Genomic DNA, 144179 nt, shown 5'->3' with positions numbered 1-144179 from the left:
TGATGAGGTGTGCTTTGTTAGGGTTGGAATGACAATCTACATTACATTATCCCCAGGAACAGGTTGGGCCAACCTTGTTACATAACTTTGTTTTCAGTTTTGGAAAAGTAGTCACATGTGTTTTGAAGGTGCAATAAACAGAATCACACCACTGCTGGTAAAGAATGGTTTATGGCCTGCTGCATAAATTTTCACTATCAGACCGAGTGTTTATAACCCACACTTATAAACCAAACAGTTTATAACGGACCCTCATGATAATGGCATAGGCAGGAAACGCCTCAGTTCAAAGTTACATGGTCAATTAATATCTTTTATCTCAACTAAAATATATTTTCTTAAACATTTTTTGAAGAATTTGCTGAACAATAGATACATTTCCTTGCCATGATCCAACACTCACTATGGACCAGGTTCTCAGAGAGAGTTTAAGCCCTGTCCCCCATATATATGTGAAATAAAACATATATGTGAAATTTACTTTGCAATATATGCAAAATATTAAAAATGAACACAAAAATACTAAACGTTGACAAATATACTAAATATATTAGTGGAAGGTCAACATAATATGTTGTTGTATATTTACAAAATTTATATTGAAAAAATATGACCGTATATTTCACAATTCTCCATTGAGAACTCAATTTAGTTCAGGACTAAGTCCTATATGTCCATAGGGGCCTGATGCTATGGAGCTCATGATAGATCTGTTAATCTATTGTCATCTATTAAACGGAGCAACTTTTGTCTGTAAGAGGGATTATGATGTCTGAACTACCAATGAGTAAATTAGTCTTTGTGAAATGTGAAATATGAACATTATAAGTTTACAATTCAGTTCTTTGGTGAAAGGTTTCCGTTTCATTTTGACTGTTCCTGTGGTTTGAATCTTAATCCAGCATGACTCACCCCCAGCTCTGTTCCTCCTTTTTCAAGGAAACAGAAACCAAAGTATTACATCACCGTAATCATTTAAGCCTTCTGTTGACAGACAGTTTGAATGTTTTACTGTGTAACCATTATTACTGTCTTTAAAACATGAAAAGGGTTTGCTCTGCTATTGCAAAAACATGTTTTGTATATTTTTATATAATTCTTAATTTTATTCAGGAATACAGTGCGGTATATCCTTGTTAATTTGTTGTCGACATGAAAAGCAATAATTTAGTTCATTCCATTTCAGTAGCAAAAACATTTTTCTACTTTGACCACTTTCGATCTACATTTTCATTTCATTTTGTAGGTGTTACTGAAGACACATTAGAACTACATTACCTCAGCCATATCTCCTGTTTCCGAACACTGGCGGACACACACACACTCTAATCCCACAAAACCACAATACAAAATAAAGTATTTCAAATTGAAGTTGAGCTAAATGAAAACGCTCAATGATATTTATTGCAAGAGAAAAAAAAAGGGGTGTATTTTTGAGGTCCACAGGGGCTCTGAACGGCCGAGAGCAGGCGTGGCGCGTGAAGAGGCTGGTTTACCCTGGCTGCTCCCCAAGCAGGCTTAGTAAACATCCCGTTTGGGTCTGGTCCAATGGGCTGCCATGGAGGAGGGGACGTGGCCTTTGTGTGCGGTGGGCTGACTGCTGAGACGCCGCTCATTCATGGACTGACCACGCTCCCCATGCAAAGGTGAGGATTAACCAATCTGAGACAGGGCAGCAGAGCTCCTGTCTGTGTGTTACTCAAAGGCACATACACGCGTATACACACACACACACACACACACCCACACAAACACACACACACACACGCACACACACACAAACACATACACCTATACATACATGTGCTCGCACTAACACACACATATACACACGCACACACACACACACACACACACACACACACAAACACATACACGCACACACACACGCACACACACACACACACACACAAACACATACACTAATACATACATGTGCTCGCACTAACACACACATATACACACGCACGCACACACACACACACACACAAACACATACACCTATACATACATGTGCTCACACTAACACACGCATATACACACGCACACACACACACATACACACAAACACAAACACCCATACATACATACATGTGCTGACAGAGACACACACATATGCACACGCATGCGCACACACACACACACACACACACACACACACACACAAACACAGACACCCATACATACATGTGCTCACACAATCACATACCTACACACACATACACACACACACATACATTTTGCTTAATGTTAAAAAAGGAGGTAGAACTCCAAAACTGGCTCCATCAATAGCCAAAATATGTGCTAAACAATGGTTATTTTGTGGAGTTCCCAGCTTCAGGCCCTTGTTAAATTTTAGCAAATTTTTTTTCTCACCTTCTTGACAAATGAGTGTCCTGCTGAAAACAGAGATAAGTGCGCCCTCATCTGGCAAAGTCAGAAACTGCATAGATGAAATGGTCGACATGTAATCTGTGTTTCACACCTTGGACCTGTGTAGACAGCAGTGTGTCTGCAGGTCATGGTTTCTACCAGACAATAACATGCTCATATTTCACCCAGCAAACAGCGTGTTCCCGGAATGCATGCTCATGGACGGACGTGCCGTCAGGTTACTCATTACCCAGTTATGTACACTGCCGGATCTTTGCCAAAGCAGCTGAGGTTAAATACATGGTGCCAGGGCACAAGGGTACACCAGTCACTCATAAACAAACCTGGAATGCTCAAGCTGCCAGATTATGTCCCTAACGGCAACGTTTTCCTGCTACACGCTAATTAGCACTTAGCCCTGATATTTAAACGCATTTCACTCGTACACGCTGTGAAAGATACCGCAGGAATAGAATACATTCCTAAATCAGTCAAATGAAACAAGTTTGTTATTTGCTTTGCACACAACCTTGGAGGCAATTGAGGATGGCTGAAATTCCACAATTCCAAAATGATTCATATAAATTCTCTCTTCCCTGATCACAAACAACTTGGGAACTTGTCTGAACTCTCCTCCCTAACTTGATTCTCAAAAACTTCTTCCCCTGTCTCCCCCAAATTCCCCTATAACCCCCCGTCGTCCCAAAAAAAAAAAAAAAAAAAAAAGAAATACAAAATAATAAAAATAAAATAAAACCTGTTCATTCTAGTAACAAATGATTACCTATCACGGGGATGTCATATGGCCCATCCATTGTTCATGAGCTGCTATTTGGGGTGTTACACATCTAGGCCTTTTCTTCATGTGAACTAATTGTAAGTTGCCCTGATAAGAGCCTCAGTTAATAAATCAAATAATAAAAATAATAGAAAAACTCAGTATCCCAATGTGCTTTGTGGTTAACTTTGTGGGCAGAATAAAACCATCATTTTTTCTGCCAACTGGTCACTGTTTGCATGTGTGAATCACTGGAGTAACACGTTTTAGAGAGTGTTGTGTTTTTTCCTCAATGCTAGTGGATTTTAATTATGTACACAACATGGAATTTTACATTCAAATTAACACAAAATGTCTAAAAAAATTATAATAATTATATCTGTTAATCGACATCAAAGATAAAGCACATTAGGGTTAGATTGAATTTGTGACTAATTTTCAGCGCATACTTTCTGCAATAACACAGCTGTCATTCACATCTTCATCAGGGTTCTTCTGAGACGGAAGAAATCACTTCTCTTATTAAAAGATTATGCCGCAGGCAGAATCCCATTGGCCTATTTCCTGCCAGTTGAGTGTTGTGGCTAATTTAATAAGCTCTTATGGAAAACTACCATTCAATATCCCCATAAATTATGTTGGAACCATCCTAATATTAATATAATGACACTCAAGTACATGTTGGAATGACATATTTTTCAGAAACAGGCACAAAAAGGGTAATAGATACAAAAGAGAAATCAAATTGGTTTGTAATCTTATTTCTTGAATTCTCTATGATTTTGACATCTTTTATTTTAAATCAAATCGAATAAACGAGTCTGGCTCTGGCTTTAAGTAAAGAATTCAATTTCAATTTCAATTTGAGCAATTTATTTTTGCTTAAATACAATCCAAGGGGGGTAATCTCACAAAGCAGATTCAATGAGTTCTTTTTTTTTAATATCTTGAAATAAAATATCTGCATTCCATACAAAAATGACATTCCCTCCAGTGGAAAATATTTTCCTGCAACTAGAAGCCTCGATCTAAGAGGACTGTGATACTCACTTCGGCCCTTACAAATGCTCCATAATGGTCCATGGAGATTTTTCAGTTAATAAATAGAATTTCACTTCACTTTCTCATTACTACCCTATATTTCTGAATTAATCATTACACATCATTTTTTTGTGTGTTATTTCTAGGGAAATTGACAGTTATGTGGAAATATTTACCATCTGCACAAAGGCATAAACACATTCATTTTGTATCACAGGTGCTTGTGAAAAAAGATTATGTAATATCTGAAGGCAGCAAAGTGCTACTATGCTAATACGTGATTATAATAGATTCCTGGGTAGGATCATGTGTAAATATATTGACCGTAAAACATACAGTATTTATTTAATTTGTATGGTTTAATGTGAAAATGTGCCCTGCGTTCATTCCCTTGGTCCTCTGAGCAGTTATGACCATGAGGACCTGCAGAGCTGGTATACTGCAGTCAGTCGTGTGAACATCAGGGGGCAGCTGTGTACCAGGGAAGAGCACCGCACTGCCAGCAGCAGGTGTGCTTGCCTGTGTAAACAATGGCTGAAATGAAACCGTAATGATGTGCTAAACACAATGCAGACAATAAAAAAGCAGGAATAATGACTGTCCCGCTGCATCTGCAGGCCCTCAGTGCCAGTTTTGGCTTGAATGGTTCTTCCTAGTGTTGTTTCAACATTTGATATTTTTTACTTTTTAATCATTTGCCATGTTCTGAATCTGAGAAGTTTGTGACACATGTACCACTTTGATATAAACGGAAAAACATTCCGGCAAAAACAGAAACCCAGATTTACAGATAGCTGTATGCATAAATGTACAATTGAATCACACACATACATGCAGAATCACTGACACACACACACACACACACGCACGCGCGCACACACACACACATACACATACACATACACATACACATACACAATGTTCACAGACACATATGTTAAAACATAGTTTCACCTCGGATTAAACAAACATATTTCCCTTAATTCATGACGTTTGCCTGATGGAATCACAGTAAGAACGCAGTGTGCAGACGCCCTGTTGCCATGGCATCAGAACAAAGCTTGGCCCTCAGCTCCCATTGGCAGTGGAATGACTTCCTACACTGACTCTGAAGGAGAAGCTCCTCCTCAGCTCTGCAGTCAGTCTGCACTTGTCCATACAAATATCGGCTACTTTCAGAATTGTCATGTCACCATTTTTATGACTTTGATACATAAATAGTGTTCTTGAATCATTGTCTAATGTCATAATATGTGAGACAAAAGTTACGCAAGAAGAAAATGTCAAAAGTTTTTTTTCATCCAAAGTAGATTTTTTGAGTGCATTATGGTAAAAAAAAAAAAAAAAAATTCAAAGTCTACATTTAACAAAACTAAGTCACAGACCTGTGATAAAAAAAAAGAAATCACACCTGCTGTCGATTATGAGTCACTTTTGAGGACAAATGTTACTTTAATTCAAGCCAAGATTTGATGAAATGCACAGAGAGCTGCTGCTAATAAGGTGATATTTTGCTAAAGCTTGCAGCACACCGTCTGGGCCTGAACGTGAGGTTGAAGGTCATCGCTCTGTGACTTCCCTCACTGAATCAGACTGGTATGTGCTAGCGCCGAACACCAGGGCCTCCCATGGCTGCTCTATCCGCATAGACCCATGATTATGCTCAAATTCAATAGATTGATACACCATAGCCCACATGAATTAATGTGCAACAGTTCATAACACACTTAAGCCGTATCCAACAACAGAAATGCTAATTCAGTCATCCACGTAATAATTGCGGGCAATTATTTTCAGAAGTTCCTTTCTTTCGTAATTGCTGCTTGCTGCAAATTATGTCTTGGGAAAACAAAGGCAGAAGAGGGAGCAATTTTGTAAATATATTCATATTGATAACAGCGCTGTGACGGGGCTATAAGGCGTCACTGTGCTCTTAATGGGTCGCTCTCTTTCATGAGCAGGGTGTGTTATGAAGACTAAGTGTCCCTCTCCGCTCCTCTAGCACCAAACTGAGCCCAATCCATTTCAGTACAAAAACCAAAATATGTACACATGCAACTCCATTCATGTTATTTAGGTATTTAGCCAGTCAGTTTTTTAATGCCATTATATTTGGTTCATTTTGTTTGCAAAATAAATATCTATCTCATAACATTGTTCGGGAAACAATTGAAACTCGTGCCCTGTCTAAGAGTATCCCCTTTCGGTAACACTTTACTTGAACCCCATACCATAAGGCTGACATAACACTGTCATACACATGACATAACAGTCGTCACAATGCATAACAGATTATGTCAGTTGATGTCAAATGATGTATAACTGTCATACATTTATCGGCAAATGTTATGACAGATGCTACTGTCATAAAATTTAGGGAGAAAAGTTTGCAGCTCATAACTTTCAACCATTCTAGAGATGCATGGATGGACGAAATCCATATTTTTAGCAAATAAAACCCCAGTGTTGAAAATTGGCAGTGAACCGCTGTAGAAACAATCATGCCCCCCACCACCAATAAAAAAGTAATGGTGCCATTGGCCAAAAACCTGGGCAAAAACATCTTCAGACATATGTGAAGGATCCCGGTTCAGTGTGTGGAGTGAATGAGAGCTTTAGTGTCAGAGAGGGGAGTAAAAATATCTGAAGGATCCTTGTTCAGTGTGTGGCGTGAATGAGAGCTTTAGTGTCAGAGACAGGAGTAAAGGCTTACAGGCTGGGTGACGAGTGGCATGGGGCTTTAACCGATCTGACATCTGATGCTGTTTATTCATCTGAAGGAAGTCTGTCTTTCTTTTGAGCCTTTCTGATTTTTGACGCAGTGCCCGAATGTCAACTCAACCTGAAAAATTGTATAATATTACAGACGATCCCGCGAATGACAAAGTGTGTTTTACTGAAAGTGTAAGGCTGTTTCACCCTTTCATTCTCAGCCCTTCCTTTGCAGGTCTTGCCTGGGTATTGTGTTGGCATTTGCCCTCCTACAAATAACCAGGCCCTTGGCTCTCACAAGGTCATGTGCTAGGCTTTATGTTCTGAGCCTTTTAAATTGGCTCTATTTATGTAACAGCACTGAAAACCTGAAATGTAAAAAAGGGCATTGGGGTCATTCTTACAGGGCAAGATTTTCCAGAACAATTTTGTTGTAATCAAATGTTTTCGCACCTGTCCTGCCATTACTTTAAGGCACGTAAGAAATGTTAAGAAAATAAAAATATAATGAGCAAATGGCACCAAGTGTGTTAGCTGATAGAAATATGTATATTGGTCTGTATTTAATATATCTGTATTAAATATTCATACATTTACTAAACTGCAAGGAAATCGCTATTTAAAGAAGTTGTTGAAAATGTGGCATCCTCAGGGTTAAATTGACATACATTGACACAAAGGCTCATAGTTTAAGGTTCCAATAAATTGACTTTTGAAATAATTATCCTGGTAGTACTTAAAGCTTCAACCATGGGACAGTGCAACACCCCCTACACACACACCCTCCAGAAAGGAAGAAAAAAGTGATTAAATCAATTTCAGCACTATAATAGAAAACTAGAATAAAGACAAAATCTTTTTGAAAACTCATTGTTCTTTTTAATCAACATGAATGGTAATAATAATCCTGCAAGCTAAATGTTAAATCATAATTGGAAAATTAATAGACGCGGATCTGAGGGGAAATTTTTCAAACCAATTTTTCAATTGCTTATTGAATCTTAATTGCGGAAATTTCTCGAGTTTAAGCAAGTCATTATTCAAGATCAATTTGATGCAACTTTAATATAAATGGTATGATGATGATGATGATGATGATGATGATTTCCAAATAAATGTATGATATTTGATGTTTTTTCACAATATTAAATTACTACTATGATACTGCCTACCTAAGCTAGGCAATATTATTTTAGCACAACATCTTTTAGACATTCAATGTATTGAACTTAAATTCAGGTCCAATATGCTTGAAGTAGTTCTGAGCAATTTTCTGGCTACAAAGCTTCTGGTTCTACAACAGGGCCTTTCACCACACATCATACATATTGTATCAGAGAAATGACTTTCACAATATTTTTCACAGTAAAAGTGTAAGCAGCTTTCAGCTGAGACTTTGGGCTGTCAAGATATGGCCACATTCACATTCAGGCCCTGGTTCACATGTTCTACAATACTCAACTGGCAGTCTGCAAATGATCAGGTTACTGTTCTACACGGAGAAGAGAATACCATTATGTTATGAGGCATATTCAAATAGAGACATGTAATTCTTCCAATTACGAGCGTGTGTTTTTTGACAACACAGCGGGACAAAGGGGCGATGGTTTACGGTCTCGTGTGGTGATCGAACGGCAGCTCTGAGGCGGCAGGTGCAGCGGCCCGCTACTTTTGATCTTCCCACAGATCGGGTGTTACTGGGCTGCGCTATCATGTATGTCCAGTGCTTTGATTCTTTTGTCTTTCTGTTCCTGTGGCTCTGTCCTCCTCTCCGAGCGTTTTTTAAACGCACACGTCGTTCACGTGGTCGAAAACGTGAAGTCCTCATACGTCAATCAATGCATGCATTCGCTCGCAGCAATAGATTACAGTAGATTAATTTTTTAAGTTGAGTGATGCTATTATTAACTCAAGTCAATAATAATTGGGGGCTCATTCTGTAATTTTATAATGTATTTTCTTTTCCTGTGAATTGACAGGAGAGTTCATGATCAATGCTTTGATGTTTTTTCTGTCTAACTGATGAGAGCTTGTTTATATAATAACAACACTAATTAACCCAAACACCTCCCTCCTATCCTGACACTTAATGGAACATTCTGGCAGTTTGACATTACATATTTCTATTTTAATCTATGGCTTCTATAATATACATTTCTGCTATAGTCCTGCACACAGGGATGAGTGGTGACTGGCATGCAGGAGAGCCAGGGGAAAGTCATGCCAATGACCAATATGGTCACAGCTCAATTTCCCAGTCTATATAAGGCCTGTAGGGTGGCACACAGACGCAGTTCCACACAGGAAGCCGCAGCACTGGGGGGTGATTAGATTAAACTAATTAAACAGGGAGATGATTAGGGGACCAGATTGGGAATTGGGCCAGGACACCTGGGACCCTCCCTACTCTTTCCATTAAATGCCATGGGATTTCTGAGGACTTTCACATTTACTGCTTTCAAAAGGCCGGCAGCGTTCATTTGCATTTAACACCATTTCGCTGATGAAGACACTATGCTGAAACATTGAAGTCTTTAGCTTCATATTTACTGCAAGAATACTGATCAGAATCACTTTTCCGCTGTCTACTCTCATACCGGATCATAGCAGGAAAAGTGAGAACCAGGACCTGAGAGGCTCCAGCGTGGTGTCAAGCCTGGTCTTGAGCGCTCTTGGTCTGCAGTTGGAAAAGCTCTTCCATGCATTAACATGACAAGAATGGGCACGGCCAGCTCCCTTCAGTGGTTCAGTGGTTAGCGCCGTATAAAGATCATCTCTATTCAAAGAGAAGAAGCACAGGTTCTTTGGCAGTTTGGGTTGCTGCAGGCATATCTCTTGCCAACACGCTCCAAAATATTTGTTGCTCCAATGCACCCAGGGGTTATTTCCCAAGTTATCTGGCAAGTTCTCGGTGTTAGTACAGGAATAAAAGTAAATCCGCATGGAGGAATGCACAGAAATTCCCTAAATGTGTAAAGCTCAGGCCTGTGAAAGTTTGCTATTGGGCATCTGCAGATCTTTATCTGCAGAGCTGCTTTTAAATCAGCAATAGGTAAATGTAAGACACTACATTACATTAGTAGTATAGTAATAGGCATTTGACAGACACTCTTATCCTATGCATACCCAAAACCAGGGACAAGTATGCTGAATGACCCTAGAGGGAGGTACAGTTTGAAGTGCTAAGAATACAACAAGGATTGGGCCTTGTAGATTCATCTGACAAAGAATTATACCTATAAACCGTTTTTATACAACACAACGCTAAATAATAATATACGCTTATGTAGGAACAACAATAAACAGCTCACGTTACACTTGTTATCGAGTTAACCAAGCTTTCATTTTAAGGCTCTTAAGTACCACCTACCACGACCAGGGGCCTTGTTTATAAAGATCTTCTTGGATTTAAACACAAACATAACCTTCAGACCATTTCCCAAGTTGATTTATAAAAATACCTGAGACAAAGTTGCTGATATTGGTTTAGTGGGATATCTAAGTGTTTCTTCAGCACCTATGATCTATATAAATCTCTAATAAACTTCAATTTGGTCCCCAGTAATGTGAGCCCAACCATGATAAATTGTTTTCTCATGCAGCACACTATTTATAAGACATCATGTCTTAAATAAAATACACCAGGGAATGAACATGATTATTGCACTCTCCATGCCTGAAATTGATTATGAATGAAATGTTATTAAAGCGCCCACTTCAGAGATTTGTGTGCAGCACTCCACATACCAGCAACTTATGTCTAGTGTGAACTTTACATAGAGATACAATCATATCCAAACAACTACATTCATTGTTTTTTTGTTTGTTTTTCTGTCACTATTTCAGATACAATCTGATCATAAGACCATTTTACAGACGAGGCCTCGGGTATCCAGAGGAAAACATAAATGAACAGGATTTGAAGCCTGTGAAAAAATAGCGGCCTGTGTTTCTTTGCCTGGTTTACCTCGTTATGGAGCCTGGGTTGAAAGACCAGAACACCCCAACAAAATGGCCACCCGGCTCCACACTGAGTACAGATAGAGCCCCAGCAGTGAACCAGCAGCAGGGGACTCAGCAATCTCCTGGATAAAATACGAAAACTTAGAGTACTGTTACACCATTTAAGGCTTTGACACTGTCTCCTGTGTGCATGCATGATAAGCAACTGATCTAAAGTAATTATTGACAAAGTAATTATTGAGATTAGCAAGCATATTTGAGTGTTAGTGTAATTTATAATGCATAGCAAATATAAAATAGAAATATATATATATATATATATATATATATATATATATATATATATATATAATATGTTAAAATATAATATATATAATTCTTGTTAAAATATTGTTCATGTTGTTCATTGAACTCTTAACAGTGCTGTTTATTTATTTGAAGTTTTGTTAACTTAAAAGCATTGGAGTTCAGCTCCGAGGTTGTTACTTAATGTTCATTGTAAATGGGAAACTCTTGATCCCGTATGTGAGGAAATGCCGCAGAAAGAATGAATCATATTTAATCGCCGACTCTACAGCAGCATGAGACACTTTCTAAAACCCTTCTTTCCTTTATTGTGTTCCCCCACTGTTCTTCTCCAGAGCTCAATCAGACAGTGCCCTCGCTAAACTGGTCTCCACAGATATGATCTTTATCTGCCCAGCCCCTGCAGGAAAGGGAAAGATTTATTGTTTTCTCATTATGCAAACTGTTCTAATAAAGCTGTGGGCTGATGCCAAAACATCTCTGAATGAAGATGCAGGGCATTAGGCTGGTGGGTCTGTGGCAGGGAAACAGTGGAGCTGTGGGGACTGCTCTCTATCTCACACCTCCTGTCTCTGTGGTTACTGCTCTCCTTCTCCTCCTCCTGTCTCTGTGGTTACTGCTCTCCATCTCCTCCTGTCTCTGTGGTTACTGCTCTCCATCTCCTCCTGTCTCTGTGGTTACTGCTCTCCATCTCCTCCTCCTGTCTCTGTGGTTACTGCTCTCCATCTCCTTCTCCTGTCTCTGTGGTTACTGCTCTCCATCTCCTCCTCCTGTCTCTGTGGTTACTGCTCTCCATCTCCTCCTCCTGTCTCTGTGGTTACTGCTCTCCATCTCCTCCTCGTGTCTCTGTGGTTACTGCTCTCCATCTCCTCCTGTCTCTGTGGTTACTGCTCTCTATCCCCTCCTCCTGTCTCTGTGGTTACTGCTCTCCATCGCTCTCCATCTTGCTCCTCCTGTCTCTGTGGTTACTGCTCTCCATCTCTCTGCCTCCTCTCTCTGTGCTTACCCATTTCCTTCTGTGTCTATTCCCATGTCAGGCATGTACTGAGACAGCAGAGCCGTTCTTCTGCCTTGAGAGTCATCAAAGCACAGCACTTCTGCAGTCCTCACAAAGGACTCTGCCTGGTCTTTTCCTTAACTCGTCTGTATTTGCAAGCGTGTGTGTGTGAGGTTATGGGGTTGGAAAGCATTGGAGGGCCTGTATAGCATATATAGTTCTTTCTGAACAGCTGGGAGACTTCTGATATCTTCAGTCTTAGAAAACAGATGGTCTTGGGTGTTAATGTTTGCACTTCCAGAGAGACAGGAAGAATGGCATCACGCTTCTCACACACTGGAGGGGATTTATCATGGAGGGGAGGAAAATAGCAATTATTATAATAAATGAGCTTAGTTCTTATTGCGTCCAATGATGGCGAGTCCTGCCGGAGCCGACAGTATGGGATAATATACACTCACTGAGCGCTTTATTAGGTAGACCTGTCCACCAGCTTGTTAATGCAAATATTTCACCCGCCAATCATGTGGTGGCAGCTAAAGGGATAAAAGCATGCAGATGTGGTCAAGAGGTTCAGCTGTCGTTCAGACCAAAGGTCTTGTGATTTTGACCGTGGAATGATTGTTGGTGCCAGACAGGGTGGTTTGAGTATCTCAGAAATCTCCTGGGATCTTCAGGCACAACAGTCTCTAGAGATAGAATGCTGTGAAATGAAAAGCGCATCCAGTGAGCAGCAGTTCTGCGTGCAGAAAGGCGTTGTTAATAAGAGAGGTCAGAGGAGAGGGCCAGACTGGTCAAAGCTGATGAGAAGGTGACAGTAACACAAATAACCACACATTACAACAGTTGTATGCAGAAGAGCATATCTGAACACCCAATGGGTCAAACTGCAAAGGCGATAGGCTACAGCAGCAGTAAGTCAAATAAAATAAATACCTAATAAAGAGCCAGCTACTGTATGACTGAGTCCACAGCAATGGAACACACTCATCCTGGAATGAAGCGCCCCAAAGTTGGACTGGGTTCCTCATTTTACGCTGCATAGTGCCCCCTATCTGCTCACCAGGCATCTATGGGTTAAAAGTGTGATGTATCTCTCATCCGATAAGCACTCAAAGAAGCACATTCTCACATTCAAAAAGTACCTAAAAAAAGTGCCTAAAAAGACACAAATGGGGTGGTATCCTTTAGGTACATAGAACTGTACCCCTAGCCACCAATCAATAATTCATTCTGACATTTTCTGCTTGTGAAACATACTTATTAGTTCCCAGATAGAATATTATTGTACCTTCTGGGTACATGTGGGAAATGTATTGGTCTGCACCCTCTCAGACTGAAGAGAGCAGGTGCAGCACTGGGGCGGGCTTGCAGCTGCAAAAGGGAAATCATTTATTCATTTTTCAAATTGAGCATTAAAATAAATGGGGAAAAAAGAAAGTATATACATACTCCTGTACTTAAAAACATGAACAGTAAAGATTATAAACAATTTCGTATTCATAATTGTTCCTTACTGTACAGCAGTTAATACAAAGCACAGACATTCTACAGTACATGCTGTGGTTCATGCAGAAATAATCTGTCTGATTTTTGTTGTTTTTGCAAGAACTACAGCATAGACTGCCTCTGCTTTGCATTTTAGGACTCGTACTCGTGCTGGGAACGTTATCAGGCTGAATAAGTAGCAAGTCATTTTGAACATTGTTTGAATTCGAATTTCTCTGGGCTGTAGCGTGGAGAATAGCAAAAAAGAGTAGAGAGACCAGAAAAGGTGAAAATAGTGGTATGAATTTGTGAGAGATAGCTCTGCTTGAGAAAATGGATTGTTAAACATGAATACACTGTCTTTGTTCTTTGGAATGGCCTCCTTCAGCTGCTGGGACTTTATGTGTGTGGAGGACACATCTGTCTAATGATACGGTGGAGGAAATCCAATTCTACTCACCTGCAGAGCTGGTATGTCTCGCAACATTTTCCTTCCCAATTCTGGGATGGAAATAAATGAACAAACACACACACACACAAACACATGCAGACACACACTGGCACACCCGCGCACGTATGCACGCACACAGACCACTATATTGAGATAATGACTCAATCTTCAAAGTGCTTTAAAATATTTCAATGAGAGTCCACTGCAAACCAAAATATTTGGAAATTCATAAATTATTGCGTGATTTATCTCACTTGTTGATGGACAAGGTATTTAAATGTTACCTGGGGGAAGACAGAGATTTGAAGCTCAAAGGATAGGAATTTTAAATGTCATTATGACATTAATCGTAAAGGTATTATCTTGTATCCACAGCAACAGTGCGACCAAAGTGAAATTTCACACCAGAAGGGCTACTGAAGTAGTGAAAACATCCCTTTAAATTCAAAATGGCTTTTCATGTCATTTCTAACAGCAATTACTGTTCCGGAGCCAAGAACAAAATTTATAACCAGTTTTGTTCTATAGATACTCTTTCTATGTGAAATTTAACTGAGTAATTCTGTCCTGATGTCCAAGACAGACATTTTGAAAATATATATTACTTTAGCTTGATGCTGCAGTAAGGTTGACTACGAGTGCCAAGTTTGAAATTGTGGAGAGCTAAACTGTTATATATTATAATAAAAACCAAACCTCTCAGGTTTCATAAGCTGCTAGATTATGTAAAGGCTGCTAACTACAATTATTAGTAGACATCAAATTCATGACGTTTTGATTATTGTATTGCATGAGTTTTATTATTGAGTGTATTTTAATGTCAAATATGAATCAATTTCCTACAGCATAAAATCTCCATTGTTTTAGGTTGTGATTTACTCTTTCATTCAAACAGAAAGCGTTTACTCATTGGTCAGGAAGTGATGGAATTATCCGTTTATACAGCACTAATTACATTTCAAGTGACCTTATTAGACTCCTCTCCCAGAAGTTCATTTTCAGCTGATTAATGTATACCTTCTGTTTAATGGAACTCCATAAATCACCTAAACACATGTTATTAAGGTATAGCAAGAAGAAGTTTCAGAAGTGTCTTTGTGCACACCACGTTCAGTGAGCGATTATATAATGAAATGATTTTCCTGTTTTGATCAGCCCACTTCCACGTTGGAGTACAATGTCTATGAAAGGGTAATGGTGTGCCTTTTCTACATACATTTCCCTGACCCACTCTGTGGGGACCACCAGTGTATAGCATACAGCTGGGTTCGACTTGCGTTGTTTCTTGTTTGTCTGTCTTGCAACAGATTTGTCTCTGTAGTAATTAAAAAACATTTTTATATTGTGTTTATACAGTGTCCTGTATGTGCGTGTGTGTGTATGTGCTTGCATTTTCAAAAACCCATTGAAAAGAACATTTGGGGTGTGTGGTGTGTAAACATTGATGAGCAACCGTTTCATCACCATCCCTAGCCTCATCGGGGCAGATGCACTTTCACCAGTTGGTGGGGGTCTAATTGGTGCTGGCCTTATCCTGATTAGGATTCTACCTTTGCACTTATGGGAAGGAGCTTTGCCTCAGATGTGTACGAATGTATTCCTATTTGTCTGATTTATTTCCCAACTGAGCTTAAAATCCTGCATTTAAATCGGCATTCCAAGCCAAGCGGGGATAAAATGCTTTGGCACTATAAGTGCTGTACATTGCACTGCTGAACTGCGAACAGTATTATCACCAAAAGTCATTATAGCTCAAGTCTTCTTCAAGTCATATATTGCAATAGTGATATCTGGTCAAATTATGGTAAAGTCAGAACAACACTGATTGAAACAACACACGGACCTTGGATCTTAAAGTTTTTAATGCAGGCCCCTGGCAGGATCACAAGATTTGATAACTGTGAAGGCAAGAGCATGCCATTCCTGTGGCCAAGACTAGAAATAAGTATTTCATGTGGTTTGCCATTGGCAGCCAGTGGAAGGAGAAGAGGAGAGGTGTGACATATATAGTATGGAAGACAAGACAAGGCAAGAGCTGTTGAGGTTGTTGATGGGATGAACAATATACACTCTTGAAAATGATGTGTCAATATCCAACATTATTTTGTTACTTCTTTGGGTTACTCATATGCAATTTATGTGTCACAAAGGGGGACTTTTTCATGCAGACTGTGATCAACACATGTGTTCTCCTTAACTAGACATGGAGGTGTCGATGTCATATGTTTTTTTTAACATACCCATTTTGAGAGTGCATACATGTCCCCTGCACTTTGCAGCATACTGGTGATATGACAGCATTCACTTACAGCCTGTTGCCACTCTGGTCCGACACAGAAAAATACATTTAATTTTCCTTCTAGGCCTACTCCACCTCAAGTTGTCTATGAGGATTTACAAGGCTGTGTCTGTCTCTGTCTCTCAATGCTGCCTCACAAAGTCTTTTAATCCACCTGAAAACTGATCCGGACATCCGGTTTCAACTGCTGCAATTTCATCTGGAGAACCTGATTAGGAGACTGGCTGAGAGCTCAACTGGGCTTATGCTGAAAGACAAAGTTCAGAGAAACTCATGAGGGAAACCAACAGGCAATGTTCCAGCAGGATACCCCCTCCCCCAAAACCCAGCGAACAGAAACACAACCTATGTCTATATGCTGAGACTTGACCTATCATAATCCTATCAAAAGGAATCTGAAAAATCTGTTGGGTGTCATTAACATTAATTCTGTTTTCAGGCATTTTTTCCTGAATACCATTAACCTTTCCAAAAACCTTCATGTTAATGTAACTGGTAGATAGCTATGACTCAGAGAGAAAACTGACTACCAGGAGTAATTTACCTTAATAAAATATGTGGTGTATGTATAACAGCTTGAAATACTTAAGCACTTGATACAAGTACTTGAGATACTTTCTCTTTCGATGGAAATTGCTGTTCCCTGAGTATTTTCAAGTAAACATGTTACTGCTCGAAACATTAAATCATGTTACTATTCAAAATGTACATGCATACAGTATGAACTTTTGAAAATATGACTAAACTCTTTTGCCATTAAAAATAGCCTCTCCTCCAAGGAAGTTTATTGCATCATCAATTTTGGCTAATTTGTTCCTTGTTCCCACATGGCACTAATCGGAGTACTCAAGGGTCCTAGGTAATTTTTCTACTTTTCCATCTGATTTAAACTCCAATTTACATACAGTGGGCTTAACGATTCACTTGTACTCCATGGTGCAAAATGGTTCCTATGCATCACCAAGATGGCTGTTATCCGTCAGTTGTGGTTGAGGAGAGTTTTTCTCCCTTCACGATGAAGTTCTTTGAGGTCACAAGAATCATCCATTCCATTTACATATGCATTATACTGTATTATACTTTTCATTTTACCTCTGGTGGCAGCTTTTCTTACAAAACACCAGAATTACACAAACAGTACATTAAAAAAAGCATTGTAATACATAGAGTGTAGGTATGTATGACAGTGGAAAATTATTTACATTACCATCCCAAATTACCATATTGTAAGAAAGAACCAAATATTACCCTTATAAATATTAATATGAAACCATGCCACATTGATTTGTGATTGATTACTTGGGGATAGGGGGGATGGAGGGAGCTGTATTCTAAGCTGATGAGTTTGTTCATTTTTCTCCATGAACTTTATCTTCATTTTTGTTTCCTCTCCTAACAGTGCTCCCGATCCATTTCATTTCGTTCTCCTGTCTTTACCTTAGTGAACCGTTCATTCCAGGTAAGGATTGTGTTTTCCCTGTGTGCTGTCTCTGTGCTTCAGTGTAATTGATTATTGTAAAAGGCTGCATGCCTCAGCTTCCCCCCTATTCCCTCATGCGCCGGCAAGCTCCTCTCGCTGCTGGCTTCAAATGTGCTCATCCTCGGAGGATCCTGAACATAACACCCATCCCCTGGAAGTAAATGGGGAAATGTGAAAAACCAGAACCGCAAGCCTGAAGCCCAACAAGGTTTATATTTTTCTGCTATTCTCATGAGCTGTGCTGTATTTGGGTCCTGCGCATCCTCCTAGCCCCTGGCCCAGATCTGATGTACTTTTTTTTAGTTCCAGTGGATGCTTTTCCCAGTGGGAGAGCTATGTTAGCACAAAGGCCAGATTTGACCAGTAGGACCTGCCACAGCTCAGCGGTCAGTGGGGAGACCTTTGCCAATTTGAGGGACTTTGGGCTCTTTCAACCTCTCAATACTAATCTTCTCAAGATTAATGTGGCTTTGTTCTTTTACCTGCAGTCTCATTTCTTGTTCTCTGCTAAAGCCTCACATTCATAGTTATAAAACAATGAGTGGTGCAGTCCTTTTTTAATTTAACTGCCATTTCACTCTGCTGCTAAGAGTGCACCAAGCTGGCTAATAAGTATAAACATATTTAATTAAATTGGTGATGGCTGATGTGACATTACAATGTCACAGTTAAATATTAAATTTCATGAAAGCATCTTTCGTATCAGCCCTTGCGTTCTCTGAGTTCTTTAGTAGCAAACACAGGCAGGCCAATTCCAGAATGAATGCCGCTGAAGGGATTTCACAGCACCACTCATATCCAAGGGAAACTGGCTGTGACATTACCTGCTGTATTTTTTATAACATTTGTACTCTCCCTCCCTCTGCCATTTAAAAAGTAAACATCTCAATCTAATAGTAAAAGTCTAAAACCAGAAGAATTATACGAGTAAATATTTGAGCACGTACTGGCCCATCTTTGCCCCAGAATGATGAAAGCGGCCATCTCAGAATGATGGCTGTCTTTTTCCCCCCAGATGCCTCTGGAAGTGGTGCTTGCATGCCATACTTACGGAAGGCCAGTTGAATGATAGAGGCTGACTGCCAGCTAGTGAGTAATCCATAAATTCATACAGTGCTGGAACTATTAAATGAGATGAATGGAGGCAGGTGTGGTTGGCCCTGAGATTAATGATCATTTGCTGTTTGGACTATAGAGCAGTTTGTAATAGAGAGGGAGTTTAGTGGTGCCCATTTACCTGATCTATTGTACTACCTCATTATGAGTAAATCTATCGCGTGCGGTCTATCCTGTCCTCCAAACACATTTATTTTGTGCATGATATTATGGGATTTAATTTTTTGATGCTGCGATTTTCGTACCCTGTACAGTACAATAATGGATTACCCCAGTGTTCTGCAGTGTTTTCAGAGAGGATAATATAGCTGCAGAGGTGGGTTTAGTCTTTTTTATCTATCCCAGCAAGTGAGCACAATTGCCTGTGTGTTTCCTGCAGAGCTCAGGCGAGCAGTGTGTGTGCGGTGGTTCTGGTTGACGTACTGTAAAGCTATCTTGGCAATATGGCTGTTAATTCATGCCAATAAAGCCTTTTGAGTAGAATTAAATGAATCTGTGAGATCAGATGTTACGACTAGATTGAATTGAACTCAGCCCAATCAATCATGTGAAAGAAAAGTCTCGAAACGGAGGATGCCATCAAATGAGCTATTCAGCTGAGACATTTGTGAAGCAATCTGTGCACCTGAAGAGTAAATTAGCCTGCTCTCTTCTCCTACACTTTCACTTGTATACATTCCTATCAAAAGAAGCATTTCAGATCACATCATTATAATTAATTTCAGTAGTTTGGATCCATGCACTTTGATCTAACCCTGTGATGTTTTACAAATTCAGAAAGTGATTTTTTATTTATTTTCTGCGATGCTTTTGTAAAAATGCTTGCCGTTAAATCAGTGATGTATTGTAATCTAGCTTACTTTACTATAGTACACACAATTCCATTCCTGTATCTCACAGTCATGGATAGTTAAGATAGCCAAGATAGTTAAGCCAAAATTTGTCTTTTATGCCATTCAGTGTGTACAATTCCTCTCTGTAAATCTTTTTTGCTTTGTTTTGACAAACCCCCAATCAGAGTCCAATGATTTAGAAAGGACTGGTCATGATTCCCCAAAAAAGCACATTGGCAGCATGTCTGTCATTCACTTTGATGTATTGTCTATCAGATTCGGACTCAGTAAACTGTCGTCATAGATACAGAATTTGAACATGCCAACTGTTCTTCTGCTCTGGCTTTTTGACCGGACTGCTTTGGAACAGTGCCTGACATGTCCGCTGGGCAGTGCTGAACCCATGCCCGGCAGTTCTGAAACACAAATAGATATACTGATTGATTGATTGATTGATTGATCAGCTGAGGTGGAGAGTGAGGTAACACATGAATCAGGGGCTGATTAGGTGGCAGGTTGAAAAAGCCAGGTTTAGAATTTAGTCAGGAGTCAGAGTGTCAGGGATCTTTAATGACCACAGTTTAACGTTTCATCCGAAAGACAAATGCATGGGAATGGTCCGCAGTGAAGGTGAGTGTGTGCGCATGTACATTTTTTGAGCAAATTACTGAAGCAGAGGGCAATGAAATATGAAATCGTGGTCCGTATTGCTTAGATCTGCATAGTTCTTTAAACGATGCAAAGCTGTTAATTAAAATGTTTCTCCCCATGATAGTTTCAACAATATGTTAGTCTCTCTAATAAACAGGCTCATTATAGTCTTCCCTTATAAAACGTTGCCTGTCTTGAATAGAAGTTAGGGAAGACATGCTACAGTATGTCTTTGAGCATTCATTATAAGATATTTGCCCGAGAGTTAATTACAGTTATACCACAGCACTGAAAAATAAAGAACCACCTCGGGCAAATACGGCATTCTGTATAGGCCGAGATGTGTCAAGTGGGCGTAATGTGTCACATTATTTTCATAACCTTGCTAATGAGAACAGATCGAAAATATCTTTTTTTCACAGCTAAAATATCCTACAAATATCAATGCACACAACATACACTACTATGCAATGAATTTCGAATTCAAGTAGTCCAGTTATAGCTTACCTGGTGACAAAAGGTTACTGGTTACTGTAGGCTATATTTCATTGAGTTAGCTACACTTTGCATTGTCAAGAAGATATTTCAAGCATAATGTAACCAAGCATTTGAACTTATTATAAACATATTATAAGTATAATTTACAACACAAGTGAGTGAGGAGAGAATTATCATTTACAAAGTGCCGCAAGCTTAGAGGAATGTGCTTAGACACAGAACACCAGAGATGCTAAAATATGTTCAGTTCACTGATATTCTATTTAAACTACTGTGGCCTACATATAGTGAAGTCCGTAATAATTTAATAAGTTGTTTTGCAGGACTGGCTAGCTAACTTCGACAAAATCAGCTACAACTCAACAAAATATTGAGGTCTTCCTATGCTTCAGTTCAAGATGGGAAGGGATCCGTTCTGTTATATGGCACTGGAGTCTGGAATACAACGTCACATATCTATAAATTGCTTACTATTATTTTGCGAGCTAACATTAGTTAATAGCCTAACGTTCTATTTCCTTTCGGCGATGGTGAGCTCGTGAACATTTCCTTGGCGATGATGCGGATGACAGTGTGAAGATGCGGAATGACTGTGTGGGATACATTTGTTTCTAAACTAAAAATAAATTGTTCATAACTACATTACTTTGAGAGGTTAGCCATGGTATAAGCGGGATGATGCCCCATGAACGAGTCAGTTCAGCATCGTAAAGGGCCCGACGCAAAGCGCGAAGACCCGTTCATAGGGTATTATTCCTTACGTGTAGCTCTGTGCTTCTGAAAATGATGTACGCATTTGTCAGCAAAGTGAAAACATTTGCGATGCTGGTTTACGAGGCTGTTTTTTAATTGGTGTTCGTCTTGCTTTTCAGAGATTGCTGCATGTGGTTCCACTCACACACACACACACACACACACACACGGATGCATGTGCGCACACACATACACATTACACACTGATTTTCACAGATGACCAGAGAAGCTGCACCCAACCATTTGTGTTATTTTTCTATGCTGAATAAACTTTCCCATGCTCTGGCTTGGGTGCTAAGCCTGCCAGCAGAACGACAGGTGTTGTTACCACGATGAGCATGCACCATTTTTATATGTGTTTATTTTCTCCCGGTTCCTTCTTATTCATTACTCACGCTTCTCCTAGACATGTCTAAAAATAAAGCAATACCCTGAGAGTCATATAATAATAGCTGGTTGCCTTTATCATTGCATTTGATTTTGAATGCTAATGCAAGGTCTCAGCCAGTGTGCATAAAACCTTTGGCATGTAGATTGAAATCACTTACAGTATTGTAACTAAATGGAAGTAGCCAGAGGACTCAAAATCAAAATATTATAATATTATAACTATTTATGCACACATTAAAGGTATAGTTTCCAATTATTTTAATTATATGCATATGCATGTGCACACAGAAAGCTGTCTCTCACATGCCGGATCCAAAGCTGATTGTATTTTTTTGTGGGGCAATGGTGTGGGATTGCAATTTCATTTTCTTTTCTTTTTTATAAAGCAAATTATTGTAATTCGAGTTGGAGCGGAAGGTGACACTACTGTCTTGACAGAATTAGAGATGGGAGATTGTGTCCTCCCCCTAAATTTATGCTGTGTAGTGGAATTACTTCATTTTATTAAACTGATTAATTCATATGAATTATTCATTGCCAGTCAAATACGTACTTTCATTCCACAACCGGTTTCTCACCTGAAAGTACAGTATATGAGCCTATTAGTTCTCTTTTGTCCCTCTTCATAGAAACCCATACACACATGCATGGATTTCTGTACATGCTTATTCTTGTATATACTGTAAATGCAGTAAAATGGGAAACATATAGTAACAGTAACAATAACAAGATTTCTCAATGTGTGTGAGTGTATCTGGGTAGTGCAAGTGCATAATTAGCCATAGGGCTTCCCATAAGGTTGTACCCTATCCCATTGTTCTATAGCACTTCCTCTGGAGGATCTGACACCTGGGCCAGCTGCTCAGCCCAAACAAACTGGCTTACCTCCACCTTTGGACACACACGTTTGCTTGTTCCTGGCTATTGCTGACATTGCAGTGGCAGGACTGTCGTATTTTGGAAAATGCGTTAATCAGAAAGTTTTCAATTTAGTTAATAATTTACCTGAGCTCAAGCAGGCTCAAGTTTAACCAGAGCACTGGGATGAACATTTTACACACACCTACACATCCTTGGACAGGTTTAAAAAAAAAAGCTAATTTAAGGTACACATATATTTGTTATAATTTATAGTCTTTATTCAATATGAATTGACATGTACACTTTACATTTATTTCTTTCCCTAATCCATTTTTATTGGGCGGTTGTGCGAGGTGGCAGTGGATTTTTATGTTTGGTCCTTCAGATTCCATGTTCTTTGCTGTATGTAAGCAGATCAGCTGCATTACCAGCATTATATGGCCCCATTTATCTTCTCATGCTTTCATGCTTCAAGGGAATTCAAACTAAAAGGCTTCTCTATAAATGGCATAATTTATTCAACAATTAAAACCAAAAGGAGTGCATCAAACATCAAAGGGCACAGTACAAATGTCTTTTGGCCGACCGCAAGTTATCAAACAGCAGTTGGGGAAGCTGGATGTGGTAATGACACTGAGAAGGCTTAACTTGGACAAAGACATTGTTACTGCTAAAAAAATAATAATAAATAAGCTGTGAAGAGCCCCCAACTTCAGTGAAGAACTCATGTCACAAGTTCTTCATCTTAATATCCTGGTTAGAAATCAGTCAAGTGAAGCAGCTTCAGAAAGACTGCAGCAATAGCCTTGAGAAAATCAAATCATAAAAATCTGGTAGCAGAACCAAGATTGTGATGAAATACATACTCTAGGCCTAATATGAGGCCTAAAAATGACCAATTGAGAAAGAGCAGAACATGAAATAAAAAAGTTTCACCACGCAATTATAAAAATAGTTGTAATGTGAACTGTAGTTTTCAAACTGTATTCGGAAATTATGGAACGTAGAATTTGTGGGTGAGACTCCACAAGGTCAGTAATTGTAGTGGGACAGTAGTGGTGGCCTTGGCTTAGCTGGCCTGCCTCTGAATGAAAAACACAGGACTGATTCATGTTGAGGTACGCTGAATTAAATATTTATCATTCTGAATAGAACACCTGCCTGAAAATCCCAGGGTCAAGGTATCCATAGTTACTGTGGTTGCGAAATCTGCATATATCCTTGCTAAATAAACCAGAGCATTATTTTAGATCGGTCTCAGTTTTAAGCAGATACTCAAAATGCAGGACAGTGAAATACACCTGCAATGCTGTGAGTTGTCTCATGCACCACTTCTACTCTTTATAGTGGGTTCTGCTCTCAAAAATAAAGAAGTTGCTGTTTTTTTTTTTTGATGGAAACTTGCCAATATATCAAGCACAAACCATTGCGAAGGAATTGCTACAAAGGATGAGTGGTTATTCTGTTTTTTTCATCTTGCTACTGGCTATCGAGGAGGAGATGCGTAACTAGAACTCTGCAACACCATCTGGCATTCCATGGCACCGCAGGAATGCTGCATGCTATTTTAATTCTTACTGGAATTGAGCTTCAAATCTTGACCAATGTAAAGGCACAGACTGACAGCAAATCAGTTTGCTGGTCCAACATCAGTTTGCTGGTCCTAATGTGTTTATGATTTAGCGCTGACTCGCGGACTTGGTTTATGTGCTCATGAAGTGTATTTATGAGCTGTATGGGTGTGTGATATACACTATGCATGGTCCAGCTCAGTGAATGAGGGATACTACTGTAGATGCAGGATGACTTCACAATAATTTTGTGTTGGTTTAAAATGGTGAGGTCCAAGTGTAAAAGATGTCGTAAAACTTCAACATAATATGAGAGTTAAACAACGGACATTGCCTGGTGTCCTTCGGAATCTGAACTTGAGGTGCACACTGGGAGAGTGGCGGGGTTCCTGACCGAGGATCGAGACTGGGCTTCACTTGTGTCCCATGGGAGCTGATGAGGCTGGTCGCCAGGAGAGGCAGCCCCTCTCGCAGCTCCACGGCCAGCTCCTTCCAGGAACAGGAGGGCACAGGTGACAGTGGGCCTTCACGGAACAGGAGGGCACAGGTGATGTGGGCCTTCACGGAACAGGAGGGCACAGGTGATGTGGGCCTTCACGGAACAGGAGGGCACAGGTGATGTGGGCCTTCACGGAACAGGAGGGCACAGGTGATGTGGGCCTTCACAGAACAGGAGGGCACAGGTGACAGTGGGCCTTCACGGAACAGGAGGGCACAGGTGATGGGAGCATGGGAGCACCTGAGGTGAACGATTACCATGCTAGTGGTGATTTAACAGGTTCACCACTGAATATTGATATTCACTTGGAAAAAGCTGACACCATTATGACTGCTTCAAAAAGGCCCTTGAGGAGTAGGGAAAAAACGGCAGTAATGCTAATTGAAACAACCTGAAAATTAAGAGGGGGAAAAAAAACATGTGGAAAGCACAGATAATTCATGTATAAATAGGTTTGCTCTAAAACAAGGGCAAGTTACTTCCTCTAAGCATTCAATTTCAAAAAAAATTATTTGCATAGCAGGGGAGAAAATCACAGATAAGGAAGGAACCATATGCTATGTACTGCAATTTTCCATAACTCAGAGTCTCAGATATTTTGCCAGCATGTGCATGTGTGGTGAATAACTTTGCTCTTTATGAATGTGTAGCAATGGTAGCATGCGTTCAGTGAAAGCTACAGCTTTTCTATCATCCCTGAAAACCCATTTTCTGAATTACATGCAGAAGAAAGAGATATACAACACTGGTAATGAAAAAATGTCAAAGGTTTTCTTTTTTATTCCAGTCCTCTGGCCTCCTTATGTACTGTTTTGCACACATGATTTCCATTCCTATCTTGTACAGTGAGCTGCGTAAGTCTTGGGACAGAGGTATATTTTTTCTTGATTTGGCTCTGCACTCCAGTTTTTGATTTGTAAGGAAGAGAAAGAAAGAAAGAGAGTGAATCATTTTATTACAAATCTACAATTGTGGAATACAGAGCAAAGTCTCGTCCCAAGACTTGTGGAGCTTTCTGTACATTCACACATAATCATTAAGCAATTGCAAAGAACAGAGCAGATGGAAACGTTTTCTGAGTCGTTGAGTGTCCCCGTGTAACAGTACAATTGACCCAAAAGATTTCCAAATGTGTACTGCTATTTATATTTTTGCCTGATGTGAAAGCAGCTAATTGGAAAACATTAATAATTAAATTTCAATTATGGATCACTGCTTGCAGCACATGGTTTGGCTTGGGCATTTAAAATGTCAAGACAGAGGTGGGCAGTGTGCCCAAGAAATCAATTTAATTTCCCAATTTAAACAACAAAAAAAAAGAACAGGATTAACATCAATAACTCAACTTAAGGATATTTAGGAGTGTTTTTTATTTATTTAAAAGCTACTATGTATTTAAATAAAAAATAAAAAAATAATAATTTAATATATATATATTTTATCAGATCCTCTACAGCAAGTAGCCAATTCTGAAGATAATGTACATTTTCTGTGGCTGAAATATGGAAATTGATGCCTGAGAGTCATCTGTATTACATATGGAGGGGCTCTTCTGTCAGCCCTTCATCCATAGCGTTTTTTTTTCTCTTTTTAATAAAAACAGGACCATGGGCTGCATGCAGCTGCTCACAAAGATAGATGGATTGCTCATTTTACTACGAGAGAGGAGAATTACATCTTAAAGGTACAGACAGGTCTCATTTGAGAGAGAGAGAGAGGGGGTAGAGAGAGGGGGTAGAGAGGTAGAGATAACTTTGATATTCAGATGTGATAGCACTCAATGGAGGCAGAGCAGCACTGAGATATTGGTAATTGTGCTTTTCTCTGGGAGAACTACAGAAGCTACACCACTGCTCATCTGCGTCCAGCCTCAGCATCTTGCTGAGATGCGCAGGCTTTCACCGAAGAGATATGAGTGAATAATTAGATTGCCCGAAGGCAGACTGAGAGAGAAAGAGAGAGGGCAAGAGAGAGTTATGAGACATTTGTGTTTTTAATCTATTCTACTTTTGAATCTATTTTTTATCTATTTTTGATGATTCATTGAGCAAACAGCATGCTTCTGAATGAGTATAACATTCACACAGTGAAAAGCTGAATGCACGATGACCAAAACATTCATAAAAGCTATTTTCCACCACAGCAACAGAACTCCTTTTCCCTTGGCGAAACATACTGATACTTCACATTTATTTGACATCCTTTGGGTTTTGCAACAGTCACTATATTTTCCCTGTACAATCCATAGAAACAAACAAATTGTAAATTAGAAATAGACTATACTGTACATTAGTATTTCCAGGGCAGACATTCCTTTGCTTGAATCACAGCGTTTATTTTTCATTGACAGTCTACTTATGACTCATCAGGCTACGTCTGCATCGGCCTCTCAGTTTATAAGGACCATGTTTACAAAGGTGGCGTAAGAAAAGACATGGGTTGAAGGGTATCCCTTTTGATCCATGCAGGATGCCATAGTCACAGAGTCCCGGAACCTCCAGCTCCTCAGCGCTGACGGGAGAACAAGTTCCTGAAGGCGTTGTTGTAGTTCTTATTGAAGGCGGTGTAAATGAGCGGGTTGAAGAAGGAGTTGGAGTAGCCCAGCCACAGGAAGATGCTCTTCCATATGGGTGGGATGTCACAGGAGCAGAGGGGGTTGATGAGCTCGGTGATGAAGAAGGGTATCCAGCACAGGACGAAGACCCCGATGAGGATGCCCACCATCAGAGCCGCCTTCTTCTCCTTCTGCTCCCGCCATGTGTCCCCATCCGTCTGGAAGGTGACGGTCGCGTGACGTACCGTGAACACAATCTGGGGCTGGTGGGCTGCCTCCTTCACCTGCCGTAATGTGGAGAAGAGGGCTGCCATCAAGGGTCATTCATAGCATAACATAACATAACATAACATAACATAACATAACATAACATAACATAACATAACATAACATAACATATCGTAACATAGCATAGCATAGCATAGCACAGCATAGCATAGCATAGCATAGCATAACTATAAGCATAATTCTGCTAACCAAACTCACCCTGAAGAATCGCCTGTAGTTCACTTTGTTAATCTCTTTAATTAATTTAAAAGCCTCGATCAAATCCCCCTAAGTCTCCTTTTACTAAGCTTAGAGAGATTGAGCCTCTTAAGTCTTTCATGATCTTTTATACATGGAATCAATCTGGTTGCCCTTCTCTGAACCTTTTCCAGCGCCTCTATATCTTTCTTATAGTGTGTTCCCCAGAACTGTACACAGTACTAAGTGTGGTCTGACATGGGTATTTTATAAGGTGAGTATATCTTCCTTAGATTTATACTCAATACTCTTGGCTATGAATCCTAGCATCCTGTAGGCCATCTTTCCCCGGCATGCCCCATGAATCTAGGAGTGATCCATTTTTAAGTGTGCTTGGTAAAATAACTGAAGTAAATTCCTGCTTGCCACCACTGCTGTGGAATGAAAATTACATCCATGCTGCAGAAAACTCATAAGCATGGCAAATTAAACAGACCATATATCACCCATTTATACCACCATTTAAAATGACAGAGACCTAATTTAGCACACAGCTGTCAAACAGTGTTCATAAAACGACAGGGACAGTGATTGTAAGACCACAAATAAATCAATATTAGGAGTCAGGAAACTCAAACCTTCAAAATAAAATGTCACTCTGAAACCACCGGACCGGGAGGGTAACTGCCTCAGTCTGCTTAGGCATGAACTCCGCAGCTCCACAGACACAGAAGCAGAAGCAGAAGCACGTACGCGTTCCCTCAGAATAAGGGTGATCTCCAGAGTGCGGTGGCATTCCTCTACCTCTGAATTTATGCACGCTGCACTGAAAGGTCCGCTCTCTCTCTCACTCGAGAGGCAGACCTCCGGTTAAAATCTGATTGCGCACCTGTCCTATGCGCCCGGCCGATTGTTCTGCGTCCCGGGGGAATATTTTCCATCTCCAAAGCGTCCGGTGTGTTGGATTTACGGGAGGCTATTTTCTCTGGCTCGCTCACAGTGGGACCACGGCAGGCAGTAAAGGCTAAGTAGAACGTTTTCACCGTGTCATTGATGTATGTCCCACACACCTGCTGCAGCCACAGTAGTAAACTGGGTGGGTGAAATGTAGCATTCTCGGTCCCGTCACATTTCCGGCACTATATTTCCCAGCAGCCAAAATCATTTTGGCTAAAGCAGTAAATACGATCACGTATATTGTGTCCAAGCAAGTTAGAGTCAATTGATTAAAGGCAACTGTCCCGAGGCCTCATCCCAGCAGTCTCCTCTCAATGCCACCGTAATGTAATCACTCCTCATTGCAGCATGGGTAACTTCATTTTCTACACCACAGACCTCCTTTTCTATCAATCCATTCATCGAATGCTAATGTGCACGACTACGACTTCACAGCCTCCTTCAAGGGTCCTCTACTGGCAGGGATTCCGGATGAGTGCGGACATCAAGGAAGCGCCGTTCAGTCCATATCCAGAAACGTTCTGATTCTGCACTTTTTCAAGTGTGAGATGGGTTCAATTTACTGGACTAAAATTTAAATATGTTCTTAAACCCGCTTATACCTATTTAGTCATGTTATTGATCACCAGGTCCTCGTGATCTTGAGCACACTCAGATCAGTTGGCTAACTGCATTGCAGTCGACTGCAGCCTATGGATCTGTGCATTTATTACAGCAGACAGACTCTATATTGGTTGGATATAATTTATATCGTTCACTGGAGTAATCTGCCATTCAATTATAAGGTATGCTATCAAGTTACAGCAGACAGTAATTTAATTTAATTCAAATTAATTAATATCCGCAATACTAATATCAACACAAATGTGATTTAAATATTTCCTGTTCATGGTTTAAAGATGTCAATTAACCAGTGGTCATTTTAAGAAAGACAAAGCACACAGCGGTGTGACTGACACACACTAGTGATCCCTGTCCCAAGTGTGTGGAAGACAGAGCTAAAGATATTAAACAAGCTCACAAAATCAATAAAGTTGAAGGCCACACAATAAAGGAGGATGAGGGTGTTAAAACAGGGTATATTAGCCTGAGCCATACATGCATAATTACAGGCATTCAAGAATGGATAGACCGCTCTGTGGAATCTCGAATGTTAGCATTCGGTAGATACTCCTGCTAGAGTCACTTAGCTTAATCGTGTGGGGAACTGACTTCTGCCAGCAAAGCTGAGTTTAAAATATGTTTTACAGATTGATTTTGCAGATAATCATCACAACACATATTGAGAATAATGAGTGCATCTGCTTCAGTTCCTTGGTAACCACACTGCAGATCAGCATTCTTGTTCCCTTGTCAGTGAGTTATTTTCTATTTATTGTAGCAATTCCACTGTCTCGGTTTCTCAGTCTTGTTGAAAATGACCAGCTCTGTAAAGGTACCATTCAAAATGTATGCTACGTCTGCACCTACCTCACTAATGACCGAGTGTAAACCGCAATGCTTTCCATGTTAATGATAGCACATTGACACTTACAAGGGTGCATCTTCCAGGCAATAGTAGACAAACTTTCAACAGCAACTAAAAAGGCTTGAATGAAAAATGTTAAACTGAAGGTGAATTGGAAAAAAACACCTCATAGCTGAGGCTGAAGGACACAAAGACTATGGGTGAAGATCTTGCCTTTGATCAGTATTTAAGCAATTCACACATCACAAATTAATTTCCCTCACAAGCACTTACAAGGCTTTTATTTTTAACCCATACGCTGCCCCTCCAGCACAGACGTTGGTCAAATATCAAAGGATCAAATACCTTGTTTAAGTTCATTCATATTTGACAGGTACATTTATTGTTTGTACATTTATTTTTGTTTTCTCAAAGAAGGTATTTGCTGTATCAATCTCTAAAACAAGAAAGATGCAACCAGTGACCTTTAAAAAAAAAGAAGCATTTTTTACTACGGAATGTGGAAAAGCAATTTAGTTAGACCTTGTCATTACCAATGGGGGGCAGGGGGAGGGGGTGGTGGAGATGACATTTACTAAGACATTTACATAGTCATGGTCAATGGAATGGAAACTACTGTTGTTTCCATGAAAGAACAGAGTTTCCATGTTACAGATGTTAAAAAAACAAAAAAAATTGGCTTGCAATACAGAAGAATGATGCATATCAAAGACCATGATAATGCTTAAGCTTATAAATGACTGTATAACACACCCATACGCACACACAAACACCCACACACACACACTCACAAGCATGCATGCACGCATACACACACAAACATGCACGTAGACATGCGAACATAATGTTAAGCAAGGAGTGAATGAGTGAGTACGTGATTTACCTCATGGGTTGAGGAAAAACAGTGGAAAACAAGGGACAACAGGGACAATGCATGTAGCTCCAGGTCTTAGCTGGCAGCTTAGCTTAACAGCTATGGATCTACTTGTAAAGCAGGAGGAATGCTATCTTCAATATGAATGAATCTTGGATTTTATATTCAGCTTTTGAAGTGAAGGACCTGCAGAAATCCAGAGAATCAATTTACATATTCCAGTCTTGCTTCTGTATGAGACTGAAGTTCTGATTTCATATTTTCAGGGGGCGACATGGCTCAGGCAGTAAGAGCAGTCGTCTGGCAGTCGGAGGGTTGCCGGTTCGATCCCCCGCCTGGGCTGTGTTGAAGTGTACCTGAGAAAGACACCTAACCCCCAAATGCTCCTAACGAGCTGGTTGGTGCCTTGTATAGCAGCCAATCGCCATTGGTGTATGAGTGTGTGTATGAATGGGTGATTGAGAAGCATACATTGTACATCGCTTTGGATAAAGGCGCTACATAAATTCCAACCATTTACCATATTTTGGAGCGGGTTCAAGGTCAAGAGGAAAGTGTGCAGAAAGGGAAAACTTCCATTACTAGTATATGTCCCTGTGAGTAACTACTACATGTATCCTGTTTATTAAGATAACAGTTGGAGGTACATAATGAAATGTAGATTATGGATCTATTCACAATGACTCATCGCTATAAATGTTATATAATATGTGGAACTAGTAGTTATTATAATCAAAATTTCATTTAAAAAAAATTTTGTTTATTAAATTTAATGTTCCAACTTACTACTGCAGTATGCTATTCCTGCTAATGTGTAAAATAAATTAGTAAATGTATAAACCTAATTGTCTTAACAATTAGTCAAAATCCATACAATGTTAAAATCCAGATCCATCTACATCAATCTAAAATCCACATCCATTTACATCCATCTAAAATCCACATAAATCTCCATCCATTTAAAATCCACATAAATCTACATCCATCTAAAATTCACATCCATCTACTTGCATGGCACTGATGCCAAAAATGATGCCATTGAGTCTGGTTCCGAAACAACTGGCACATGCCTTGCCATGTCTGGTATACGTATGTTGCAATATATTGCCTCTTCCTTTGGCATATTCCATTATGTAATGGTCCTCTCTATCAGCATTACTCATAACACATTCACAATGCGGTACCTCGATAACTTCAGCCATGGGCGTAATGGTGTTGGTCTTCCGGGATCCGATGCGGAACTTGGCGGCCTTGTAAATCTTCCAGTAGACGAAGAGCACCACGCACAGCGGCAGGTAGAAGGCGCCGAACGTGGAGAAGATGGTGTAGGAGGGCTCCTGGCTGACCTGGCACTCCATCTGCTCCTCCGAGTACGTCTCGCCCCAGCCGAAGAGTGGCGACAGGGAGATGACGGAGGACAGGAGCCAGGTCAGGACGATCATCACGTTGGAGATCCTCTTGCGCGTCTTGAGCGTGTACTCCAGGTGCCGGGTGATGGACCAGTAGCGGTCCAGGGCGATGGCGGTGACGTTCCAGATGCTGGCGGTGCAGCAGAGCACGTCGAAGGAGATCCAGACCTGGCAGAGCACGCGGCCCAGCTTCCAGCGCCGGCCGTTCAGCTCGTGCACCAGGCTGAGGGGCATCACCAGCGCCGCCACCATCACGTCCGAGATGGCCATGGAGGCCACCAGGTTGTGCGGCACGCGGTGGAACGTCCTCACCCTCAGGATGGTCACCAGCACCAGCACGTTCCACACGAAGGTGGCGATGACCAGCATGGCCAGCAGCGTCAGCGTCAGCACGCTGAACACCGAGAACGGCCGGTAGAAGTTGCCTGAGCCCGAGCTGTGATTGGCCGACACAGTCAAGTTAGGATACGCCATTCTGGCGATCTCTCTTCGGCGAAGAAGCGCAGAGATGCTCGGGAACCGTAATGACGCTGATAACAGTCTTCTGCTGGACGGCCCCTAGGAGGCAAAGAAACATAGTCAACTTCGGCTCAATGTTCTTTTTTCAAAAATAACAGTGAACATAGCAATTTAGCAAACTGTAGCACTGTATATACTTTTAACCGACAAATCTGCTTCCAAGAAGAGGGAAGAAAACAGCCGTCCACTCAAAAACATTGAACAAACTGGCTTATTTACAGTGTGTGCCAACAGGAACATCTCCTTAAAGTCTCAACACAGTTTGAAATTCATCAAGGCATCTGATTTAAATAAAATAAGAAATAGAAAAATAAATAGAAAAAGGTTTAAATATATTACTAGACTCTCAAAGTAAAAGGATAGCTAAGTGTAATACATTCTGGTAGGAAATTATTCCTGAGTGAATTCAATTTTCTCCTACGTGCTGTCTAGAACAGACATGGTGGCTGCAAAAGCAGGCTGATTAGTTCTGACTGTATCGTGCTGAACCTCTTTGATGTTCCAACTGAAAAAGCGGTAAAAGGATATTTAAGATTTTCTCTTTCAAATGCGGTGTTGAACAGCATTCCGACTGTGTGGCAATGTTTATTTTTCACCTTGAATGCAGCAATGCTTCTTGCTTCAAAAACAGCATTGCATTTTAGGACATGAGCAATTAAAAAGAATGTACTAAATGTTATTCCAGAGACAGTATGATATTTAATACTTTCCTTTCGTTAATACTGAAGGCTCATTCTAATAAAGGTCTGAGTCCTAGATGAGTCAGAAACTGACCTAACTTTTGCACACAGGGTTCATATTCCTGAATTCTGGTTTAGATAAGACCAAATGCAATAAGCACCACTGCAGTGCCAGTCTTCAGGATTTCCACATTTCCATGTTCATATCAGCAAGGCATTTATAAAGGCCTAAATATTCAAATACAAGTTTAATCAGATCGATTAGGTCTGAAATGAAAAATGTTTGAGTCGGCCCTTTACAGTATGAAAGATGAAAACTAAATTGAAACTATAAGACAATTACTTAAAGCTGTTAACCCCATTAACATTATCCTGCTGGAACAGAAAGGGCCATTTCACTCCTTCAGTTAAACATCTGATTCTAATGTGCTGATGGACGGAGAAGCTTGCATCTGGAGCCAATCAAGGCCACTGCCACTGCATGCTGTGAGCAGGAGTCTCGCAGGACAAACTCTTCTACAACTGGACAGAGCCTCTGCCAGGGAAGCCGGCTGTAATTAAAACGGCAGTTAATTAAGATCAGCAGGTCCCCTGGTCAATGGGGTGTCCTCGATCCGCCCGCTCGACCCCACAAGGCTGACGCAGTTCTGCAGCCCAGCAACTGGCACATTTCAGCCGCCGGGTGACAGAGACAGAAGGTGGCAGCCGACAGGTGCCTTGAAGGGAACACTCCCACGTGTCCTTCCACACTCACACGGGGATGAAGCGGGCTTACAGTTACAAAAAAAAAAAATGAAATAACAAAAATATGACAGAAAACAACACATTTAGTGAGGGCCATTTATCACTAGTGCTGACACCTCCTCCGTCCAACTCCTGACGAAAAAGCACAACTCGCTGAGAGTACCCCCGATGTGCAGAAATAAACACAGCCAGAAATGAATGATCGGGCAGGACTAGGGGGCTCGTTCAATCCACTGAAAACAGTTGAGTGGTGAGTCAGTCGTATAAATAAAAATGGGCCAGTCATTGTTTCTATATTAGTAGTTATAGCCGAATCCATTCATAAAATGATGCCAAAATAAGATGCTTGAACGGCAGATTGCTATTTTGTGGTTGCGGTAGCCTGAATGGGTCTATGAATTACACCATGTTTCCACAACAACAGTTGGCAGCACAGAAATTACAAGACCCAGATCCAAGTGCATTATTTATATCTGTCACCATATGTTCTTGAAATCATGCAAAACCCCTATGCTTATCTCTCGCTCACGCATATTAGTTTTGTTCAATTAACATTTCCAAGCAAAGCCAGTAATACAACTGATATGAAATCATTTGATAGCCCTATGCCATACTTGAAATACAGTACAGTTAAAAGAATACCATTCCCAGATAAAAATACACATTTGTAAACATTTCTTTTAACTTTCCAAAAGCAAGCATTTAAGCTTTGCTTTAGAAACATGCAGAGATTCAATTTACAAAGTCAAACCATAATGAAGTTTACATTTCATTACAGATCAAATTTACATAAGTAAATTAATTTCTCCAATGAGATCATAACTCCACATTAAGAACAAAACATAACAACATAATGAAGAAAGTAAACAGGGTTCCGCCTTGGTGAAGACCTTGTGCTCAGGAGGAACAATGAGGCGACATACCGCAGTTATAGCCAAATTATTACTTTGCCAGTTTGATATTATCCGGAACCTTCTGTCTGATCATTCAGCATTCAGGACAATCCTGGCCTATGGTACAGTCTGTCACATAAAATTCTAAGACGCATCTCTGCATCTGACAAAGTAAATGCACTAAAATGAATGAAGTAGCCTAGCAGTTCACACTAAATGGACTGCTATCACAGCGCAGTACAGTGTAATACACTACTTTCAAAATCACCAAATGAATGGTTCCATTGTAATCACCATAAAACCTAAATAAGTGGTCAACTTTCTATCTGGTGCAAATATTTTAGCCATTGTTATACCTTCAAATGAAATGATTTAGTGTCATATAATGTCATGAATCCTTGATTTTCTGCAATGTGTTCTTAAGGATTAAAGGCAGCTGTGTACTAAGCTTAATTTCCCCCTATATTATACTCATTTCCATATCACTGAATGAGTGTTTTACGAAATGCTCCTTTAAAAGAATCCAGCAGCTTATAATGTAGTTCTGAGTCCCACAGCTCAGTAGGACTAACTATAAAAAGCAGAACATAAAATCAATGGGGAACTTTTCGTCATATCGTCATATTCATGACCTTTTCTCCATTGCTGCATTATTACTTTTTAAAATAGAAGTACGAATGCACACAAAGAATGTTCAGCATTAATTTTTCAACATCTGTCAAAAAAAATGAAAATCAGACTCTAATGAAAGCAACACTAAAACTGCAGTACACAGCGCACTTTGCACCATTGAGAGGAACAGCAAGATTACATTGCTTTAAATTTTTTATGTATAATACAATCTAATGCTTTTGTAGCAGTTTAATGACCTTGTGATTGGGATGGCAGAGGTTCAATCTCCAAACCATCACATCATACAATATAAATTAGACCCAGTATCTACCTAGCTCTTAGCATGCTACCGATGCCTATGCATGTTCCCCATTACTAAACTAGGGATGAAAAAATGTTAAATGGTATTTTCCCATATATAAATCAAACAGCATACACCATATGAAAGAAATATAGGACATACAGTGTAAGTACCATAAACTGCATGTCCTTCTTTCAAGTTTTAAAACTGAAATGAGATTCGGGTTGCATCAGCATCTCCCAAATCAGTCCTGATGATCCACCATTTTGCCATTTGCTTTGTCTCTGGACTCTTCATTTTCACAAAATGGTTTCATTTCAGTCACCAGGTGTCCACTCTTTCGTCAGTTTGCTCCCAACTGATTTCACCTAGCAACCTATAATAGAATCAATTAAAAATGTAACCTCTTTCTACGGGAATCTTTTCTCATATAGTACATTACATGAGAAGGAAAACACTATTTGATCTGAGTGATTAAATATCTGGGGATGTGAATACTCTTCAGTGTGCATTGCTATTTCTGACTTAATCAGCCTTAATATGGCTAATTGGTGTTACAAGTGTCTAATTAAGAAAGGAGCTTTCACAACTCTATGTGAAAATGAAAAGGACAGAACACGCTTATTAAAAATATTGATCCTATTTTTGTTTCTGCTTAAGACGGTGACCTGGCTTGAACTTGCTCAACACTGTAGTAAGTGGCTGCAGTACAACAGCACAGTCCTGCAGCTAGTCTAGAAAGGTTTACAATTTAAAATACAGAATAAAATAAAAGGACAGAAGGTACAGTATATAATATTAAATGAATGACATATGGGGACCGTTGATAATATTTGAGAGTATTGCTGCTCTTTTAAATAGGTTTCATTTTTGTGTCTCTAACTATTCTGGGTATTGTATTTTACATCTGCTTAATGGAGTTTAAGAGGATGTCGTGATTATTGTCCACTGAGACTAATTTAACAGTTTAATGTATGTTTCATACTGTATACATGAGCATTACCACATTACCTGTCTTACAAGGGCGCTCATTGTGTTTGATAATGGCCTACAGTATTCTATGGCCATTGACACTATTCATTGTGGGGTTTTCAAGGTTAGTTTTCATGTTGTCTGCATTATGTGGTAGATGATGCTGTATGTATGCAGCTGTTTTTCTCCTCCTTATTCTGTACTGAGATGTACACTGCCTCACTGGTGTGAAAGCAGCCAGAAAAAGTCCAGGCTTGGCACTGGCATTTTCCCATCCCCTCTCCCTGACACCAGCGGAGACTTGTCTTCTCAGACGCACTTCACGGTGAGAATGGCAGCAGGGCGCAAGGCCATGAGGATGCATCCTCACAGCCCCGTTAATTAGCTGCGTTAATTCAAAACAACAATCGCACAATCTTACTGTACATGTCTTGTCAAAGACTACAGATAATGCTATACTGGGTGGTGGGACACAGCGTCCTCTATAGCAGTGGTCCACAGAGTCCGCAGACCATTTAATGAGGGAGCACATTTGCAATCACCAGCCCCGTTTTAAAACATGGCTTGATGTTCAAATTTTTGAATAACATGTTTTTTTTTGTTGCCACGTTACTCAAGACAACTGTACATATAAATCACTGCAGTGGAAAGAGTATTATGTTTTTTTTTTCATTCTTTTTTCATTTGTGACCCACCTCAACCCCAGTGGGTCAGTACTGCTTCATATTACTGTTGTATCTCGCTCCAAATCATATAGCCGTGCACGTGACGGGCAGGGGAAATGTGCAGAAAAGAACAAATAAATGTGTACGCTGTATACACATGTTCCACTGTTGAAAAAGCAGCTTCTAATGAGAAAATAAGCTGGCACTGTGAAAGGTATCAAGAGGTACAGAGGTGTACACAACCTGTTCACACTAAAACAAATCACAAATTGACCAAGGCGAGGCACATAATGTCACTTACAAATGTGACCTGCACCATGAATGGTGCAACGCATGCTGCTAGAGCTGGCTACCCAGGCACTGACATACGCTGCATGCGTTGCATCTTTAAGTTGGATTCACATTTCCTTTGCACTCTTCTAAGTGCGACACTCAATTTCTCGCATACATACGTATGTATGACAGGATAGCTCCGCCCCCGAGTGGGGAGAATGGGTTTTTATTGGCAGCTTGAAGGGTAGAGAGAGCAGAGAAGCTGTTTTGCCAGCTGAAGTAGACATACTGTCAAACTGCTTGTCAAACAGCATTGTACAGCGTGTTTTTTTGTGTGTTCTCACTGATCTACAGTGTGCCCTGCTCGGGGCTACAGTAACTGCATTAGGCTCGGCTGCTTCCCGAAAGAGGCAGGTCGTGCCCATACCCATTTCTCTAAGGCGCTACAATGAAATGAAAGAAAGAAAATGCATCTCATTCAAACATGTGCACTCAGGCCTCTTCAGAGTGGTGTACGCCAGTGTTATTGGAGAGCATCAGCTCACAGTCTACAGAATCCTTGTGACCTCTTAGCTACATGTACCGCTCTCACCTGGTGTCAGTCCAGCCGCCAGCGTGACCTCATTTCCTCCCTGCTTGTAATAACACCATGTACAGCAGCGTGAAATTGAATGCACGTGTAATCAGAGCAAAGAACAACAACAAAAAAAAACACATCCCCCCTGGCCGAAATCACTTTCACATCTAAATACACTGACCAATGAAAGCTCACAGGGTTTTTGTTCTTCTTTCAATGACAAGACAGGTGCCTGTAGCTAAAGTGGCACCTGACACCTGACATTCAAGTACTGTAATTGGTCAGCAAGCCCATTTAACATTGCTTTTAGCTTCCAGCTTAAATTAAACAGGAAGACACCTAGTAGAACTTGTGCTAAAGGTGTACCTAGTGCACCCTCTTTGGATAAACACTGTTGTAACTGTTATTTGTCTACTCTGGCAGCCTGCTATTTTCCTGGAAAGGGTGTATAAAATGTTTTTTCCATAAAATATACACAAAAGCTAGAAAAACTCATTAGTTTCTGCTCATACCACAGCTTTTAGTGTTTTTCTTGTACTATTTGTGTGAAGGAAAGGTTTGGATGATCTCTGAAAATGAACCCAGCTAAGAAAATGAAAGTACATCAGAGAACGATGTTAAGATGATTAAAAATCGCAAAAATGTATAAAGATCAAATGCACCCACATACACCCACATCATCGCTACGGGCAATGCCTCGCTCCAGTTAACGTTTCGGTTGAACAGTTTTTGCACAGGTAGTCAACTTTCACGTATTTACATTACGGCAAATATGCTTGGTAGCCTAGTGTAAGGCCAACGCATAACCACCCGGACACGAAATAAAAACGAAGCGCGTAGTCCAGTTGATGAATAAAGCAAGGGAACGGAATCCCTTTTCGTTGCACGAGTTTCGTCATGACCCCGTCTGTGAAAACTACAGAATATAGAAGCCACACAAACCGACAGAATATAGTAGCTGACCGCAAGTGTACGGTACTGCACGTACCCGCGCTTTTCACGAAAGCCAGTTCATTTCCATTCATTTCACGAACGACACGTATTCTCCCTGCTTCATATTTAATCAATGCCTTAGCAATGGAAAAGAGAAAGTGCCTTAGGATATGAAGAAGCCGTTCCAGGAGAAAGTAGACATGCAGAGGCTACATTATGTAAACACGGTATCTTGGTGTCCACAGCATGGGCGAAGCGCCTCCGGGAAGTGTTCAGTAATAATTGAGAGGGTTGCACGGGCAACTTTGCGAAATCTAAATACACAATATAAAATAACTATCGGCTAATATTAAAACAAGAATTCAAATTACAAAGCGTCAATAGTAAGATGGTAATACAATGGCTCTCACAACGCCACGGAAAGAAATGTGTCTGAAATCCACCGGAAAGTCTTCGGTACGCTATCAAAACGCACGCTCTGACCTGTCATTCTCTTGTCCATGTAAAATAGAGTGAAAGCATTCGAATTGGACCACTGACACCACCATTAAGCAGAACTAGATTTACAATAAAAAACGCAACATCCACGCCTTAATGAATTACGAGTTGATATTCATAATATTTGGAGACCATTCTCATGTATTGGATACGCGTATTCTATTACATTACCTTGTTATTCTTCAGGTGTAATCGTCACCTATGTGTAAGCTGATCTGTCTGCTTTCCATTTTATTGGACTTGTTGCCTACTTCAGTCACTATCCAGTTAGTTTATTTGACAAAAGAAACACGATGAGAGCCCTGCTGTGAACCTACTCTATTTTGCTTAAAATTATGAGCGACAAGTTGACAATCGATTTAATAAATCCTAATAAGTATTACCGACGTATTTTGAAAGATAATTCCTGTACTTTTTTATTGCTATAAACACTGTGACTGTCCAAGTTTGCTTAGAAATAACTTACCCTCAACAATTACTTGAAGAAACACCACCCCAATCAAAAAAGTAACGTATCATCCGGTTCCATTATTTTGCTTTTCGTTCGTGCGCCTTCTGCTATCCGTCACTGCTGTGGCGGCACTGTAAGATGCATGAAAATCTATTCGGAAATGTAGGTACACTGACTTTGGAACAAACCAAAACGGAGAAAAGGGGGAAATGCTCACTGTTTACTGCTTTCCCTGTGCCGCATTTTGAGAAAAAAAATCAACAGACTTTTCTCCTGTAAACTGTGGTCTTCTGCAATGAATGAAACGTGTTCCGCTAAAGAATAACCTGGTTCCAAATAGTTAAGCTTTATTTATTTCAATGCAGCAAGGCTCTGGGTATTCTCTTCAAAACCAATATTTGCTCAAGTAATACATGGTTTTGATACAGTACATAAAAGTTTACATTGATTACCTTTGTAACTGAGACAAGAGTGGCATATGTGTTCTAGGCATTGCACGTAGATATATCGGCTGATGAAATCTAGCCACACTAACCCACACTATTTATTTCTTATATCTATCTATCTATCTATCTATCTATCTATCTATCTATCTATCTATCTATCTATCTATCTATCTATCTATCTTAAACCTTAACTCACAACTAATTAAATCCACCACACTCTCCTTTTAAACTGTCTTTCTTCATCACACATGTCCAATTGTAATTTATGATTAATTCCAGCCTATCCCCAGCTATGGATGGGTTCCAATGGGAAACCCAGCAATCATCAAGGAAATTGCCCATCTCTCTTGGTAAATTCATCTTAATTAAATTAATCAATTTCGTTGTGTCACATACAATTCCTGAAAATAGGACAGTTCCGTAATAGAATTTAATTGGAAGATAGTCTTCAAGGTGTATGCATGGTATTTATCTTCAAGTCAAATTAATATGCCACAACCATAAGAATACAGTAGATCTATATAGTAGATCGGGGACAGTCAAATCTGGCCCTCAAACCCAAATCCAGCCCTGGTTTTCTTTCCTCTCAGGTAATTAACTGAACAATTAGTGCTACTGATTGCTAAACTCCTGACTTCCAGGTAAAGGGAATGTGGAAAACCATGCAGTTCTCGGTTCTTCAGGACCATGATTTGAGGAAGAGGGTAATAGATTGTCACAGAAGTAGGTTTTGATCACAAGACAATTTAACCATGAAAGTTGACCAAATCAAGATGCAGAATAATTCATTCAGTGTGAAGAAATTTTAGAATTAAAAATACTGTCCAAAATAGCATTATTTAGCCCAGGCAAATGTATAGTTTTGAATGGGCTTCAATGGAGAAATTTGCTTTTTGGGACAAGAGGCTTAACTTCTATTATCTTTGGGGTCAATTATGTTTACATAATGTAGTCTCTCAGAAACCAGATACTGTATGATTTCTAATTTTCTAATTTGGTAGGATTAAATAGTAAAGATCCAACAAACATATGGCTATGCGAAGTCATGTACCAACGTGGCAATGTGGTTACCCTCTGTAACTGTATAAAATGTAAGAAAATATACAACCATTTGTATTTTCTTTCTCAGATTTCTTTGTGAATGATTCTGGTGGCACTTTTTCCCATGCAGGTGCCAAACTTTCACTACTTAGGCTCTATGAGATGTTTCTCACAGATTTATGGATAAAAGGCTAGTAATTTGGGAGACAATGAGAAGGTGACACACTGCCAAAATGTTTATATTACAATATTTCAACTTATTTCAACTGTTGGGTTCAGTTTGACCCAAAAATCTTAACATAATAGGAGGGTTCATAAATTACAATTCCTCCAGTAATCACTGAAGCTTGCAAGCTTCTGGGGGTATGTCAATGACTGCATGGCTGGACAAAAGGATCAATGAAGAGAAAAACAAAAGCACAAGCGGAGCTAATTTCACCATGTCCTCTCCTGTACACAGTGCACTGCCCTGCATGCTCATGCATTGACACACACTGTCAGCACTGGACACTACCTAGACCTAGATTGTTTGACTGTGTTGTAGACATCAGAAGCTGGATGACAAATCATCGACTTAAGCTCACCTTGGATAAAAACCAAGATACTGTTCTTCCCAGATCTTCTCTCCTGCCGGACCTATCCCTCATCCTCAATGGCACCAAAGTATCACCCTTGTGTGGGGTGACATCTGCCTTCTTGCTGGCCTCCCTGCCTCGTTGCTATCAGAGTGCTGCTATGTGTCTGGTCTACAACCTCCCAAGCTCACTGTTTCTCGTCTCCCTCCATGGACTCCCTAGCTTTGTTAGTTGCCTTTCAGGCAGCTAAAGAGACAGCTACATTATATCATTAAAAGATAATAAGACCATGCACATCCACCAGACCTCTCTGTTCTGCAACCTCTGGACATCTTCTAGGTCACCTCTACAGTTTATTCTGGACCCCTGGCGGTGGAATGAGCTTCCCACAGCAGTCAGAACAGTAGAAACCTTGCCCACCACGCGCACTGAAGACCCAACCCTGGCTCCCCTAACCCCCTTTAGATTATCATTTATTCATTTGTTTTCTTGGCTTGAGTTTTCTTTTGGGGAATGCTATACAGGTAGACCTGTGTAAGATCAATGATAGTAAGACTGATGTTATCGAGATAAGCATGTCTGGCAATTGATTGGATTTCAATGTAACATTAATGAAATATTTTATTATAAACATATTCAGTCATGAATATGTGCTTTTGCCTTACCTTACAGTAAAAAAAATTCAATGTCCCATTTGTATCACTGAAATGACTACAAACGTGTAAAAAAAATAAAAATAATAATAATAATAATAATAATAATAATAATAATTTCAGTATATAAAGCAAATATAACACTGTGGTGATACTGGTGTTGTGGCTCAGTACATGATGAGTGATGAGGGATCGGGTACAGGAATGAAGTAGTTTACTGACAGCTCGATGAGAACACTTTACAATGATGCATTGTGTAATTACCACCTAATGCATAAAGTTCAAGCACTTTGACCCCATAAATGCAAAACTGAGAGTACATTCCCCTAATGGGAATTAACAGAGCCCTACAAATGTGTCTGGTCAGCAGTACTTGGTGTTCTTCAGCTCTGGAGAACACGTGTAATGACGTCTCTTGTGGCTGTCTCAAGGTCAGCCATCCAGCTTTCCCACTATATCAGAATTTTGCATGCGGATGGACTCAGCACTTAAATTTCAGAAAAAAAATGATTTTTGCGGATATCAGACATGTTTGTGGGATTGTACAGGGATTTGTGATAATGTAGATGCATGTATTGATTCATGGTGGGTTTAAAGACAGCTCTTTCTCTCCTCTCGCATTGATGTCATTGCAATGACACTTACTCCAACACGAGGCGAGAACAGCACCTCCTCACATCATCCACACATGTACTTAAGTCTTCATCGCCACCGAGAACAATCACTTGATCCCTAACGATGGAAAATGCTTCCTTTTCTATTTAAGAGGGTACTTTCTTTTGAGGCTAATTTAACCTCCTGTAAGTGAAACTATATTAATTAAAAATGAATAATAAAGACGGTTATGAATAATATATAAAAAAGGATCAATAATGTAGAGCGTATTGATCCTGTTAGAGGCTGTGGAGGATTACTCTGAGGCCTCGACACAGGAAATCACGCTTTGATCTAATGGAACAGAATTAGCAGACATCGGTAACAATGCATCATAGTTTTGGGGTTTTTTGCTTAATTTCCTAGGCTGCACATTCATATTTAATATTTATATTTAAGGCATTCAGCAGACCCTCTTATGCACAGTGATTTACAAGGATTATATTCTTTACATACAGCCCATTTAAACAGCTCGACATTTGCTGAAGCAGTTCAGGTTTAGTGCACTGCTCACGGGTACAATGGCACTGTTGACCTAGAAAACCGACCAATAACCAACCGATAAGCACCATTCAAGCTACCGTGACTTGTACAGGGTATTGTGTAACACGATGTAAAATCGAACGACTGTCTAAGAAAAATGAAGAAAAACAAAATTACAACTGATTAGACACATGTTTCCAAAGTATCATTACACAGGGCTTAGACTAATTTTTCAAAAGACCATTCCAATGTGCAAAGAGTCACAACAACAAGTAAAAACAACATATAATTGGCTGAAGCATAATTATTTCAAATAACAAGTAGTGCACTGAACACAAAATGACAGCAATTCCAATTATGTAGAGAGACAGATTTTACTATCAATTCTGGAAAATAAAATGGTAATTCAAAGTGATTGCAAATGAACACATTTACAAAAACATGCATAATTTCTGAATATTTCGTAATCAGGCCTAAAGCATATTGTTGCCAATGAAACTAACGAACAATGAAGACTTGACAACTGCAGTTGTAATTCCACAATGTGGATGTTGAAGGCAGTACTGCAGTTCATACCAAGATCTCAGCATGCTGAACTGTATAGCTTTGCCACCATATTTTTAGCCACAAGCCAAAGTTTTATATAAATGCATGATCCAGCTCACTGACTGGTGTGCTTGGTTTATACTGAGCAGGCTTTTGATGCTTGACCATGAATATGTCCATGACCCGACCATACATTTACTTGTGTTCAAATGCTAGTTTCATTAGCAACTTCAATAGATGTAATTATGACATTAACAAACTACAGTATGTACAGCCGTGACAAGCAAAGTACAGTGACCGGCAATACATCATTTACACTGTTGCTAGGAGCAGCAGCCCGCATTTTTATCAAAGAGAATTTGCCAGCAAACACAAAACCCAAACAGCCAAGAGGATTGAACTCGACTCATATATGCAGATCACTTTCCGGACTATACATATGCGATTAAGTGACCTCTGTGCTTGCTACTTTTTATGAAAAATGTATTAATGCAGAACATTTGGCTTCATTCTCCCCTGTCTCTACAACTTTTCCTGTCAACAGATGGGCAACTGATGCCAAGATAAGCATTTGTATTGGCTAAATAGTTTCCGTTACATTGCTTTGTATCAATTTTCCAGTACCATCATGCATTGCCCTAACAATGTTTATCTGTGTCATAGAAATGAAAATAAATATTTTTCCACTTCCTATTGGCTAAAAAGGCTTCACTTTCCAAATGTCTAGTTAGTTTACAGAGACAAATCATTGTCATTACTACACAGAGCACGCTGTCTGTGATGGGATCTGAAGTGATGTGTTGCTTTTTGCCATACACAGTTTAAGAAATCAGGACAATTCTGCTCCTAAACTGAACGTTCATTTTTTCAAATACAAATTCCCAGTCCTGCCACTTTAGAGTAAAGGTGCTCTTAGGAAATTTTGAGATTGTTTTTATGGCAGACAGCAAAAATTAAATCCCTGGGCAGTGGGCACAAGTTGCATTGCCATTGTTATATAAACATACAAACAAGTAAATCTATGCAGTGCGCTTATTTCCAAACCTGATTTTTCACATTGTTTTGTTCTCCTGTGTTCAATAAAGGGAATGCAGATAATTTCAAATCATAGAGCATAATGTATACAAATGAAAAAGCCAAGATAATACAGATTGTTTAAATAACAGAGCCTAAAACCTCATTTTCTACCTTAGGACCCAGCTATGCAATGTTAGGAGGATTTGGTATAATTTTCTTCACCCTTTCGACTTTGATTGTAATGACTTTATAGTTGGTAATTTCCTGAACAGAAGCCCTGGCAAACATGATTGTTGTATTGTAGCAATATTGAGCTCATCAGTAGAGTCTGATCCCTTAATTTCAAACGACATTAATTTCCCTGTCTAACAATTCATCAATTTACAAAAAAAAAGGGGGTAAATTATACACGTCTAGAGTCAATCAAAATTTGCCCTGAGCTTTGGCTAGCTTTGAGAATAAATGCAAATGTATTTTTGTCTTCCCAAATAGAGTCAGGAAGAAAATTAATATTGGTGATTGCCAAACTATGTTTATCAAGAAGAAAGAACACATTTATTTCGTCAAATTTATGGAGAAATGTTAACTGTCTGCATCCACATTTTATTCTTCCCTTAGATCATTTGCACAAGCTAATCACAGGTTTTGTTAATCTGAGAAAAAAGTATTATTCTGAGAATTCAGGACAAATGACAGGGTAGAGACTGCTACTCATCCATAATCAGTTTATTTGTCTTAAAATTTCAGTTTTAAAAAGGTTGCCTGTTGCACACAGCCAATTGGTGAACCTTGAACAGCTGATTGGATAATACATTGTTTCTCAGTCTTTATTCTACTTTTATGAACTATCCCTTCCATGATTGCATATTTTCTTTCAAAAATATAAATGTTTCAGGTTTTTATATTTTTCTCACAATTTAGAATGGCAGTTTTCATTTGCCAGGCCAACCAGACATTGCAGCATCATATTAAAGAGAGGGCAGAGCAGCCTGAGAGACAGAAGCCCAGCTCTGCAGTCATTGCGTCAGGCACTGCTGTTCAAACCACACCGTAGGCACTCCACTGCTTTCTCCATGTTGAGCTTCTGCATTTAAAGGGGCAGTTCACCCAAAAATAAAAATAAAGCCATATTTCCACATGCCCAAAGTACTCTCTATCCACCCAGAGGACTGACGTCAGCGACATCTCGGCAACGGCGACATCTCTTTCTAAATATAATGACATGGTTACTCATGAACAACCACAGGCTTTGCTGTGCACAGTTTCATCACAAACTAAAGCATGACAATCGTATATTTCCAAGTCACAAACATTGTTCAAAGCCATACAAATGTTGACACAAAGCAATGTTCACACTGCACTCCAGAATGCAGGAGTGCTTTGGTGGAGACTTTACATGGATATAAAAAGTTAGTGTATTTTACTAGAAAGTAGTTTTCAATTAAACCATGCACAGCTATGGGTGCCATAAACATTGTTACCATTGAGGTCCCTTGTATCGGAGTGCTGGAATGGATATCTATGAAACATGACAAACCTCAGCAGAACTGTCAGGATGGATAGATAGCACTCTGTGTAAGAGGCTTTATTTTATTTTTTGGTGACATGCCCAAAGAAACAATAAAAAAAGCAGCAAATAAATAAAGTTTGAATTCCAGTACAATTACCGAGTCAACAGAGCTAAGCATACAGTAACATAATGACAGCTGCACACCCATGCTGCCTTCAGGCTCTGTTCAAAATGCAGCTTTTTGGGGAGAGGGGGGTGGGTGCCTTGCCTTTGGAGGTTTTATCACATCAAATAGTAATAGGGAATTCTTCACACAGTTGCTGAATTATCATTTAATGGGCCAAAACATATTACATTATCTGTGAGCCTCAGCTTTTGCTGTGGCTTATACACAAGAGCAAGATGGGCAACATAGCCACTGCAATACCACAAACGTATCATATATGGATGCCAGGGATTAGAGTGTATATGGTGACAACTTACTATTGTTTTGATATGATGACAAAAGGCAAAGTAAATCCATGCGTCTGCTAGCATTTCCCTCAGTTTAAGCCCTGGAGGACGGTGAAATCTGAAAAGCGTCTGAAAATATAATATCCTGAAGGAAATGTCTCTCAAGGCCAGCTAATGCTATTGATAGTGCCAAAGCTGCCAGAAGGCAGACTAATGCAGAAGAAAGAGCCATAAAGCCATTTTGAAAATTTTTTACATTCATCTCATTCACTGCATGTGGTCTTTGCACTTCCTGACACTATAGAAGGGATCCATGTCCAGCAAACAGAGGTGGCCCTCTCTCTTTGGAAACGCAGAGGTCAATGTTAGCTTTCATAATGAGCCCAGGTTCAATTGCAAAATAATACAAAATATGTAAATAATTATTGCAAATTATTGCTAATCAAACAGAGGAACAGGATAATTCAACTTGCATGCATTAGTAAGCATAATACAGTTTTCAACATACTGGGGTATGGGAAATGGGGGTCATTTTGTAATGTTCATTTGAATAATGTCTTGGGATGGCTATTGGCTATTTAGGCCTTATTCTTTAAAAAAAACTAAAAACATTTTTTAGAATTTAAATAGTTAAATCATTTCTAGACAGCCATTGCTTTTGTATCATTGTGCTGTGGCTTGTGAAGCTCGTTCCCAACTTGCTGAATTTCGATTTTGGCCCACATACATATTAGGATATACACAATGAGGCATATTTCTTAATCATACATTTTTACATGTAATCTCTATACATCAGTGATAATGACAAGGATACTTTATATATTCTATAATAAGGAGCTTGAAAATGTGTAATTGCTAATGCTGCTTCCGGGTACCCTATTCTCAAACAGTACTGTACTGTGCATGTTGTTTTGTTGATCTAGCTGTCTGCAAGGATTATTAGTAGTCCATTTGAGTCAATGGTTGCACTACAGTCATTATCAAATAAGGCTCTTGAAAAGATATGTCCCTTGCTGGTATAATAGGCTGATTAAGAAAATTACAGACTCAGTCTGTGATAAAAATACGGTATTAAGCAAAACGTTACTACATCATTACAATGATCTATTATAGTATGATATAAAAAGACAAGCTGTCAATAATTATCTGTATTTAATTCAATTTATCACAGCTGGCCATAATATAGCTCAGGGATACATACATTTAGCGGCCATCTTTTCCCTTGCCCTAGTCACATGCAACACATGCAAAGAGAAGTGCACCAATAGCATGTAGCAGTTTTATTTATTGAAAACTCCTTTAAAATATATTCCAAATTGAGAGGAACAGAACAGTACATGGGATATAGTTAAAAATAACAGTGCTATTAATACAAATGAACCATCTTCTTGCCTTTCTGTTTCAGCATGTAATCAAATGTGAACTTTTAAAATAGTTAATGCTTGCTTTTAAATAGTTAATGCTTGCTTGGAGTTCAATCCATACAGTCACCGTTTCTACCTTGATGTTTGATTCCTGTTTAAGGTGAGGTGTTGTGCCCCAGTAGCACTCTGATTTGCTCTGCTGGTACTGTTTATTTATGCAGGTGGATAAGTTCCTACACATAGTATCAAGAGAAACATCTCCATAGTGCATTCATCCACACACAAAAACATTCTGTGCCAGCTGTTGTTTAAATGCAGCTAGGACTGTCCAGGACCAAACTTCTGCCTGGTGTGATTTGACAGGGATATCTATCGGTGGCTAAAAATGAGCTGGCTCACAAAATAATTTTTTGAGCAGGATAACACATTAAGATCTGGGTGGGAGTCTGATGGTCTCAATTTAAGATTATCATGCGAAGCAAGGACAGGCCTTGTCTGCGACCTCATTAAATTTCTTGATTAGTGCATTAAAATGAAATTCACTTTGTTCACTGCTACCTAAAAGTATTCATTAAAACCTAAAAAAAAAGAATCCTAGTATTCATTTATAATTCAATAATAAAATAAATAATATTTTAGAAACTATTTTCACTACAACATTTTTAAAATAGATGCTTGTACTATGTCAACTCAGGAAGATGTGCCAGTCTATTTTGGTACAGTTGTAATCTTGCTAGGATATGTCTGAGGAAACTGCTGCTTCCAGCCACATATTTGTTTACTGAAAATGGGAACTCTTGGAAAGTGTGCATGTCTATTTTTGCTCAAATGTAACCGCTGACATCCTTTTGAACAAGTGGACTGTACACTTAGTTACATGCCTCTTCTTTTCTATATCAAACCTCATATTAAACTCAGTCACTCACACTCAATGCAGTCCATAAATATTCAGACAGTGACACAAGCTTTGAATGTGAGGATAAAATGCAGACTGTCAGCTTTAATTTGAAGGGTATTTACATCCACACTGAGTGAACCAATGTCTGAATTACAGACCTTATTATACATACCCTACCCCACTACCACATTATCAGAGCACCATAATATTTAGGACAAACTGGTTTACCTGTGTTTCTGATACATCTGGTGTGTTCAGTTTCTTCCTTGGTGAAGGTTTCAGTATCTTCATTGATAGTCTAGTCTTTTGATTGCCTTTTAAGTCTGTTATTGGATTTTGTCAACATCAGGAGCAGAGTTGTGACAAGTCAATGAAGCCATTGCAAGGCCCAGAAAGAAGAAAGTCCAAGAAACAGGCCAAATAAATGGTTTGGAAAATCATTAAGAAAACAAAGAGAGCACTGGTGAGTTCAGTAATCTCACAGACCTTGACAGTTGATGACCGAAGAATTCTCACCATAATTAAGAAAACCCCCAAACACCTGTCCATCTTCAGCTGGAATGTCAGTGACCTCTGCCCATAGATGACTTCACAAACAGAACTACAGAGGTTATACTGCAAGACGTAAACCACAAGTTGACTGGAAAAAACAGGATAGCCAGGTTACAGTTTGCTAAGAAGCACATAAAAGAGCCGGGAGAAAGGTCAGGTCTCATCTGTTCACAAGACACCCCTTTTCCAGAACTCTGCAGGCCCTTTTCATTCCAGATAAGAGCACCTGCTGAATGCCTAAATGTGAAATGTCCCTGCATCAAAATAACAGCAAACCACTGCTTGCTTTGTGAGTTCCTAACTACTCCATCCATTACAAACTCCCTCATAACTGCCTCCCACATAAGCAGCCTTCTAGAATGTCCAACAGCCTCATTTAAATGTTCATTTGAATTTCTAATTGAGATTGACAGCCTGGAAAATAGCCAATTGTTACACAAACCCAATGGATTAATGGTACATCCATACGTGCCCTCTTAGTGCAAGCTAAGACTATTTTTTTCCTCCCACAGTGTATGTGATTATTGGCTGTTTATGTTCACTGCAGTATGAAAACAAGAAAATTGGAAGAAAACAGAATGCAGAATGACTTCACCTTTTGCATATTCACATTCTGAAATTGCATCAGCTGCCAGGCTTTTCACGTTTTACAAGGTCATTTGAGGTTCCGGGTACTGGCCTCGCCTCAGGTCTCATTGAGGTCGATTATGAGTTTACTTGGAAACCCCAGATGTTGGTGCCACAAGCAGGTAGTTTAATTGTTTCTACTCAGAAAGCAACTCAGCTAAAACAGCTTTTTATAAACAAATGATTATGGCAAATTTAAACAGACCTGAATCTGTTATTATAGCTCTTTCTCCCCAGGAGAAACATTGCAAAGTGTCACAAATTGGAGGTAGCATTCTATTTAAGAAAACCTGTCAGAATGTCAAATGTCAGAATACATAAACCCCCCTGCATTCAGTCGATATTTGTCCTTAACTTACCTTTCATTATTAAGTATAAATGTTGAATAAATTTGGCATTTCTAGTCAGGTTAATGCTGCATTGCAATCTGCTATGAATTGAAGGAGGTAAGCATCACTGACATTAGTGCCATTATTTTTTTATATTAAACAACTGCATATTTCCCTACTGGAGGAAGTTTAGTTATTTAAACATTGTTTAACCTGGAATACCACACTGAGATACTGTAGAAATCTATTTCACGAGGGAGACCTGACATAAAAGTTACCCAACAGGACAGAGTTGACCAGTTGACAAATTACAAGCATCAAGTGGGGAATGAGACAGTAGTGTAACATCTGGAATGTGTTCATTGACAAAATCAAAAGGTTAACGCAGGTTTGCGACTGTGCATGGCTAGTTGTCCACCATCAACCACAACTACAGCCTACATGTACCTCTTGTGAATTTCTTTCATCGCATAGTTTCTGTTTTCATTTTAATCATTCATCATGCTCTAATTGGTGAATTTTTGCCCCTGTTTGCCGTACCCAATAGCAGCTGATCTCCTGTCCCATTACGGCAATGACAACATCTGTTAGGGAGAGTGTGGATGAGCAAGGTGCCTGTGCATCCTTAGAAATCTGTGTTGCCATCTGCCACTTATTTTTCTAGCAGGGTTCACTGCACTGGAGGGCTACACTTTGTGCACAGGTGGCGAAAGCAGGTTGCAGGCACCTGCTCGACCATAAAACTCAGTAAAGAGATGGGGAAGCCTCTGATGACCAAATCCCACGATCAATGACTAAAGGTGACTATGCAAGAGATTAACCCTGACCATGGTTGCCGGCATTTTGTCTGGAAGTACCATCCAGGAGGACTGTAAGTTTATGTTGCCTGTTTGGAACTGTTTGTCTTTCATGTTCTCAAACTAGTATGAAATAACATAACCTCTTGTGAAAATGTCAAATCAAAAGAACATGGTATTAACAAAAGAACTGGCCTTAAACAGAGTTATTTTCTGGGTACTTATCCATTTAATATGTAGCTTTCCCTAACATCCATCCAACATCCAAATCCATAAACTGTAATAATATTGGCATTTTAAAAAACATGGAATCAAACATTTTGCAATAGTTTAACAGAAGGGTGCGTTATATAAGGCATACACAACAGATAGATCAAACCAATGCAACTGAATTAATAACTTTAATGGATCAATGGCTTTAACATACTGCAGAAATATATTTTTGAAATATGTGATTCCGGTTCACATTACAGCTTGCTAGGATAGGTCACTGGCCTGTCTATTAAGTTCCCTTAAACGTCTGTTCCTGCAATGGACATAAATTAAGTAGATTGCAAGAGCATGTCCGTGCACCTAATTTTTTTAATTATTCATAAAAGATGAGAAATTAATTAAAATTGGTAATGAATTGTTGAAGGTCTTACTGGTATGAGGAAATTGCCTCTAAAGGAATGTTCTGCCTGAAGATGTCCCCTGGCTCTTGGTTTTGGGTGAACAGCCAGTGGAGGTGAAATTTAAAGTGCCATACCAAGGTCACAGAAAGGCTTTAGGGAAATAACACGTCTGACACCGTGATAGATATCCGCAAAAAGAAGGTCACAGCTATGACAGGTGTGGCACGAAGGAACACTTTACATTTATTTTATGATGAAATGTTTTTTAGGCTTGTGGTTTTTGTTCCACATTAGTCTTTAAAGGAGAAACACGAATGTGGACTGTTCTGTCATTGTAATGCATACATAATATGAATTAGTATTTTTCCTGATATTTAAATTATATCAATGTCATTTTTTTCTAATATTGAAAAATATTTTCTTTGTTCCTGATTCTGAGAGTCTGGCCCCTTGCCGCCATTTTAGACAGTAAGTCTAAAATTAGATGTATTATCAGTCCAACAGGGACCACATTTACAAGGTAACATTTACTCAGAGGAAATTTATCAGAGTTGATATAATAGAATTTGCATTTAAAGCAAGCCAACTTTGCCTGCAGAAACTGGCCCAGCTGACAGAGACAAATACATTCATATCTCTGGTGGTAATTTTAACATCTTTCTATCTATCACTATTGCATGGGGAAGTGTGGGTGGACAGCGAGAGGTACAAGAATAAAAATAGATTGCAGTCTTAATCGGACTGCTGTAATTTTGACAAAGTGCTTCTACAACTGCAAAGATTCCTTTCGTATTAGCCTATCATGTTAACCAAACTGATATGATTACAAATTATTGAACAAGGATGGACACATGCATACACACACGCATGCACGCACGCACGCACACACACACACACACACACACACACACACACACACATTTTTATATGAATTATTACACAAAAAAACAGTTAATAATGATGACAGCAGAATTCTTTTCAGAATTGTGTGTATTTATCTTAGGATCTAAGGCCTAAATATAGCTTTCTTTCTTAAGGAATTGTCACACCATTGTAATTTATTTGATCTTATTTGATTTTCAACAACTTGCATTCATCTTCAACAAAGAAACATGCAGGAATGATAGCTGGACCAACTTCACTTTAAATAGGTAACCTAACTTGACTATAAATAGCTGGAATCGCAGGGCATCGTGACAAAACAGCAGAAAATAAATGACAGGGTGAAGCTAAGGACACGTTAGACACTTCACACAAAGAAAGGGAACTGCAGTCAGTGTGTTCAACTGGCAAAGTAACTGCCTGATGCAGGACCCGCCAGTCTCGGTTCCTGTGTGGGAGTAGTGCTGAGTGAGAAGCACTGGGTGTGGCATTTGTAACATCCAGAGGACTGGAAGGAGACTGAAGCAAGCAAGGGCCTCCCCTTGGCACCACGTTAGCTCTGGAATGATAACACCTGAATACAGCAGCAAACTCATTTATTAAAGTTGATGAGAAAGATTCATTTTTTCCTGGGTGTGATGGGATTGTGGGGACTTCTCGGAACGCTTACTTGATTATTTCTCAGATTTCAATATGCTATGCAATCATCCCCCCGTATTTATATGAATAGATATGACGGAATTATATGACATGTCTCTGTCACTCGTAACAGTAACTGTAATTATAACTGGTTTGTGCTGCCACCTACCAACATATCTAAATGTGTGGCAAAAATGAGAAACGTGGGGTCCAATGATTTTTTTTTTTGCCACTGGTGAAGATGTACAATCTGGACTGAATTAAAAAGAGCTGGGTTCTACTCTGTGCAGTTATCTGGCTAAGTCAGTAATCATACCTTGTGGAACAGGGTCCAGGTCAGGAGTTTTTGCTCCTGCCTTCCTACATGACCGAGCCACTGCTCATATTTTCCACTGCATTACTGTTGCCAGCTATGCAAGCTAAAATGGCAGCAGGTTGTGCCAAGCCTATTTAACTTTCAATCATCATTGTGTGATACCTATAAACACGCAGTTTATCCATAATTGTTACGAGCGTAACATCATAATATCAATTTCTCATCTGTACCAGAATGCAATTGTGTCCTCCCAAGCTTCAGCATGGATGGGTTTAAATGCATGCATGAGACTGTATGCTCATTATAATTTCACACATCACAACAGTGAACATTCACAGCATAGCGTGGAGCCCTTTCTAGATCTACACAGCCATAATACTAAAAATGATTTGTGGAGTAATGTGCTGTATATTCAGCTTAGCTAGTTTAATAAATACAGTGTGGCTGTGTGGGAAAGACACCTCTATTTGATAAAAGGTTTCAGTTATTCATACATTGTACGTATATATTCTAGGAAAATACGTCTATATTGGCACACACAGTGTATCTATTGAGAGCATGGACCCCAAATGGAAGTGGACATCATGTGCTGCTGCCAGTCAAATGATTAGACATGATAAGGACCAGTGCAGGAGAACACTGCTGCCAGTGAAATGATTAGACATGATAAGGACCAGTGCAGAAGAACACTGCTGCCAGTGAAATGATTAGACATGATAAGGACCAGTGCAGGAGAACACTGCTGCCAGTGAAATGATTAGACATGATAAGGACCAGTGCAGGAGAACACTGCTGCCAGTGAAATGATTAGACATGATAAGGACCAGTGCAGGAGAACACTGCTGCCAGTGAAATTATTAGACATGATAAGGACCAGTGCAGGAGAACACTGCTGCCAGTGAAATTATTAGACATGATAAGGACCAGTGCAGGAGAACACTGCTGCCAGTGAAATGATTAGACATGATAAGGACCAGTGCAGAAGAACACTGCTGCCAGTGAAATGATTAGACATGATAAGGACCAGTGCAGGAGAACACTGCTGCCAGTGAAATGATTAGACATGATAAGGACCAGGGCAGAAGAACACTGATGCATACCTGCATCAGAGTCCTCAGAGTCTGCCCACATGATATTTCTCCCATCTTGCCTCACTGTTAAACGAAGCAGCCTGATAATCACAGCCTTGCATTGGAAAGCCAGCTACATCACAGCAATGATTAAACTTCAATGCTCCATAATTTATTCAGTGACCTACTTAGAATATTTTAGGCAGTCCAAGTTGAACTGAAAATGACAAAAAATTGACCAAATAAAAGGTAATCAAAATGTATTCCCGGCAATATAAATGTATTGTGATCTTCCTTTGATGTGATCAATTATGAATTATTCAATGGAAAACTGAAAAAATATTTTGTAATAAAAAATCCCTGCACTTTTTCTATTGATTTTAAGTATACTTAAAAATGTTTTTCAAAATATCTGTAATGTAAAAAATTGGACAAGCATTCCTCTTAATTGAAATAATGCACTTCTTACTGGGAGCCTTCAGCCAGAAGTACCTCAAGAGAGAGTGCCTCTAAAATATGATCCATTGAAACTGCTCAATGTGGACAGAATATGTTCCTAAAATGTATCATAAAGCAAATTGGCACTCCCAAAATACATGTCAGCCAAGACAGCTATGCTTTTCATGAGGCAGACCCTGTCAGACGCAATCTCACATCCATTTTTGAAAAATGACTTTAGTGGCATTAAATATTACGTAAAGCACATTCTTGCTAGTTTCAAGCTAATGCTTGCATTAACAGCTCTTCATATTTACTCTCCAGTTGTTCCCATATGTTTTCTTCTGTATATGAACAGTTGAAGAACTTCTTTTAAAACCCTGGAAGTGACAACTGAGCTGTCATATATTTGGATAATGAGCAGCTCTAAAGCACTGGTCTCAGTGTGTTGAGTAATCTCATAGGGTTTTCTGAAACGTCAATAATATATTTCTTTGCCCTGTCAGAAGAGGGTGCATGGTAAAATATATTATTTTCTGCATATTGAAGAGTGATGAATATTCATTGCCAGGCCTGATTGGCATCATGCCTGAGCTCATAGCATTGTACCCAGCCTGTGATTTCATCTGCCATTGCTGATGATCTTCTCTCTGTACGTCCAGGGGAATAATATGAATACTTGTGAAATATTTTGTGTTGTGATTTATTCTGAGATTAATTCTCCAATGATACCATTTCCTGAAATAAACTTGAAAGAGGGACTGTAATGCAGATTTAATAAATTTTAGAAAATATTTAATTGACACGACATATCAAAATTATAATGCTGATACACAAACATCCACTCTATGTGCACCATGTTCACCCTGATCTATAGCCCTATGACATATATTTATTATAATGTTTGATATTTTACTGATATCAATTGCATTAATAAAAGAGACCACTAATTTCCATCGCAACAACAAATGCCCAGCAGTGTATGCATGTGCTAAAGTAAATAATCAAATTTAGTTGAATCACCTAAAATCTTTGTTTTTAAATACCATTTTATTTAAAACAAAGTCCATCCATTCGATGTGGAAAATGCGCATTAAGCGTAATCTCGTTTAGGTTCAGCAGGTCGACTTCAGTCAGATCAGTGAGCCCTGCTAATACCCTTGATGTGACTGTTGTGCTGTGCCCTGCGGTTTGTTCTTGCATCTTGCTGGCTGAGGCAGGCAGACCAGCGGGGAGAAGCGTAATTTGTCTAATTGTTGAAGAGCGATATCCCACGATAGACGAGCAGCTGCGTAAGAAGTGCAATCCTCCCACACTGTGACCACACAGCTGGTGGACTGCAGGGAGAAAGGTAGCGACGGCTGACTCTGTCTGCAGGTTCAGATGAGGTTCTATTTCATTTCAGGTTCATTTATGGGCAGAGTTGTGGCTGTGATGAAGAGCTTAGGAATACAACTAGGAATTTTAATTTGGGAGGAAAATATTTTCATCTCATGGCTTTTCTTTATACACCCATTGAGCACTTTGTACACCAACATATTCATGCGATTATCTAATGAGCCAATCGTGTGGCAGCAGTGCAATGCATACAATCATGCAGATACGGGTCAGGAGCTTCATTTAATCAACCATCAGAATGGGGGAAGAAAATGTGATCTCACTGATTTCGACCATGGCTTGTTGGTGCCAGTCTCTAGAGATTGCTCAGAATTGTGTGGAGAACTAAAAACATCCAGGGAGCGGCAGCTCTGCAGACAGAAATGCCTAGTTGATGAGAAAGGTCAAAGGGGACTGGTTTGAGCTGACAGAAAGGCTACAATAACTCAGATAACCACTCTGCACAATTGTGGTGAGCAGAAAAGCATCAAAATACTCAACACATCAAACCTTGAGGTGGATGGGCTACAACAGCAGAGCAACTACCACATCGGTTCCACTTCTCTTAGCCAAGAATAGAAAGCTGAGGCTGCAGTGGGCACAGGCTCACTATAACTGGACAGCTGAAGACTGGAAAAACATAGCCTGGTCTGATGAATCTTGATTTATGCTGAGGCATACAGATGGTAGGGTCAGAATTTGGATCCATGGACCCAACCTGCCTTGTGTCAACAGGCAGCCTAATTCACCATGTGGGGCGATATGACTCAGGCAGTAAGAGCAGACGTCTGGCAGTTGGAGGGTTGCCGGTTCGATTCCCCGCCTGGGCTGTGTCGAAGTGTCCCTGAGCAAGACACCAAACCCCCAAATGCTCCTGACGAGCTGGTCGGGGCCTCGCATGGCAGCCAATCACCCTCAGTGTGTGAGTGTGTGAGTGTGTGTATGAATGGGTGAATGAGAAGCATCAGTTGTACATTAGTATAGTGTTGCTAACAAAGTGTTCAGTGATTGTATATTGAAATGACCAAGTTACCAAGGCTTGCATACATTTCAATAGGCTGAGTATGTTCACACACTGGCACTGATTACACAGGACTTTGGCTGGAGAGTGTGGGCAGAGGGAGAAAGGTTGCCCTGCTAAATATGATTGATGGTGCGAAGGCACAGGCCTAAGCACAGAGTTTAACTCTCTGTGGCTTCATTACCTAGTAGAGGGAGGGAGGGAAGGAGAGAGAGAGAGTGAGAGAGAGAGAAAAAGAGATAGGGAGCGAGAGAGAAAGAGAGAGGGAGAAAGAAAGGGATAGAGAGCGAGTGAGAGTGAGAGAGAGAAAGAGCGAGAGAAAGAGAGGGATAGACAGTGAGAGAGTAAGAGAGAGTGAGAGAGAGGGGGGAGAAAGAGAGGGAGAGAGGGAGAGAGAGAGTGAGAGAGAGAGAGGGAGAGAGGGAGAGAAAGAGGGGGGTGAGAAGAGGAGAGGGAGCAAAAGAGAGAAAGAGAGGAGAGAGGGGGAGAGAGAGAAAGAAAGAGGGAGCAAGAGAGAGAAAGAGAGAGGGAGAAAGAGGGATAGAGAGAGCAGGGAGAGAGGAAGAGAGAGGGGGTGAGAGAGAGATAGAGAGAGGGAGAGAGAGAGGGGGAGAGAGGGAGAGAGAGGGGGAGAGCGGGAGAGAGAGGAAGAGAGGTGGGGGTGAGAGAGAGATATTCCGATGCAATAGCACTCACTGGAACAGAGCAGCACTGAGATCCTAGTAATTCTGCTTCTCTCTTGGAGTAGTACAGAAGATAGATACCTCTGTGGAGCATCAGCACACCTTATCAAATCTATAAACCATGGCAGCTGTAAGTGTTATATCATTGTTTCAAAAAATAAAAGCGTTTCAATAAATCAGAAGAATGGCACAGACACAGACTCACACAGACACGTACACTTAAAAAGAAGTATACTTAAAGGTAGCCATTCAGTTATTCTGCACACAACATAATAATAATAATAATAATAATCATAATAATAATAATAATTATTATTATTATTATTATTATTATTTTTATTATTATCATTATATTTTGTATAATTAGCCATTAGCTACTTTTGTTCCCCCCGCTCTTGTGGCCAGACACCTGTTACTTTCAACACAGAACCCAAACAGTAAAGATTTCACAGGATTTGTGTTGGCGCCACAATTATAGCATTATTTCAGATACCGATTCCTGGTGTTTTATTGGAGCCACATCACTGCGTGTGAAGAACCCGGCTGTCTAATCTGCGTGGCAGTAAGAGGCTATTGATAATCACGGCCTGATGTGTCATCAGGCGAGGACGCCGGTCTGGAGGACCCATGCTGATGAGTTCAGAGCTATACATCCTTTCCCTGTGCCGACTCCAACGTAACACAGCTATTATGTGTCAATGCAGTAATCAGCACGAGGAAGGCGCGTACGGCCTGAATACAGATCTGTCAACAGGGCAGCTGAGGCTGTCTGCCCCGGGTGGGCCTCGGCCCCGCCTTCCCATTGGACGTCTTCATATGTCTGGCCTTAGGTTGAAAGTACCTGTGTATTTCTATACGGTTCGCTCTATGGTTATCCCGGAGGGGTCAAACTTATGAAGCTCTTAAGGATATGCGTCATCAGGCTTCTCTCTGACACTAACAAGGCAAGATGGCGTGTTGCAATGGACACCACTCTCATCGTACAGCGCAATGGTCAGAGGCGCTGAGAGGAGCGATTGCCTCACCCCTCAAAGTAAAATGTCACAGAGAGAAACACCTGCCCAACACACTCATTAGGTCCTCTGACTCAGCGGCAGTCCGCCCCGCGCACTGCTTCGTCCTATATAATGACTCTTCATTGTGTTTCTTCTAATTCCGCTCTTCAGATGTGAGCGCTGATGGGTCTCCCGAGAGGCGCATCGTGTTGAGACGCCTGCACTTAATGCAGCGTCTGCCCTACTTTCTCTGCGTAATCCGGCCCGAGCCGGCGCCTGCCGCGGCAGGTGCTGCAAGGGGAATAACCGCATAAAGGCTGGGAGAGCTCCAGTCAACAGGGTATCACTCTTTATGGAAATGGAACAAACTGCAATATGCCGCAATCATACGATTTGTTTTGTCAGAATAATGCTAGTTAGTTTCACAGCAGATTTTCGATTGATTGAAAAGGGCAATACTTTGTTTTGTATTGCATAGATATTCTGAAATGTTATGAATGGTTTCAATGTTTTCGTGATGTATTTATTTCCTTAGGTTGTTAGTATATTCCTGTGTGTGATCTGTTAGCTCCTCACCTGGTTAAGGGCCTGTGTGTTGGCATGCATCCTCCTGGGGTGTTACGGCAGTGCGATAGGCCTGAAGTTACAGTATGATTGGTGTTTCCTGAGTGCAAACACAAGAATCTTATTTCTCTTTCCTGAACGACCATCATAAATCACTTGGCTGAAAAGTGTAGTATATTTTACACAGAAACACTTTCTCAGTCTCCAAAAGTTCAGAATCATCTTCTAAAGAAGAAAAGGTAAAAAATATCCCTGGCCTACAGCGGTTTATGGCGTAACTATAGGGACAGAGTACAGTGTGCTCCAAACATAATTCATAAAAAATCTTCATATAATCCCTGGGATGAAGAAAAATTCTGAAATATCAACATCAATCAGTCTATGTGTGTTCGATGAAAGCAATGCATGGATTTGTCTATCACATAAAGTATGGCATGAGGTTTACAATGTCTCTCTGATATCCAATAATAACAATTGATTACGAATTTTATTCAGTTATAACACAATGAAAAGGAAACATTAGATTCCAAACAATTGGTTATTCCTATTGAATATTTATCTACAATAAAGTTTTAATGTTTATGTACAGCATAGCAATTCTATTTATGGAATAACCAAATAAAGCACACATTGTACATTGCATCCATGTATAAAGCCAACTGGAATAAATGGCAGTTAAAATAGATTGGTTGATTTACATACATGCTAATTGTCGCCTTTGTTAATTATAAATGCAAATTAGGACACACATCTTTGATTAAATTGCAGAAAGTTCCTTGTTGGTTTGTGAATGTCCTCAAAGATTAGGCCTGTTGATGCACTTCTCCAATAAAGTATTGGGGAAAAGTCACAGTTCTAATTAACCTTAGATGCTAAAATGAATTATTGTGTTCTTAATTACTCTTTATCATCTCAACATCTGGACTGTATCTTTTGTTTTAAATACAAAATGATTTAAAATTATAGGCTAATTAGAGTGGATATGCTTTGGGATTAATTAATTCTGGAATTTGCATGTGTGATAATTATTTTAACAAGCTAATTAATAGTAAGTAAGCAAATTAAATTGTGCTTTCTCTGATGAAATTGTATGTTTATGATTTCCTGTAAAACTAAAGCTTCATCCGGCGTTGTCAGGAAATGTGCTTACACAAGTGTCCATCACGGGAAGACCAACATAATCTGCAGTTCTATAGAATCTGTTACAGTTAAAAATAAAAAATAAAAAAACAATACAAAGTGGAACACCTTTTCTATTTTTAATAACCATTTCAAACATGTCACAAAACATTTTTGATTAATTTCATTATTTGTTCTCATTATGTTGTGGGTATATTGTAAGAATAACTGTCACAAGTTCATGGCTGAATGACAGGCTTGTAGCTCAGAAGAGTAAGACATACGGTATATTAGCTACAACGTACTGGCTTAATGTTTTACCATTCTCTGCTGTCAAGATAGAATTGTTAAAGTGAAATATGAGTGTTTTATCTTTACACTGACAATGAATCCTGTGTTTGGGTTCTGTGTCTTTGCTCCTCATGTGGACTAGTCTAGGCCTCACTGAGGCTTTAGGTGGAAAGAGAGTCTTAAACATTAACATTATGTAACAATAATCTGAAGTAACAATGCACTCCGGTTTATATGTTTTCAAAATAAATTGCCTTTTGATTGGATGCTTAGAAAGGCCTATTAAAAACAATACGGCAGAATTTTTGCAAAAGATTATGTACATCAAAAACTGAATTTCATTCAATTGCATTGTCGTTTGCGCCTATAATTTGTTCAAATGATTTGATTTGGCAGAATGATTGTTTCATTAGGACTTGAATGTGCAACTTTAAACTGCCATCACACAATAATCAGTCTACACGGAAGCCAAAAGCAATTTGCCCAAGATATTGAAGCATCATACAAAATGGCTTAATTTGCGAAGATACATTTTATAACTGTTTCTGATGTTTTCCCAGTCCAATTAGTAAGAATAGCAACCATTTTTTCTGAAGGAAAACATGATGGCGTATAATTTACATTTCAGATCCGTAACTTGCAATGGGCTGACTTGCCTCTAATTCTTACAGAATGAGTAAACCACACGAAATTGAGTAAGATGTAGAGCCTCTCTTAAAGAAACTTTTTGGGGTAATGTGACATCTTAATTACAATGTATCGGCTGTTTTATGTTCTTTGTATCGTCTCCATACCGCAGTGTTTTCTCTGCCTCGCAACACTGGAGTTCCCTTGACCTCAAGCACAGTCTATTTGGGCTAGTGCTGTGGCTGTAAAAACAGGGCCAGGGGGGTTAGCCTCCAGTCCTGGAGGTCTGCAGGGTCCGCAGGCTTTTGGTGTGCTCCAGCACACACTGATTCCTTTAAGTCGCTGGCTGGCGATCGAGTCCGCGCACCTTGTTTTCGAGGCCTAAATTGGCTGTTGATGGAAAGGAAAGCACAAACCCTGTAGACACTGTGACTCACCAGGGTTTTGTTAGTTTGAGGTGGACACCCCTGGACTGAACAGATCTCGAAACAGCAGTCTCTGTCTCTCACTGACTCACTGGCTCACTCATTCGCTCAGCTGCCTGTGCCTTGTTTGCCCACTAGTTGGAAAAAAGAGTTAGCACAGGCCAATCAGTGTGGTTAACTGGATGTCAGTTAATCAAATTATGACAAACCAAAGAAGACCTTGATTAATCATGGATTGATAATGAATTAAAAAGGACACAACATTTTGTTCCATGGTGCCTTGTTATTATTCAGGTGAAACAGTGTGCTCAAAAATGAAATGAAGTTGATACAAGAGCAGGACATTAACTGTTTTTCAGTCTTTCTTGTTCCTGCACATCAATTTTATATTTAACAAATATATCATGCAACCCCCGCCCACCCCTTTCAGCACACACACACACACACACACACACACACACACACCCACACACACACGCACACACATGCTTTTAATTTTCAAATCTCAAAATACCAAAATACAATAAAAACCAATCATAAACACTTGAAGCAAATAAAATAGAGATGTACAAGAGTTTGGCCCATCAAAAAGCAACTCAATAGAGGTGGGTTTTGGCTCTGACACACGCATTCATATATGTGTGTGTGTGTGTCTGTGTGTGTGTGTGTGTGTGTGTGTGCTTATTTGTGTGTGCCAGGGAAGGGAGCCAGATGCTGCTGAAGCGGTTTCAAGAATATTGGGTCAATAGTCAATATCATAGACACGCCATGAAAGGCAACAGCAGGATACTGATGTCAATTCCATAGCTGACAGGCAGCCTGTGTAGAGATGCCAAAACAGGGCTGCTATGTTCATGTGAATGTCTTAATTACAGCCAGATCTAATTAATCACATTTTCTTCCATCTTGTTTTGATTTTACATCATGTCCAAATGTGAAATCTTTCTTGATAGGAGGCAATGCTGTTTCATGTCGACGCAGTCCTTGATCATGATTGATGAGTTGTCCCTAACTCACACACATGGTTACCCACTTTCATTTACCTCTGGAATGTGTAAGCTCTAAGCTTTGTTTGAATAAAAATATTAAAGCGAGTTACTGTCTGAAATATTTCAGTTCATTCACTGTGAGATGCTTATTTGTGCATTCATTCATAAACCCTCTGGTGGGGTTTGTAAGGCCAGCTGGTCATCTAAGGTTAGCCCCAGGCTTCTCACAGTAGAGTGATCTCAGTGAGCTCTCCTGTAACATCTAGATGGAATCTTTTTATTTTTATTTTGGTCTGTATGTCTGAATTTACTGTATGTATGTGTGTGTCTGTGTCTGCCTCTATGTATGTATGTATTTATATATGTGTGTACGTGCCTCTATGTATGTATGTGTGCCTCTATGTATGTATGTATGTATGTATATTTGTGTGTGTGTGTGTGCGTACCTCTATATATGTATGTATATGTATGTGTGTCTGTGTGTATGCCTGTAAGCATGTATGTACGTACACATGAATGTATGTATGTATGTATGTATGTATGTATGTATGTACAGGTATGTATGCATGTATGTAAGTAATCCCAAAAGAAGTAAGTCCATTGTGTGACCTTCTTCACACGACTGTGTCCCTCTCTGTGTAGGACATTTGCTGAGACTGATGGAACAGAAGGAACTGTCACAGTGTCTGAAGGGTGTGTAATTGTTTTTATTTCTCTTTGGACTTACTCCTTGGAGAAATAGACCTGGCGTTAGAATTTGCATTCCCAATTAAAAAAAAGTCAAAATAATTATACAGAAAAATTGTCTCGTCTCCTGCCAAGATGTAGTTTCTCCCTAGGCTCCATCTTCACATCAGGAAGGCTTTAACAACTAAATTAACAGCTCCAAAAGTCTATATAAGAGAAGAACTAGCAAAGAACATTGAGCCTGAATGGGCAAGATTTATAATGGTTGTAATAAAATATACAAGCACTTTATTTGGAACATTTTTACTTCATTACGCCTACTTATTCATACGATTATCTAATCACCCAATTGTGTGGCAGCAGTGTAATGCTTACAATCATGTAGATATGGGTCAGGAGCTTCAGGTATTGTTCACATGAATCAGAATGGGGAAAAAATGCGATCTAAGTGACTTTTACCGTGGAATGATTGTTGGTGGCAGACAGGGTGGTTTGAGTATCTCAGAAACTGCTGATCTCCTGGGATTTTCATGCCCACTAGTCTCCAGATTTTGCAAAGAATGGTGAAAAAAAAAAAAGCAGCAGTTCTGCAGACAGAAATGCCTTGTTAATGAGAGACGTCAGAGAAGAATGGTCAGATTGGTCAAAGCTGACAGGAAGGTGACAGTTACGCAAATAACCACACATTACAAGAGTGGTACGCAGAAGAACATCTCTGAACACACAAAACATAACTCAGCGTGGATAGGCTACAGCAGTAGAAGTTAAAAAAATACCTAATAAAGTGCTCACTGAGAGTATATCTCAATGACTAAATGACTATAATTACAGATTTTAGTTGAAAGATGGAACAATAATTGCATCTGTTATGTATCCAAACAGGAAATGCTGCTCACAACACATTGTAGAGATAAGCAGTACCATAACCTGGACCCATTTTCTTTCAGTCAGGACTTCTTCTGCGCTATGAGTACTAGATTATTTAAATTAGAAGAAAAAAGACACAAGAAATCGGATTGCCCTGCTGGTGACGCATGGTAAAACAAACCTCATTTGGAGACCCTTTCATCAAAGCAAAACCTGTCAAAAGCTGTTACCATCCAGAGACTGCATTCTCCCCAAGATGATCAATAGACAAGCTCTAAAGATGGCACAAAAAGAAACATACCCTATCTATAGTTCTATCTATACTTCTAGCTCAGGAATCAATGGGCCTCATGCAAGAACAGATTTGTTCTTGAATTGTGTAAAGGAGTGAATTAAGAGAGTTTTCTCTAATTTACAATTTTTTCTTAGGTAGGAACAACATTTATGAGCTGTCATAGGAGTCTTGCAGTGCATGTTTACGCAGCTCATTCGTTTAACGATCCGCCATTATTACATTTTGCCAGAAAGTATCATTCGTCGCTGTTCTTGTGAATCCTGTTGGCCATCTATCCGACAGAACCCACCTACAGTAACATATATGCTGTATCATAATGGACAACTTCATTTCGGGCAGAAGTTACTGACGGTGTGTTTGTTGAATCTGACGTGGCGTACTCGTATGAGCCCTTTGAGGTACAGTGGGAGCAATAATTATTTTATCCCTTGCTGATTTTGTAGGTTTGCCCACTTACAAAGAATGGAACTGTGTAGAATTTTAATCATAATAATAAATATGTTAGATCAATAATAACAACATCATATAAATTTTATAAATGTATTATCGTATTTTTGCATGAAATAAGTATTTGATCCCCTACCAATCAGCAATAATTCTGGCTCCCACAGACCAGTTAGTTTTCCATTAAGAAGCACTCCTAATCTCAACTCATTACCCAAAACACCTGTATCAACTCGTTACATCGTTATGTAGCTGTATAAAAGATACCTGTCCACACAATCAATCAGATTCCAACGTTTCCACCATGGCCAAGACAAAGGAGCTGTCTAAGGACATCGGGTACAAAATTGTAGACCTGCACAAGGCTGGGATGGGCTACAAGAAAATAAACAAGCAGCTTGGTGAGAAGTTAACAACTGTTGGAGCAATTATTAGAAAATGGAAGAAACACAAAGTCACCGCCAATCTCCCTCGGTCTGGGGTGCCACACAAGATCTCGCCTCATGGGATATCAATGATCATGAGAAAGGTCAGGGATCAGCCCAGTACTACACAGGAGGAGCTTGTTAATAACCTGAAGGCAGTTGGGACCACAGTCACGAAGAGAACCATCAGTAACACACAACACCGTGAAGGATTAAAATCCTGCTGCGCGCACAAGGTTCCTCTGCTGAAGAAGGCACATGTACAAGTCCGTCTGAAGTTTGCCAAAGAACACCTGGATGATCCAGAGGAGGCTTGGGAGAAGGTGATGTGGTCAGATGAAACCAAAATAGAGCTATTTGGCATCAACTCGACTCGCCGTGTTTGGAGGAAGAGAATTGCTGAGTACAACCCCAAGAACACCATCACCACTGTGAAGCATGGAAGTGGAAACCTTATGCTTTGGGGGTGTTTCTCAGCTAAGGGGACAGGATGACTTCACCGTATCGAGGGGAGGATGAGTGGGGCCATGTACCAGGAAATTTTGGGCGACAACCTCCTTCCCTCAGTGAGAGCACTGAAAATGGGTCGTGGATGGGTCTTCCAACATGACAATGACCCAAAACATATGGTCAAGGCAACAAAGGAGTGTTCAAAAAGAAGCATATTAAGGTCCAGGAGTGGCCTAGCCAGTCTCCAGACCTAAATCCCATCTAAATCTGTGGAGGGTGCTGAAACTTCCAAGCAACAGCCTCGGAACCTTAAGGATTTGGAGAGGATCTGCAAAGAGGAGTGAACCAAAATCCCTCCCAAGATCTGTGCAAACCTGGTGAAAAACTACAACAAACGTCTGACCTCTGTGCTTGCCAACAAAGGTTTCTCCACCAAGTATTAAGTCCTATTGTTCTATGGATCAAATACTTACTTACTTATTGAAAATATGATATAAAATTAATAAAATTTATATGATGTTGCTATTGTGGATTTTTTTGATATTCTGTCTCTCAATGTTAAAATGTACCTATGATTAAAATTCTACACAGTTCCATTCTTTGTAAGTGGGCAAACCTACAAAATCAGCAAGGGATCAAATAATTATTGCTCCCACTGTATAAGCTAGCCAGAGAGGCAAATTCTTATCTCTAGTCACTGAGCTACAACTTTGGACTGTAGAAAACAGAAACGCATGGGTAGAACATGCAAGCTCCACCCAGAGATAATCCAGGCTGGCAGGCCTTGTACCCAGAACCTCCTTGTGTGTCATCGGTTCTAATCACTCCATTCCTCCATTAGGCAAACAGACAGAGTCCATATTGTTTGTCCATCTTTTTCCAGAAATAATGTTCACATATTGAATTATTTAAGCAGGTCTTTTGTCATTCAAAGATTTAATAGAGGTGTAATTTCTCTCAGGGAATGAGCTATGCTCTGCAATTAATGCACTTCTCTTGAGTAGGTCATTACAGTCCCACATTCACTCACCAATTTCAACTCCATTCCATGACTTGTTTCTTCTCAAAAAAAGGTGTAATGTTATCTCTTGTTAGATCAGTTTTTAGGACAGAAGCTGTTCACATGAATATGAAATTACATTGGGACATGATTTGAAATAACATCCTCTAATTTAGCTCACCAATTAGTACACTTTAATATGAATATCAGGTCAGGAATAATTTGCCTCCTTATTGTTGATTTAAACATTTGGGCATTTCTGATAATAAAAACCTGTTCTGGCAGTGTCCTGGTTTGTGCTTTGCCAGTAACTGTGCGTGGATGTGCCTGTGTGTCAGGTCTCGTACTTTCTGGAAATTCAATTTAAAATTTGCAACAGATGTTTTTAATTGACGTTTTCAACTTCTGATATAAATCTTGAGCTGTGGTGCAGGTCGGACATGATCCGAAGCCTTGCCCAGTTCCCACATTCAGTCTGATTCAGTCTGCCACTTTAAACGGTTTTGGTCTGGTAATGCTAACCATTAGCTTACAATATGCATCCCTCTGAGAAGAATTGTATTATGTTCTACACACGTGCACATTCATACACGCTTAGGACTTGTAATGGATGTGGGCTTATGTATTTTTAATTTATACTTCATTCAAATTCATAGCCTAGTTAGCGTGCACGATTGCTTTAATGATAGTGTTGCATCTGTACTCATCGGTCTGTGGTGCAGGCCTGGGACTATTGCTCCATTTAATCAGATGAATGTACTTCTGCTTTTCCCATATTATAAGTCACCATGGATAAGCCTGTCTGCTAAATTAATGTAATCTGGTGTAATGCAACATGCCAACAGCTTGGTAGTTGAATAATATATTTGTATTCTTAAGCTGCCTTACCACATTTTATTAATGATTTGTAGCAGCTAATAAGCCAGCTAGATTTACCTCAATAGAAAATATTTACCTTGTATGTATTTTATAACAAGGCACATTTTTGCCCATCTCTGAACATGAGGCCATGCTTTATATACTTTCAGGTCATCTCCAAAACAGCTTACTTGACACCTATTGAGTATACAAGTTGTGTACACATGTATGAAACCGTTGTACTCAATAGTAGGTAAGTACGCTTTTTTGGACACTTGCCTGTGATATTTCACATTGACTGTTTAAAAATATGCAAATCATTAAATTTGAGTGTTTTTTTTTTTGTCCATATCAGCAAAGGCTTTCACTCATGGAGGTTTCTGAGCATTTATTAAAAAACACAGAATTCTCCATAAATGGATGTTATGTGACTATTGTTTTAACCCTCCTGCAAAGAGAGGCTGTGTTTAATCCTGAAACAATAACTATATATAACTAACTTTGAACAAAGCCCTTTATAAGTGACAGATCTTAATTATAAAATGTAGATTATCAGGCAGATAAGAGAGTATGAATCCAGCCTGGTGAATACTCAAACCCCATGGGTCCGTAATTGGAATGGCGCTAATAATGAGTGATGAGCTTCTGGCAAACCTGAGAATAATAATTAGTTGGAAATGCTGTATTCCTGTCAGAGTGCAATGTCTGTAAAATGTAAATATAGCCTTTTTGATCTTTTAAAGAAAACATCACCTTTTTCGAAAAACAAATATGCCTCAGTTTGCATATTATCTCTGTTGTTCTGAGGTATGGCAGTCGATATTAGCAGTTAGCCTTAGTTATGTACAAATCAGCAATATAGGAAACTCAGAAATAGGTTAAATGAAATCAATCTCATTGTTGATGAATAGATTATGCCATTGGTTGAGCAGGTCATTGTAACAGCTCACTGATCAGAGACAGACACTAAAGCCAGCCCAAAGAATAATGATATGTATCATTATGGCTTCGATTTAATGTTAAATTTACTCCAGTTTTAATTCTGCAACACTCCTGTTTTCTGTAATATGGGACAAAGGAATACGATGACAGGAACAGGCCTGGCCATAGGCTTGTCGGTTACCTTCAGTCCAGAGAGCCTCCAGTACTGCATCACACCCAGGGTTGAAGACCCCAGCCATCTCTGCGTCATCAGCCGGACCCCGTGACCCAACAGAGACAGGCACCCCCTCAGATGTTCGGTGGGTCCCTTTCCCGACGGTGCCCTTTGACCTTCCGGGCTGCAGGACAGTGTGACTGAGCACCCTCCCCTCCACATCTCAGCACCATTATGAGGGCACAGCCACTCAAGCCCCTGCGCTGTACTGCACTTGTAATCAAGTGTCCTTGGGTCACATGCTAATGGTTTTCTGGCTTCATGAAATGTTCCTGGACTGAAAAGAAAATGACATTGATAGTGGTTCTATAAATATCTCATAGCGTGTTGGATGAGAATACGAATGCAGAGGATTTGAGTGTTTGGCATCATTCACAAAGCAGCCCTCAGTAATTGGGTGCATTTCAGTTGAGGAGCATTTCAGGTAATATAGTGCATGCTGCCCTCTAGTGATTAAAACCATGCAATGCACCACTACTCAAACTACTTGAATTGGATGAACCATATTCATAATCAAGAAATTATTGTTAAACCGTTTCTTGTTCAGTGTGTTTAAAATATAAACTAGTACTAAAATTATAATGCATATAAAGCATGTTTACTTTCTTGTCTCTCCAAGTGTGCCGGTCAAGAACTGAAATTTCAGTAATTACAGATAAGCAGCTACAGTACGTCATCTATCAACCACATCAACTCTTAAAGGGACTACATTTCCCAGTTGAGAATGGACTACATTTTTTTCACTCAGAGAGTGGTCAGAGTGTGGAATAGCTTACCAGGTCACAGAGTGGAGGTAGTGGGGGTTTTCAAGACCAGGCTTCATGTGGTGCTAGATACTATCTAGCTTTTAGATTACATTACATTATTGGCATTTGGCAGACGCTCTTATCCAGAGCGACGTACAGTTGATGAGACTAAGCAGGAGACAATCCTCCCCTGGTGGAAAGCAGGGTTAAGGGCCTTGCTCAAGGGCCCAACGGCTGTGCGGATCTTATTATGGCTACACCGGGATTAGAAACACCAACCTTGCGTGTTCTAGTCATTTACCTTAACCACTACGCTACAGGCCGCCCGACCGATAAACTAAGCCATAGGTACACTTTAGTAGTAGCTGGGCTGAACGGCCTGCTCAGTTATTAAAACAGGCGCCAAGTTTATCTGCCATATCTCTCTGTTGAATCTGCACTTATAACATTCTGAACATTAACAACAATGTACTACATGTAACATTTCTTGTCATCTAGTCAAATGAAGAAATGATTTTCTCTGAAGCCAGAGAGGACTGGTGATGTAGATGTCATTCTGGCAGTGTATTAATTAAAATTTCACTGCTGTCACTTCCAAAGAGCCAAGCCTTTGTGTGCACAGATGCCTACTTTGAATGACATATTTGAATGTATGATTCTTGGCAATATGCCGTTCATAACACATTCATTTGTAATCAGTGCATTTGTATATGACTATGATTTTTTTTTTTAACAGCCATCACCAGGAAAGCACAGTTATGAAAATTGCCTAATGCAATTGCAATAATATGTGAAAATATATAATTTCAATAACATTATTTCTGAACGGTCTCAATGACCCCAAAACCATTTATACCACAGTGCAAATGACTACTCTCATAGGTGTGAGAAAAATCCATATATAGAAAAACATGCATATATAGCAGTTGCCTGCCACCATGTGGTGAATTATCAGAATTACCTTGCCCTGATTGTGAACTTCATCAAATAAACAGAAAGAATTCAACAAAATCTAGAGGCTATCTAAAGTTAAGGGGCAATACAACTGAAAAGGCCACTTTGTGTTTATTGAATAGCACTTTTCATTACCTGACATTTGGAGTGAATATGCCCGCAAATCTTTTTTTTTAGGGGATCAAATTATAGCAGCTTGTTGGTCTCAACTGTTGTTTAACTCTGTTGCATGGCTGTTTCAAATCTTGTGTTCCAAGTTGCAATCAACTTTGCAGATGTAAAAAAATAAAAAAGTAAATAAAAACAATTACAAACATGCGGCCCTTTATTATTTTTAATACCAACACAATTATTTCTTTACCACAGCGCTTTTATGCAATATGGTTTAAAGCTTTACAAAATGAGAAAACAAAATATTTACAAAATCTATCTGTGCAAACAATTATTCTTTTACATTAGCGTCAAATATATCTTTTAAAATATCTGAAAGGCATGCATAGAAATAAACTTTGGTATGTTAACAAAACTATACTAAGTTTCTCAAGAGATAAGCATTTATATACATGTGGTAGTATGTCAGTTACTATCCTTTAGTATACATTTAAACATCAATAACCATTAACTTAAAGAACACAGACCTCAGTAAAGCTATTGAAGAGAGTAAGGTATAGGAGTGGTTGTCACTCCAATCTGTACACATAAAATTCCCACACAGTGTTTTTCAATCAATAAGTATAACCTTGAGAATGAAATACAAACAACTTTGGCAAATAGGCACAATAACTACGAAAGACAAAAAATAGATAAAGGTCATAAAAGCAGTTATCACTCATACTATTTGTTAAAATAAACAGACAGTGAATGGGAGGCTAAAAGAAACAAAAAAAGGTCAATGCAGTTGGATTTAAAAAGGTCAGTTTACATACAGTATTTCAGTAATTTTTCATTAAGTTTAATATGGGCATGTAATTGGTGGTAAAATAAAAAAACCTAATGTTAGATCAAAATAGACTATAGTCATCCAGTTTTCTTTTGGAAAAATAAAAAGCAGTTTTACATGTTCTCACTCAGAATACATATCTGTTTTATATTTTCATCCCTTCTAAATGCTTTAATAAAAATATACTTTCAATAATATTGAGTGAAACTACAACCAAAAATAGTCAGTTATTGTGAACTTCTACATTACCTACTGCTCAGTAGAACTAAATCACATGTGTTTTGTCTTTTGTTGTATGTACAGAGTATTCTATGCCTCTAGTCACTTATTTTTTAGGTTTGTCTCAAGTTATCAGGTTATTAACATTAGTAATGGAGCAAATGCTATTTCAATGACTTAAATGAGACACAAAGCATTGCCAAGTGAATGCCGCTGTATCAAACTCAAATATTAATGAAGAAAAAACAAAATCAAAGTAAAAAAAAAAGAACAAAAAAAAAGCTGGTGGAAGACAGTGCGCACCCATGATGCTTTGCAATAGCAACACAATGCGACCCACCAAACGAAAGCAATCATGCTGTGTCCTTGGGTGACGAGGCGGATGGGACTGTGGATTTGCTGCCATTCCCGTTGTGTGGCTTGTAGCTGGTGAAGATGGGTGTGTGTATGGTTCGGATGCTCTTCGCACCTTGACCCAGGGAGGTGGGGGACAGGGGGGAGAGGGGGGAGGGAGAGTAGGAAGAAGAGGAGGAGGAGGAGGAGGACGTTCGGCCATTTTGAGTCTGCGGTGAGAAGGAGAGATGTGGACCTTTACCAGTGTGAGTTGAGCTGGGGGGCTTGAGAGCTCCATTAGAGAGGGAGGGGATGTGGGAGGATGAGGAGGCAGGGCGGGAGGGGTTGGCATGGCTGGGGCTCGGGATGGAAGACTTAGAGGAGGAAGAGGGAGAGGAATTAACAGGGTTAGTAGCATCTGAGTTAGGAGCAGATAGAGAGCTGCCTTTTCCAGAGCTAGGATAAAAGGCTGGGATCTTAGAAGCAGGTAAAGTAGGGGAATTGGATTTATTTTCCCCACCAGTTTTCTTAGCGCTTCCGTTAGCCTGCAAACAAAGATGCCAGGAGATATGGATATGTCAAAAAAAGGAAAATAATGTATAAATACATAAAAAGCCAGACAACATTTAATATCACTATATGGCCTAGGAGCAGTTATTTACAGAAAAGAAATTAAGAAACACACCCACACGAACGCACACGCGACTTAAAGAAATGAACACATGAACACACAAGCATGGCAAACTTAATCTGTCTTAACTGAGAAATTATTTGTGAGGTCTGAAATGCAACTGGGAAAGGGGTGAGAGGAAAGACAGATGGAAAGAGAGAAAGATGAAGAGAGAAGAAGAGAGAGGGGGGTGCGGGAATGCATCTCAAACTTCTGCCCCCGGGGGTTAGTGTGACTGTTGTGCTCTGGGTAAAACAGAGGATGCCGAGAAGGAGGAGGGTACCAGGTGTGGTGTGCAGGTTTAGTAAGGGGGTGCACAGTCCGGACACCACGCAGCTGACAGGCGGCTACAGTCCCGCCAGCTGCCAGGACGCCGGACGCAAAGAGAACTGGAGTTGTAGACAAGCAGCATTCCTTTTTGGGTTTTTTTTGGTTGTTTTTGTCCTCATGGAGATGACAGGTGCCATGGAGAGTGTGGGCATGCAGAAGCGTATGGTGGTGATACAGGTAACAGTCAAGAGTCTGGAAGCATGCCGTCAAAAAAAGCAGGTAAAGACAGGCATCAACAGATCCAAGCTGGTCGGCTCAGCTCTGATTCGTCACAACCCGACGACACGCACAGCGTAGGCATTCCATAGCCTCAGCCTCACCTAACTGACTTCAACCGTGACTGACTCTCTCTCGCTCTCTCTCTCTTTACCATGAATAAGGGAGGCCCTCCAAAAGGCAGCTCTATAGTAAAACTACCTGTCGGAACTGCCTCTGAGGGTCCTGCAGCTTTTGCTGTTTTCCTGCTTTCTCGGTGCCCCCTGGTGGCTGTCTCGATTTGGCAGACACGGGCACCGGCATCCGACTAGCAGCGGAAGCAACACTGGTGTTCTGCAAGGATTCAAACGGGAACAAAAAAAAATAAAAATAAAAGAAAACAAAAAAAAAGAGAACCACATTGGAGGCAGCAGGTAAGACAGTGACAGACAAGAGAACCCACTCAATTGGCTTAGACATTTCTGACTGTAAACACCAGAGACAGAGAGAGACCCCCCATGCACTAGTGTCACCCAGAGGAGATACCTACATGCAGTACAGAAACGTCAAAGAAATACTGTGAAGAGATCAAGTACAGGGCAATCATCAGAGACAATGTGATTTCAGATTGTTTCAAAGTCTGTCACTCCCTGAACCCCAGGTTAGAATCTCAACAGTAGAAAGAGAACTGAAAAATCTGACACCCAATGACCCAATGCCAGTCCACAATTATATCAACCATGATCACACAGAGTGTTAGCAGAAGGCTCCCAGCTTTTGTCCCGCACCTGAAAAATACATTAATGAATGTGTAAAATCAGTTGTTAGAGGAGTGGGAGGGGTTTGGGGGGGGGTTCACAAATAAAGAGCTGAAAGAAACCAAGCCACCAGTGAGAAGAGCTAGAACGAGACCTGTTGGCTGGTGCTGGTAGCAGGGGTGGCTGTGCTGTTGGAGGGGATGATGGCAGGTCGGGGGAGGAGCTGCGGTTTGGCCTTCTTACGAAGAGGCGTCTTATTGGGCAAGGGAGCGCGAGTGCGCGCCCCCTTTGGGGACGGGATGCCCGTGTGCCCCACCTCTCGGGCCGCTGGGCCCCCTACCTGCACGGAGTAGGCTTTGGACTCTTCGTTCGCACCCTCCTCCGTGGCCCTGGGGCCCATTTCGCTGATGGTGTTCTCCAGCTGCTTGATGGTCTGCTCCAGGCTGTCTAAGGTCTTGTAGGTGTTCTTGCGGATCTCGTCCGTCCGGTAGTGGGAGTCCGGCTGCGCCTGTTCGGCCGGCGGCGAGGCTGGTTTGGGGGGAACAGGGGGGGCGCCGTTGTTGGTTAAAGACTGGGTCTTGGTCCGGCCGATCTCGTATCTCTTGGCCTCCTTCTGCTGCTTGAGGGTCCCGTCAGGCTCCTCCTCCTCCTCGTACACCACCACCTGCAGGGTCTTCTTGCCCGTCTTCGTCCCCGTGCGGATGGCCTGGGTCAGGGCCGCTAGCTGCTTCTTGGGGAACTTGAACTTGAACTTCTTCTTGGCGTCCTGTTTTCCGTCGTCGGGCGTGGCCGGCTGGGTTTGGGCCTCTTCGGCCGGCCCCACGGCCGGTGCCCTGGACGCCCTCCCGAGCTGGCGGGTATGGGGCTTGTCCGGGGGACGGCTCTGAGAGACCGCAGTGACCCTATTGCTCTCAAGCACCCTGGACTTTACCTGGAGGCTGTGCCTCTCGTGATCCACCTCATCCTCCTCCACATCCTCGTTCTCCTCCTCGATCCGCTCCTCCGACAGCATCCTCTCCAGCTCCTCCTCGCACTCGAAGATGGTGGAGAGCCGCTTGTAGGCTGAGCGGATGTCCATGGGCTCATCGAATATGATGATGACGGGCTTCTTGTCGAAGCCGTTGTCATCGTCGGCCATCATGTCCCGGTCGTCGTCCACATTGACGGTCTGCATGCCCCCCCCACCGGCGTTCACTATCTCCTGGTACTCGCCACATGACAGGGCCTGCACTTTGGTGTTGGTTATCATGAACGCAATGTTGTCAGGAGGAGGTGGGCCCTCCTCACCAGGGAGATCGGGGCTCAGGCTGGTGTAGTCCTCCATGTACTTCACTCGGCCTTTGGAGGACCCTAGGACCAGCTGGTCGTCATAGTCACTGAGCGGACACTCCAGGGGGACCTCAAAACAGGCAGAAACCATGGGCGGGGGTGTGAGCTCGGCGATCTGTGGCGGGCGCTCGTCCACGGGGAGTATTTTGATTTCCCGGATGGGAAGGGCCACTACCTGCTTTTCAGGGGTGATAGCGAGAGACGCAGGTTCTGCCGCCTCTTCTTTGTGAGGGGGGCTGTCTGCCGGAGCGCATTCCTCCGCCGCGGGACCCTCGCTCACAGGGCTGGCAGCCGCTATCTGCGCCGGCTGCAACCGCTCGGCGGGAGGGCTGGGCTGGCGCTGCGAGATAACGGCTGACCCGTCTGCCACTACCTGCTGCTGCCTTTGGGAAATTTCATACGCATTCACACTGGCCACCTGTGAGGGAGAAACTGTTGCTTCTTTGCTCTCCGGCTGGTCTTCCGCTCCTGACGACGGCTGCTGCTCTTTGGAGATCTGTGCCGTGACGTAGTATATGACCTGAGGAGGCGAGTGAGAAATATACACCGTAAAACACTTGTGTAATTCACCCCAAATAATGAGGGAATAAATGTGAAAGCGGATGGAGCGGAGCGGAGATTCGGGAGCGGACGGGTGACGTACCCCTGGGCTCTGTCGCATCGTGTCATTCCCATTTTCATCCGTATGGGATTCTTTCTCTTCCCGCTGACCCTCCGAGTTCTGCTAGGACAGTTTATCAGGAATAACATTATTGCACAACTGCTCTCTGTGTAAGACATAATGGACTGCAATGTTTACGCTCACAAGGAGAAGTGCATCCATAGTCTTAACACCGCATTGGGCAATAACTAGCTTATAAGGCACCTCTATAGAATCTCTATGGCCAAATAAAGGATTCAAAGGATTCCAACAAATGACAAGCTTGGAGTTTTGATGTATCGTGCCTGTCTTATTTTTCTATTGAGCATCTACCTACACGTGTAATCAAAACAGAAATGCACAGAAATGCCTCATAAGCTTATGTGCTTTCACCGTACAGGCACGGGATCAGAAAAACACAACATGCAGGTATAAATCACTGCCCACGAGTCTCAGTAGGTTACAGATACTCACACTCCATGCCCATGACATTTACTGTATGTGTCTGGTTAGTAAAGGAGAGGGACTTATCTAAACACACAGTAATATGCTTCTATACAAGCTTCCAGGAGCTTCCAGTCTCTTCTTTCTCATTCAAACCGATACTGAGGCACATTCAGTCAAATTCTTCAGATAGAAACTTACACAGGGAAACACATCAAATGATTACTGTTTATTAACTGCAAATGACTGTTCATTGAGAGGTGGCATCATGGTTTATATGTAAGAGAATAAAATTGAAATAATAGAATGCCGCTAAAGCAGTGAAATAAACAAATAGTCCAAATTTGTCACTCATAATAAATGGCAAAATCCATCAAGTCAAGCACGAGCAAAATCATGTACTACACATTTCACATTATAATGTCTTCAGTGGTTTGGGCTGAAATGATAAAATATTAATAGTAATAAGTTTAAGTAAGACAGCCATAATTCTGCAAAACAGGTCACACTTGAGCGCTAGAGAAAAGGGAAATAACTCCATTTGTTTAGATGTTTAACATTTCATTTGAAAGTAGATCGCACCATTCTCATTTAATTCAAGAACAACACAAAATAAACAACAGAATTACAGAGGGAAATAACGCGGAGGAAATGTGTAGCAAAGTTAGAAATAAGAGCATGTTGTGAAAAACAATATCCAGAAATCTGAAATCATTGATTGTGGTGTTAGGTTGTGATGAGATTGGGAGAGAGAGAACATCATTCCTGGGAAACAGGTTAGCAGAAGAACAGTGCATGCCCAGAGGTCTGAGAAACCAGAACCAAGTCTGCAAAAAAAGTCACCTTCCTCACAGCTAGCAGCTGTTACCATACGGTCACTAACCCAAAGAAATGACCACATCACTCCACCAAGGTGAATTATGTTCTGCTGTATATCAGCCTCTGATATCAAACTAAGACTGTGGAAGACCATGCCATTATTTTCCTCAACAAGACACACTTTAAAATTTGGGAGGAAGCAAATGCAGTTTGGCATGGAAAACTACATTTTCCTAAAATGGTAATTTGTTTCCTGTTGCCATGACAGAATTATTGGGTCATCTTAGCATGAAATTACAGGAAAATAAAAGGATTAAACAAAATTCACACTCCCTTAAACTTGGTATTAAAAGTTGCAAAGTACCAAACTGCAAACTGGGAGCACTGAATTCTGACCTTCACATTCCCTTCATTGAACTAAAGGCAGTAATATTTGAGCTCAATTAGAAGCAGCAAATAATACCAGTAACAAAATATGTTTGATATAAGAAATGACAAAAGGAGCAAACATAGGCTACCATGTTAACATTAAGAACATTTTATGACACATGAAAAAACACTTGCTTCTGTCTGTTTGAGAGTTCTAATGACTTTATTTACTGCATGAGAAAACACATCAGACAGCCATGTTCTCAAATCAGATCTCAAATTTCATTTGCATACATGTCACATCACCAGTATTATCCACAAAATGTATCCACCCATATCTGAGACATTTTTTCTGCAGACTTAATTGCTAAAGAATTTCAAACAGAAGGAAAAAAAACAGAAGAAAAAAGGAAGAAAAAAATGAAGAGGGCCAGAAAAATCCACCAAGCAGTTAAAGACATCTTCACTACAGCCTCAGCAGGTGTGTGAGTGGCAGGCCGGGTTAAAGGCACAGTCAGTGGCAGGCTCACACACTACATCAGACGGTGGGCAGTAGCAGGCATCTAGGTGGTCGGCTAAATGGGGCCACATTCTTTACCTTTTTGTCTTTGGGTAACATTAAGGACCCGGGCCTCAATTCTCTGACTTGGGGCTCAACTCTTGTGTGCTCAATAAAACATTTTGGCCCTATATCCTTAACAGTGCACTTCTGGAAAACCTGAGGAATCAGAATAGACTGGGGATTAGTGTACCGCTCCTACTGCTACATATGCAACTATAGCCAGGGCCTGTTTGGAGTAGATACAAGCATATTCATTAGACTAACAAGCTGTGCTTAGATACAAGAATGTTCATTAGACTACAGGGTTGTGCTTAGATACACGCATGTTCATTAGACTAACAGGCTGTGCTTAGATACAAGCATGTTCATTAGACTAGATGGTTTTGCTTCGATACAAACATGTTCATTAGACTACAGGGTTGTGCTTAGATACAAGCATGTTCATTAGACTACGGGGTTGTGCTTAGATACAAGCATGTTCATTAGACTACGGGGTTGTGCTTAGATACAAGGATGTTCATTAGACTACAGGGTTGTGCTTAGATACACGCATGTTCATTAGACTAACAGGCTGTGCTTAGATACAAGCATGTTCATTAGACTACACGGTTTTGCTTCGATACAAACATGTTCATTAGACTACAGGGTTGTGCTTAGATACAAGCATGTTCATCAGAATAACGGGTTGTGTTTAGATACAAGCATGTTAAACACTGCACACAGTGAATTGTACAGTTGCTTGTGTTTGTAAAATGGAAATCTCCCGAATGGCACATAGCACCTTAGCGGAATCACACAATGACAAATGGAGTATCACCAAATGACAGGTCTCGGTACAATTAGCAATTATGATTCCCATTATCTGCATTCTGCCAGGTCAGATAGTTTAGGGCCTGCTTGTGATTATATAATACATACTAGTGTGTATGCATTTGAATAAGAAGCGGTTATCTAAATTAGATCTCAGTGTAAACATGTATGCACAAGTGCTGATTAAAAGGACTCCAACCACCAAGGAAGGAAATGACAGAGCCCACTCCCAGACACCATGATTGAATACAGACGCAGGGATTATTCCATATCAGACATGTTATGCAAAAAAACAATATGACCAAATCTGTGTGAGCAGTATAGAGTATGTGGATGTCTACGTGTGTATGTATATGTCAGACCTGGGTCAAATACATACTTTAAATATTTTTAATGGAGAATTTTCAATTAATTTGAGATTTTCAATGACAAATACATGCAACAATATGAAGTACGTTTCATTCATAATATTGGTGAAAATATGACAATGAAATGACAATGAAGATGTTTCTCATAAAATATGTATAATAAATCAAATATATAATCCTCACGAGCTTACTGGTGTCTAAATGGCCCAGGTCTGTGGTGTGTGTGTGTGTGTGTGTGTGTGTGTGCGCATGTGTGCCTGTGTGTGTCTCTGGTGTGTGTTTTTGTGTGTGTGCGTCTGTACTGTGTGTGTGTGTGTGTGTGTGTGTGCATGTCTGCAGTGTGTGTGTCTCTGGTGTGTTTGTTTGTGTGTCTGTATTGTGTGTCTCTGGTGTGTGTGTTTGTGTCTGTGTGTCTGTTTGTGTGTCTCTGGTGTGTGTGTTTGTGTGTGTGTGTGTGCACCTGTGGGTGTCTCTGGTGTGTGTTTGTGTGTGTGTCTGTAGTGTGTGTGTGAGTATGTGTGAGTGGGTGTGCATGTGTGATGTGTGTGTGTGAGCGCCCTTCATCACCTGCAGCTCTGCCATGATCCTGTCTCCCTCATCCTCCTCCTCGCGTATGGCAGAGGCCACGATGGGGGGTGGGGTCTGTGGCTTGGGCTTGATCTCCGGGGGGACCTTGCTGGGTTTGGGTGGCTGGGGAGGCGGGGCCTCTTCCTCTCCCTCCTGGAGGAAGAGAGGGACAGCTGACCCCGGGTTCACACTCCGAGCCGACACCCTGTGTTAATAACACCCCTGCGAGCTTGCTCTCACGCAGCTCTACGCAGGATGTGAGTCAGCCCGGCGGGGAATGCGGTGTGACCGGTCTGTAATCCCGCCCCGCTGACAGAGCGCATGGAGGCCACGTACCTGAGGAGACGCGGGCTCCTTCCTGCTGGTGAATATCACCTCCCCGGACCTCCCAGTGGTGAGCCCCGAGCCCGGAGGGTAGTTTCGCCTGGGAGGGGGCGGCGGAGGGGACTTGCAGCCCTTCTCCACATTCAGTTTGGCGACTTTGTCCAGGCTGGGCTTGGCGGCCTTTTCCGGAAGGATCTTGGCTGGCTTTTCGGGCACGGGGGGAGGGCTGGGCTGGGCGGGGGGCTCGGGGCTGGGCTGGGCTGGCTGTTCAGCAGTTGGCTCCGGAGGTGGAGCCTCTTCTATTAAACACAGAAATTAGACAGCAGTTATTAACCTTTATTTATTTATTTTATTTAAAGAGGGCAGGCTGACTGAGCACACTCTGTTCATGCTCCCATTCAAGTAGCCTAACTTGTCTTTCTATTGTTTGAGGATGCTGGAGAACAGGGCCCTGTACCAGAAAGGCCCTGGCTGGGATTAGAACCCAGGCACCTCTCGCTGTGAGGTGACCGTGCTATCGACTGCACCACTGTGCTGCCCGTATTGCTGGCATACACTGGAGACGTCTCCTGCGAAAACACATGATGGATGTGAAATCTCAGAGCGACTGCCGGAGGTGGCATATCGTGTCAAGCGTTTACTTTCATCTCATACCCAGTTACATCTCCGTGACACCACGCCTATCATCTTCCTACAGTGATATGTGGCATGAAGGCAGGCTGAAATCAATCCGCCCCAGTTCCTGTTCCCTAACAGGAAGACTCTTACGGGGTCAGAGTGAGGTGTGGGAGTCATCGGCGGTTTAACTGAAAGCGCCTGTCGCCTGGCAACCGTGTGGCGGCAACAAAGTGAGCGAGCGGGGGTGTGTGGTTTGGGTTACGTCCTGGACCCTGGCCCGGCCAGTCTCAGTGGGGCAGCGGTGCTCCAGACACCCGATCCTGCACCGAGCTGTCCCACCACGACCCTCCCGAAAACACAGGCAGACCAGGGTGGCGTTTCATGAAGCAGAATAACTGAGTTAGCTGGATATCGGCACTGAGTAAAACCTGGAAAAGCTATTTTTACTCCAGATTCGGGAGTGTTCCTCTGAGCAGTTCTCCAGCTCCAACTCAGTAATACCCCCCAGGCCCGAGAAACACAGCTCTCCCAAGTTATAAATAATACCAGTCTGAAAAATGACGTATCTACACGATGTTCCTCTGAATTATCATTTGGTTTTCATCTGGGCTCTTTTGATATCGTATCTGGTGACGTTTCGTCTGTGATGTGTGTGGTGGCTGGAGGCTAAGTGGTCTCACACTGACACCCACACCCAGACCCTGTTAGCAGGGAGCAGATGGCGATGAGTAGGGCTGAGAGTGGCTCAGACCTGGAGAACTTCTTCATTCAGCAGTATATTCTGCCTGAATTAATTAAACACACACTAATCCCTCATGATCTGCCGTTAAACCAGATAGAGGTTCTGCACGGCCGCTGAATTCAAAGTGTTTTCGACTTCTTCACAGCACGGAGCCCTGTGTAAAGCTAAAGGAATGCTGGGAACCCCACTCCTCCACAACTAGGTGGGGGGGACAGCTGCTGAAATGGAGAGCGGGGCTTCAGGAGCCCCCAAAAACAGGTGTGGCTCCCCTGTGATATCAGTGACTCACCAATTCAAACAAACACCGAAGAGTGACTGACAACACCAGGTCGTTTTTCGACTGGCTTGGCTTCCTCCCCCCCGGCTCTCAAACTTACTCAGTGGAGGCTCCACGGGCTGGGGCGTGTCCACCTCTTCTGCCTGTACTGCAGGGGGCGCTGCAGGGGGTGCTGCAGGGGGCGCTGCAGGGGGCGCTGCAGGGGGTGCAGTGGGGGGCGCTGTGGGGGCCTCCTCCTCCCCCACCTCCAGGCTGGGTATGCCCTTCATCATGTTGGCCTGGGCCTCCTGGAGGATCTTGTCAAACTCCTTCCCGTCGTACTGGCCCATGTTCTGCCTCCTCTCCTCCCACTCCTTCTCTGCGGCCTGTGGGGACGTGGTGAGCGATGAGAACCACATCAAATATCACTCACATCTTAATCACATCTCCCTCCAATAAACTCCTTCCTGGAGATAGCTGGAGACCGCGCTCAATAAATGGAGACTTTATCTTTTAACTTCATATTCTCCCATAATTAGAAAATGGCTAATTAGCGGTGTCTTTTCTCATTAGCGCGTTGTCTGATTGCTGCACTGCAGCCTCCGCAGATAGCAGCCTAATTGCACCATTTAACATCACAACTATATTAGCCAGTAAACACAGTGCAAAGCAAGGACTCAGGACAAAACTTTTTCTGATTTATCTGGAGGACTTGAGGACAAACCTGAGCAAACGACATTACATAAAACACACAATTATCAGACACTAATTCCAGAAAGAATTATGCAACTTTCTAATTTTGGCATATTAGATTCTGGTTAAAGACCACAGACCACAAGGGTACAGCAACAGTGTCCTACCTGCACCACAAGCCCAGTTGCCCACCCATTACCCCACACAGCGGAAAAAGACCCTGTGCCCAAAAGCACATAAACAATCCCATCTGCCAAAACCCAAAAATACATCAGCTTAGAGTACTATATCTATAGAGCTGAAGATATACGATATAGGACCAGTAATTGATAACCTTGCAGGTCAGCTGATGAACAGCACAGACAAAGATAATCAGTACTTGGCGTTAGGTCCGTTGAAATTAAAGGAAGCTCTTTAGCAGACGGTATTCTCCCGTACCTTGATGGACAGGGCCCTTTGTTTGGATTTCTCTTTGCTGTTGTGGACCTCCTCGATGAAGAGGTTCTGCGGGGCGGAGCCGTTGCCCGGGGCGACGGGGGCCGGAGGCTCCGGGTCGGGGACAGGCTTCTTGGCCAGGGCGGGGCTGTTCTCCCTGCTGGGGGTGTTGACTTTGGCCAGGGTGGGGGAGTCGCGGCCCTGGATGGGGGTGAGGGGGGGACTGGGCTGGTGGACCAGGGCTGCAGACTGCTGGGACTGCTGTATGAGCACAGGGGCACTCTGGGCATGGTGGATCACCATGGGGGAGGAGGGCATGACCTCCGAGCGGACGGAGGAGCTCTGGGCCTCGGGGAGGGGGGTGGAGGAGGGGGACTCCTGCCCCGCGCTGGGTGGGGGCTCTGACTCCACCGACGGGGCTGCACTGGTCTCCCTCACCACCACCGGGCTCTCCGAGCCCTTCAGAGGGCCGTCTGAGACAAGCCTGTGGGAAGAGAGTTAGGAGTGTGACACACGCGGAAAAAATGTCCGTCTCAAGAAGAGCGTTGGTTCTGTGAGACATAAAAAAAGTTTTCTTTCAAGTAGAAAATGTTAGGTTATTTAAGTTACTGTTTGCTTTCTTTACCCCCAATGGCAAATCTTGGAAGTGATTCAAACAATCTCACCTCATCTTATTTAGCAAAAAGGTAATAGAAATAATAAAAAGCATCACTAATGCAAGAAACACATATACAGATGCACACACACACGCATACGCCCACGCACACACACCGCAGTGCTGCGATACGCTGAGTGTGCACGGCGAGTAATGCCCGCAGACTGGAATCATTACTCCCATATCTGCGCTTGGCAGGAACGTGATGCAGGCGGCTGCTATCGACTGTGACACGAACGAACAGCAATGCTGAAGACGCGTCGGATGAATTCAGCCGTGCGCTGCAACTGCGGAGCCAAATTACATTACTGCCTGGAATTCAGCGTCTCTCCGCCTGACATTTTTATGGAAATGAAGACACCGGAGAAGCTAAATTTGCCTTAAACACATTTGCAGATTGGTTCAACGCGGACGCGGTGACACAGTCGAGCCAGATTTATTCTCAAGATTTCCAGAGAAAACTGCTAAAGCTGTCACTGTGATCAGCCATTTACTGCATCTCTGTAATGAAAGATCCCGCAAAATCTCACAGATCAGCCTGTGTCACTGTCACCAACACCAATGACAGGTCAAAGCCCTGATGCCTCTCTACGAAGGTTAGCGCTACGCTTGAGCAGCCTCTACTGATGTATTTTCCCTAAAATTGAGTCTAGCGCATTGGTTATCAACAGTTCTGAACGCGGTTCTCTAATACACCACTGCAATGTAAGTGCCCTACAGCCCAGGAGAGCTCGTCAACATGTGACATACGACTCTCAGAAAAGTAAAAAATAACCATATGATTTTCATACTGATCATATTACATAAGCTACGTTCACAAGGTCATAGAATAACGAACTAGAACATAACAGGAACTGACTATATCCTAACCCACCACAGGGCTAGTCACGGCAAAATGAAAGAGTGGAGCTGTCATGTACTCACAGATGTGGGCCAATCATTGTGCTTTACTGTGGAGAGTAAATTGTTTTGATTGGTTAAAGTTAGTGATTGACAGCCCGTTATGGGGCTGATGAGGTCGTTCTCTGCAGCGTCTGTAGGCGGATGTGCTACCTCCTCAGGCCGCTGAGTGTCTCGGTCAGGTTCTTCACCCTCTTCAACATGCTGTCCAGCTTGTGCGGCTCCTCCTTCAGGAACTTCACCGCCTCCACCTCCACCCTCAGCACTGAGCGCATCTTAGTCTGGAGCGCCGGGAACTCCCCTGCGGGTCGGGGGACATGGCCGCGGTTAGACCAGCACGACGACGCACGACCTCGCCAGCGGCTTTACGGAGAAGGTCCGCGTTTCGGAGGTCAAGGTCAGCAGTGCGGAAGGGCACTGTCGTTACCCTGAAACTACTAAGCACCTCACCTTTTCCAATTCTCCACAGTAGATTCAGGGTAACAATAGTGCCCTACCTGGGAACGAAACCTGCAACCTTTAGGTCACAACCCAGCCCATCCATTACATCACACTGCCGAAAAAAAGACCCCATGCCCAAAAGCACATCCCAGCCACCATAACTCACAAAAACACATCAACTTATAGTACATCTATAGACATGAGGATACAAATGCAGGTCAGTATTTTATAACCATGCAGTTTAGGTGTAGAACAGTAATGATGATAATGACGATCAGTTGTAGACACTAGCTCTCACCTTTGAGCCCCGCTAGTGACTCGCCCACTTTCCTGAGGCCGACGGCGCCCTCCTCCACATCCTTCAGTGTGACCGCCTTGTGCACTGCGCTGGAGGAGGACTCCTTCTTCAGCTCGTCCACATACTGCTCCAGCTCCCTGTAACACACAGGGACAAGTGTGTTACAGGGAGAGTGTTACTGGGAGGCACAAGTCCAGTGTAACACACAGGCACAAGTCCGTTAGCACAATGCTGCTACACTGCTGGCTGTTAGCACACCGCTGCTACATGCACATCGCTGCTACACTGCTGGCTCTTAGCACAATGCTGCTACATTGCTGGCATACCCCTGCTACACTAGTAGCCATTAGCACACCGCTCCTACACTGGGGATTACAATGGGCACTGGGCTGTATGTGATGTGACCAGTGCTTGAAGTGGACATATAAGCGCGAGTACTCTGAACAATACAGAAGTTTCAGCACAGGTACTTTTACTGGGCAGAGAATATGGTTGGATAGGGGCAGAAAACTGGTACTCAAGAATAAGTCACGGTACTCCATAAGTCACGGTACTCCATAGAGCAAAACGAAGAAGTGCCGGCACTGCATATCGGTGAGTACTTGAGGCCCACTTCAAGCCACTGGCATGTCAACAACTAGCTGAAGACGAGAAAGCCATGCAATACCTATTGCAAACATCAGAGGGCAGTGTGAGAACATTCACTTTCCCCAGGTCTACACATAGGACTGTGCAGCAGGGTCCCTTTTGAGTACAAGTTCATAAAAAAAGGAAAAAAGTTCATCCAAAAAGCAAAGAGGGAATAAATTAAAAGAAGAGGTGATTTGTCTCTCTGCAGTGGATGGGTGAAGTTAACAAATGGGCTTTGTACAATGTGCCTGTGTTTTGCAGGAAGAATATTCCTTATAGCACGTCAAGCTTCTGACAGAGCTGTGGTACAGATACCTCAAACCGTGAACCCGCATACCGTTTCCCAGCAAACACAAAGAGCACTTTTATAAACCCTATTGTCATTAACACATATAGCAAACAGGATGTGAGTATGATATCTGATATGAGAAATAAGAACGCGAAACGGAACAGTTGGCTGGAGCTGTGTGGGCTTGCTAAAAATGGATTTTTGTTTTACACAGTATATTAGGAACAGGTGCTGAACTGGAATACCGACACGCCTTAAAACCACACCCACCTCTTCCCTGTGCTTTCACAATCAAAACACGGGCACCTCTCCAAGTGTTTGGAAAGAGAAAAAAAAACAAGAACATAAAAAAAAACTACAAAAAACTGGCAGCAATATTTCATAACCCTCTTATCTGAGACCACTGAGAGAGTCAGAGGGAGAATTCCTCAGAGCGGGAACCAGTCCGACCCGTTTGCACATTCTGCACTGACGAACTTCTGACAAACACCGCTTTAATGTGAGCGCAGAGAAAGCAGCAAACAGGTGTCACGAAGCAGCATGTCATTCTCAAGACAATTTCTGTGTTAGAAGTTGAAGGATTTGCTCCTTTCATCTGCTCGGGAATTACGGCTGTTTCTGAACACTTCTCCCTCTCTTCTGCTCGCCTGCAGCTATCCCGGAGCCCCGCCCGCTGTGCTCACCTTGCAAGACACTCTTTCTCAGGCCAACTACGACACCCACGCACACAGCGCCCCGTTGGGCGCCAGATTATTAAAAGGAGAAAAGGCTATGCCGCCCAATTCCAGGGATCTAGGAGGGCTGCACCAGCTTTTCAGTGAGTCCCTGTACTCAAGCTTAATTTAAGTCACTGTTTGGCTAAGGTCCACACACTTTGTTTCCAAAGCTTAAATTGGATGCTAACTGAAAGCAAACCACACAAACCTGTAGACACTGCGACCCACAGGGACTGGAGTTCAACACCCCTGCATTATACACTTATAAGACTGTTAGAATGTGTTTTTTAAACGCTCCTTCTATTCTATTCTAGCCCTGGAAAATGCATTTACACATCGTCACACAGTTCCTGAGCTTATAACCTCACACCTGCCTTTACCGTAGAAAACATCCATTACATTTGAGTGTGAACAGAAGTGTCAAATCTGCCCTGTCCAATATGCTGCCTAGCGTGTAGGTTAGTAGAGTAATATGCTGCCTAGCGTGTAGGTTAGTAGAGTAATTCCATCTCTCCAGGCCAAATTCACTCTTTTCCCTTCTCGTTTGCATCTTTTAAACAGTAGTGGGAATGCTGACAAGGGCCTGGCGGAGGACCAATGAAAACACGCATCAGGTTCAGACTAATTCCCCCCCAAAACAAAGCAGGAATGTTCAGTTTCAGATGGTTATCTGAGCAAATGTTGACCACTGGGGCTGCAGACTGGGAGAGAGGCCTGACCTCACAAGTTAAACAGCAGAGAAAGGCCATTCATATGGGCAGCAAAAATAGAACATAAAAACATAAAAGGCAGAGGCAGTTCTGTGCTGTGGTTTTTTCACGGTAAAAGGCAAAGATAAGAAACACCTGAGAACAATCATGAAAATCGGGGGCATCAAAGACTAATATAATATTTTTTCTATATAAAACAGTGCGTAGCAAAGGTGGGCCAAAATAAGTTTCTCCAGACGACATACCACATGTTCAGAGGCTACCTGAGGCACTGAGAGACACCTGCTCTGGGAGGGGGTGTTTCGTCAGAGGCGATTACAGTGTCTCAACACTCACTGGTGCCCCCCACTGGGTGGTCGAGGAGAGAACCGATAGCGTAGTCATCAGTGTCGATACAAATTCATTGATTAGTCATTCCAAATTGGAAAGAAAAGGGCAGTAAAAGGAGATGCTGTGTTTCCTGCACCCAGGAGTGCAGCAGGGTGTAAAACAGTGAAGGGCTCACAGGAGGGTACATCCTAAAAAAGGGCACAGGCTTCAGCCACTATGGTCCGGGTGTGTGGAGGAGCACAGCGCTAACGCGAGAGGCCATTTCAAATAGGAGAGAGGAGGAATGCTTTTTTAGCTGTAAATATGTTTATATGCACACTTTCTAAAATGAAATATTTGAATTAATGGCGTTATTATTATGATTTGGCAGAAAAACTGCAGAAAAGTGTCTTGGTGCCACCTCTCTTTCTGCACTTTGTTCTGGCCTCGCCCCAATCACGATCTCTGGAGGGACCTCGATGCCATATAAATGTCAGTCAAGATATCAAACGGGAAAATGGTCGCCGCCCACATATTCTTCCATTTACTTTTTAACCGCTCATTTTTAAACTTTCATTAGTCAGACAGCCAGCTGCTAGGGATCAATATCACACAGAACTCAACCTGCACCTGATTGGTTAGGGAATACTTTATGCAAATGAGATTCAACCAACTCCACCCAGGAAGCATTTTTCAAAACAGTGTAGTTGGCAGAGCCAGGCTGAAACAGAGCAGTAACTCATTAAGAAGAGTTTATTTGCAGAGACCCACAGACACTGGTCCCCAGCCTCTTACCCCAGCTGCACCAGCACCCTCTCCTCCATGCACAGGTACTTGTGTCTGTCCTCCTCCACCAGGGCCCTCTGTCTCTGCACCGGGTCCTCCAGCCTCTTCATGGCGTCCACCAGCTTCCCGTTGATCTCCTGCTCTGCCCGCTTCACCATCAGTTTCAGGGTGTCCTGGTTCTGCAGCTGTGGCACGCACACACACACACACACACATGCAGGCTCAGCATCATGTTAACAACGGCCCCATTACTGAAAGACCCCCTACTGAGTCAGACTTATAATGCTGTCCTTCACACATGTATGCACGCACATACATGGCACTCATTCACGCTCACAAAGCACACTAACCTCAAATGTATATACAAACATACACACAGACATACAGGCACACACATACACACACACAGACGGGCACACACACACACACACACACACACACGCACGCACATACACACAAACTCCACAAACCACAGATATGTGCACACATGACATATACAAACGGTGAGAAATGCAGAGACACACACATGCACTGAGGCTCACATCACAGCAGACTACAATCCACATCCCAATTAGCAGCATGAATGCGATGAGAAAGGCTATAATCATCACTGGCTCTGTGATCGCTCTCAGCTCCTTAACTACGCGTCTAATGCTCCCGCTAATAACAAGGCTGTAACTAATAACTGTAACGTAGTTGTAAAGTCACAAGGACATTTCACAGGCTGCTACACACTAAAACTATCAGCAGCAAATTCTTTACGTAGCGCTCAAAATAACGTTTTACTGGATGAATCTCCTCTATGAAATGAAAACTATACATCAATGACAGCAGTAAAAATACATGCCCCAACTCGGTGTATTAACATTGATTATATATTACTATAAATGTGTCATTATACCTCAAAGTTATATACAATTTTGTGGTATAAGCAGCACAAACTACATTAAAAATAATGGCTGAAGATCTTCACTGGCCTCCTCCCTAAGCCTTAAAAAAATCTATTCTTTGAATATATACGGCAGCTCTAAAATCAATGCCAACACAGAACTGTACAGAAAATAAATTACAAATCCAATATCCACAAACTCAGCCAGAGGCTGCAGTCACTTCTCGTTCATGAAAGTAAAATTCCAAGCTTTTAGCATGGTGTGCAATCACCCTTTTTTCCAAGCGCAGCAAATTTACAGTTTAGTATTTAAAGACAGAAAAGTTTCTTCCAGATACTGATGGTCTAGGCGGCTCAGTCGCCGTAATGGTGGGAGGGGTTGACGGCGACCTCACCTGCAGCTGTCTCATCTGGTGAAGCTGCAGCCGCAGGTCCGAGACGTTTTTCCGGAAGTGGGCCAGGTTGGCCTGCAGGGGTGCGGGGGCCGCGTGGGGAGTGGGTGTCGGGGCGCTTTCGGCCGGGCTCTTGGCAGAGAGGATGGGCGAGGCTCCTGTGAGGGGGTGAGAGAGGGGTCATTGGCTTCACAGGCATTTGTGTGTGCTGATGGGCTGTCCTGTGAGGAGGACTCCAGGACATGAGACCATCCCTCTGAAAGGAAGTACATTATTACATTACATTATTGGCATTTGGCAGACACTCTTATCCAGAGCGAAGTACAGTTGATTAGACTAAGCAGGAGACTAAGCTCCCCCCTGGAGCAATGCAGGGTTAAGGGCCTTGCTCAAGGGCCCAACGGCTGTGCGGATCTTATTGTGGCTACACCGGGAATCGAACCGCCGGCCTTGCGGGTCCCAGTCATTCACCTTAACCACTATGCTACAGGCCGCCCGTAGTAGATGCATTCTGCCGCACATTACATCACACACATCACAGAGATCAAGGCTGTGTTGTATGTGAAGTGCGGTGCATGGGCACTGATCGTTGGCTACTCGCGTGGAAGATTTCCTTCATCAGGATGAATCACATCGCTCATTTTCACAGCAGGCTAGCATTCGTGCTAAGAGCTGCAACTGCAGTGTCCCAACCAGAATTTAAAACAGCAGCATGTACAGCAAGTCACAATGTCCAGCTTCCTACCCACAATGCATTGCACGCCCGGTTTAGCTTGTAAACAATTGGATGGATTTTAGAGCCTCAAGAGGTTCAATTGGGATAATCATTTTATTCCAAATTTCATTGCATTACAGACTTGGACACCGCACAACAGCTCAGAACATATTCCTGAGGACTGCCCCTGTGGGTTGATTTAATATGATGATGTTTGGTACTGAGGATGTGTGCTCTCTGCAGACTCACACTGGCAGCCAGAGTGCCAACACACAGCCACCGTGCCAGCCTCCGAAAATAAATCAGCGCCGGCCGGCCCTGTTCCAGCTCGCATGAGGAGCGAGGAGTCACAGCACTGGGGAGGGAGCGTCATACGGCTCCTTTTCACACTTTCTGGCAGAGAATAATTTACACTGAAAGAACCCAGAAATGGCAGAAAATGGATCACAGCAGGTTTTCCCAAAGGCCGGGGAGATGCTCCCAGCTTACCCTGAAAAACCGAATGAAAAATCCAACCAAGAGACCCGTGTGCCAAGTGTTCCATTACTGCCTTTAGACAGAGCTCTGAGGGCTACAGGCTCTACCGTTTGAAAGTGGTGAAACAAGCGCACCTATCGTAGCTCCGCATAATGAATTCACTTGCTTTGATTCATCCGGGCGTGTCCACACGGTGTTATGTAACGCCACACCAAGCCTGGGAAACCGTCATACCCTTCTTCAGGGCACCTCACCGGTGTCACTGCGCTGAGATCTCCCGCGGCATTCGCAGGGTACCGCAAACACAACCACAGAAAGGCCCTGTAGCCAAAGCTGCGTGCGGAGTACGCAAAGGTTCACACACACCGTCACTGTGGGGACATCTTTCGGCTGTTTGGCACGCTAGAGTGACCGGAGGCTTGGGCTGCTGTGATCTCACCTCCACAGCATCAACATCCAGGGGAAGGCATGAGAGTGAATGGGAGCAGTAGTAATACCCAGGCCGAAGAATGACGCTGACCGTTTGGTGGGTGCTGCTGCACTGTGTCAAGGCTGTGCCATTGTTACCGTCGACTGAGAGCCTGATTACAACATCGCTGTACTCAGAGCGACATTATGAATGACAAATGTGACAACGAGAAGTACTGGTTGAACGCAGTGATTTATGAACACGATTACTTCTGTGTTGCAATAAACAGCACGACGGCTCATGAAGCTATGAACGGGGTTGTGTCATCATAGAAACCAACAGACCAAATGCAGTTAATTCTTCTGAACTTAGACAGAAGACATTCTCAAATGACATGACAAGGAAGCTCAGATCCTGCAGAAATCATCACAGATTGTAGACTGTACAGTGTAGACTCCATGGTTGAGCTGCTTCCTAGATTAGATGAGCATGGTTGATTTTAACAGTGCGTTTCACGACACTAGACTTGTCCCAAATCAAAGCGCTTCAGCAGTCACGTAAAGACAGGTTTTCTTCAGTTTCACCCAGTACCTGCTGCACCATTTTTATCACACCCCATCAGTTGATGGCTGCAGACAAAATTGAGTCAGCTTCCTTGAAACTGAAAATAAAATGTATAACATCAGACGGTTATTCTGCTGTCTGGCACAGAGAATTAAAACAACAGACAAAGTGCTACCAGCAGGAAAGCTACTTTTGGGAACAATCTGTTCAAGATTTTAATGATAAAGTTTGCTAAGTTTGAGAGTTTCGTTGTACTTAAAAAGTTTAAAGAGTATGCATTTAAATAGTTAAATCCCATCACCAATTGACTTGAAAGATCAAGATCATGTCTGGTCTTGAACGTGGGGGCTCACATCCACACAATACAAGTCCCCCCTTTTACAAAGGGTCTTTATAACACCCTAGTGAGCAGCGCAGGTGTCCTCTGGAATGTTCTTTGTTGTGTGTGTGAAAGGACAGGAAAGAGCATGATGCCACGCTGCCAGGGCAGGGAACAGACGCAAGGCAGACGCACTTCAGACACCGGCGCACATACACAACAACCCAGTAATACACAATAAACCCGCCAGAGTTTCATTTTCACAAAAATAAAGAACTATTTTAAGAATAAAGCAGGCCTCACCTCCACTGTTTGCATTGTGAACAGGGGACGATCTCTTCACCATTTTGTCACTGAAAACGAGAGAGAGAAAGAGAGGGGTAATAAAGACCTTTTAAGGTGGGATTCATCAATGGGAGATTAGACAACACAATTTGCAAAGTGACATGAAGCTGGATTAGTCCAAACAAATACTCAGGCGTACAGATCGATATGATCCACCAGGAGAAACATCACACCATAAACCAACGCCGCCCCCCGCCCCCCGGAGTACATATGGAGAAGAATATGCCCCGCAGAAACGCCTGCACATCTTTATCACCGTGGCTGCTGTGATGCGCGGTCCTGGATCCTTGGGAAAGTTCAATAATGCCCTTCTTTATAGGGCCATTTCAAAGCCCTGTGATACTGTAAGGCTAAATCAAACATTTAGCGCGCAACCTTGTCTGGCTGCATGGGCAGGTTCAAGATCAGGGGAAATGGTAGCGTTTTTTCAGCCTCTTGTCTTTCCCCAGGTCTTTTACATTTATCTGACTTTGAGCCGCGGAGCTCTCTTCATCCACAGGGACTCGCTGGCCATGTTTCAAGCCAACCCTGCGTGACCCTGGTTGGGTACGGAGGTAACTCCCACAGGAGTGCGGATAGAGGAACGTGAACCACTCCTACACTAGCTCAGATAACTCCACCTGTGACAGGAACCACCACCTCTACCTCCTGGGGCACTGGATGTGACTTCCTACTAAAATGGAGGTTGATGTCAATGGCTTCATGAAGCCTGGTGCGCAGACTGCCCTGGAGATCAAATGAAGGCCATTGCTGGATGCAGTCACAAAGCCCTGGCCCTTCCTCCCTCTGGTTTCTCTCAGAGTGGAGGACAATATGCAACCAGAATTCAATAGTGTGAGCTCCTAATCCTTTCCTAACGCACAAAGACGGGGATGTTTCTGAAACCGTTCCCTCCAACCCAAACCGTCCGGCAAAGAAAATTGATTCAATACCGCTTTTCATCCCTGCAATTTTGCTTGAGAAAATATTTCTAAAATGATGCGCATCGGTGGAGATGATATGGAAAACTTGTTTATTTGCTGTTATTGCTTTTCTGCTTGCCTGGAAGGTGCGGCTTATCTCGGAAAACTCCCATGATCCCCCTGTCCTCGCTCACCTGCAGACCTCCTTGGCACCTCCGGCGCCCGGCCCTTTGAAAAGTGCGTGCTGTACGAGCCCCGTCAGGCTGGCAATCTGCTGCTCCATGGCCTTCATTCGCTCGCTGCACAAACACATCGGAGAACAACCCGTCTATTACCCTTCAGAAATGAGTCACAGCCACATTTCATACGGGGTGGTTGTCTGTGATGCTTGAGTCAGAGATTCTACAACCATTGCTGGTGGTTTCTAGCAAGACCGCAACACATTAATGTATAGCTATCAATTGTTCCTGATTATCACAAATGATAATGAACGTTGTTACTTTGCTATATCTGCCTATATCTACACTATTAGTGAGATATTCTTGCTCATTTCATGTGTCGATGTGTTACTGAATGTGTATTTCTTTGACTTGTCCTTTCATAAATCGCAGCACAAAAGGACGCCTGGCTCTAAAGGCTAATGTGAAGTGGATGCCGGCGCTGTTGGCTCCAGATGCAGTTTCCATAGTGGATTCCATGAAGGGAGCGAGCAACAGGCAACAGTGCGTTTTGTTCCCCCCCTCATTCATCGCCGTTCGCTCATGTATCAGCTGACCAGATCCCCCTCCTACGCTGGAATTCCTCTCTTCCCTCCATAAAATGGAGATTGTTCAACTGCACAACTGAGCACTACAACAACAACAACTACAGAATGTGGCTGAAATGCAGCGGTTTTGAGATGTGTGAGATTCCAGAGTCCTGTATGCCAGCACAGCGACAGGGGCACAGAACTCCTCGCTGCTGACTCTGAATCTGATATCATCACGGGTGCTCTACTCAGCGAGAGAGTGCATACAAGAGAACGCAATGAGGCATATCGGAGCATCGATTGCCCAACTTTTCAAAACAGATAGTCCAGAACGAGGAAGGTGTTTGATAAGGAGGACATGCGTAAATCTGCCACGATGCATCACAGCTGCCTAGGGCCCAGACAAAGAAACAGACTCAAACTCAACAAGTTCAAGGTGATGGTTTCTGCTCATATGAAAACAAATAAACTTTCACAGGGGAATAAGAAGCTGACCAACAGCCCGGCATGTCTTTAATCAGCTAATGACAGTTTCTCTAACTTCCCTCCAAGACTTCAAGCATATAGGCATCTGTGGTTCAGAAAGGAAGGAGCTGAGTCACACAGAGTTTCTGATAACAGCTGGGCTTGTCTGAGCCTCGCGTCTCTTTATGACGCAACCTGTCACCGACATTTCAAAGCCAGGTGAGGTCATCGCGAAAGCAGGCTACATCATCTGACCGGAGTCTGCTTTTGAGCCCCCGTTGGCTTCATGGCTATGTTTTCCATGCCTCTGAAATCTGAAATGAAATCACTTAATGTGACTGAGTAGCTCATCAGCATTTGAATAATTTGCATGAAGCAAATTAAAATGAAAGGTACTCTTTGATTTATGCTCTCAGAAAATACCTCACTGCCGTACCGCTAAACGTGTAAGGTAAACAGGCACAGAACCCAGCTCTCCTTGCAACATGCATCCAATATAAATAGGGAGCACATATTTTAAGCCAGGTCTCCATACTCCTGGGTATTGTATCATAAAGTTTCAATAAAAAAGTTCCAATAAGTTGTGTTTAGTTAAATATCAGTGCCATAACCGCAGCTTCCCTCAGACAAAAATCGAAGAACTACCTGGGCTGATTTTAATAAAACGGTGTGTTTGTGTTGCACCGTTGGTCCTGTTGAAAAGCTTGCGGTATGTGTGATCCCATTCTGTCTTTCACAGAATTAAGTAATGCAGTGATTCAAAAGGCCTGCAATACACGGTCAATATTTTCTTTGGTGTCTGCTGAAAGCATCAACCCTGTGCCCTCGCACTGCCATGCCAAGAAAACAATCTTTGATTTCCATGCTGGGTAGATTCTTTTTTTACTGTCTTCCTGTAAATATTTACTCTATTCTTGAGTCACCCAAAGCAGCAGTCTTAATATACCCACAAACTTTATTGCCAAATAATATAATTGAAGGAAGCATACTCAAAAAGGAATAGCTTATTATCAAAAAGAAAAAAGGAAACCATTGTAGGCGTGGATATTTTCAGAAAGGTTTTGGTTTTAGCGCATTCCACAGATCTGAAACTCAAGGGAAGGATCAGTTATAACCTGCTGGAGTCGTTTCATTTTTCCACAGATGAGCACAGAAAGGGCAGATGTCACTTGCCCTACAGGGACTCAGAAATTCTGCCATTATGGGATTAAAATTGTACAGCAGCCAGCTTTGATAATTACATATTGCCTCAAAGAAATATCGACACTCTTCTTTCGGATGGGACTTGGCTTACCGTGTCTGCGGGTCGTTGGAGGCCATGCCGGGACCATGTCCGTGGAGCGGCCCTCCCTGTCCCATCGGAAGGTCCGGAACGACGGGGGAGGCCATGTTGCTCCTGGCCTTGGTCACAGTCTCCACGCCGCCCGAGCTGTCCTTCCTGAAGGACCCCCGGATGGGCGAGCCCCTCTCCAGAGGCACGCCCTGGGGGGGGATGTGTGGGGCCTGGCCGGGGTGGATGTCCACCAGCCGCACGTCGGCCATTCTGTGGGGCGACGGCGGCGGCGTCTTGGAGCCCAGCGTGGGCAGCTGGCTGTCGCCGTACTTGCTGCGGGACTTCCGGTAGAGGCTGTGGTGCTCCATGCCGTCGGAGCTCATGGAGGAGCTGGCGTAGGAGCTGTTGGAGCGGATGGAGGCGCGGTGGAAGCCCCCCATGCCGCCATGGTCGGGCACGTCCCCGGGGTGACCGCTGTGGGACGAGGCGATGCTCAGACGGCCCTCGTGCATCAGGAAGGGGTCCGCGTACAGCCCCTCGGCCCGCACCAGGGTCACCTTGTTGCCCATGTCCTCGTCAGGCTTGACGTCCCTCCGCTCCAGGATGGCGCTGGGGCATGGGGAGACGGAGCGGTTCTGAGGGGCCGCCGGCAGCCTCTCCCTGGGCATGGTGGAGTTCCCGGGCATGCCTCCCCCGCGGGGCCCGTAGGGGATTCGGGAGGGTGAGGGGGGCATGGAGTGGGCTGCGTTGGGGGGCAGAGTGCCCCCCATGGGGTGGGCCGAGGGCGGGCCCATGGGCTGCTGCCTCAGAGGGTGCTGCCCCTCCCTGCCACCGTACAGCATCTCCCTGTGCATCTGCAAAAAACACCAGGGAAACAAGCATTATTCCAGGCCGCCTAAGATACGCTCTTTAAACCAGTTTTCCAAATGCACTGACAAGGTTTCGAGGCCCCAGGCCTGTAGAATCACATTCCACAGCCTTCCCAGGGGCAAACCTGGCTTGTTTAGCAGATCTCTGTCTCCACTGCTGAGAGTAAACACATCACCCTTTTAGCCAGGCTAAAACTGTTTGCTTTTGACCGAGACAATGCTACTCTGGAATGCAATTAACCTGGAGCTTGTGTTTATGTAGACTTGGTAGAACCTGGGCAGAACGTGTCCCCATCAGCATTCTTCTCCTCACCTGAAAAATGCAGGCATCATAACTGCTGTCAAAAACAGCACTTTGAACCAGTGCGAAATTTTCCCACAGGTTCGTGGAAACGCTCTATTTTGGACAGGCACGTTATCTTTGCTGGCTTTTCTTTCGTGTTTGCTCAGGCTCTCGCCCTCGATTACAGCCTTCCCAATAAAGGCAGGAGTCTTTTTAAAATGTATCACGTGTGAAAACACGGGAGGGGGAGCGGGCGGCGGTGTTTTAGATGCCGGCAGGAGACTGTTATGACAAATCTGGTCATTACCGGTGTTCAGCCGAGCTTCGCGAGAGGGCCCGTGAGGTTGGGCAGAGAGAAAACGCATCACTTCAATTTGCAACAGGTGCTGAAGCGAGGCAGCCTGGCCACCCAAGAGCAGAATATATACCTGAGCTTGCACCATGAGGAGAACACAGGAACCTGGAGGACTGGGCCCACACAGGACTGGGCCCACACAGGACATCTCCAGCATTTGCTCAACTCTATCATTCAATAGGGACCATATGTACACTGTGAGAGCTAATTTAACACTGAGCCTTTCCACTGTGCCCAGAAGCTCTCACACAGGGTAATGAAAACAGAGGAAAGAGGGCATGTTGTGGGTGTGCACTGCGGATAAGGGCTACCGTGCTCAGCTCTGCATCTCAGCCCTATGGGCTAGCTGGTGGAGGACCTACTCATTGAGATTACTATGCTGTGGTCCACCTCTCTTAGCCTCGTCTATGACACACCATAAGGGGAGGGGTGGCATGGAGGTAGGACGATTCTAAGGGCCCTGACTGACAAGGACTCAAAATATTTAGAACATATGATTTACTGGGGCAGTGGGGCCCAATGTGAGATCTTTTCACAGGGGCCCAAAATTCCTGGTGGCTCCCCCGACCTGCTCCCTCTCTACTTGGTATTCTGCAGGTACGCTCCTCCCGCAGACAGTGCTGTCACCGCTCTGAGTGAAACACTTAACCCGAATTGCTTCAGCAAAGCCCTGGCTTCTATAAATGGGCAATTTGGACAAAAGAAGAAAATTACACACATGGGTGGAGGAAGCTCCACTGCTGTCACAAGGGCATACTCACACAGCCCGGCACTACAGAACTGAATTATTCCCTTCCTTTAAGCCGTAGGGACTCAGTAGCCTCAGAATAATAGTTTCTCAATAATACTGTATAATAAGGCCTTCTCTCACCAACCCACATCTAATTAGTGGGGATATTTACTTGTAAACTGATACTGAATAAACTGATACTGTTTCATTATGTCAGCTGGGGCATATTTCTCCTGTTGACACATGGGTAAAATACCTCATTGGTCTGAATAATTTGCAAATAGAGGTGGGCCAAGATCAACACAAAACTCAACACTGGCATCCACAGCAGCTATCCCAGAGTGCACTGCAAAGAGAAACAAGGAAACGCTCTCCCCAGGACACAGCTATGGCATACTGAAACTGTCAACACACAAGACTACTATTCAACTTAAGGATCTACTAATTCCCGAGGTGAAAGAGCAGGAAGCTGTTCTGAATTAAAACAGCCCTTCATTCAGGGTTATATATCTCTGTACACGGAGAACAAAGCAGGAAGCCTTGTGTTAAGAGGGCTTCCACAACGTTTCCTTAAGGTCAGGTGATTACTCATCCATTATGTGTCATTTTCTTTTTTGTAGTTGGGGCTGCTGTTGTAACCTTATTGTAACCTTTCAAATCATGATCAGGAATACTTTTTTTTTGTGTCACAAATAACTGTGTGTTCCCACATTTGGTGTGACTTTCAGGTCTGGCCAAAGTGTTTTCTTGTTTTGAAAAAAAAAAAAATTGGCTAAGAAGGGTGTGACTCTCTTTGTGTCTCCTGTAGGTTAAAAGAACAACAATAGCTGCACCCAGCCAGAGGCCGAACACTCTGTCACTAGAGCCTGATTTTCAGTGTGGTACACAAACTATTAAAAGAGCTGTTGAAAACACTGACAATAATCATCAATCAATTCTACTGAATACTCGGTTAATTCGCAGAATAAAACAGGGTTTTTGAAATGCTCAAGTTAAATTGTAGTTGTAAATAAATTTGGATTGAATTCCACAAAACTAACAGCCCAGCAAACACATTACGTTCACCATTACACATGAGCGTTGACACTTTACAGTGATTCTAAATAACTGCACACAGTATAACTTCACAGCTGTGAAATAACTTTTCTGCCTAATTCATGGAAGCTGTTCGCCTTCTTGGCTCTAGGTTCTCAGAAAGCTTCCCTAGAAACAGGAATCCACAGCACATGAATATCTCCGCATTTGAGAGGCCACTCATATGACCCTGCTATCACTATTATTAGACACAAGCAAGAAGAACTAGCTCCAGAGCAGGAAAATAGCCTTACCCTCATTAGTATCATCACTGAGTCCCTTTGTTCCAAAATGGCTGCCAACTACTTATTTTCATGACCTCTCATTTTGTTCAGGTTTAGAAAGCGGTTATAACCTTTGGGTATTTTCTCATGTTAGGTGGTTAGTAGGGCACTGCAAAAAATATTTTTTTTAAGTTACACTGTTCTCTCTCCACTTACAACTCATCATCCACCTGCATACTGGTTAAATCGTATATCATAATGCATGTCCAATGGGGGGGGAGCATTTTATGGCATTCATGAAGTACCCAGAACAGAAAGAATCGTATCAAAGGAAACGCAGCCTTTTGTGCCATCTGAAACTCTTTGTGTAGATATTATCCCCTTTCTACTCTGAACTGAAGCCATGTATGGCAGCTACCCCTTTGGAATCCAGTCATTGCAAACAGATGTACCTGGAAAAGCGAAGCAAAGTCTTTCATCCTCCGCAAGAGAACGATCGGAACAAAAACACCTACCCAAACACGCCATAACAGAAAAATGTGGGGTGTTCATCCTCAATGCTGTAGCCTTAAAAGGCAGAGGAGTTAAGGTATGTAACATATTGAAAAAATAAATCGACACTTTTTTTTTTGGAGTGGACGAAGTGTTCCGTGAGGACAGTTGGCTTACGTTGAACCAATAGGGGGCTTAGAGACCAGGCACATTCAGCTGTTTCATTTAAAAAAAAGAATTATTCAAACAGCATGTCTGTATGGACCTTTTAAAGTCTCGCAAACCCATAAACACAAGAGACAGGTGATCGTTGCTGAGTGAATCTCCTGGTTTACAAAGTCCACATGTGTTTCTAGAGGAATGTATAATGGGCCCAAGCTCACTGAATCCCATAAGTGAAGGACACCCTGCAACATGTAAATTCCTTTCCATCCATTACCACAAGCTGCCTACATAGCATTAGTGTTATTGATGGCTTTACGGCCTACACTATTTGAGCAATTGCAAATATTTGCACATGCCTGTATTCACTTCAAAATAATAATGACCATAAAGCAGCTGTACATTTGAAGCAGATAAAAATGGTTTGAGTAACCATCTGTATGCAAATCAATATGAGCACAGATGTTAAAGAAATGAACATCAGAGACATAAACAAATGGGCTACAGTAATTAAGCCTCAAATGATGCGCTCGTCATAATGATGTGTATATGAAGATGAGTGATAGAAATATCCACATGCGAGACTACAGCCATAATTAATCCATTGTGTACACAACACGTCTGAACTTAAGAATTATTTCCAACTGCCGAAGCCACCATTCATGCAATGTATACACAACAGACCTTCTGAGAGCAGAATACTGGGGCTATTATTGATGCACTAATCATATGACATGAGACACTGAGATGGACTGCATTTGGAAAGTAGCCCGCAGAGGCACCTGTTAACCAGGCGAAAAGACTAATGAGTACTAGAACACACATACACACACACACACACACACACTGATGAGCCAGCACACACAGGTTCACACGCTGATGAGCAAAGTCTTACAGAGGACACTGCAGTCTGACAAACAGGCCAACCCTAATAAAACATGGCAGACATTTGTGAGGCAGTTGTGAGATGAATTACACACTCTTGGTTATAATGAGCTCTCTCAGTGTTACCTGCAGGCCTCCGCAGGGCAGGGCTCTTAAACGTCAGCCAGGCCTGCAGCACCATCTACACGAGGCACAAACTACTGGACACCAATTACCAGCAGAGAAATATGACCTTTTATCTTTGAACACAGATAGGCAAATGCTAATGAGGAGGCCATTTTCTGACTGTGTTCTGGGGGAGTGAGTGTGTGGGAGCTGTGGCAGGACATGGCGATAATGTGTCTCAGTGCTGAGAGGCTGTGAACGGGTTTGCGGGTGTGTGTGACGTGCATGCTCGCACTGCTTCAAGGTCGTTCCCGACGTCACGTCTGAAGCAGGCACAGCTGCATACCGAAAGCTGTGTGGAAAAACAGGCAGGCCGGCGAAAGTGGGCACTACTTTTTAAACAGGGGTACATCCTGTCCCGCTCCACCAGACTCGGGGATTCACGAAGCCCCGCATGCCATCTGTCTGCTGCTCGGCGTCCATTTTGAATGAGTGTTTTAACAGGTGTGGTTCTCCGTTTGATTATTGTATTAGCTATTCCAAGAAGCCGAGTGTCCCGTTTCACAATTACAGAAGACCGCAAGAACAGAGCCACAAGAATGGCACTATTGTGTAAAGAAAAACAGAAAACATCTGTTCACGGACATGGTGCCCCACATTTGTCAGAAATAAAGTCCATGTTTACTTTCACCGTGGGCGGGATAGTGCCAAGTTCTCACGTAGCAAAATATTCAGATGGACAATGAAAATAGAACAATACTGATCACTTTCGCCCACTTTACTCACACATGCTTGTATGACCGCACACACAGACACACACAAACACACAAGTACACACCACACACACATATACACACATACGTACAATGCCTATGCAGATGGCACAATCAAATAACTTGTCCTACAGCAAGAAATGCAATGTAAGCCATGTAACAGCCACTGTGGCTGCAATTTGACCAACATTTGTTCTTAACTTTGAAAAAAATGAAGTACAACACTTGAGTTTACTTGCAAATCAAAGTTAAAAGTTTGGAGTAGTAGTTGGGGTGGAAGTGAATGGACCACAGTAAGAACACAAAGCCACCCACCCAGACGACAGAGGTGCTGTACACCAGGGACACTGCTCAATGTGCCCATGAAGCCATTAACTAACTAACAAACGGAGAATACACCAGCTGCTGCAGCAGCCCATAGGCACACATTAGAAGACGGTAATTCAGTAAATGCACACCAGCTTGCAGTGGGAGGGTAAGCCATGTGTAGCAGGAAACCGTAGGGCTGGCTTTGAACATGTTGTAAAGATTTCCTGCACGCCGGTCGGCTCTGTGGAGATGAAAGACCGGGCCGCAGACTCATCTGGTCTCGGTTACGGCAGAAGGGGTATCGTCTTGGCCGGGTGTCCGATGCACATAAACTCAAAGCAGGTGTACCTCCATACCTCCACCAAACCAAAACAACCTGTTCCTGGATTCCACTTACTTTCCCAGAATTCCTGAAATCTTGTGAAATATGTATGTATTCTTTTAATTTTTAAAGGCCTTCACTTCTTGGGGCCCATGAGGCTGAGATTGGCAGACTCTGAGAAATCATGTAAAAAGAGACTAAACTCTTGAGCCTTCTGCCTAATTACACACACACACACACACACACACACACACACACACACACACACACACACATGCTCACAGCACTAGCGCAAATAAGGACCATCAACTCCTTCGCGTTGTAAGCACACGCCGTGGTATCGATAAGAGTATCGATAAATACCGGCACCGATAAGGAGTATCAATATTGGTATCGGTATCAATAAAATCCTAACGATACACATCCCTATTCATGACCGCAAAGCAACCCAACCTACCCAAGCAGTGATAGTCCCATTCACAAACTGTAGCATCCATGACTCATACAGGGCACTTATTTTCTCACTCACACATTCACCCTCATTCGCGTAATGAACCCTTCCCTCTCCGTCGCACCCTCTCTGTGAACTATTTTAAGTAAAAGTTCTAATATTATTTCAGGTTTAAATGAAAATGTATAATGTAAGTTTTGATCTCTGACAGCAGTCATTCAAGGGGTCGGCCTGTAGCGTTGTGGTTAAGGTACATGACTGGGACCCGCAAGAGCGGCGGTTCGATTCCCGATGTAGCCACAATAAGATCCGCACAGCCGTTGGGCCCTTGAGCAAGGCCCTTAGCCCTGCATTGCTCCAGGAGAGGATTGTCCCCTGCTTAGTCTAATCAACTGTACGTCGCTCTGGATAAGTGCATCTGCCAAATGCCAATAATGTAATGTAATGTAATGGGTCATTCGCCAAAACATGATACCTGCTCCCTATCGCTCACTAAAGAAGCTGGCCCATTCACATTCCCATTCACAGCAAGGTCGATCATATAATAAATCATATACTTCATATGCAGGGCAGAATATGAGACTGTACCTGACCACACCCACTGCACACTGATTGAATCATATGCTTTAGCCCCCAGCTCTCAGGCAGAAAAGCTGCCCATGATCTCAGGCCAGTACAAGAGGAGTCTGAGTTCAGCCCCAGGACCATATGCTTCCTGACCCCTCCCCCATGGGTCTGATGCAGCTGATGATGGCAAACTAATTTCTAAGAAGGGACATGGGTATGCACTTTATTGTACGCTGCTCTGGATAAGAGTGTGAATGCCTGCAATATAAAGTAATCTACCCTAACATAACGTAACGTAATGTAACATAATGTAATGTAAATCCCTGTGTTTCCCTTCCAATTAGCACCCTGAGCTCCGGCATGTGTGTGCGGAGGACGGGCAGGGTAAACAAAGCAGTGCCTGACGCATGCAGGAACAATCACAACAATGCTTGCTCTATAATTAACCCAGGTGAGTCGCGTCTTGCTTTGGGTATAGGTGACTTTGATTCACTCTTTAATAAATAGCCACAATTGCTCTTGCCTGCTTGAAGGAGGGGAGAGGTTGAAATGTTTGCCAACTAACCTGAGTACAGGAACAAGCCTTCCCTTGTTTGGTCTTTTCCTTTGATACTAAGGAGTCATAAAATCTGATTGAAGCTCGGGGCTACAAGAAAGAAACTGAAATGAATCGATCAGCTCTTTGCTATTGCCAGATTAAGGTTGTGGCTGCTTTTGTTTTCTGTGTGTCTCTAGCCACTGAAAAGGAACCCTGTGCTTTTCCACGTCTTGAAATGTCAAGGTTTTTCCTCGTGTTTTCTTCTGCTGGGCTTAGACAGGTGACACTGTGGATCCGAGGTCACTTGCGGGTGGCCTGAACAATGAGACAATGTTCACCAGCCTGCACATAATGTGCCTTTCACATGAAACTCCCAAGTTCAATTTTAACTCTGTATAGGTGGCCACACAAGTGCCTGATGCAAATGAGCAAGAACCAACCAAGCCATTAAACCCCTGCTGAGTACCACTTTATGGCCGGCGCACCATTCAGTAGGTTGAGTCTGGGTTTAATGCTCAGGCACTGAAAATGGTTGTGTTGACTGACCATTTCCATGGTTACAAGACTCAAATTGTGGTGAGATGGTCACAAAGCCCACAAATCCACAGTAAATGAATTTGTGGAATCGGCTAAAATATTACATTTTGATGTATTACTGGTGAAATCAAAATTAAGGACAAAAGGAGAAGCTCGTAAATTATGTTCATGAATGACTTATAAAGCTTTCCGCAGCCCTTGAGATTATATGACACATTGTAAAATATATTATTGTGACATTCACTCACTCACAAAATGAATTTTATCCAGCTTTCAGCCAAAGAAAGGCAAGCAGGCGGGGAGTGGTTCCACAAGTTTCACAAAGGGTTTAAAGTGGACAGGGTTCAGTTGACCAAAAGGATTTGGGTAACACATGAGAGATTGGCTTCTCAGATTTACTTCCGTAACACAGACAGGAAACAAACATGCGGGCATTGTGCTGGTTTAGGAAGACTTAACAGGATATGGACTGTGTAACACCATAGATTTCTCATTCTCTGCCCTGGTAAAGAGCACACAAGGCTCATTCAATCTCACCCCACCAAAAAATAAATAAAACTTGTGGAACAAAGGCAGCAATAAACAGATTAAGGGTTTGGGGGGGGGGGGTGGTCTTCAAAAGGCCCCAGGATAAGGAGGAACAATGCGGAGCGGCAGGAGGGAGGGCCGGTGAGGGCCGGGGTAGGGTACTCACTCTGCTGTCTCCGTTGGTGGGCCTGGCATTGTGGCTGAACACGTGAGCGGGGTCCTTGTGGTACACCTTGAGGAAGGAGTGATCCGTGATGTTCCTGTAACGAAGCACATCCACAGTCACCGGCGGGGGCCAGACCTCCGCGTAAAACATGGCTTTAATCCCGTCTGCCCGACACTACGGACGCTCCCCTTCTTTCTGTCACCTGCTCTCCCCTCACAGGTGAGGTTTACAGAGCGTTACAGCAGGGCTAGCACAGCGGCTCCACCCCGCGAAGTCATGTGACGGCAATTCGGCTTTACGACGCTGATAAAGGAAGCTGGCAGCAATCGCAAAGTACACAGCGGGCTCAGTGTCTCATAGAGAGAGCGCTGTTTACACACCGGAGCTGCAGCTTCTCCACACAAAATAATACGGCCAATTGGCAACAGTCAGCACAATTTGCACAGCTGCATATTTATAGAAATGGAAATCAGTGAACTATTTGCAGCCAGTGAAACTGTGAATTTGAGTTTTAAAAAAAGGTGCGTCAATGCACACACTAATGCAAACATGCACACACAAATAGACATAAACACACACAGACACACACACACACACATACAGAGACACACATTCAGACAGACACACATACACACATAAACACACACACCCTAAATGTATAGCTCTCAGCTACGCAAGTGCAGCGAAAACATCTCAAACTCTTGAGAGTTGGCTTGTGTTGAAACAGTATATGGGAGAATTTGGAAAAAGCACTAATGGGCATTCTGTCCTGCATTCTGTCCTGCCAGTCGCATATTAACCAAGCCAATAAACCCCTGAAGTCACCCTCAGTGGAACTTTTCTCTCATTATCAACACCGACAGGGGAGCACAGCTCTGAGAATCATTCCTAATCTGAATTTGTTACAATTCTTTGTAAGATGGCTATGACAGCTTGGTTGGCATCATGTTAACACTATCATATAAGGCAAAAATGTTCTTCCAGAGGCTTTAATCCTGTGATACAGTAATATGGGCACCTCTAATATAGACAATTGCTTGGCACTATGTGCAAAACAATAAAAAAAAAAAATGTACATTTACAAAAAACAAAAGCAGTAAAACCTCCATATGCAATGGCTATTTTTTCAGCAATTTACTATGCCCGAGCATGTTCTCTCCAAATGTATTTGCAGCTGTCGCAATGAGTGTTTATGTATGTATCATGCCATGAAAGACTTGTAAGCTGCTCTCAATAATATCATCTGACCATTAAATAAAAAAAGTAGTTTTCAGTTTCCAGTATCCAAATCCAGGTCATAGCAGCTGCACAAAGTCAGCCCTCCCGACTGACTAATTATTAAACTTTAACACAGCACATATACCGTATTTGTAGGTAACGTGGTGTCACAGACAGTGATACTGTACGCTATTTTCGAGGCTAAAATAAGACCAATGATGAACAGCCGCATTAAAATAAGCTAGGCTTCAACAGGAGTGGTCACAGGCCTGCAGCCATGTTTGTCATAACTGTGGTACTTGAAAATATCTATTTCTTCTTCTGCTGAGTTTTTCCTGACAGGGAATTGATCAGGTCTGCCCTGAGAAAGGCCTATTACACGAGAAAGGAAAATGACAGGAGGAAAGTGGGAGGAAGGCTGCCTGTTTGTGCTGAGGGCCTAAAAACAGCACTGCAGCTGTGTGTGAGAGAGAGACGCATTAACTCCTGTTAATGATTCTCTCAAAGCCAAACACACAGGTGCATCCCGGGGAGAAGGCCCGGAGCTTTCCGCCCCACGGCCCGACCCCGACACCGGCCCCCGTGTCTGCACAACACGAATGAACCTATTACAGGCCGACACATAAACATCCCTCCAATGAAACCGGCCGTTGTTCTTATACGAGCACCGTGGTGGGAGTGGTTGCGGGGTGCAGAGGCGGAGGCCCGGGATGGGCGTACCTCACGTCGGACAGCTCGTAGTACATGTTGCGGGCATCGTCCTTGATGTACACGGCCACGCTGGGGGACTCCAGGGTCTTCATGGTGAGCTGTTGGGGGAAGGCACTGACGAAGAGGGCCCGGATGGTGTCTGTGCTGGTGATCTCATTGGGCATCCGGATCTGCTTGGTCTCGTCTCCGTACTGCAGATACAGCACACCTGCGGGAGAGACGGCGACAGTGCACGTTAGCCCGCTCCCTCTGAGAATGGCACAACTCTACGTAAGACATTTGATTTGTGGTTTGGGTCTGAAATCTTACAGATATAAATACTGGTTTGGGGGTCCACAAAAATAAAATATAAGGAGTTGAACAAGAGCGAGAGTCTCATTACAGAAGCATCCGATGACTGAAGCCTTGACCGATTGAGGAATGAAGAGATTGCAGGCTTTGGGGCATTCTTATTAATAAAACTACGCACTACTAATGCATATTTAACAAACGTATGCATTATTTTTTTAATGCAAAAGTAGCTGTTCTAACATATCTTGGGGGAACATTATTAAATGGATTTACAGGAGTCCTACATAGCCCTTAAGAATAAATACTGTGAGACGTTTGGTAAGAATGCAGAGCTGTGTTGAACAGGGTATATGAAGCAGAGAGAGAACAGAAAAGAGAGGGGGAGAGGGGGCAGGGCCAGGACTCTGGGGTGGGCGGGACAGTGGGGCTCAGATTAGAGACACACCCTGCTCCACCCCACCACCGGGCCGGTCACTGTAACCACATGTCTACATCAAAAAGCACACACGCCCACACACACTCCGTAAATGACTAACTAGTGTAGGATGGCTGAAAGCACTGTTCAACATTCTGCCACTGCTCTGCACAGTTTATGAATGTTACTGTCCCATATACTCAGTTAAGTTGTCTGGATCTGGGTTTCTCAGAATTTCAGTATTGTGTTCCCCTAAATCCCAAAACAATGAATGAACTTTTGTACCGCCAGTTCCCATGTCTGCTCTGCACATCTACAGAATTCTGACTCACCGATTAACATAATCGCCATTTAAGCACTTAATACTTAAAGCATTAAACAGAGTTATTAGTTCGACTTGACATCGGTGGGTTTATGTTAATACTTTTTTAATTGCAAGTGTCTGTATGGCCCTGCTTTTTAAACTGATGTTCCTTGCAAACATTAAGTCCTTAAAACAACGCAAGGCAGTTAAACCTGTGTGCTTAAAAACTCTATTTTCTTATCACTAAGGACAGTTTACTGGCTAGCATTTAATTAGAAATTCATTATGAATGCCGTCCTTGTTTTGAATGATTCTCCAGTGGTTCTTGAAACTTTGGGAAAGCAAATGCTACCAGACGCTACTGAAATACTATATATTATTTTCCAGTCTCGCCTGTCGGAGGTCAGTCGTTTAAATTCAGTCAGTTTAGTTTCCTTGTAATAATTCAGTTTCAGTAGTCCATCCGCCTGTGAATACTACTGTGCTTCCCGTCGAAAGCAGTCTTTCCTGGCCGAGACATAAACGGAGTGGAAGTTCCACACGCCAATGTAAAGAAAAGGAGCGATATTCGATGACCAAACGCTTTAGATTTCCCGTTCCTCCAAATGGACCACATGAAGGTCTTATCGACAGGACATCTTTATTGTTGCATTGACTCAAATTGCACTATGCAGCTCCTGGGCCAACTTTTCCCTCAAATTAGAAACAAATGTGCAAAGTCAATGGCATATGAGGCAGTTGACTGACGCCAAGGAATTGGTTTAAGACGAAGCCAATTCTGCCCCCATTTCGTTCAGAAAATGAACAGCATTACCTTAATTAAGGTCAAATGAAAATGCACCTCATCACCACAGTCCTATCCTGTTTTCTTCCTCGGGGCAGATTTTAACACGGATTATGAATATCATCTAATGTCGTTCAAATGCAAGAGCAGGGACTCAAACTCTATATAAAACATACAATAAAAGTGGAGAGAGAGAGCGAGAGAGAAAAAACTTACATAGTAATTTTAGAGCAATTCCAAAGTTCTTTGGGTTCAAATATTCCTTTCAATAAAGCTCTTTTTTCCACTGGGAGTTCTTCTAAAAGCGCAGCCGTCTCAGTGGAGAGTGTGGGAAGGCATCTGAAGGCTCGCTGGATGTTCTCTAGGAGTGCTGCTCAGCCCCCCTCCCTTCCACACACAGAGAGCTCCGTACCCTACGCACAGCCCAGACCCAGGCCTGTGTCGGCCGCACCAGCGCTGGGGTCAGCCGTACACGCCAACCCTGTGTTTTGCGTAATGTGCACTTATAACTTCATAAATACCGTCCCTGGCTTTTTTGCTTCTGAAGCCATCAGCGTTCTTGGCAGGGAGTTCCTGGAAAGATTTAAATCCTGGTGGTTCCACTCTTCTAAGAGCACATACTCTGGTTAAAGGAGGGGCTACGGAGTAATTAATGAACGCGGGAGGACCAAAATAATGTGAGAGCCTCGCTAAGCCACTTGAGGGAGGGGGCATGTCACATCCTCTCTTTTCATCACGTCCTTTCAACATTTCCAGCAAACTTATAAACGAATAAGCCTTTTATACCCACTCATAATTACCAGTTAAACTGTCCTTTTTTAAAACACAATACTTCGGTACGGACAGCATATGCTAATGCGGCTCTAATTTAGTTTTGGGTAGATACTGCATGACCTAGACTGCAGAAGTGTAGAAAATCTTAATTTAAATACTTCAGTGAAATGTCCTGATGACGTGTATGGACAGTGCTTCTTCGGTAATAAGCCATCATTTTAATCTCCTTCATAATATAAGTGAATATTGTGAATAGAATATATAATCACCCGGGCATGCAAATGATTTCACATGAAATAGCCACATTCCTGTTTCCTGTTATGTCCAACCTGCATGTGTGTGTGTGAGTGCATGTGTATTTGTGTGTGTGTTTTTGCATTAGTACGTCTATGTGCGTGCATGAGAATAAGCCTGTATGTGTACATGTGTGTGCTCAAGTGTTAAGTGTGTGTGTGTGTGTGTGTGCATTCATGTTTGTGTGTGTGTGTGTGTGTGTGTGAGCACATGTGATTGTATTTACATTCACTGATATGTCTTCACAATGGGCAGAGGCAGAGAGAGAGAGAGAGAGAGAATGAGAGAGAGATAGAGAGAGAGAGAGAGAGAGAGAGAGAGAGAGAGAGAGAGAGAGAGAGAGAGATATGAGATATGAGAGATGACCTTCACCGTGGGAGTAGGGGTTAACTTGACTGCTGGTGCCATTGATTAACTGTTGGAATGTTTGAGAGAGGTTGCATCATGGGGTTCAAAACAAAAACTGCAGGTCATTTTTCCTTTTCCAGGTCAGCTGACAGCTGCACTTACAGCACCGGTGACCTGTCATTGGCCTGCCGGAGCATGTGCACAGGAACACGAGCGAGATGAGAATACTGGGGTTAGAGATTACAGCTTCAAACAACAGCAGCAAGCAAGAGCACAGCATGTATCAGTGCCCTGTGTGTGCCCCGAGTCACTGTCTGAGCTGGGAACTAATGTTCCAGCGGCCGCCCCTTCGTTTATGGGTCTCTGTGTGCTCTGCTGCCGGTGACAATGTTAATATGCCCGCATTGTGAGGTCAGTAAGGAATTTAATCATAAAGCAATCAATCACAGAGTAAGTGGGTGCATGAAAGTGAATCATACAGGCAAATACGAAAGTTAATCATATCGTGGAATTATAAGTTTCTATCTTTGTGTCGGATAGACGGTTCTGTTACAAAGGCTCCAAAGGGAACGGGCCCCAAGCAGATATGACCTTGAAAACTGTTCATTATTTCACACTTTTAAACAGTATTTTTGTGTAAAACATCACACATATTATCAGTGCCCTATGATCAACATATTTATGACTCTGACATATTTATCTAGCTGACATATTTATAAAAACATGTCAGTTAGAACCGCATAATTCCCCCGTGTTGACACAGGAAAGTGAGGAAGTGAAGGACGTGCAGCAGGCCGTACCGAGGGACCGGTCCTTGGTCTGGTTGGTGGAGCGCACCACGGGCAGGCTGGCCCGAGAGCGCGTGCCCCGGGTGAAGGCGGTGGGGGAGTCTCCTTCAGACATGGCATCCAGGGACTCCAGCGAGGCCACGGAGAGGTGCTCCGCCGGATCCCCGACTCCAGGCTGCGGGTTCGGGGAGTGCTTGGGGCTCCTGCTCTGTAAGCCCAGAAGGGGGGGACATAAGAGTCAGTGTGCGCCTCTGAGTGCCTTTTTAGACCCCGACAATGCGGCTTATTGCCCCACCGTTGGAAAACATGCACTTTCCATTTTAAAACATATCAGACCAGTGCTCAGACCATTCCAATATAATAGGAGACAATGCAAACATACACAATTTACAAAACAGGAAATATACATTCTTGGAAACCATCAACTCTTATAACCATGTTCCCGTTTACTGTGGCTACTTGTGCACAGGAGTCAAAGAGAGGTTCCATTTACAATTATGTCACTTCCTGTGGAGATTCCAAACAAACTGAGAGAGACCCCGCAATAAAATCTGACTCATAGCCTTGCCCTGGTCCAGTCCAGTTTACGCATGCATTTCATGCACATCCCAAGCATGGCATGTGTGCACAACAGCAGTCCACCAGTGAAACGCAACCCTTTTCCAGGCCAAGATGCTCAGATCACTCACTGCCACCTCACTCACGCATCTTAAACGGAGAAAATGCGGAAACATTTCAAGACAAATCAGCCTAAAAAACCAATGCCGTGCACCACAAGCAACAACAACAAACAACAGACACACACAAGTCTGCAAGCCTTCGACGTAATACCATCGCTGGTGAAAAAGCCCATTTTACAACGCTAGCCCCATTTCACTTGTGTTATTGAAAACAGAATTGACAGCACCAGTAGAAGCAACTGCAGGCACGGGACACGTAAATATAATGTGCAGATAGAAAAGCCCCATGGATCTGGTTCATAACCGTTCCGTTTGTCAATCCAGGAAGTTTCCCGTCAGTTCCTTTGACAAGGATGGATGCACTTGTTTTTATGCTCAAATCCTTGTTGCCTGAACATTGTTCCCGAGAGTGGGAAGGGCGGGGGTGGGGGGGCGGGGGGTGGCACATGTTCAAAGCCGAAGCCTGACAAAGTAATGAAGCCAGTGACCATTAAATTCTGTAACACGATCCCCGCTGCACTGGCTCTTTAAAATGTGGCCAAAAGGTCACTGAACAGAGAGAACGAAATGGAGTATTAACTATCTTTCAGCATGGAGTAATGCAGCACTAACTCTCTCAGTATGGCGTGTGCTAACTCTCAATATGGAGTGCTAGCTATCTGTATGGAGTGCCAACTCTCTCTATATGCAAAGCTAACTCTCACTCTGTAAGGAGTATTACAGTAACTCCATATTGAGTGCCAACTCTCTGAATGGAGGGCTAACTCTGCATGGAATGCTAACTCTGTATGGAGTGCTAACTTGTGGAAGTACTAGCTTCTAGCCCTGTCTAGCTAAATAAATGACTTCACAAACTGGTGCATCAGCTTGTTACAGTGCACCTGTGCCAGCCACGATGGGCACACACATGGCTACTAACAGTGTGGGACAGGGCACGGGCATCAAGCAAGTAACCAGAGGTAAGGCGACAGGTTAGTTGAGGATGCAGGGAAATGGATGCACACACACAAACAGACACATACACACGCACACACACACACACACACCCACGCACACACAGAGGATGCAAATGAGAGAAATGGCCTACTAACTCTCCTGGACGATTCGATTTTCAGCAAGTACCTTTGAATGTCAAGTTCAGAATGGAGAGAGGACAGCATGAACTGTAAAGCCTATTGGAATGAAGAGATTACAGAGACCAATCAGGGAGAGATAAGGTCAGGAAGGGAGGTAGAGGGGATCTACTTACAGATCTGTGTTTGTAAATGCCACATTGGAAATTCACACACCACTGTGTACACAATACCGCAAAAAACTGGTATTAAATAATAATAATAATAATAATAATAATAATAATAATAATAATAATGGAGCTCTCTAACAAAGTAACATATTTCAAAAAATAAAATAATGATACAAATGTACATGCATTTTTCAAAGTAGATAATGTATTATTGATGAATTAAGAAAGCAGTGGTTGCTGTTAATGACCCTTATCCTTTGAAACAACAAGTACCCCATATTCATTATTTCTGTATTATTTTAGGACCAGGTAACAAGATTACAGACTTCAGCCCTCGCCTTCAAACAATACAGCTGCTGACTCTTTCACAAACCTGTGTGCATACAGTTCGTGCTGTACATTGGCACAATAATATGAAGAAAAATCCTTTTCATTTTTTGAGCAAATGACCACATATGTTTTTGTCCAGCCAAACGCAAAGCAGCCCACATGCCATCTGATGGAATAACGCACCTTTGGAACCACTGGTCTGTCTTTAAGCACCACGGCTATAAACCCAACACACGTGTTTTAACAATGTAAACGCAAGGGCCAATAAATTACACTGACTCCCCAGGGAACCGGCAATTATGCGCTGAAGTATAAAAATGCCTCTCCAGTTAGCTCCTCAGCCAAATGGCGAGGTGGCCATTGGATGAACTTAGCTTCCAATTAATTTTCCCAGTGTACTCTTGTACTGACAAGAGACCAGTTCCTCAGCCTGCATTTCAGAGACTGGCTGGTCATACAGCAGTCGACGACAAAATATTTAATTCAAAACAGGACTAGCTCTTAAATACGTTGACTGGGTCACCGACAGAGCACAGCTTTTTATTTCTCAGAAATTAATATGTTGTAACACACATTTTTTATGCAATGGTTAAGCCCTATTATATTTTCTAGGTTACAGTTTTACTGTCTCGCATGTGGTTTTCGCTGTGTGAGACTTTCTGACTTTATTCTTGACTTTATTTTATTAGTAAAGTTCCCAGCAACTTGAGAGGAGAGTGTGGGTTAATATGCTAAATGCAAGCTTGTTCCTGCTAGGGACCACCTAGCCAGCTAGCAATTTGAGCACAGTGCTCCGCCAACTAATGCACAACGTCATCTTCACCTCTGAAGAAATGATGTCAAAACATGGCCTTTTCAGTGTGTTTCCAGATAACAGTTTTGGAATGCTATTATTCTTACAGCACTGACAGGGTGAAATGGTCATAGGGTCCATCACATAACCTATTCAACAGAGCCCTATTCCCGAAAGGCAACCCTGTCAAGAGGATTACTGAAATTCTGAAATTATTATTTGTGAAAATGTAACCACACATCACATATTCAGTTAAAAATCGATTCAGGTGCCCTTTAACCCTAAGCAGGGCAAATGTCAAGTTAGAAAACTATTCCACAATCATAAGATAATGTGCAGCCTACATTAACTATATAGTCTATATTAACGTCTATGCCAATGGTCTTCACATGTTTTTGCCTTTATATCAGCAATCAATTCAGACCCAAGGAACCAGGTGAGGTGAGAACTGTGTAATTAACGGCTTTACTTGATCAATGAAGTGCTGAGTAACCACAGAAACCAGCAGACCATCCAGCTCCCCAGGACCAGGAGTGAGGACCACTGGTATGTGCTAAAGCAGCCATGTACTGCAGTAGATAAAACTATATAAATAAAGTAGAGCCTCTTTCTCGTGTCACTTATAAGATAATCCAATGCTGGGGGCGTTTGCTGGTTTGATTTAATATTTTGTGCTTGTCTAGTACCAGAATGCTCCTGGTAAACTGAATTTGACACGGATGAATCCGCCCCCACATGCTGCTACATTCGTGTGCTGGTTTCTGTTGTGTTACAGTAGTGTCCGCCCTTTGGCTCTGCTCCTTTCCAGTTCGCTGTCCCAAAGCAGTGTCGTGTTACGGGCCTGCTTTCAGTCCCAGGGTGCAGACCCGGGCACTTTGTGAGGCCAGCCTTTGTTCTGAGAAACCTGACCTTCCTTGGGGAAGTCATGGTGACATCCACGGGCCAGCGGTCAGACACCTTCTGTCATCCCAAGTAAAGGTGGGACAGGTACATACTGTCCCTCCCAGCCTCTCATGGGCACTGCCTTAGAGGTTTCCCAAAACATGTTAAAAAACACCATCTTTTATCAAGGAATTTTAATAATCAATTTAATCGATTTCAGCCTACGGTCTGCACGACGTGGAACTTGCACAAGATCCTCAACCTATCAATTAACCAGGAGCTGCTGGTAACTGCATTTGAGGTGCAGCTCTGCTACTCTGACATCTGATATGCTCCCCAACAGGTAACCATCTTCTTGGGGCAGTGGAACGCTGTTTTGCTGGAACCCAACAAAAAAATATGAATTCTACCTGACTCAAGGTGGCCTGCCACGTAGATTAGGATCTTTCTCATCGAGCTGTCAAATAGCCTTGTCAAGTGCTGAGCTGAGTCAGTGATTATAATAAAATCCAATACTCCACTGCGATCTGTACTTCCCCTGTGGCTCACTGCCACATAAGCAGATATCTCCATGTAGGAGTAACCAGCCAGAGGGCCGTTCTCTCACCAGCCCTCATGACACCACTCAAGCACATTTATCAGTCAAATTAAGGTTTCTTTTTCTCAGTAAAGACGTTTTTGAGATATGTACAGAGGGCATAGTGTGCAGGTGCAGTGCAAGGGTGTGGTCACACACCAACAGTCCCTGAAGAGGAATTTTAAAAATAAGAGAGCGCAAACTCACTAAACTAGCTTACCTAAAACAACTGTCGTACCCAGCAAGGGAGCAGGTACATGACACGTGGCATGTTTTGCAGGCAAAGCAGCACAGCTGTATTGTGCCTCTCTACAAAGGTGGTGTAGCAACTCACTGTATGGGAAATTTCTCTTTTTTATTGACAGATCTTTAAAAATAACCTTCTCAAGTCAGCAAGACAACACAAAGAAAACAAAGTCCATAATCTCCTGCTTAAAGTGACTAAATCTCCTCTTGCACTAATTTAGTCGCTTCTTTCAGATCTGGAAAGATTTCCACTAGCAGAGGCAGGAGAACAGTGATTACCCACTAACAACTGCCAAGCATGCATTTTAATAACACAAGCCATAGTAACAAAAGTATCTGTGTGCAATATGTGAGTGCATGAGACTATGATATTTGGCAAATAGAATGTGAGCTACATTCTGCACACAGCAGGGCAAATGGCCAGATGGAAAACCCTCTATGCAGAGGTTGCGATATAACTACAGTGCATGTGCCAAAGCCAAACTGCAAGTCACCGACATTTATTACTGTGCTGCTAGGACTTCCAGAAACTGAAAAAAAAGCCTGTAGTTTCCATCACAAGAGACACTTCCCTTCAGACATACAGTCTGTTATCTTATTTTAACACGTATCCATGAGGCGGACACTTGAACATTTTCCCCCTTTGTAAATGTGTCTACTTGAAGCTAACACGGTCAAGTGGAGTCTCATCACCTGTGAGCCAATTTAATTAACCCGATATTTCATTTATGAGCCAGTGTTGGCACAAAAGTGTTTAACTCTCAGAGCAGAAAATGATCCTTTTCTGTTCATTTGGGTCCAGGTCCGTCCCTTTCATTTGCGGATTGCTTCTTCGGGAAACTTTCCATTAGGCCTATCTCTTGCTTGTCTATTACACAACAGAAGGATTAGTGCTCAAATGTCTGTTAGCTACACCAATGAGGGTAGGGCCCCTTCAAAACATTACACAGCTAATCCCCACTGGAAATGCTACCGAGCCTGTTGATCGAATGAACAAAAGCACTGTATTCAATTTAATAATTCACCATTGCAATCAGTCCTTGATGTAATATTTCTGAATAGTCGGCCATTTTCCTTGTCCGAGGACACTTGTGTAGTAGCTGGTGAAAGAAATAACAGCCACTACCTGCTTCGAAATATACCTATATAGCTGGTCAAACCATGTTGAGTATGGAGCTGGTCTGAGCCAGTCGACCAGCTACCAGCTGTTTCAAAACCGAGCTTGAGTTGCTTGGTTAGGCAACCACTGTGGTTCACACAACAAGCATCGGTCCAAGCATGTTGATAGCGAAGCTATAGTACATGACAAACAGAAAACACAACCCCGCTGCCCCGGCTTACCGTCCCTGCCTGCTTTCTGATGACATAATATGACGGGAATGTCCCGTTGAGCTGCCTTTGCATTTCCTCCTCGCCAGAGTTCCAGCCGACACGGCGGACGGTAGCAGTCTGCTGACCTGCCGGACTCAGAGCGGATCTCTATCTCAGCCGGCTGGGTTTAGATAACATGTCACGCACATCTAATTAAGTTTATTCATGCACTGCGAAGCACGCCCAGGTCTGAGGAACCTAGCACAACACAGACTTGTGTCAAGTTTCTCACTTGTTGGAAGGAAACAGAAATGACTTTCCTTTCAGAAACAATGAGGTGTGCACTAATGGAATAGGAGCGTGCAGGTAAAGAGTTTTTGTTTGTCCTAGCTTGCTGAATAAAACGATGGTGACAACATGAACAAACCGACGTACGCAGAGAGAAGGCACGGTGTGGTTCAAACTCTTCCACTTGCAGTCCTGCCAACAACAACACGCGCAGCCAAAGCTCCGTACAATTGCATTTTCACTTTTTCACAATTACAACTTAACCACTCGAACCGACTGTCCATAAAACTATGCAGCAATCGACGTAATAATTATAAATAGCGTTTACCGTCATGCTGAGAGAAGACAGCGGACACGCCAGCAGACCTGAAGGCTGGAAACCCCCCGCAGCTCTTTTCCTGTAACACTATTACCTGGTTCAGCGTGGGATGCAGATGACACCCATCCCCTGCCCATGACACATCCAGGAGGAGCCCGGCTCTCTGCCAAGGAAGGAGTAGTGCTGGGATCCCTCTCCCATTCCCGCTGTCTTTAGAGGCCACCTACAGCGCTCCACTCAGACACGCAAGTGTCCAGGGAGGCAGCTTTTATGCACTGTTGGGCTTTACTAAGTGATATTCCACGATAATGGACAGTAAAGGTACTGTATCATATTGCATCATATCATATCCAGACACTTTCCAAGAGCTGAATTATTTTATTACTTATCAGAATTTTGTACGGACTATTTATCATTGCAGACCACACATTCTAATGTAAATATTAACAGTGGGAGTTAAACGGTCATCATTCTTTTTTTTCTTCTTTTTATCAGTGACAAACCTGTGGTGCACTTCTGCAAGAAGTCAGAAAGCTGCAAGAGAACGCATAATCCTCATCTTGAAACACCTTGTGTTACCGGTGAAGAGAACACGGTTTAAGAACGGTAAGGGAACACGAGAGTGGTTTAGTCCATGGCAGGTAAGTGCACTGCCTTGTTGTCAGCCCCTAGGGATTACCTACCAGAGTCTGTGCCAGTAATGTACCTGCCTTCTTCATTAATCCTTAAACAGGGACCTGCGGGGGAGAGGAGAGGTCCCACCCATACACTCTAATCACCTGGCTGCCTCTCTACCTTTTCCAGGCAAAACTACAGAACCTTTGGTTCTTGTTGACACACTGCACAAACAGCATTAGGTGCTAAAGAGCTGGCTGCTATTGCAGAGGACATGACCCGGCAGTTTCAAAAAGCGCAAGCAAGCACTTCTTCGCCCGTCAACCATTTGCGGGGATATTTTTTCGGAGGTGAGTGCAATTTGATCTGACGGCGAGGAAGGGGAGAAATGCAGGTTAAACAGGTGAGCTTGTTTGAACAGTGAGCGCAGTCATCGTTGGATGGCGAGGAAGGGGACAAATGCAGGTTAAACAGGTGAGCTTGTTTGAACAGTGAGCGCAGTCATCGCTGCTCAGCAGAAATGTCCCTGATAGGCCGCAGAGTTTACAAAACCTCACCATGTTCTCAGTTCAAGGCGCTCTAGTTTCTACAGCGCCTTCATCTTCCTTACACGCCACATGACTCCAAAAGCACCCTCCATTAATGTTTTTCAGACAACACTGTGTCCAGACTTGCCCTTAATGTCAAAACAGTCTCCACCCTGCCGTAGCACAAAATCGTGCATTGTGGAAAAAAGGAATTCACCTCCAATGCTCCAATACGATGCTTAAGTGAAGCTTTGTGTCCTTAATCCTACGCATACTATTTGCAGAGCCAGGCACGAACCATCCTTTCCCAATAGGACACTAGTGAAACTGAGGACTAAATGAACATTTCCATGTAAACAGTGAGTGTGGCCAACAGCTCATCAAAACAAGAAGAACCTTCTTCACACTATCAGACTACAGTCACTTCTTACAGGTGGCCTAGCGAACTTGAAGCCAACACCGTGATTCATGTTGTTTTGCGGTTCTGTTCGCTACGCACAGCACATCAAACTACAGAGGAGAAAAGGGCCGTGCCATTCTAAAGGGCAAATGGGGATCTGTACATAATTTGGCCTGAATGACAGAGTGCCTGCTAGAAGAGACAGTGCTGATTATTTCCATTCAATTACTGTCTTACCCCTCTTTTTACGCTATGCAAATTCAACAGGGAGGCGCTGTGCATGCGTCTACATGCCCTTGGGTTAGATACATCCTGTTATTCTGTATCCGCACATTTAGGCTGAGTTAGTAAAGGAAATCAGCTAAAGTAAATAAGGTCCATATTACAACACCTATGTGCCCTATAACTAATGAATAACAAAATCAATCAATAATCAAAAGCATTTAGCCCATTTGTAATGTGTTTCAGCCGGAGAGAAAAGTAAGGCTGTTTCCCCGAACAGCTTGCAAATGGCCCTATAAATGTGTTATTGGGGCAGTGTTAGTGGTACGCGGGGGAACGCTGCTTTGTTTGGGCGATCCATCACTGTCGCCGAAGCGCTGACCCCCGCAGAGCGTCCACGCTAAGCGAGCTGTTGTGTTTGCGTTCCTCTCGCCCTCCGCGGGAGCAGCACACCGACCGCCTGCGCATACCGCACCCGTTCACATGCACACCTTCGCAGACCTGCGCATACCTCCCTCTGAGCTGACTCAAGTACAGCACCTGCGCAGACCTGCGCAGACCTGCGCATACCACACCCAAACGCACGCACACCTGCGCAGACCTGCGCATACCGCACTCATACGCACGCACACATGCGCAGACCTGCGCATACCTCCCTCTGAGCTGACTCCATCAAGTACAGCACCTGCGCAGACCTGCGCAGACCTGCGCATACCTCCCTCTGAGCTGACTCAAGTACAGCACCTGCGCAGACCTGCGCAGACCTGCGCCTACCGCGCCCATATGCACACACACATGCGGACCTGCATATACCATGCCCGTACGCACACACACACGCAGACCTGTGCATATTGCGCTCGTACGCACACACACCTGCGCAGACACACAGCACCTTGCTCCCTGTCCATGACTCCATGAAGCACAGCACCTGTGCATACCTGCACATACGTGTGCGTGCAGTGCTGCTGTGGAGCTGTCAGGCGGGGGAGGAGAAAGGGAAAGCGCTCCCACCCTGCCGGTGGTTTTCTTGCAGGGCGTTCTCAGAGACGGCTTCAGCTCCCAGCTCCAGCGGTTTCTCCCCCTGCACTCCTCTCCCTGTCCTGACCTGCTTTTAGCCTCCAGGTGAACATGGCATGCAGCCAAACAGCCTCCCCCATCTACACCAGGCCTGCTCTGTGAGTGTACTGAGTCACAACATTCACAGCACCAGCAACCGGCTGGACATATACTCATCTGCAAAGTTATATCCAGAGATTAAAATTAAAGGATTATATTTAGACAAGTAAAATAAATGATATAGACGTGTTTTGTTCAAATCTGAAAGCAAAATAGTGGCGATAATAAAACTATGCTCTGATTTTGGATTTCTACATTTCCAAAGGTTGATTTTGCAATCAAATATCTTCTCTTTTCTATCCAACTATACCATCTGCAGAAACGAGCCTATAGTTGTAAGCTTTTTAAATGGTAAATCATGACACCTTTCTGACCATGATTGGTTTAAACAGAAAGAGCACACACACTGCACCCTCAGTAACTCCATCATGTTATTTGTTCGATTGTGCTTCTGCTGAGGATGGTTAACTTCCCTGCTAGGCCCCAGCCTCAGAACTTTGAAAACCAAAGTTGAACAGCTCCTGGTATTCATTAGCAGACTAACAGTTTGGTTGTTTGCTAGCCTGTTGGATGATGAAAGAGCTGGATTCAGTTGGAGAATAAAATTCTATGGGTGATGAGATGCCTAATCCCTCTTGTGTTGAGATAGTGAAATTAAAATCAAAATCAATTCAAACAAACCTCTCTCGTGGTTTTACGTAACAGTGCATCTAGAAGAACCTCACAGGCTCACTATGAAACTATTGGACGCATGCAAGTAAAAATGAGCATGTCTCTGGTATATCATCTTCAAACAAAAGCTGCAACCATTTTACAAAGGGTCAGAGATTATGCCGTGCCCGTCTCAGCATTATTGTGCGTGGTACTATATCATCGGGAGATGATGTCATATCTTTTTTTAGGGATATTTCTTCCATATCCACGGAGAGGATCGATGGGCTAGACTGGGTTTTGAATAAAACCAGATGCTGGTACTTAAGATGGAAGTGCTTTGTGTGTACGTTTCTGCTTGTGCTTTGAAGTCAACACCTAACCTTTCATCAAGGTGTGCCCCAGACAAGGGGCTGTATGTGAGAACAGGTGGAATTAGGAACACTTTGATCCTGATCAGGGTAAATTCACTAACTGTTTGTGCATTTGTAATTCCGTGTTCCTGCAAAGTACACTACATATTAATATATTCTTCTCCAGAATGACATCATATCAAGCTAATTCAGTCAGCCAGTCAGAGGAAAGATTACTCTCACATTTAAAACAATGACCCAATGATTTAACAGTTTCTCTGTTTTACGGTAACTCCACCATTTAGTCACTGACCATCTACAATCCTTCGGCTTATGAAAACCAGAATCTGACCATTTCAAGGGGTGCAACTGCACTAGAGCAAACTATACTTTTATAACTAAAAGACCATACAGTGCTGACAACCTTAGCCATTAACGGCAGTATACCTTCCACTCACAAGTCTCTCAGAAATAGCACAGCTGAACTAACTGAGAATGCTGCATGGCATTCCTCCACAGCAAATTTCATACTCCGGCCTCAGCCCCTGTGGTGCGATAGTGTTCATCTCCCCAAGAACAGAGCCGGAATGGAGCGTAACACAGACCTTTCACACATTTCTCACTAAAGCATTTACTGTAATAGAGGTTGTGGCAGCCTGATTTCAGCTGGACGCTGGAAAGCGCACAGGCACGTCAGAGCCGTTAGTGCTAATTAGCGAAGTAAGTCATGAGAATACGGGACAATCATAAGCTTGTTGACGGAAAACATGCATGTATTTCCGTGGGAATTTTGTGCGCTCCTCTTTACGTCTTATCTCATGATGATACCTGCTTCTGACCCATCAACGGTTTGCGAGTCTGGGAACAGGTTGTTATGTCTGTCTGCGGGACCTTCACTTCATAATGAGGGTGTTCGACACGGTCCATTCTGGAGTCCGAGTGTGGTGCACTCAACAGCATGTTGTTCACACGTCACTGCAGTCCAGTTGATTGGTAGCACATATACTTACTTACTTACTAACTAATTAGAGACCATACTCAAGACAATTAACCTGTATCTGGTGGACTTATTATATGTTTATTTATCTTAAATTAAGACTCCAGACATTACACAATTGTTGTCTAATGCTCATTATATGAACCTGACAGTAAACAGCAGGCCAAAGACCGAAACTTCTAGATGAAAATGTGACTACCCAGTGCACACATTTAGATAATATGGGTATTTAGAAAAAGTGGAAAACGACCCTATGCATTTTCATAAACATTATTTTGGGACTGAAAATAAATGATTTCCCAGAACCAAAGAGGCTGGATGAGAATAATTTTTCTAAATGCAAAAAATGTAAGTGCATATATCACAAGTATTCCCCTCACCTGTCATCAATAGTTTGTACCACAAAGTAAAATGAAAAATGTTGGCAAGAGAAAAGAAAGCTCAATGGAAACAGTAAAGAATGGCTTCTGTTTCCATCTGCCGGGACTGAAATGATTTTCAGAATAAATTCAAGTTTAAATGAGGTTAAAACATACTTTTGAATATTTCAAGTTCTTTTGAAGGTATGTGTCTAAATATTCAAAATAGTGCAAAAAGAAATGAGCTGTGTATGACAAAACGTCGCTCTGCAATAAAATGACAGAGATGATGTCTCAGCAAAGTGCCTGACAGTTAGAGCATTATTCTATGGGCATGACACCACATACACAACCTAAGGTACGGCTTCCATGTGGAATCACTTCTCATCAGCAGGCAGGCTAACTCCAATTGTGACACAGGAATATATCCATCACGACGTACATCTGCAGATAGTTGCTTTTGGACTACTTAAACTGAAAAATAAGTCTGGTAATACCAGGTATTTTTTTCCCCTCACTTTTTTTCTCCAGGAAGTAAGGTCACAATCAAATCGGCTAACCTTTCTGTCTTACTTCTACACACACGCTCTGTTCAGCTGAAGTCCCGTGACTGACGGCAGGCCTGCGGGATCAGCACCATAGACAGACGACATTCTTTGAGTCACCGGTGCCCTGACACGCCGGGCCCCAGAGGTCATTGGTCCGGAGTCAGCAGCTCAGGACGGGTCTGTTGTTAGTTTAAATGATTGCTACTGAGCCCCTGTCGCCGTCATTAGTGACATCCTAGCAATTCTCAAAGTGCCAATTCACGAGGAGCAGCAAAAGTCATTAAAATCACAGCCCAAAGCCTCAGAGCAGTTTCAGGACCTTGATTAAAAACATATGCCCTGTCTGTCCTCAGATATATGAGTTCCATTGTGTGCTTGCACTTTTCAAATGAAAACAGATTAATAAAACTAGCACTAAATGGCGCTTTATTAAAATCATTTCCTTTTGGTTATTGTTTCAGTAGTTTTTTGGGGTCAGAATTAATTTTCCCAAAAGATCTGTTGGACAAAAGCCTACACAAGGCCTAAAACCCAATGGGAGCACAGCCAAAATCAGTAACAGGACTCATTTTAAACTCAGCAATTTAAGCTATTTTGACTTATAGTAATGCAGAGTAATTATATGTTGTAAAAAGGTACCAGGGCATTCATAAAGACTTCAGAAGACTAAATAGTGAGCTGTGGTGCCCACCTACCCTTTTTACGGCAATACAGCAAAAGCAGCCTATTTATGTTCCACTTGAATCCCAATGCTGGGTAAAAGATCAAAACATAAATTTTTATAGCTCATTACTGATATAAAATAGGAAAAATACATATTTCCCACAGTAGTCTGTCTGCTTATGGGAAAGAACGGCAGAGAAGGGGGCTGCAGCTAGTCTGAAAAAAGTTTATTTTATAGATATCACAAATTGACACTGTGTGTAAACCTGAGCAGGGTGCTGTCACAAGGGGCACAAGGCCAGATATTATATAGGTACCAAATTTCACATACAAACTCAAAAGAGCCTTTAGTTTTGTTTTGTTTTAGCTTACGAAACAAACATATATAATTTCTTAAGAATTGCTTTCAAAATATCAGACTGATTTTCACTTTTACTGAAGTGTTTTGGGAAAAAAAGAACAGCAGATGGTGTCAAAAATTCCTGTGATTGTGCCTGGTTATCTTTCCGACCTTCACAGTATTGAATAACAGTGTATCAAAGCCAATATTCAAGAGGGAATTATGCATGGGAGCAGCCAAATGTTGCAATCCTTAACTAAAAAAAGAAGATGATAAATGACAACCACAGGAACCCCAATGGCTTCAAAACTAAATCCATTGTCTGCAAGAGCATCTCCGTCAAAGCAGCGAAATGCCTTTCAACAGAGTGAACGCTCACCAAAACAATGTGTCTGGCACTGTCTGGATTTCCATCGGGGTAGAAAAGCCCGGAAGAGTGCATGTTTAATTTCCACTTTGTGAACAAGCCTAATATTACTCCAAGCCCCTCTCCTGGATAGAAGCAAAACGGATATATGAGTGAATGTTTGAATGGCTCACTGCACCCCCATCTAATCATTAGCAGATGAATGAGCCATGGCTATCTCATCTTCTTGGTGGAGAGCCAGGTCTTCAAAGTCTTGGCAAGGGAAAGAAATTAAACCACTCTAGTGCAAGGTCTGGGGATCAGAGTGTCTGGATACAGTGAATTACTTAAAGGGTACCCACAGAGTATACAAGTTTCATCTTCAAAGCCTTTACTTCACCTTCTGCTTGGTCTGAGGGCCATAGCGTACTTAATTTAACGGAAAGGACGGCATGGCATTAAATATTTTACTGAGCAATCTCTTACTTAACAAACTGGATATAAACTGCATCAGGTTTTATGGGTACAAGCAAAATTCATGAAAACAAAGCTATATATAACAGAAATTGTAGTATTAGTACAGCTAAATAACTATATAATAACACAGCAAGCAACAGTAATGATAATCATTATAATGATCATGTAAATAATACATATAATTATGCATGCTAAAATATTTTTAGACCACATTTGCAAGGAGAGATGATTAAAAGCAAAATCAAAGGAATGTTGAAAGTGCCTTTTTTAATGACACATTTATAAACACTCTGGTGGGAGGTTTTTACTTCACAGGAAGTAAATGATTAAATAGTGGTGCTGTGGCCGTGCTCCTTTGAGAATGTCCAGATTTCCCCTGCCTTTGTTTTCACACTTGGCCAGGCCCATAAGCCCTGTACAGTGCAGAGAGACGGGCTGCTTCATTAGAGATGGAGCTGAACAGATCATGACCCGCGTCATTCACTCAGCATTGTAACGTGACTCATGTTAGAACTGGTGGTGCGGCAGTGACCCTCAGCTTTAGTGATGTAGGGTCGGAGTACATATTGGAAATTTCTCCACAGTTTTGGACCAATTAGGCAAATCTAGAAAATTCCCAGGAGTTAGGGGAGGCAAGGACTGTCTGGATCAACGGGGGAGCCCGTCGAGAGATGACCGACTAAAAGCTTCCCGTGATGACGTCTGGAACCACTCCTCCAGAACAAACCTGACCAACTGAATTGAAGCAACTCGTTTTAAAAAAAAAACTGTTGCTAAGCAATTGTGTTAGCTTTTAACTTAAATGAACTCTGAACATCTAATCACCTTCAACAGGAAATTAGGAAGAAAAAAGTACTCTGGCCAAATGCTAAACTCCCTCACTGGCACGAGATGAGACAGGACAGCTAACACCTTTGTTTATGCAGTCAGCCCTGACTGTGGCCAAGTTTTGACTCTACCAACAAAAGCAGTGTGGATGGTCTATCCCTCTGCATCCTGCTCTGCCAATCTGGATGAATACTGAAGTCCACTCCTGCTGTTTTTTTAACATTTTTTACACTTTTGTAACTCCGGGAGTGCATGCAGGCCGAACCTGATAAATAACCAAGAGCACAAGGATCACTTCTAAGGAAACACAGGGTTAAGTTTCTTTGAAATCCGTAATAGACAAGAAAACTGAGCCAATAATGTCCTTTTAAGTTCATAACAAAAGCTATGATAATTACGTAGGTCGGAAAAAATTGTTTTCTTTGAAACAGTTGCCCTTGAGTTTAACTTGAAGAGCACCATTTCATCATCTTGTTTCTTAAAATGAATGATAGCCTAATGTATATATATATATTTTTAAACAAGCAATTAAAGACATTGTATACTATGGGGACAGTAGAATAAATTAGCAGTTTAATGTTGACTGTTGAATGTTCCTACATTTCAAATATAATTTCTAAATATTATCCTGGCCTCAGATTGTGTGGCACATGTTAATATATCGTTTTGTAGCTCAGTAAAGGCGTTAATATAAAAGACAACTTCCAATGGAGACTGCTTTCCCAAACCGGTTTAGATATAGTTTGGGACACGGGCCTACAAATCTCAGCAAATCACTGTGCCCATTATGCAAAATATTACAAAGGCAAAAAAAGATCAAACAAAAGAGAATAATTGCAAGCCAGCAAGCAGGAAAAACAGGTTCATGTTGAATACCCTTCAAAAATGAATACAGAAAACTATGTACTTTCAACTGGGCTACACCTCAAATGTGCAGCTGAGAAAACATCTTCAAATTGCATGTGATTTTAGACCCTTCACACTGCTCCTGTATTATATCCAAGTACGTTTTTAATGATAAAATAAGCTAATTCAATGAAACTAAAATGTGCCTGTTTTGGATCAAGCTCCTGTTCTACCTGGCATGTTTAACCTTCTTCGCAAAAAGGTTAAGGAGAACATTTTATTGTTCCTAACATGGCATATTCAGGTCCTTCCACACCTGCCTGGGCTCTTCCTCTGGTGGTCAGCCATCAGTACGAGACAGACACAGAACCCAGCGTACGTTCCACTGCACAGAACATGAATGCACATCACCAGATCATCACAGGAAGTGGCCTCGTGCTCTGCCAGATTAGTGCGGTTCACTACTCTCGTAAGCAGACACTTCTGGGTCAGTGAAAGTACAATGTGGGGAGGGGTGTGTGCGTGGAAATTCTGTTCTGAGCGTTTGGGTTATACCTTCTACTTCGACACTCTCAAGAATTGAGATCTTTACGTTACTTTACTTAAGCCGATATCAACTGCAACACATATCACCCTGACACAAACATAAATTAGAAAAAGGGAAAAAATCGTGCTGAAATGCAAGTAATTATCGGATATAAGCATGAGACTGCAGGACCGCCATCAGGCTAGCAGCTACAAGTCGACTCAAGCCAGCACAGACCTCTCTGCTTTACATGGCTCCAAACAGGTTTTGACAAGAATGATGTAAAGCAGAGGAATTGAACAATTTTTGGATTAAACAAATCAATGATAATTGAAAGGGCAGACGAGTGCTAGGCAGTGCTAGGCACTGAGGTATCTAGCTGTGTTTCCCCAAGTGGCCATGAAATGCAAATATTAGAGGCTACATAAAGTCACACCTATAACCCTATCAGACCTTTTTTAATTTGTCCTCACTAAACAATGATACATGCTAATGTTAAACTGTGAATTTGCTACAAGCAAATATACACGAAAGCCTTAATACTTACAGAAAGCAATACTCAAAATGACAAGTAACATGTCAAATCTATGACGTCAAAAATACATAATCTTAAGATCCTGCTCAGTCACTCTCAATCACACAGAAACAAACCCGGCAAAGTGAAATAAGTAAATAAGGGGAAATATCAATGTCCAGGCAAAAATATTTGAAGTAATCCCAGCCTTATTTGTCCGACTGGTGTGTTTTTAGAAGAGAGAAGATTTAGGAAATTCCGTGTGTATGTGTTATAAGCGTCAGCGTTCTTTGAGCCAAATCAATGATACAGTAAATGCCTGTACTCGCAAAACAAAGGCTAAACAAACGGCACGCTCTAAGCAATCAATCAGAGCAACGATCTAGTGATCGAGTCTGACGTATTATTCTAGCGCAGCGCCTCGAGGAGCTGTACGGAAATCCAGCTCCAGCGGCAAGCAGAGAAGGCCAGGAAAACCCGGCGGGCGCACATCTATGTGGAGTGGATCCACGGCTCTGATATTTCAGACGCTTATCTGGACAAACACATCTTCGAGGCCACAGCTTAGGGCAAGGGACCAGCAAATGGTAGACCCCCACCCCCATCAAACACAGCTAGAGAGCAGGGGAGGAGAGCAGTGGGGGGAACAGAAGTCATCCGACCACTGCAAGGAATGAAGCAGCAGGGTAACGCTAAACCTGCATCTTAAACCAGCTATTGGATAATCGGTAATCATGGTGAAGAATTGCATGGCGACACAATATGGTGTCTGTTATTGGACACACTCGGACATTATTTATTGCACGCGTTTTTTGGTTGGGATAGCGTCTATGGGGGCTGTACTTCAACTTATATATAAAAAAACAAGTTGTCACTATTTAACACCGAGTCCAATACAAATACAAAACACCACGTCCACATACAAGACACCTCTCCGAGCCAAAAAAGCGGATCAGCTGCATTATTTGTTAAATCACGAGAATTAAAACTAATTTGCTACTGTCATAAACACCATTTAGAGTTAGATTCATTATACTAGCAGGCTTCCGCAGAACTAAATCCGCACAGTTGTATACCCATGTTGTATTCGCACTCAGAAAATTACATGCAATTACGCTGGTATCGCAACAAATCCTTGTCTGCAGCATTCGCAATTAGTTTCACTAGTCACAAATTCAACAGGACTGCAGGGGGTCACACACCAATTAAATACGTTTATTTATAGTGCATTTATCTGAAGATGGAAAAAGAATAAGCAATTACTTATCCCAAAAATGTGTGACATTAGCATTTTCTCAGTCATATTCACAATAATCAGAATAATGTATGAACATTCACATCACAGTCAATTTATTAAGAGACTTAAAGGGGCATCCGATGGCAGTAAAAATAACGCTATCAACTGATTTTGTATTTGCATAGGCATACACACGATTACGCTTGGTGGCATTCCAAAATGTTATATTGTAAAGCATATCAATTAAATGATATCAGTAGTCGATATCAACGTTGGCGTGGCTTGAAGTTATCCACCCTCCGCACCACAGCCCGAAACACAGCACAATCACATACGCACAGCTCGGCGTAAAACAGTAAGCATGTTATACTTTCATAAGCTACATAATCTGCGGATTTGAAAATTAAAATATTCTAAATGCATTAATTTTATGAACTACATACACCTCAAAATGATTTCTTACTGGACTTGTAAACGGCATAAATACACAGTTTAGCCTATTATTTTCAGGTAAGTTCGCCCAGGCGTCGTTTTCGACTCATTTATTTATTCTGCTGAATACATTTTGCCGAATACTGTACACTTGTAATGAAACAATGCTACTATAGCTGACCACTACACAGACTCGAGACAATACAAGTTTATGAACATCGCGCTACATTGCGGGGAATTGAAACGCTGCTTTGTTCAACTTGAGCGCCACCTTTTCTAGGATGTCTGCCGCGAGCACCTTGGCGAAAACTTCCGACCCCATTATTACCCCATACTTTTGCTGACTCTAGCACCTCTGTCCTCCAGACGAGCGAATGCAATTTTGAGTTTTTCTCCTCTCGTTTCGATATGCAAGTGTACATTCCCCCCACGTATAATAGACGGGGAGTCTACAAGCCAACTTTGGAACTTCAATATTTAATCACTAAAAGTTAAACTAATGACTAGATAAGACGTGAATGACATTATTCAGCTGCTGGTAATGCATCATCGCAATATTTGAAAATTGGATGCACTATACCTGATTCCAAAGTCCAGCAGATATCGACTCGTTATCTGTGCTGAAACCTCTACAATATTATAATTTGTTGTATTCCAGAAGAAAGCCCCGTTGTGAAATGAGCGCGCTCCATGCCTTTGCTGAATTTGCCGTTTCCCGACTTGTGAGACTGGCACACGAGCATTAGCATACAGCTCACAGGCACTTGGCTCACTAACACCAGCAGGCATAGACATGTAAAATGAGCTGAGCTCCACCAGCGGTGACATCACGAAATCTCCATGGTAACTTAAACTCCACCTAGCTTCCTGAGTGCCGACCTTACCTGTCAGACTCGCAGCGCAAGTAAGCATTTCAATCCTATATACTTTACTCTCTTGTATATGTACGAAACATATACACTGTAAATACTTGACAAATAAATAACGGCTGATTTAGGAGCTGGAGCAAATGCTGCAATACAGTTCTATTTCTTTAATCAACTTTCATGAAATTGGACATCAGACGCACAGAAGCAAATACTGCATAAGTATTGTTCCTAAAACTACAAGTATCTGGTGACCATAAATATAAGTACTATAGCACTGCATATAGTTTTAAATTGGTTGTTCATCGTAATCATTTCTGTTCATATATTTCAAATGTGATCCTCACCAGTTTGACATACACATCAGATGCCGAAGTACAGTACGACAGGGCAGCTTACCTTCCTTAGACTCTAACATATTGCATTTCAGCAGTTCTGTACCAATAAATGAAACTCCTGACATTTATACACCTTGCTTTTTCAGATCAGCATTTCAGCATGCACAAAGATATCTTTTTTTGTCCTTTTACACAGATGTCTTTTTTGTCCTTTTACCAGGCAAGAAACCACGATCCAATGTGACACATTTCTCACATTCACTTTAATCTGAATGAATATGCACCATCAATCTGTCTGTAACTTCTAAGATAAAAGATTTTACAATATCAACCAGACAGATCTCATTCAGATGTTCAAAGTGTGTTTTAGTTCAGGGATAGGGATAACTTCCCTATTTTTAACTTTTCAAACTAACAGTGCCAAACTTGTGACAACAAACACATTCAGCAGCACATTTAAGAACACAATAATTCACATGAAACCAAAAGACAGTAAGGATGACAATACATTACTATACAATACCAACAGACTACAGGCCCCTTTAAGCTTTGATATATGTAATCCAGTATACCTAATCTTTCTATAAAAATACTGACAGGGATATTTAATGACCACTGAAGAGTTTCTCCTCCTCTATCTATAAAATGATTGTGCCAAGATTAGCCTACTGCTGACTAAACAGCCAATCAGAGCTGAGTCATGCTTCATCATTCCAGGAGCTGAGCGAAGCAGTGGCATTCTGCTTCATTACATGGTCCTGTGGGGGTTCAGCCAGCAGGAACGGGTCAGCGGGGAACCAAGGGCCTAATCGGGTAGGTTAAGTGGCAGGCCATAGTGCACTGGACTGGACTGGATGATGGGATGGGACTCCGAGGTTAAAAGAAATCGGCACAGCACTCAAAGGGTGGACAGGTCTCACTACTGAATATTCTACTGTGCCACACAGAGGCTTTTGTGATGCAGATGAAGGTAAATTCCAAGTAAATGACATCAGAAATACAGCGTGTCTGCAGCAATTCATTGTCTGTCAGTTATTATCTAAATTTGAAATTAAGGGAAGATTCTTAACCGCTTATGTTCAAACCATTATAACAAATAATATACTGCACATCAACTGGAAGAAATGTGATTAAATATAATAATTTAAATTACATTTTCTTGAAATATCATTACACTGTATTAAATCTGCCATCTTGATAAGAGGCTAATTTAATTTTTAATATACGCTATTGCACTCAGCAATCAAAATAATTAAAGCACAATATTTAAAAAAGAGCAATATTGAGTAAACTTAATTGTTCATTTTATAATGAATTTAACATCCAGGAAAAGTAGCCTACTAATCAGTTTTGATATTAGATGTCATTCAACATTTTGTGACTTCCATCCAGTCCATGTTGCAATGGCAGGAGAGCATTGACCTCTGCAGGGTAGTTACTTAATTATGAAATGGAAAATGAGCCAGGAGTAGGTTGCAGTGGTAGTTTTAGTTTTTCTGAAATGCTTCCAGAGATAGAGCATACAGCTGTGCACACAGTGTATCACCCAGGGTGCGTTAAATAGGCCTTGCAACAGCAGCGCACAGTGATTTGCATTGTAGGCTGGCTCTAATGTGTACACACAAGGTCCCAACAGAGATGTGGGCCGTCACGCTTACACCCCACCCCCTCCTTCCCTCGAGAGAGACTCCATTTTGGCCACCCTTTGTTCTCGTTGACCCGTCCGAGCGCAAACTGAGAAGCAGGTGAGAATCCAACCCTCAACCGAGGTTTTCCAACTTTACCCTCCCTGCCCCCGGGAGGCTGCGGTCCCACCCGCATTCCTCAAAGCCATGTCAGAGTTACCATGTACAAAACAGACCGGCACATTCTCCACGAGTGTGCAAGAGCAACTCAGCAAATTAAAACACTGTGTTACCGTGAACTGATTAGTCAGAGAACCAGGGATATGCAATATGGGAAACCTCAAATGCTCATTTAAACTGCATTAAAAGCACGATTTAACGAGAGTGTATGGCAACTCAGAACCTAGGAAACAGGACTATTTTCCCCCCAGTAATCAGTATATCAATACACACAGTCTCACCTGTAAACGGTAAAAACAAACAAAAAGCAAGTTAAACAGGAACACAGAAGACTGGGTATTTGAAAAAAGTGACAGTAATGCAAATAACCACACATTACAACAGTGGTATGCGGAAGGGCATCTCTGAACACACAACCTCTTAAGTGAAGAGTACAGCAGCAGAAGTCGAAAAAATATGTCTAAAAAATAATACCATACCAATAATACAATATACCATCTAACATATTACAGAAAAGGCAAAGAGAAGGCAGTTCTTTTAGGCAGTGGGAAGGTTCGACCTGTCTGTAGGTTTAACTGTCTGTAGGGTGTTGAGCCATCAGTCACTCTGTATTGTGAAAAGACACGGGGGGCCTTATGTTTGACAATGGGGTCAAACTATTTTGCGAAAAAACTTGCGAATGTCCTACACTCCTGCCATTGAATGGAATTAGCATTTTAAATAGCTCACTTTTTAATGTCTTAAGTGTGTCCCTGGTGGTATGGCAAGCTAACTATCCTGCAAATAGCCCACTATATGAATTGCAGCAGAGCTCCATGAAAAAACTGCTTCATAGGATAAACCTAAAATTTCTACTTCAATTTGTTACACCTACATTTCTTAGGTTTTAATTCAGTTAAATTAAGAAAACCTAAAATAAATATAGCTGTAGCAAATTGAAGTAAACATTTTAGGTTTATCCAATGAAGCATAGTTTCCAGTGTATTAAGGAAACAGACATGAGCTTTGTGGCGCTACAGCAATGTTTTGGGTCCTACAGTACGTAAACAGAGACAGTTCTCAAAAGAGTGAGAACAACCATTTATATGCAAAAGTTAAGGTAAAGTGTGAACCAATATGTTGCCAAGACTTTTACCCTGAAGACAGGTTGTTTAAACTGACAAACGGTGAACCCTTTGGGAGATCAGGCTTGGTCGTTCCACATTATTTTCCCTTTTATTTTGTTGGTTCCTGTAAAGCATCTTCATGACTGTGTCTCCGTAAAAGGGGCTATTCAAATTGACCTGACTTGAAACTTAATTCAGTTTAATTGAGCAGTTAATTGATCAACATTCCGCTGCACAGAGAGATTTATCGTATATGAAATATATGTGATCTTGAAAAGCTCACCATTAAACAACAAAGCAATTCATTTAACTTTCTCTTTCAGTAATTCATTTTAGTCCCTATGTTTTATCGCACACAGTTTAGACTATTTAATGTTTCACAAAATAAACATAGTCGTTGCTATGCATTGCTAATGGGCACGCTACAGCTTACTTCCAGATAAGCACTACCTGTTCAGACTTTTACTCTTTCTTCCATTGGTCATCCGCTCCTCCCTGAATTATTTTAATGGATATCCTAGTTTAATTATTTAATTATTACAATTTTCACTCACATTTAGGAGCTTCTCAATGACTTCTGCCAGCTGAAAACTCCCATGTCACACAGCTGAGTCAGTGAAATGAATCCTCTCCTGCCGTTAATTGATGACACGCAAGTTTTATAATGTAGTAAAAAATTATGTCTCCAGTCTTATTTTAAGGGAATTTTATCGGCCGTGTGCACAAGATTTACGACTTGTGCCAACTTTTGGAAAGGTCTGTAACCAGAAAACCAGCATTGATCTGAAAGAACGGGCAGATGTGGCTATTTAAGCGGCCTTGACATGGCCTAGTTCCAGGCCAACCCAGAAAAGGCAGTCTGGGGCTTGAGGGAAGAGAGGAGCAGCTATTCCTGATGTAACTCATACTTTTCCATTCATTTATGCAGGACTCCGCTCCATGTCATGAAAAGTCAGCAAAAACTCCAGGTGCACTACTTTCAGCCATTACTGGAGTTACTTCCCAGACCGGTAACCAGGTACACCGAGCGCTAAAGGGGCCTTTTCGTGACAATGCGGAGAGCGGACCGACCTGTTCCCTGAGCCTCTCCTGGTGGCCCATGATGGCGGACGCGTGGTGTGGGTACTTCTGCTTCAGGTGCTCCAGGAAAGCCTCGCGCTTCTTGTCCATGTCGGAGGGCTGCATGGCCAGGATCTCTTTGGAGCTGCGGGGCCCCCCTACAGTGTGCCTCCGGGGGACGCTGCGGCAGGACCTGGGGTCCGGGCGACCGCTCCCGTTCGCAGTGCTCTGCTTCCGGCTGAGGTGCTCCGCATCCTCCAGGGAGGTCACCCGCAGGTTGCCTTTCCCCGGCTCTGGAAGACAGGAACACAGAACTGTCAGATCACCTCTGAAAGGAAAAAAATCTCCAGGGTTGCAATATTCACATGCTACACGCGATTATTTTTTTATTTAACTTGTTTACTTGGCTGACACTCACATCCAGAATGACCTGCCTTTGCACAATACCCGCGTCTCATGTCCAGGGAGAGACAAGAACAAGGGCAGAGGCCTACCACGGCAAATAAAACATCACAGATAAAGTGTCAAACTGAAAAATAGGTACAAGATTTAAGTTTACCTGTTTTTACAATGGAGCAAACTCTTACAAATGGTCAGAAAAGCAACAATAACTTATTCGGAGGCACACAGGGACTAGCAATGATTTACAACTGGAGCACATCCTTCCATTAATCATGCCCTTAGCAGCTCTTCAGTGCAGGGAAATATGAGTTTCTGGCACACTTCAGGGTCTATCGTCGAACGTAAACGCGTCCACCTGAGATAAACCCTGAACGGTGACAGCCCTTGACAGGGGGATTGGCCTGCGCAGAATCACAGCTGCCCACATTACTGCATCCTTTACACAGGGTCCTTCTATACTTTGTCTCATGAGCTGGCTGGCACCCAGAAGGTTGGTGGTTCAAGCCCCACACATGGCAAGATCCCTACAGCAGTTGGGCCCTTGAGCAAGGCCCTTAAACGCACATTGCTGCAGTGGGGATTTGCTGCAGTGGGGATTTTCCCCTGCTTAGTCAGTAAATCACTTTGGATAAAAGCATCTACTAAATAACAAATTATTGTATTATTATCTGTGGAAGAAGACGTTTGAGTCCGGCCGGTCCACATAGCGAGTGAAAAACTGCGCTGCACTGGGGGATTTGGGGGCAGGAGCAGGAGGGATTAGGGGAGCAGGAGCAGGAGGGATTAGGGGGCAGGAGGGATTAGGGGAGCAGGAGATGCAGGACAGGAGTCGACAGCGTGTGAGACTCTCAGACCGCCGGAGCTGGGGGGTGTTGTTTTGGGCTGAACTCCACTGGTGGTTTCCTACCCTCATTACTCTCCCTAACCTTTAATTACTCTCTCTACCCGAGCGCCACAGTAAAAACATGAAACGGACAAGCTGCAGCTGTTCCACTCACTTACAGGAGAGGCACAGATGGACCCGAGATGCCAAATAAATGAACAAGTACGTACATTAGCATATTCGAGGAGATATATTAATAAATGTTTTAACATAGAATGGCCTGATTTAAATGTTTAACTCTCAGGCTGTTGCACTGAACAAAAAGACGTGTATTGAAAAAAGACCACTATTCTCACATTTCTTTAGATTTTCTTTAAAATATGAAAATGTTTGAAAATGAGACGTGGCATATCATACCATTTATTTGTATTAGCATGCATAGATTATTCAGTCAAGAAACATCTACAACTTTCAAACCAGTAAGCATTCTTTCCTCCTTTTGAAATATTTCTCACAAAATGATTGAAAAACAATTCTGTCAAAGCACATTTAATTTTTGAACATGTCTTACTTAGGTATTCATGAAGTACACCATCTAATATTTAGCAAAGATAATTTCACAAAAAACAACAAGCAGTATTCTGTACTCTTGTCTGTTATTATTATGATCATTTGGCAGAGGACCGTACTCAACGGGTTTTTGTGATATGCAAATACTTGGAGAGTGATTTAGCGAGAAACCCTGATTTAATGTGACAGATATGGTTATCTTATTCATAAAATGGTGAAAACTGAGACCCACAGCAGCTGTTCCTTCTCCCAACTTAGAGAACTTGGAACAGATTCAGTAGCTGTCTGTGATACAGCGTTATCCAAAAGTTTGCTTCTGCAAAGGTCTAAGTTCACCAGTTAAAATAATATCTACTTAAGAAAATGTTGCAGAAGCTGTCAAATTTATATGAAAACAAAAGTGCAGTTTTTTCATCAGCAGGTAAAGATGTGGCAATAACTTCTTAATTGAACCAATATCAACTAGCACAGCAATATACTCAGAAGGGATCGCCCAGTCTCATAAATTATTGGCTCAAATTCAACAATTAGTTCCAGAATAACAAAGACCAAGTCCTTTTAATGAACATCGGTGTGCATTACATGCAAGACCAAACCATGTGATTCAAAATGCATTAAATTTCACTGATACATGGAACATAATTATGATATTTTGCATGTGCATCTCTCAGGGATTGCCAGAGGAATCCATTACAGTATGTTTAAAACATCTGTTCAGTAAGATATGGAATCATAGGTATGTGTGTGTGTGTGCCTGTGTGTGTATGTGGGTGTGTGCACGTGAATGTGTATTTGTGCATGCGTGTGTCTGTCAGTGTCTGTGTATGTACAACCCACATAAGTGTATGCATTTCAAAAACACTTGAGAGCACAGTATATTAATAAATGATTTAGGTTGATTTGTAAAAGGTGACATACGCCTACAGGGAATGCACTGAAGTCACAGGGGTGCAGGAAGGAGAATGCGCAGCTGAATTAGCCACAGTCCATGAGAAATGCGAGGTGCCGCTCCTACCCCCAGTGCCTCCAGCCCTCGACAGATTGATCACCCCTTTGCAGCTCTGACCGCGGACCATGTTTCATTTGAGACTGATCCGGACCCCTTTATGGCAGATGCACTCCTGCACACAGGGGACTGCGGCGCTCCGACGGGGAGCCATTCCGGCTCAAAGAGTACCCCTGGCGGGCGGTGAGAGTGACAGGCACGGTGAGGGGAGAGGCCTGAGGGGAACTGCTGCTGACACAGCCGTTTGCTCCCTGCAGCAAGCGTCCGGAGCTGAGTGGAGCTGGGGGGGGGGGGCGTGCTGTGGGGGGCGCGCCGGGGCGTGAAATCACCGATCAGGACTGCACACTCATCCACTGCGCCTGCGTTTTTTTTGTTTTTGTTTGTTTTTTTTGTTCCGCTCAGAAACGGGAAAACCTGAAATGGCCGTGTTCCAAAGGTGGGTAGAAGTTTAAAACACAGGTGTGGCTACTGGAGAAGCGAGCATTCACTCACTATCTGTCTATCTATCTATCTATCTATCTACCCATCTATCCATTCATCTATCTATTTATACACTCAGTGAGCACTTTATTAGGTATTTATTAGGTACTTTATTAGGACTTATTTTTCTTATCTTCTGTTGCTGCCGCCTATCCACTTAGAGGTTTGATACATTGTGTGTTCAGAGGTGCTCTTCTGCATACCACTGTTGTAATGCATGATTATTGAAAATCATAGGAGATCAGCAGTTTCTGAGATATTCAAACCACCCTGTCTGGCACCAACAATCATTCCATGGTCAAAGTCACTGAGAGCATATTTCTTCCCCATTCTGACATTTGGTCTGAAAAACAGCTGAACCACTTGACCACGTCAGCATGCTTTTATGCATTTAGTTGCTGCCACATGACTGGCTGATTAAATATTGGCATTAACGAGCTGGTGTACAGGTCTACCTAATAAAGTGATCACTGAGTGCATGTGTGTCTGTGTGTGCGAGCACATATGTGTGTGTACTTCTGTGTGTGTGTTTACATAGGCTTATGAAAAGAAAAGGTTGTGGAGACATGGAATTCCAACAGGTATGTCTGTGTAAGAGCCATCGTCTGGGACCAGACTAAATTAACGCAGACATGAGGTCTTACTCACAGACAGCCGATAACAGCTGATAACAACCAAGAGATAAGAATACAATCTGGTAAAAGAAAAATGTACAATTTGGAACAAAGTCTTTTGCTCTACCGGAAAGCATAGGAGTGAAACAATGCACTGTACAGTATAATAGGAATTGCTTTTAGAGGAGCTCAATTAATTTAATCAGAGAAAATAAAAACACATATAATAGTACGTAACAGAAAGAAACGTGGCCATGCACTTACAAGTATTGAAGCTATTTAATTAAATGGACCCCTATTCATTACACTGGGATGTAACTCTGTGGCTTTTGTTTCCCTTGATGAAGGAATTGTGCGCTATGTTGGACTGCGTGTGAATCATTAAGGGCTATCCAGCGCACTTGTTTGCAAAGAATATTTGACTGTGGGAAACGATAATGGCTGTGATTAAAACGCCATTACGTGAGCTGTCGGCTCTGCTTGGACTGCCTCATTAATCTGCGTGGGGCAGAGACGGCTAGTGTTACAGACAGAGATTTAAAGAACTTCCTTCAAGGATTTCACAAGAGCGCATGGCTTTCTAAATATACATAGTGGACCATATATCACTTTCATCTGCACACGTTTGTACCTGCTGATAACATGTTGCGTAAAGCTAAATGATTTATAGAATCCTTTAATTGAGGCAAATACACTCAGAAATACCTGGTGTAGGGTGCAAATGAACATGCATCCTATCAACACAATTTCTGGTTTCTGTGATTCTGCTTCAGAGTCATGTTCTCCTTGTTCATAAGTGCCCTTCCTTTAAAACCTCAAGGGGGTTACGCCATGTGGTTCTCCCCATCATTCGACAGGTGACACCGCTCTGTATGTGAAAGCAACATTGAAGCTGGCAGCAGGCCTATGTCTACACCCAGGATCCCACCTGGCTTTCTTTGCAGCAAGGTATGCTTTGCTGCCTCACTAGCCCTATACAAATACTACAGATTTAAGGCTCTCTGAACGGAGCTGTTAAAGAAATATGTAGGCTATGTTTCGTCTACCTTGGTGCACCTTCTGAGTGGTCTGGAAGCGTTGGTGTGATATGAGCACACTGAACAACATTCCCTGGCTCAGTGGGACAGGACGTCAGACACATAATTTGGCCTATTTTTAACAGACGGGCTCGTCGTTCTGTCACCGAGAATAACGCATCCACAGCACACAAACGCAGGGTGGCTACAGCCACGTTACAGCTTGACATCCTGCCACTGAGCACAACAAGGCATCGCAACGACAGCACGAGCGCCCAGGCCCTCTCTTCCGACAGCCTGACGACAAAGTCGCTTACCTTTCGCAGGACTGCCGGGTGGCAAACATTTACTTTCCTCGCTCCCTCCCTCCATTTTATTTCACCTTCCCCGGAGCGGCTGCAGAGGGAAGGTGTAAAGAGAGAGTCCGAGCCTGTGGACGGTGGGGCACAAACTCAGAACTGCCCAAATGCTGCTGACGACGAAAAAAAAAAAACCCCAAACAGCCTGGCCGTGGCAGGCACAGTCCACGGGGGATTCGAAGAGACAGCCACGCTGCTGGAAGACGCTACATGGAGCTCCACCAGGCCAGGACACTGGAGCTACTCTGGGACCGTCTTTCACAGGCTGGCTAAAAGGATCCCGTGACGCTCTGCTTAGCAAAGGCGTCCAACAGGTGCCAGAGCCTCGCAAGACTCGTCAGTCTGGTCGAATCGCTCCCACCCCCCCCACCCGATACCCGCTAAGCCTGTCTCTGATTTTAACTTCCGGGCAGCCCACTGCAGACAGGCATGTGGACATCTCTGAGTTATTTTTATTATTTTGAATGCTTGCTGTCACACTGCCGACATGTGACAAGTGTGTATCTTGCAGTTGGGCTGAGAGCCTAAACTTGTTTTCTCATAGGCGGCAAAGTCAATTTGAATGCACCAAGAGTACTGGCTTCCAGAGGCCAGCAGGGCCTCACTCAACACCTGGAAGTTACAGCCCATTCTGGCTCCTTTGGGATGTGGACATATGGTTTTGGAAATAGATCATAGATCATTTAGCTGTGTGTCATTCAAAACAATGTTCATGGCTTTCTTAGCATACTGAGTATTTTTCACACAACAAGTTGGATGAAGCTAGTGTACAGAAAGTCAATGGGCAGTCCTGGCTGAATAACACATGATTTCACTTCTAAACAAGCAAATTCCTTGGGATTTTTCTTTTCTCGAAGTGGTCTACTAATGGGTGCTCTGAAAGTATTTACCATTCTAGAAAATGTACAATTACGAATATTCAAGTCAAAAGAAGCACACTATTCACTGTGGCAGGACCCTTGGCCATAATTGGAATCTCTTATTTTAACAAAAACCTTGTAATCTGGCACATCTTCTGTCCTGGATTGTTAGGAACTCATATGTTGCCAGACGTCTGCAGAAGTCTACTGCTGCTTGCTTGGCAGATACTGTATTTGGACTTCCTAAAACTGTTTTGAATGGCTCAAATTGGTGTTGAAATGCATGTACATTTTTGGGGGTAAGTAATCTTAAACGGTCAGGTCAGTACATAGAAAAACCTTTCTCCAGGCAGATACAAAATAATGTCAAACACATGGGGAACACTGAACGCCCACCAGCTCTCGGCATATATAAACAGACAAAAAATAAAAATGGAGTTGAGTGTTTTTCTCAGTAGTCAGATGAGTTGGGACAGC

At 42.4% G+C, this 144179-nt stretch overlaps 2 protein-coding genes across 4 annotated transcripts; both read right to left on the bottom strand.

The window, feature by feature from the left end:
• Positions 1-27565: 27565 nt before the first annotated feature.
• htr5ab (5-hydroxytryptamine (serotonin) receptor 5A, genome duplicate b) lies at positions 27566-41025 on the bottom strand. The gene is made up of 3 exons (XM_061237251.1): positions 40921-41025; positions 32563-33345; positions 27566-27898 (listed from the first exon to the last, which is right to left on the bottom strand). The coding sequence occupies exons 2-3, from the start codon at positions 33259-33261 to the stop codon at positions 27566-27568; spliced, it is 1032 nt and encodes a 343-aa protein (XP_061093235.1). The 5' UTR covers positions 33262-33345; positions 40921-41025.
• Positions 41026-73102: 32077 nt separating this feature from the next.
• si:ch211-285f17.1 (sickle tail protein) lies at positions 73103-143249 on the bottom strand. 3 transcript variants are annotated; one of them, XM_061238224.1, is made up of 22 exons: positions 142801-143249; positions 137585-137865; positions 115504-115584; positions 113745-113940; positions 109744-109942; positions 107806-107899; positions 98457-99289; positions 96144-96248; positions 95006-95055; positions 92222-92376; positions 90947-91122; positions 87498-87634; positions 86912-87059; positions 85207-85687; positions 84197-84461; positions 82472-82758; positions 82136-82288; positions 80427-80546; positions 78200-78280; positions 76382-78076; positions 75692-75823; positions 73103-74819 (listed from the first exon to the last, which is right to left on the bottom strand). In XM_061238224.1, the coding sequence occupies exons 1-22, from the start codon at positions 142853-142855 to the stop codon at positions 74295-74297; spliced, it is 6249 nt and encodes a 2082-aa protein (XP_061094208.1). In that variant the 5' UTR covers positions 142856-143249; the 3' UTR covers positions 73103-74294. The 3 variants fall into 3 exon arrangements, with proteins under 3 accessions (XP_061094208.1, XP_061094210.1, XP_061094209.1); XM_061238226.1 differs by lacking the exons at positions 115504-115584; positions 137585-137865; positions 142801-143249 and adding an exon at positions 132979-133156; XM_061238225.1 differs by lacking the exons at positions 115504-115584; positions 137585-137865; positions 142801-143249 and adding an exon at positions 120411-120469.
• Positions 143250-144179: the final 930 nt, after the last annotated feature.

The sequence above is a fragment of the Conger conger genome, chromosome 4 (genome assembly GCF_963514075.1).
Source record: "Conger conger chromosome 4, fConCon1.1, whole genome shotgun sequence".
Classification (NCBI taxonomy): domain Eukaryota; kingdom Metazoa; phylum Chordata; class Actinopteri; order Anguilliformes; family Congridae; genus Conger; species Conger conger.
Note: the sequence above shows the minus strand (reverse complement) of the source record. Positions and strands in the feature narration are given on the sequence as shown.

What these genes read in the sequence shown, in the direction of transcription:
- si:ch211-285f17.1 (XM_061238224.1), bottom strand. Translation starts at nt 142,855, where the DNA reads ATGGAGGGAGGGAGCGAGGAAAGTAAATGTTTGCCACCCGGCAGTCCT. An exon ending in ACCCGGCAGTCCTGCGAAAG is followed by an intron (nt 137,866 to 142,800) that starts GTAAGCGACTTT and finishes CCTGTCTTCCAG; the next exon opens with AGCCGGGGAAAGGCAACCTG. An exon ending in TGTTACCCAAAGACAAAAAG is followed by an intron (nt 78,281 to 80,426) that starts GTAAAGAATGTG and finishes AAACTGTCCTAG; the next exon opens with CAGAACTCGGAGGGTCAGCG.
- htr5ab (XM_061237251.1), bottom strand. Translation starts at nt 33,261, where the DNA reads ATGGCGTATCCTAACTTGACTGTGTCGGCCAATCACAGCTCGGGCTCA. An exon ending in CCATGGCTGAAGTTATCGAG is followed by an intron (nt 27,899 to 32,562) that starts GTACCGCATTGT and finishes ACATTACGGCAG; the next exon opens with GTGAAGGAGGCAGCCCACCA.